This window comes from Cervus elaphus, chromosome 23 (genome assembly GCF_910594005.1).
Source record: "Cervus elaphus chromosome 23, mCerEla1.1, whole genome shotgun sequence".
Lineage (NCBI taxonomy): Eukaryota > Metazoa > Chordata > Mammalia > Artiodactyla > Cervidae > Cervus > Cervus elaphus.
The window spans coordinates 71,974,832-72,117,525 of NC_057837.1; the positions used below are offsets into that span (position 1 = coordinate 71,974,832).

Genomic DNA, 142,694 nt, shown 5'->3' on the forward strand with positions numbered 1-142,694 from the left:
TTCTGACCTCACCTAGGTCACATGCTGCAAGTTCTAGCACAGCACAAACACAGTCTTTCTGCTTCTAGATTCCCTAAATATAATACTATTTATTCTTTGTAGTGACTGTATTATATTCCTGGTAGGTGTGTACATTAGTTGCTCAGTCATGTCCAATTCTGTGCAACCCGATGGACTGTAGCCTGCCAGCCTCCTCTGTCCATTGAATTCTCCATGCAAGAATATTGGAGCAGGTTGCCATTTGCTTCTCCAGGGGATCCTCCTGAGCCAAGAATTGAACCTGGGTCTCCTGCATTGCCGGCAGGTTCTTTACCATCTGAGGCACTCGAGAAACCCCTGATATAGTTACCATAATTTATTTATCTGATTGGCAACAGATAGATCTTGACAACTTTTCACTATCACAAATAGCTGCAATAAAATCTTTTCTGTTTATCTTTGCCCACCTCGGTGAGCATTCCCATAGCCTAAATCCCTAGACAGAGATTGTCGGGTCTGCACAAACTTTTGGTTTGTTTTTGCCTTTGCCCATGCTGCACAACTTGTGGGATCTCAGTTCCCCAACCAGGGACTGAACCCAGGCGGAGGCAGGGAAAGCCTGGAGTTCTAACCACTAGACCATCAGGGAACTCCCAGGTCTGCACATTTTAAGTTTGGATACTACAAGGTTACCATGTAATCACGTGGGCCCAATGTACCATCTCCTCTCTCCCCAGGGTATGGGAGGACCTGTTTTCTGTGCTGTGTGTGTTCAATTTTAAAACTCCCCAGAGACAGCGTTAGGGGTTTCTGTGACAATTTCTGAAGGTGACTATAGTGCACAGGGTTTCCCTTAACAGAACCTGCCTTCTTCTTGACAGATATTGAAATTGGTTTGATTTTGGAGACTTTTTTAAAAAAGCCTTCTGAAGTTCATTCCTCTGGGAGCCAGGTCCAGCTCTCCATGCCCAGGAAGTTGCTACGAAGCCAAGCAATCAGGTCTGAGCTGCATTCGTTCTGAACTGAACTGCATTAATTGTTGATGCAGAGAAAAGCTGGGGTGTGATCAAGTGCACCCAGAGGTCAGCTCCCCCATCACTCACTGGGAAGCCAGCTGCCACCTCAGCTGAGTGGGAGTCTCTTTTCATGCTGTTTCCTTAAATAAAAGTCCTAACCCACTTTGGAGAACGTTTCATCAAGTGCAACAGAGAAAGAGAGTAGAAGAGTTGGTGAGGTTAACCAGTCTGTGCCCACCATTTATCAGATACGGAAATTGAGACCCAGAGATGTTGAGTGACTCGGTCAAAGTCACACAGAAGAGCAGAAAAAGCAGTGGGGGAAGCCAGCTCAAAGCAGGCGTTCGTACTTCTAGCTGAGTGCTCTTGAGAGTGCAGCAGGGCGCATCCAGGATCCCCACTGACATTCTTTAGTCTGCCATGTTTCATTCTGTTGCTCTTGACCATTAGGGGAAAGTTAGGTCTCTTGAGAAAGCGCCATCTGAATGAAAGTCACGGCAGTGCAGGCCTGCGCCTTTGTGTGCTGTTCTCAGGTTCCTGGATTCTGTTCTCAAATGTTTGACCTTTTCCCCATCCTTCAAGACCCGAAAGAACTAGGTTCTGGGGAGATCTCTCGGGATCCTGCAGGGTAGCTGGTGGTCCCCTGCTCTGTGTCGCCAGGCCCTGCCCTTGGCCAGTGCTCGGAACACTTAATGGTGGCTGTTGGCTCATCAGGCATCTTCTCCATAAGTGAAAATTCCTCAGATGCAAAGATGTAGCAAATTCACCTTTGCAACCCCAGCACACACCTCAAGCTCTGAAGGGACGAACTTTGGACCACAAGCTTAAGAAGGGAGGGACTTTATTATTATCCTGCCCCAGCTCCTGGCTCACAGGATAAACTCAAGAAGGGTTTGGTACTGCTGAGGGCATTCGAACTGGGAAGTTCTGCCGTAGGAGGAGCGTCAAATCCTGGAGCCCTTGAACTTTCTACAGACACTGCGTGGCGGTGCCAAGCAGGTCAGGCTGACAAAGGAGTAGGTGCTAAAAGGTACAGAAAGTTCTCACAGGCTACAGGCCTCCACAGTGAGAAGGAGTTTTCACAGATGACCTCGTTTGAGTCAACTTTGTAACCACCCTTTGTGTTACTTCTACGAGGCTTAGCCTTCCTCCTGCTGCCAAGAAAACTGCTTGCAAATCTGGCAGATACAGACCTCAGGGCGCTGAGACACGGATGTGGCACAGAGGCAAGGAGTAAAGCAGGCTAAGAAACACATACACGGCAACCCATCCTTCGTTTCCAGGGTTGAGGAGAAAATAATTCAGAGTGACGACAGCCTTGAAATTCCCTATCTGTGACGAGGGGCTCCACTAAGAATTACCCTCCTTTCGTAAAGCGGGCTGAGCTCTCCTGGTTCTGGAATTAGGGGTTGTGGAAAAGAACACACAAAACGCAGCAATGTGGGGTTTTCATTATTTCCAGTTTACTTCATTTGCCTGTTTACACACACGATCTGTGTGTATACAAAAACAGTGGCAAGAGCCATTTGCTAAATACAAACTGGTACTCAGACTATGATGGATGCACGTGGAAAACGAGGCGCCAGTGAATGAACCTCAACATGGAGGCAAAACTAGCACGGCGGTGTTCTGTGATTGCAGATGCCCTCGGAAGCCTCTTGTTCAGCACCGGGGGAACAGACACTTTTCAAAAGACGAGGCTATTTCAACAGGACACCCAGACCCTGAATGGCACTCCAAAGAAGATGCTGGTCTCCCTGCCTTCTCTAGAGGAGCCAAAAAGTCCTCAAGGCGTAATCTAGAAAAAGGAAGCAGGGGGATGGTCGCCTGCTCCGCCCATGTGCTGGGCATTTTACCTTCATCATTTCCCTTCATCCCGACAGGACCACCTCCATTTCACAGATGGAGAAATTGAGGCGTGCCCACGGTCAGACAGCTCTCCGTGGTGGTGGTGCTGAGATCTGGACCCACCTCTCACACCTGCCCAAACCCAAACGCTTTCAGCCTTGCCATGATATCTCACATACGGATGGAGAGCATGTCCCCCAGCAACAGGCAAAGGCGGTAAGACTGAGCAGGAAGTGGAGGGAGACTGATGACTCGACAAGATTCGGCAATGGACACGTGCCATGGAGTTAATGTAGGGCTGAGCCTGAATCAGACCTGCAGGAGAGAAATGTCTGGAGATTTACGTGGGACAAACAAGTATCTGGCGTCACCTTGTGTCTGTTGCCTTTCGGTGCTGAACGTGACACTTCGGAGAGATTTCGATCCCTTCAGCAAGCCCCTGCCACCTATCCCACCCCCTCGGCCACCCCTGGTTTACAGATGAAGCTCCAGAGAGCAAAACCATTCTCCAGGGGGGCCCATCGCACCTTGCCAGTGCTCCCAGGGCACCATGGCGACACCTCCAGAATCTCACTGTCAGGCGCTTCTGCCACCTCACATTTTGATCGATACAGGATAACCTGTGGCCGGATGAGATACGTATTTTAAATACATCTTTTAAATACATCTTTGTAAGCAATATGTTTTACACTGAAGATTTCCCAGACATCAAGCTACTAGCAACCTAAGCTTGAGTTAAACCAGTCAAGTGCTTATCAGTTAATGCTATTACCAGGCTTGACTGGGGGCAAAGAGTATAGAAGCTTCCAGGATGATTATCCAAAATGCAAGGGGCTGGGTGTGAAAGGCTTACGGAGACACTGAGAGCGGAAGGGGTATCTTATCACAGCACTAACTGTGTCTTTGCAGGGCAGACGGAACAGAGTATCTAACCCTTTCCAGCATTCTCACGGTGAAGGCCGCACGAGGACAAGGCTGGAAATTGAGAATGCTGCAAATGGGAAAGAAAAAGTCAAGTTCAAGGGCAGAGGAACAGACCCTGGTTTGGTGTGGTTTCGGTGGTGGTCCAATTAAGAAGAGGGAGGGGTCAAAGTCAAGCCACCATTTAACAGGGACGTTCTTGCAAAGAAGTTGGCTTCTTGCCCTCAGAAGCAAGGGAAGACACCTTCCTCCACTTCTGACATCATAATCTTATCTAAACGGGTAAAAATGCTCTGGGCCATAGCAGCGGACAGAAGACTTATTATCACACGACTCTGAAACACTGTTCAGTCTAACACCACTGATGAGTGGTCAGGAGAGTTTCAGTGCAAATAGGCATTTTGCAAAATTACTCTGACTCAGCTTAAAATTCAACAAGTTATTCAAATGTCTGCTTCCCAGTTTGATCCTTAACCAAGAAAACAGCCCCGCAAGCTTGAATAAATACCATAAAGCCAAGAGTGTTTTAGTGTTCTTAAAAACCCTCAAGGCACTCGACATGTGTGCCAAAGTGCAACACTGGAGTCGTGAGTTATTTTTGAAAGTTCTGTCAACAAAGAACAAATACCATGGTTGTTATTAAAAACTACAAAGCATTCACTCAAAACAGAAAGGGAGGGGAGATAACCTTATTGTTTCAAAAACCAATATATACTAGACAACACAGACAGAAAATTATCAGTGTTCGTTACATAAAAAGTATCCAATACTCTGTCGCAGAGGCACTCAAGTGTGACTGTTTTGGCAGTCAATCACAAGTCAGTTGAAGTATTTGACACTCCACAGATAGAGCAAATACTACAACCAGAGTGTGTCTTAGGCGGTTGGTAGTTGATATATATAAAGAACCCTGCTGGAAATAAATGCTTATGCAAAACTGACCAGAGGGCATGGTTGTTAACTAATAGCATCAGCAGCCCTTGACACAGAAGACAGCTAAGAATCAGGGAGCAAGTGACGCAGCAGGGGAGTCCCCCGCCTCAATTCAGCCACACCAGAGAGGCCTTCCTGATTCTGCCTGAGCTAGCCATCCAGGGACAAAAGGGACGTAACAGATTAAGGTCAAGTCTTGCCAGGGACGCAAAGTGCCTGACTGGGGATGGCGGTGCTTGTGACACAGCGTGATGTCGCCAAGAACTGTCTGGGGCCTGGCCCAGCTCCCCAGACTCCACCACCGCACCCCCTACCCCAAAACTGCCCGGTAAGCTTCCTTCCCGAAGCGGGATCGATCATTCAGTCAAAAAATTAAGGAGAAAAAGAAACGGAAAAACCTTTTAACCCCGGTCCTGCCCTCATCCTTTTTGTTTCTCTTTTATTTCTTGTAAGTGTCTTGCTTCAAATTCAAACTGGAGCTCTGGGGAGGAAGTCCTGGAGAAAAGGATTTCAGATACCAACAGCCGTACGTCCCATACCAGCCCAGCAGACCGAACAGGGTGCCAAACACCTTCTGGGACAAGTTGTGGAAGTAGACGGCCGTGCACAGAAACATCCACACCCAGATGAAGGTCAGGAAGCCCAGGGCCACCACCAGGGTGGTGATGGCCGCGTGGAGACAGTGGTTTCGGTCCGTCTTCACCTCGTGCAGCACGGCCATCTCCTCCACAATCATGAGGGCACAGAAGGTCAGCAGGAAGGAGTGGCCCGAGATGTCGAAGCCGTGCCAAAAGCCCCCTTCCCCGTGGCACTGCTGCTTGCTCTGGTGCTCCTTTCTCTCCCCCTCCAGGGCTGGCGACTGGTAGCAGCTGCCCGTGTAGTGCTCGATGTTGGAGAAGATGGCCGTGCAGACGTACCAGATGGCCGTGCCCACGAGCAGGGTGCTCAGCCGCCGCAGGACCAGGCCGGCCTTGCCCGTCAGGTGGTAGTTGGTGAGGGCGATGAAAGGCAGGAGGAGGCAGAAGGTCCAGCCCCAGGCCACTTTGACAAAATACCTGGTAGAGGAGGAAAGCGGAGGTGAAGACCGGGGATGTGGCGGAGCAGCCTGTGTCACGTCTCAGGACTCGGGACTCGTGAGCAGGGAAAAAGGCAAGAGGCGATAAAAGCTAGAGACGACCACTTCACCTAGTTAAGTGTATGAACTATGAATACCTCAAAGAAAGTGAAAGCGTTAGTTGCTCAGTCGTGTCCAACTCTTGGCGATCCCGTGGACTGTAGCCCACCAGGCTCCTCTGTCCATGGAATTCTCCAGGCAAGAATACCAGAGTGAGTAGCCATTCCCTTCTCCAGGGGATCTTCCCGACCCAGGGAATCTCCAGGGGATCTTCCCAATCAAACCTGGGTCTCCCACACTGCAGGCAGATTCTTTACCATCTAAGCCACCAAGGAAGCCATTAACACCTAATCCTCACACAACTCTATGAGGGAGGTACTGCTATTATCCCCACTTTATGGATAAGAAAACTTTATCCGTACAGAGATACAAACACAAGAGGCACAGAGAAGCATCATGCTCAAAGCGGAGGTCATCGGTGGTGGAGCTGGGGTTCAAATCCAGGGCCTACTATCTTAAGAACTATGTTATTTGCTCAGGAAAGTAATTACAGACCTTTCACGCACATCCACTTTCCCACAGAACACCCAGTTACCCTGTGAGGAAAGTGTCATTAGCCCCATATTATAGATAAAGAATAGTTTGGTAACTTGCCCAGGATCACACTCACACGACCAGCAAGCCCAAGTGAGACCAAGGTTCAGCCAGCCCCCAAACCCATGCTTTTTCTATACCAAGGCTTTTTCCTATGTGGCAGAAATGATCAAACAGAAGCTTGGCTTCAGGCTAGAAGACCCAGGTTCCAATCCTGACTCTGACTTAATGACCACACTTCTCCAGGTCTTCGTTTCCTCAACTGTTAAATAGAACTGACGGGACGAAATGACCTTTAAAATCCCTTTCAGAGCCAATAATTCACTAGGTCCCTTTGATTAATTATCGCGTTGACCAGGAAATTCATTCGAGTTTTTCTGTAACATTTTGGCCAACCCAATAACTAGCACAGAGGGATGGAACAAAACACCAGAATTCATGGAAACTCTCAAATGACAGGAACTCGTCTGCCAGGCTGCTGGGCACCCAGCTCACCCAGACCAGATTAAGCAAGCAGCTGCCTTGCCTGCCACCCCTGAGTTCATCAAAAGTGGATGACCTGGATACCAGGTGCGGTCAACACACATGCAAGTGACACTTGGGGCCAGGACCACTCTCATAATCTAGTCTCAGCCCAGCGTCCACGAGTGGGTGAGGAAGGAAGGTGGGCCAGAGACAGTAAGACTCTTTATTGGGTCCCAAAGCTTCCTCAGACAATACCCAAGCGCCTGTCATGAAAGTCTTCCCTGGGACTGACATGCGAGGATCTGGCTAGAGTCAAGACCTGTCAGGTATGTGAGGGTTTTAAGTAGATGAGCAAAGTTGGACTGACTCTTGCGAGATACTGCAGACACTGTAATTCCAAAGAAGAATGGAAGCTCACATCAAGGAAGAAGTTTTATCTTTCAGAGTTTCCCTTCACTATTGCAAATCAGTGTTTGTATCAAAAACTTAAAATCCAAGAGGTTTAAAAAAAGAATAAAAGGGCTTCCTTGGCCATCCAATGGTTAAGACTCCACACTTCCAATGCGAGGGCGTGGGTTCAATCCCTGGTGGGGGAACAAGCATCCCACATGCTTCAGGACATGGCCAGAAAATAAATAAATTAAAAGAAAAAAAGGAGCAGGTGGGTGGACTTAAGGAGAAGTCTCAAAGAGCTCAGTTGGAATTGCATTCCTGGGCCACTGCCATGAACTTTGAGTAGCTGAGAAGATCCAAGCAGATCCAGGGGAAAGGTCATAGACTGCAGGGTTCCACTCCGAGGTGATTATCTTGGACCGCGGGGCGGGGGTGGGGTGTCACAGGCTAGGACAGGCTTTCCAAAGGTGGGGGGGGGGGGGGGAAGGAAGGGGTGTTGGGGAAAGAAGGCAGGTCTACTTGCCCCACCCAGGTGTGATGGGATTCCGTCACCAGCTGAGGGGGTTACAGGGCTTAGGGCAGAGGCTCCGAATCTGACACTGGCAGGCAGGAGGGAGGTGGCATCTCCCCTAGAGCAGGGGCCAACTCCCAATCCCGAGGGGAGGCACGGGGATCAGCCGCAGAGGCTGGTTCATGCCCCCTTCCCATCTACCACCCCTACACACACAGAGATACACACACCCTGCCCGTCACCCCTGCCCAGTCAAACTCAGACTGTCTGCTCTGGATGTGCAAACGCGACTTGCCAGTGACACTAGCTATCCCAGGGTCCCCTCATCGCGACACGCGTGTAGACACAGCTGCCACGATGCGGAGAAGGACCTCCCCTTCCAATGACCCGTCCATCAGAGCAGCTAAGCCCCGGCTTTCTGGGCAAGCCGACAGTGATGGCTACGGCGCGGGCAGGAGAGGACCCGGGGCGCACTCACACGTTGAGGACGTTGCGCTTGTTGCTGAGATAGCTCTCGGGCAGCGGAGAGAGCTCCTTGAGGAGGGAGCCCGCCAGCATAGAGGCCGCCAGAGCCCAGGGCAGGTATCGCCGCACTGCCGATCGCACCAGCGTCCCCCGTAGGACCCACGCGCAGCGCTCTAGGTGCTCCATGCCGGACCTCGTCGGCCACCGTCCGCCTCCGCGTACCCTCTCGGCCACCGTCTGGCCCTTCATCTGGGCCGGCACCGCCTCCTCCCTTTGGGCGCATGCGCGCCGCTCGCAGGCCCCGCCCCTGAGGGGCGTCGGGCTTCGGAGCCCGTGCGCTCCCCCTCCTGGCCACCTGGAGCCTCTGCAGCGCGCCTGTCTCCGAATTGCTCATCCCTCTTTTTTGTTGTCCCTGGAGAAGGAAATGGCAACCCACTCCAGTATTCTTGCGTGGAGAATCCCATGGACGGAGGAGCCTGGTTGGCTGCAGTCCACGGAGTCGCAAAGAGTCGGACACTATTGAGCGACTCCACTTCACTTCGCCTCACTTTATTGTTGTCGTTCAATTGAGCAGTCGTGCCCGACTCTGCAACCGCCTGGGCTGCAGCAAGCCAGGCTTCCCTGTCCTTCACTCTTTTTATTAAATAGCAACTATTTGTTTATCTATCTATTTATTTTTGGCTGCCCTAGGCCCGGATCCATACTTTCCTTGTTCTCCAAATCTGGCCTGCACAGTCAGGCAGATTAGAATTTCAACCTCTGTGCCTTGCTCTGGTCAGAGGAATAGATGCTTGTGGGAATATTTGCTGCAGGTGGGGGAGAATGAACGTAGCACTGTAGGAACTGGGGCAGTGGTCCCAGCATCATTTAGTCTCTCTTGGCGGCTCTTCTTCCATTGAGCCTTAGTTTTCTCACCTGTAAAATGGGAAGAGGACAGATCTATCTCTCCTAAGAGTTAGTTATGAACTCGAGGTTCCTTATGGTGGTCCAGATGCAGGGAAGTGAGAAAATAACTGCTTGAAATTGTTATTATATCTACATTTTAAAATACTATATCTTCCCTTTAAAAACAACTGTGTATTTGTATTGAGTGAAAATGCTGGACCCTGGGAGTTAATGGCAATCCAATGAGCATGTTAATGAATCAGTCACTCATTTAACACAGAATTAAACCCTTTCATGGGCAGAGGAGTCTCAGGGCTACAGTCCGTGGGGTCGCAAAAGAGTTAGACACGACTTAGTAACTAAACAACAGCAAAACCCTCTCATCCCCTGTCATGGCTGGGTATCTGATTCAGAGTTTCCCAAACTCAAAGCATTTCTTTGCTACTATATTAGTTTCTTAGGCCTGCCATAACAAATTACGACAACGTATTGGCTTAAACCAACAGAAATTTATTCTCTGACAATTCTAGAGGCCAGAAGTCTGCAATCAAGCTGCTGACAGGACCGCCTCCCAAGCAGAAATATCCGTGGAATAACAGATTCTGTGTTCCAGTTATATTTCTTCTATGACAAAAACAATGTTTCTGTTGAAATATTCATTATCTCTATGGGCTCCCCTGTTGGCTCAAATAAAGAATCTGCCTGCAATGCAGGAGATCTGGGTTCAATCCCTGGGTTGGGAAGATCCCCTAGAGAACGGAATGGCAACCCACTCCAGTATTCTTGCCTGGAAAATTCCATGGACAGAGGAGCCTAGCGTCCTGTAGTCCATGGGGTCACAAAGAGTTGGACACAATTGAGTGACTGACACCTTTTTCTATCTGCCTGAAATAATCCTGTGTCCCTAAACCAAGGGTAGCTACTGCACTTTGGGGAACACCTGTCTAATTTATGCCTATAATAGGCTGATATTTAAAATCTCTCATGCAGAGAGTCAATAAAATAATAAAAGCATTAATTCCTTAAAATTGTCTCAAGATGATTTTCCATCTGTAAACTGCATTGATCTGATAATAGTTTTTATATATCAAGATATCTCTGGGTCTTTAAAAAACTAGATTTAAGAAAGCAAATGTGGGACTTCCCTGGTGATCCAATAGTTAAGAATCCACCTCCCAATGCAGGGGACATGGGTTCAATCTCTGGTCTGGGAACTAAGATCCCACATGACCCCAAGGTAACTAAGTCCCATGCCACAACTAGAGAGAAGTCCTCACGCTGCAATGAAAGATCCCCAAGTGCCCCAGCTAAGATCCAACACGGGCCTAAAATAAATACATACTTTCGTAAAAAAAAAGCAGATGTTTACATTTCCAGTAGTCATAGATGGATGTGAGAGAAGGCTGAACATCAAAAAATTGATGCTTTCAAACTGTGGTGCTAGAGAAGACTCTTGAGAGTCCCTTGGACAGCAAGGAGATCCAACCAGTCAATTCTAAAGGAAATCAACCCTGGATTTCAGGATTGAATCAATATTCATTGGAAAGATGGATGCTGAAGCTTAAGCCCCAGTACTTTGGCCACCTGATGTGAAGAGCCAACTCATTGGAAAAGACCCTGATGCTGGGAAAGATTGAGGGCGTGAAGAGAAGGGGATGACAGAGGATGAGATGATTGGATGGCATCACCGACTCAATGGACGTGAGTTTGAGCAAACTCTGAGAGATAGTGAAGGACAGGGAAGCCTGCCGTGCTGCAGTTCATGGGGTTGCAAAGAGTCAGACACGACTTAGCAACAGTAGTGATTGTACAGTCACTAATTTGGCTTTTCATAATTGGGGATGAAAACCACACAGCCGGAAAGATGTTAATTGTGAAGGCAGCTCGTAAATAGTATCTGAAACGATCTCTATCTCCTGCAGATTGTCAGTTGCTCAATTATTGTCACTTTCTAGAGCAAGCTGCATGGTGGTTAGGAACACAGAAGTACACTGGACATTATAAGCTAAGTGGTCCCTGCTGGTGAAAATCCAGATGTTGATCCCCCATCCCAAGAGAAAGGGAAAGGGTTCTTCTGGGTGACAAAAACTCTAGACATCACCCAGAGGAACTAGCAAAAAATTTACTTCCTGTAAATTTCAGGATTGGTATTCCTCTAGAAAGGAAATGGGTTTGTTCCAATTGAAACTTTGCAGCTTCATCCCTGAAGATTTTCAAAGACAGGGTTAAACCCAGACCTGAAAAATGGTAGGTCTCTAGAGAATTTTGCTTGTTTTCGTTAAATTTCAACCTACAATAAGAAATACATATTCATGTTGTAAGTCCAGCTGTGTGCCTGTGAGAACAAATTGTTAAATTTTCAGGACTTTTGCAAGTTGATTGTTAAAGCCATCATTAAAAATCACAATGTATACATGAACAATTAAATGCAGAATAAATATTCAAAAGTCATCATTCCCTAATTATTTTACTCTATTTTATTATTATCCATGCCCCTTAGGTTGCTTATATCTCTTGTATGCTACAGTGCAAATTCGCCAACTGTGTGTTTGTCGGCATCAATTTGTAGCTTGAAACCAGCTCTGGTGGGAGTATTTACATTAAGAGAAATGGCCAATACTGTAAATCAGGGCTTTATTTGGTGTATTGAGTGTTTATTGATTGTCTGGACTGAGATGAAACTCCATTTGTCAAAACATGGTTAAACTGAAACATGAGGTTGGCTGTGGAGACAAGAGACCAGTAGACATCAATGAAAGCATTCTGGAAGAAGCAGTTCACTATACGGAATTTAGAGTGAAGAGTATTTGCATATTTTATTATTTTAAAATTATGTGCTACATTCTTTATATTAAGAGAAATTTATTATACTTTTATGTATGTACAGACGTCCCCAGTGGCTCAGCAATAAAGAATCTGCCTGCAAGGCAGGCGATGCAGGAGACAAGGGTTTGATCCCTGGGTCAGGAAGATCTCCTGGAAGACGAAATGGCAACCCACTCCAGTATTCTTGCCTGGAGAATCCCCATGGACAGAGGAGCCCGGTGGGCTGCAGCCCATGGGGGTCACAAAGAATTGGACATGACTGAAGCGATTAAGTTAACAGCACAACACAATACTTACACATTTTCCCTTAGAGAGAGGGTTGTTGAACATTTGTCAACACATCACTGGTTGTGATCCAGTACACACATATGTAGCATAAGTGACTATGTTTGTTAATATGCATATAGATATAGCTGTAAGTATAGCTTCATGACAGTTCATGACAGAGTTTGCCTCTACTGTGTGAGGCATGCCGATAGTTTCTATTCAATTATAAATTGAATTTTTAAAATATGCTGGTCATGACCCACTGAATTGATTTTACAGCTCACTAATAGGTGTGGATCTGTAATTTGAGAAACACTTCCCTAGAAGATTCCAGGGCATTGGAGGACCATGCCCTACCTTCCCTACCAGGAGGTAATGGAAAAGTACAAACATCAAGGCTTTGCCCTGCCTAAGACTGAGTGGTATCACCTAATTTGTTGGGTTTCAGGCCTTCATTTATTTATTCAAGAATAAATAAATAATTTGTTTGACTTATATGGCCTCGGAACTCAAGCAACTTCACCTAGTGAAGGTGATCATCATTAATTTATTCAGCAAACAACACTTATGAACTATTTGCCATGCACCAAGCATTGGGCTAGATGTCAAGACCTCTGATGTTTTGGATGGACGAGTGTCCTTAATAACTATAGACTCATCTCTTAAAAAACAACATTTTTCAAGCCTGAGGCAAGACAAAGCTGGGCCATCTTATCAAAACCAGAAACTAAGGAAGTCATAACCTACCAAGGACTGCTAAGGTCATTTCAGGAGGACGCAGAAGCCAATTAGAAAAGGTCCCATAGGCCAAAGATGGGACAACTTGAGCCTAAATAAAAGTATTAACTGCAATGGATGGAAACACACACATTTGTTTAGGAGCTTTTTTTCTGGTTGTGCTGTGAGGCATGTGGAATCTTAGTTCCCTGACCAGGGATCGAACCTGGAACCTGCACCCCCTGCATTGGAAGCATGAAGTCGTAACCACTGGACCTTCAGGGATGTCCCAAAGGTTCATAATGTGCTTTAAAATTAGTAACTACCAAAATAAATAAATAAATAAAAAAGAGTAATGGCTACTTTTGGAGAAATCAGCTCTCATTATTTTGACAGCTATTAAATAAAGGGAAATAATCAAGCATTTTTCCTGCCACTCTTATGGGAACAAAAGTCACTGAATAACCAGGGAGCCAGTGAATGTCTTGTTAAAGAAATATCTCAGCAAGTAAATGAAGGAACAACAGAATCAGACATGAAAGTTTAAAATGTTCATTTGAAATATTGGTGAGACAGATTTATTCTTTTTAAAAAGTCAGCTTGCGGATATTCATAAAAAGAAAAGTTTAATACATACTTGAAAGCACTTTCAACTAAATCTCTACAAATCCATCTCATAAGGTTTCAAAATTTAAAATCAGATTATCATAATTGTGACCTTTGCTCAGAATTTTATATTTTAGGTTTTTTGCTGTCAGATTTTATAAGCACATGGCTTCATGTTTACTATAGAAATGGAGAGGAGAAAAAAAAGAAATGGAGAACTAGAATCAAAAATATGTCTGCTATAAAAAAAAGTAGCTTTTTCTTGCTGAATGCAAAATGCAATTTCATAAGCAAGCTCCACATGTACATCACTTGCTGCAAGAGATTATAGAATTTATCTTGACATCTAAGTCTCCCTTGAACAGATAAGCAGTATGCTCTTTGAATTTTTTGAAAATCACATTTACTTGTCTTTTTATTTTGATGGCAGTTTGAGTTCTTTGAAAAATGTAAAATTACTAAATCTGTGAATGGTTGTGTGGGAATCTTCTGAGGCTATAACTGGACTTTGGCCAGGTTGAACATGAATATATGTGCACTAAAGATTAAATAAAAGGAAATGTGGGGACTTCCCTGACGGTGCAGTGGTTAGGAATCTGCCTGCCAGTGCAGGGGACATGGGTTCAATCCCTGGTCCGAGAAGATTCAACATTCAGCGGAGCAACTAAGTCTGTGATCTGTGTCCCACAACTACTCAGCCCTTCCTCTAGAGCCTCAGGGTCACAACTACTGAGCCCGTGTGCTGCGACTTCTGAAGCCTGAGGTCTGCAGTAAGAGAAACCACCGAAGTGAGAAGCCCAGGCACTCCACCGAGAGAGTAGCCCTGGCTCTCCACAACTGGAGAAAGCCCTCATGCAGCAACGAAGACCCGGCACACCCAAAAAGGAGAAAGTGTGGGACTTTCCTGGTGGTCCAGTGGCCAAGACTCCATACTCCCAACGCAGGGGGCCCAGGTTCAATCTCTGGTCAGGGAACTAGATCCCACGTGCCGCAGCTAAGGGTTCACGGGCAGCAATGAAAGCTCCTGCATGCCTCAACCAAGACCTGCCACAGCCAAATAAATAAATAAATGCAAGCTTTGATTGCCTTCCCATATGGAATTTTTCTGCTTTATAACCATATTACATTATAATGCCACAGACTCATAAGGTTAAATTCTACTGGGGTAGAATAACAACAAAAAGTGAGTGTTTCCACTGGAAAAGAGATCTTTATTTTGACAATGATCTTGGTCAGTTTTAAAAGTAAATTGGCCTGTATTACTTGATTTAATGCAAAAAGCAGGAGGTTTTAATGGATTAGGAGTATCATCAAAGAGTCTTTTAAAAATGTACTTTATAAAAAATGCATTTTATAATTTACTTAATTATTTTCTGTCTTTTCTACTTGCTTAACAGCCCTAGAAGGTAGGGAGCATTGCCTGTTTTGTTCTCTAATGCATCCCAAGCATTAAAACTATATCTGGCACCTACTAAGCACTCAAAAAATTTTATTTTGTTACATGAAGAATAACTATTAATATGTGAATGTAAAGGAAATTATTTTAAAATTTAAATTGTTTCCTTATAAACAGAAGAGAAACAGCAGAAAGTAATAATGATAAATTTTTTAATTTTTTTTTTTTTTTACTAATAAGGGGTTCCCAAGATGATAAATCACTGTGAGAGGGGTTTCTGGTCCATAAAGCCTTGAAAGATGTAGCAAAAAAATGAGAAGGAGCTAAGTAGAGGATGCTTGGGGGCATGAGGAGAAGACCCTGTAGAGTCAGGGAAGGGTCAGGGAAGAATTCTTAGAAGAGAGGATTTCTGTCCAAGCTGGGGTTGGAAGGACTGGCCAGAGGGTGGCCAGAGGAACAGTGGGAAGCAGTCATTCCAGGAAGAGCAACCAGCAGGTGCTTTTTTGTTGGCTGGTGTGCCTGAAATAATTCATTCCTGGCGTGGCGGGGAGGGCAGTAGACAGCCCAATAATTCTCCCAGCGGGCAGACCTCTGTCCACAGCTCCTGGCCAGAGGGCAGAAGTATTCCTCCCCAGCAGCCAGTCCCTTCCTTCTGAGCTCTCCTCTGCAATGCCTCCCTCATTCCGAACCTCTGGCCACATCTCTTTCTGGCTGGAGGGGACGGCTAGCCACTGCCTAGGGTGAGGCAGCTGAGCAAAGCCAGCAGCTGCCAGAGGCCAGGCTGCCTGACTGCCAAACTGGGAGGGGGTTGGATCCACTGGCTGCGCCCCCAGCACACACACGCCCAGCCTCTGGGACTGCTTGGGCACAGAGTCAGGAGAGCTGGCACCGCAGGGCAGCGATCTGGCTTTGCTCATCTTCGGGCCACAGGGAGAGAGGCAGGAGGGCCGGCCAGCAGCCCCAGCAGCCCTGAGTGCCTGCCTGCTTTCTCTCTGGCAACTGCACCCTGCAGACCCCAGGACCCTGCTCTCTGCAACAGTCACCGGGCTGAGGCTTGGAAAGTGTTAGTCGCTCAGTCGTGTCCAGCTCTGCAACCCCATGGACGGTAGCCCACCAGGCTTCTCTGTCCATGGGATTCTCCAGGCAAGAACACTGAAGTGGGTTGCCATTTCCTTCTCCAGGGGATAGACCCAGGGATCAAACCTGAGTCTCCTGCATTGACAGGAGGGTTCATTACCATCTGAACCACCAGGGAATCCCAAGTTTTGGAAGCAGGGCTTTCTGATTGGTTTGGTTTGGTTTGGTTTTTCATTTGTTTTTGCCTGAAAGAGCATTGGTAAAATAAGGGGACGGGGGAAAGGCAAAAAATGACTATGCCAGTGTCAGTATAGCAGTTACCTGTGGGACCGAGGGAGGCCGTTGGGATCAGAGGGTTTTGGGGGTGTAGACAAAGTTCTGGTTCTTTACCTGGGGAGAGTCACAGAGATATTTGCTTTAAAAATATTCATTAAACTATATGTTTATATTTTATAAATCTCATACATTTGTTATATTTCACAATTTAAGAAATGGTTTTTTTTTTTTTTTAAAAAAAGAGAACACCAAACTGGGAATAAAATGCCTAGGTTCTAAGAAGAATGATTGTTTTGAAACTTTTTCTTCCTCCAGTCTTCCCATCCAAAGTATAGCAAAGAATTCAGATGTACCTACATCATAGTTTAATGCCTCTATTCTTAAAGTTGAGTTAAGCATGAATTAAATTGTCTCCTTTACTAGTTTAAACATTTAGCTAGTTGTTTTGTTTTTGTTTTCTATGGAAGTGACATTGATTTATAACATACTGAGCCTTGACCAGGGGCCAGGCACTATGCTAAGTGCTTCACTGTACTTAACTCCTCTCTTGCTTCACACAACAGGTAGGTATTGTGATCACTCTAGTCTACAGATGGAAACACCAAGGCACAGAGAAGCTAAGTAATTTAGCCAAGGTCACATAGCTGGCAATCCTGAAGAGCCGGGATTCAAACTAGGGTCAGTGCGCTCAAGGGGCAAAGAGCTTAACCTCTGGTCCATACTGCCTCCCAGATCTGACCTTACCTGACTGCTAAAATGACAGCCACATAGTCACAACACTCTGCAAAGTTTACAGTTGGTAGGGTTTAGAGGTCATGGTGGCCAGTGGCTAAGACTCCCTGCTTCCAATGCAGGGGGCCTGGATTTGATCCTTGGTCAGGGAACTAGATCCCACCCGCCTCAAGGAAGACCAGGTGCGGCCAAATAAAGAAATATTTTTTTTTAAAAAAGAATACAGTCAGACAGACTGTGGGTTCAAGCCTAAACTCACAATTTAGTACCTCTATAACTAGTCATTTCTCTCTCACATGAAAAATGAGGACGGTACTCTACCAACTTTTTTGCCAGGATACGTAAGTGAAACCTTATTTGCCAGGTATGAAGTACACAGTACACAGTAGGCACACAATAGATGATCACCTCTAAAATTAAGCTGCTCGTGTTTGGTGGCTCACCGCTTAGGAAACAGACAAGGCCAAGTGTCGCTGTCCGCATTTATCAGATGGGAGATCTGGCTCAGTTCCGGTACCACCAAGGGGTGAGGAGTCCCAGAGGGTCCACCGGTCCCTTACCGGCCCCGCCCGGTCGAATTCTCCGGGTCTGGCGTCTGATCTGGCCGCCTGGCCCCCGCCCCGCTCCGCAGGAATGTGGGGCGCGAGCGCTGGTGGCGAGAAGGGGGCGCTGACGCTGAGGCTTTTCCGCTCCAGCTGCGCGGACGGGCGACACAGCAAATTCCGCGGCCACACCTGGCCATGCAGCTGTCCAGGCTGGGCCGGGAGGAGGATTCCCCAGTCCTCCGGCCGCAGGCCCCCGAAGGCACGGCCTTGACCCCTAGCGATCAGGGGTGCGGGGAACACCGAACACTCCCGCCGGGTTAAACGCGCTGGACCAGCCCGGTTCTCCAGCTACTCCTCTTCACCTGGCCTGTATGGAAGGAGGCTAGTCCTCTCTGACACCGGGGAGGATGGGGGGTTCCCCGGGGGAGCCCCTGAAAACACCCTGCTGAGAATGCTGACTGGGAGGAGGAGGATGGAGGACCCCTCAGGGGCACCTCTCTGGTTTCAGGATTCTGGGGGTCGGTGGGAAGTCAGATGCTAAGAGATCATAGTGGGATGACGTGCTCCCATTTCCCCGAAACCTAAGCCATCCTCTCCTCTTCCTGTGTCCCTCCAACCCCTATCCCCAGTGGGGCACCAGGCCTGGGCACAGAGCAAAGCCAAGGTGAAACTGAGGTCCTCAGTTCTGCAGCTGGGGTGGCGTTCAAGGCCTCCCAACAGCACAAATAGCCTCTGCTCACCTCTGCCCCCACCTCTGGGCCACCTCGTACCCTTCTGTCCCCTCTGTGTGCGTGCCTGCTAAGTCGCTTCAGTCATGTCCGACTCTGTGAGTCGGACCCACGGACTGTAGCCCGCCAGGCTCCTCTGTCCACGGAATTCTCCAGGCAAGAATACTGGAGTGGGTTGCTATGCCCTCCTCCAGAGGATTTTCTCAGCCCAGGGATCGAACCTGTGTCCCTTCCGTCTCCTGCATTGGCAGGCAGGTTCTTCACCACTAGTGCCCCTTCCAGTCCTCCCTAACCTGCCTTTTCTCAGTTCCTCAAATGAGCCCTCCAGCCTCAGAGCCTTTGCCCATGCTGTCCCCCCTCCTTGTACTGCTGTCCCCCTTGGCTCACCTCTATGTCCCAGGCTCACCCTCCACTCATTTTTCATTTTTCTATTGTCTGCTTAATCACCACATATTACTAAGATTATGACTAACGGAGTGTCTTGAGAATTCCTGAGCCATGGCTCTCCTACATGAAGTTCAGAATCCACTTGCCGATTTTCTCCAATAACCTTGCTGGAATTTCCACTGGGATTGTAGCAAATTTAATCTGGTGAGAACTGACAACACCTATGAGCTTACTATAATGACATGCTGTGAGTCATCAAGGATACAGAGACAAATCATGCAACTCCTTCCCTCAATAAGCTTTTTTTGCTCCTGGTCTTCCTTTCTATTTTATTTCATCTCATGAGAGAAGATCTTATTGGGCCCATTTTGCAGATCAGAAAACTGAGGCTCAGAGAAATTACATGACTTGCCCTAGGTCCTGCGGTGAGGAAGTGGGGGAGCCAAGACCCCCACCCAGTCTGTCTGACTCACAAATCTGCCCAAGCCAATTTGGTCTATGGGTTTGGTTTGTGTGTGTCTCTGTATGTATAAAAGTAAGGTGTGTTTTCACACACACCCAGAGTTGAAAACCATCTATTTAAAGATGGATGTGCTGTGAGGTTGAGTGGGAATGCAGGTATGTCTGCTCTGTTGGGCTGTGACTTCTCTTTGTGTTGATGTTGGGGTCTTTGGCTATGTGTATAAAGTGCTGGGGGTTTTGGTGGGTGTACCGGGAAGGATATGTCTGTGTATTGGGTAGGGAGTGTATGTTGGGGAGACAAAATTGGGATACTTCTGTTGGTATGTGTGTGTGTTTTCTTATTTTGGATTTTAATTTGATACTTGTTGAAAGAACTCTTTGAAATTAAACAAAGGCTTTTAAAACCATCTATAACTCAGTTTTTATTTAAGGTGTAACTTGTGTGTGTGCTCAGTTGCTCAGTCCTGTCTGACTCTTCGCAACCTCATGGACTGTAGCCTGCCAGGCTCCTCTGTCCATGGAATTTTCCAGGCAATAATACTAGAGTGGGTTGCCATTTCTTTCTCCAGGGCTTCTTCCTGACCCAGGGATTAAACCTGTGTCTCCTGCATTGGCAGGTGGATTCTTTATCACTGCGCCATCTGGGAAGACCAAGGTGTAACTTATGGTGTTCAAATCTTAAGTGTACAGCTTGATGAATTTTTATATACATTTATCGAGCTTCCCGGGCCTGGGGAAGAGATGAGCTGGGGCTACTCTCTTCTTGTGGCTTCTCTTGTTGCAGAGCACGACTCCAAAGTGTGCAGGCTTCAGTAGCTGCATCTCGGGGTAGAACACGGGCTGAGTTGCTCTGTGGCAAGTGAGATCTTCCAAGACCAGGGATTGAACCCATGTCCCCATGCATTGGCAGGCAGATTCTTAACCACTGGACCACCAGGGAAGTCTTCTAGCTTTGCCCATTCTTGAGCATTTTGTCAATGGAGTCACGTGGTGTTTGCTTGGGCAGGTTAATAGCTAACACTGAACAAACTTGCTTTGTGTGTTGACACTTCCTGTATCTCACTGAATTTATCATAATAGCCAAATAATTTAGTGCCTGTTTATTGTTCCCATTATACAGATGAGGAAACTGAAACTCAGAGACTTGCCTCAGGTCACTCAGACCAAGGTCACTCATCTGAGGTCACAGCTCTGGTCCTTGCCACTCCTAAACCATCCTGCCTCACTCTGGTAACCACCGAAGAGGTGACATGACTTATAGGGTACAAGCAGAAGACCTGGGAGCCCAGAGGTGCTTCTGGGTGTGCTTTAGTTATCTTCCGAGAAGTCGGTGTTTCTGAATCTGTTGTCGGATCTCCCCAACACCCCCCACTGCTGGATCGGGAACCACCTACCACTGGCAGCCCTGCCACAGCAGGGCTGCAGAGACACGCCAACCACAAGGGTTGAGTCCTGGCTCCCAGAGTTACTTGCTATGTGACTATCAGAAAGCTACCTCCTTTTTTGAACCTCACACGCTCAACTTTTGAAAGAAGGCTAAAATCCTCATGCAGGGTTAGGACAGTAACAGATGGAAGGTGTCATTGTATAAATTACCTTTTAAATTAGCCTCTGTATTGAAAAATAAAACGTAAGTACAGAAAGTCACATAAAACCAACTTGGGACCCAATAGGGTGAACCTCTTGTAACCACCAGTCAGATCAAGAAAGAGGAGCCCCTTAAATGTCCCACCTCAATCACAGCTTGACTTCTATATTTCTTTGTGCGAACTCACAACAGTAGAGTCCATATTTGCCCATATAAAATAATGTAGGGACTTCCTTGGTGGTCCAGTGGCTAAGACTTCACGCTCCCAATGCAGGAGGTCCGGGTTCGATCTCTGGTCGGGAAATTAGATCCCACAGGCTGTAACCAAGAGTTCCCATGCCACAAGGAACTTTGAAGATCCCACGTGCAGGCAAATAAATCAATAAGAATAAATGTTAAAAAAAAAAGTCTATCTTTTGTCTATCTACTGACTTCCACCTCCATCTCTTTCATTTTCTCAGTTGTCTTTTAGAAGAACTTGGAACATTTGACCAAAGAGTTTTGAAGAGTGTGGATCACCATTCCTATCTTTCACACGTGTTTGCCTCCCTCCTAGTTCCCTCTTTCCCTTGTTTGGACTTGGAGTGACACAGAACTGGATTGAAGTTTTGAGTCTGCCAATTGCTGTGTGTCCTTGGACAAGTCACTCACCCACTCTGAACCTATTTCCTCAACTGGCAAATGAAGGGGTGATCTGGAAGATCTCTAAGGACATTCCAACTTTCTTAGTCTCCTCTCTCAAGCACCAGGCTCCTATTCCACAGTCTCTTCTTCTTTTTAATCTCTCTTTTAAAATTAAAGTATAGTTGATGTACAATATGATATAAATTCATGAACAATATAGTGATTCACAATTTTTAAAGATTATACTCCATTTACAGTTATTAGAAAATTTTGGCCATATTCCTTGTGTTTACAACACGGGCTTTCTTTCATTGTGCATCTGCATTGGGAGTGTGGAGTCTTAACCACTGAACCACCAGGGAATTCCCTACACAGACTCTTCTTAAAAGCAACTTTATTGTCTGAAAAGAACACTGGGGTAAGAATCGGAGACCTGGCACTGGAATCCAGTTTCCACTGGGACTAACTGTGTGAACTTGGACAAGGTACTGAACCTCTCGGAGTTTCCACTTCTTCGTCTGGTGAATGGAGATTCTGAACCCTAATCCATAAAACTGGAGCAAAACGTAAATGATCTTGGACCCCTATAGCACTTAGTGCTTGGCACCTGGAAAAAAGATGAAATGTTAGTCGCTCAGTTGTGTCCAACTCTATGTGACCCCACGGACTATATGTAGCCCGCCAGGCTCCTCTTTCCATGGGATTCTCCAGGCAAAAATACTGGAGTGGGTAGCCATTCCCTTCTCCAGGGGATCTTTCCCACCCAGGGATGGAACCCTGGTCTCCTGCACTGCAGGCAGATTCTTTACCGTCTGAGCCACCAGGGAAGCCCATCTAGTATGTGCTAAATAAATGTTGACTGTTATTGTTGTTATTATTATCAGCAATTATAGCTAACATTTACTGACTGCTTACTCAAGCCTTGTGTCACGTGTATCAGTTCATTTAATCCTCACAACAACTCCACAAGGCAGCCTTATTTTATAGGTGAGACACCAAGGCGCAGAAAGGTTAAGTAACTTGCCCATGGTCACACAGCTAGTAAGCCATGAACCTAGGCTGTCTGGATCCAGAGTCAGCAGTGTTAGTCACTGAGATGTACTGCCTCAAATACTACTGCTATCTAGAAGAATTTCCCCTTCACTTGCCCAGGACCAGAGAGAATTCCAGTAGGGGTGAAGATAAAGCAATAGCTGAATCCAGTCTGACAAAATCCAGGGGTGAGTAAAGTTCTTACCCTGAAGTGAGATCCCAGCCCAGGACATTCATCTGGGCCATCCCTGGTTATTTCCTGCCTTCACCCCTAACATTTTTATCCACTGGCAACCTGCTGTAGTCATGTACAGATGGGCAAGTTGGATCATAAAGAAGGCTGAGTGCCAAAGAATTGATGCTTTTGAGTTCCGGTGCTGCAGAAGACTCTTGAGAGTCCCTTGGACAGAAAGGAGATCAAACCAGTCAATCCTACAGGAAATCAACCCTGAATATTCATCAGAAAGACAGTTGCTGAGCTGAAGCTCCAATACTTGGGCCACCTGAAGCAAACAGCCGATTTGTCAGAAAAAAACCCTGATGCTGGAAAGAGTTGAAGGCAAAAGGAGAAAAGGGTGGCAAAGGATGAAATGGTTAGGTGGCATCACCGACTCAATGAACATGAATTTGAGCAAACTCTGGGAGACAGTGAAGGAAAGAGGAGTCTAGCATGCTGCAGTTCACGAGGTCACAAAGAGTTAGACATGACTTGGCAACTAAACAACACCAACCTGTCAAAGTGAACCTGGGAAAAGGTTTAGTCAACAGCAAGGAAGGTCCTACCTGGTGGATTGGCCGGGGGGTGTTTCTGTATGTTTGCTACCAGTGTTATTTTCTGGGTTGTTCTGGATGTGTGAACATGTTGGGTGGGAGATAGTGATTTTTTTTTTTTCCACACTGCGAGGCATGTGAAATCTTAGTTCCCCAACCAGGGATCGAACCTACATCCCCTGCATTGGAAGCACAGTCTTAAGCACTGGACCATCAGAGAAGTCCCAGGAGATGGTGATTTTGTATACGTGGTTGGACTGCAAGGCTGTGCCTTCTTCCTCAGATGTCTGTCTGTCTGTCTCTTTGAAGAGGCAGTGGGACTAGCCTGGCCTATCCCACCTCTGCCCCCCGCCTGCTGTGAGACCCCAGGCCAACGACTCACTTCTGTGTGCCTGTTTCCTCACGTATAGAGAAATGGTTATGATGACAATAATAATACTGACCTGATAGGGTTGGTCTGAAGATTGAATGGTCTCATCGAGGTCAAGTGCTTGAAATGGTTCTGAGCACTGAGAAAAGAACAAATACATGCCGCTTATATGTATTAACATGATCAAGTGTGTAAAGGGTGGGTTTCTGTTTATTTATGGAAGGGCACCTGAGGTCCTCTGACAGCAAGAATCTAAGGTACTGGGGGAACCAGCTGTCTCATATTTGTGGGAGGAGGGTATGTGTGCATGTATATGTGCATGTGTGTGTGGTGTGAGCACAGTGGATGCATGTGCATTCTGTAAAATGGGCGAGAATGTTCACTGCCAGAACCCTAGTTAGCAAACAAACAGGCCCTAGGACAAGTCACTGAAGGTCTGTGTCCCCATCTGTCCACGAGTGGGGTTGCTGCCTCAAAGGCAGCTGCAAGGACCAAGTGAGTCATGGACGTAATGCTCTGGATCATTGCAAGTGGCCAGGACATGGGAGAGGTTGGTATTCAGCGCTCAGAGAGAGTGGGGCACACACTCGGGGGTCATCAGTGCCAAAGCTGTTTGTGTCCGCCTCTTCTGCCTCCCGGTATGTCACGGATCTCAGCAGGAAAGCCCTAAGTCCAGTTGCTCCAATGGCCCGGAGAAGGATAGAGACTTGCCCCAGGACACCCAGCCTACTGGAGGCAGAGAATGGAGCTGGATCAGAGCCAGTGCCTCTTGCCCTTCTGGCGTGATGAGAAAGCCACGTAGCGGTCAGAGTCAGCAGCCCCCACCCCCCACTGCCTCTGTGTGCCCCGCCTCCCCCAGCATCCAGCAGTCAGCCTGGGCTGGGGGAATCTGCTCCGATGGGGAAGGTGTGTGCTTTGGCAGTCGGCACTGTCTGGGCTGCCGAGGCTGAGGCTGGGCGGCTGCCTGGGGTGGGAATTCCATGTGTCTGGGGAGGACCGCACTTCGGTAGCCCCATCCCAGTTCCCAGCCCTGCATCGTCACCTGGGCCAGGGCTCAGCTTGGCACTGGAGGCTGGGTTCTGCCTGGAACTGCTCAGAAAGGTCTCTGGAAGTGGAAGCTGAAGATTACAAGCGCTTCAACTTTGGTTTTTTAATGGAACACCTTTCTGGTAAGTCTGTCCCTTCCCATTGCAAAAGCATGGCGTGTTATTTGCAGAGAATACAAGGAATCAGAGAAGAGAAAATGAAATTCTTTGTCAACAATGAAGTACAGCAACTCAGAGATCAAAGGGGTTCTGTCAAAACACACACACACGCACATACACATCCCTGAATATGCATATGACACAGAAATCATCAGAAAGATGCGCTTGTATGTGTGTGCTTGCACATTCATAACATACAAGCACATGCATACTCATGCAAGTACACACGCAGGTACAGACATCTGCATGGTCATGCACGTGTCCATACATCTATATGTGACACATAAGCCCTCACGTGTGTGTCTGCGTGTGCTTGTACACCTATAACAAACACACATACCCTCATAAGCACATGCACGCACACCTAAAGAGCACACACTCAGTGCTCCACCAGTTCAATCGGACGTGAATTCATCTAATCCTGGCATCAGGGTTGTAAGGAAAGAACCATTATTTCTCCCATTTTCCAGATAAAGCACAAGTGGTTAAGTAATCTGCTCAAGGACACCAGTTAGCATGAAAAGGCATTTTTTTTTTAAAGAAAGAACCACCAAAAAAACCCTCAAAAACAAAATAATGCGGATTTGAACTCGTATCCACTGGCTTAATTAATTAGGCTGCATGGTGCCATGTTCGAGTGGCCTTGCAGCAAATATTCTAATATTCTCATAGGGCTTTCCCCCTCTATGCCTCTATATTTGATTTGGTTACAGAAATGACATCCTTTTTACCTACTAGCAGGACCCTCCCTGGGGTCAGACTTGGATGTGAATCCCGGCCCCACAGCAGACAGGCTAGCTTGACTTTGAACTGTTCCTTCACTTCTTTGGAGGTTTTTCATCTAAAATGGGCAGCGATCGTATCTGCTTCTGAGGGTTTGGCTGAGCTTGTATACTTCGAGCTCAGCATTCAAGTTCAGCCAGGCTCATTAGATGGGGCCGTATGAAAACTGCCAACTCTGGGGCTGGAGGGCTTTGTGGAGAAAACAGAAAAACACTTTCTGGAGGCAAGGTGGCCGTAATATGTGGGGTCTGGAAGGCAGAGAAAAGGCTCGGGGTCTGAGGTCTCCTGAGGAGAGGTGGTATTTCGTCCGGGAATCCCTGCCTTGACCGCACCCCCATCCTGACCGGCAGCTCAGCCCCGGCTCCCTTGCACTTCAGGTGGAAAAGCGGAGGCAGGAGAGAAAAGGCCACGGTCTGGCAGGCGGAGCTTTGAGCCTGGCCAGGCTGGAAGGGGAGGGGGCTGGGGGGCTGGGACGTCAGATGCCTTCAGCTCCTGGCGGACCGCTTAAGTCGCTGTGCGGCAGGCGGGCTGGGCGTTTGCAGAGGTCCCCTGCCTCCTCGGCCGCCTCCTGCTGCCTGCCTGGGCTGCCCATCCTGGGTACGCGCCCCTGGGGAGCCTGCCGCCTTGCCTCCCGGACCCCTCTCTCTGGTTCTCTTCTCAGCATTTCTTTCTCCATCTTCTCTGTTCTTTTTTCCCCTCTTTCTCTCTCTCTGTCTCTCCCATGTTCCTTCTCTTTCCGCCCGAATGTTGTCTCTCTTTCTCTGTATCTTTCTACCTTTTTTGCCTCATAGCTCTTTCCTGGATCTCTTTCTATCAGTGACCTTTTTGTCTCCCTCACGTACTTTTTCTCTGTTTCTCGATTTTCTTTCTGTCTGCCTCTTTCAGCCTCTTCCTTCTTTCTGTGTCTTGCAAGAGTTTGGGCAAGCTCTGGGAGTTGGTGATGGACAGGGAAGCCTGGCGTGCTGCAGTTCGTGGGGTCGCAAAGAGTCGGACACGACTGAGCGACTGAACTGAACTAAACTCCATCCTGAAATTGCAGCCTCAGGGGAGGTGGGCGCTGCCCCTCTGAGGGCACCGACAGAGCCCATGTGGAGTGAGATTGGTGCAGAGGGTATCCAGTCTGGGCAGGTTTGAGGTCTGCTTCCTGGGCTGGTGGGATGGAACTCCGGCTTTGAAGTGTCGTCTCACTTCCGGGCCTGGTCTGGATTCAGCCACTCTCTGGGCGTTTCTTTAATTTTTCTTTCTTTTTTAAAAAAAATATTGATTTACTTATTTGGCTGCACCGGATCTTAGTTGAGGCACACAGGGTCTTTAGTTGTGGCCTGCATGCAAACTCTTAGTTGCAGCATGTGGGATCTAGTTCCCTGACCAGGGATTGAACCTGAGCCCCCTGCATGGGACCTCAGAGTTTTAGCCACTGGATCCCCAGGGAAGTCCCTGGCTGGGCATTTCTTCCCACTGCCCCATCCACTCAGTCCATGAGGTGGGAAGGATGGATTGTTGCTCCCCGCCACCAGAGCTGTGTTGGGAGGTCTGCGTCAAGCTCCCAGTAGTTAGCATCCTCTGGGGTGGGAATGCTGGGGAGCACTCAGGGTTTGGTGCCCTCATGACCACCCCCTCCAGGCAGCCAGCTCTGACTGCACGAGGCCAGACGTGACCCCCTCCAGCCAGCTATGCCCCCGCTGCCCGGCACTGTGGGCCTGGCAGGTCTGCTCTTCTGGGCAGGCCAGACAATGAACGCCTTGATGCCCAATGCCACCCTGGCACTGGCTCAGACCAAGGGCACAGCTATGAGGCCCCCAAGTGGCCTGGGGGTGCCCCGGTACCGGCGGAAGCGCCACATCTCTGCCCGGGACATGAGTGCCTTATTGGATTATCACAACCACATCCGGGCCAGCGTGCACCCACCTGCTGCCAACATGGAGTATATGGTGAGTCCCCACACTCTGCCAGTGCCCCCTCTGGCAAATGCCAGTCGACTCAGTGTGCCCTGAAAGGGCTGGACCATTCATGAGTCTAGCCTCTAGCCAGTATCTGGGCATCTGGGCCCTGTGAAGTCTGCCCATTTTACAGATGAGAAAACTAAGGCTTTATATAGGTCCTTTCTGCAGGCAGGAGCAGAGGACTGCGATTTATGGCACATCCTCTGTGCGCCAGGCACTTACATAGAACCCTCTTCCTTCAAGGTAGGATTTATCTGCATTTTCCAAATACGGAAATCAAGAAGCAGAGAATTAATTTGCTGAAGGTCACCCACTTGGGATTACACCCCAGATCTGCCAGCTGCTAAGGCTGTTGTCTTAACTAACACAATGCCTTTTCCAAGAACTCTGGCTTCCTGCTGGGGACCCGCAGAGGGTGGTGGCTGGAGATTTCCCTGCCATTGTCTTTTTGCCCCAGGGGTTTGATGACACTCCCAGTCTGTCCACAAGTCTCTGGAGGTAGAATTGGGAGAGATGAGGATTGGTTCCTGGGGTGGGGGTGGAGGGCACAGGCTGGGGGAGAAACAGCAGCTGACCAGCAAAGGCTGGGGTGTCTTCCTTCAAAAAGGCAGAGTGGGGGGCGGGTGAAGAAGGGGGTGTCTCACCCCAGCCCCCTACAGCCTGACTCCCGAGGGGAGGAGGGAACCTTTTTCATTATCGCAGCCCCTCCTCCAGGACCATTGTCCCAAACTAGCCTGTAGAGATAGGCCTCCAGCTCACCTACAGATTTCTTTAGGAAAAAGGATTGTCAGCTACCCCTGTAAGACAGATACCTGCTCCCTTAACTGCCTGCAAACACTTGTACTTTTGCAATGTGTTCACTCACTTATGTAGCATCTCCTGCTTGGAGTTAGACACCACTGCTAAGCCCTGTGGACATTGCCGAGAACAGGATGGACATGGTCTTATCCTTCACAGAGCTTCCATTTCAGTGGGCATGATAAAAAACAAAGATCAACCGCAACATTTATGTAGAATACGACATCAGGTGCAATAAGGTGTTGGGAGGGGTGGGGATGGGAGCCCAAATGGCAGGCAAGCTAAAGGTGGGAGAGCCATTTATTTGTTCATTAACTGACTCATCCATTGATTAACACAGTGGCTGGCACGTAGAAGGCCTCCAGTTTTCAAACAATGACACATTTATTGAGCACCAGCCCTGCGTGCAAGGCCCTCCCCGCAACAGGTGTTTGACTGTTGCATGTATTGTGGAAGAGAGAGAGCTAGATAGTTCCACCAGGAGGGGCCCCGGGGAGGGTCAGTGAGTGTGGGTTAGAGGTTTGCATGCCGCCGCTGCCGCAGCTGACCCCTTTGCAGCTTGAAGAAAACATTCCTCTGCTTTCTCTAAGAATGGATGAGTCTCCCAACCCCAGGGAGATGTCTGGACCCTTCTTTGGGCGTCCCCATTGCTTCACTAGCTGGCTTCAGCCCACAGGACAGCTATCTTGCTAAACATCCCTTGCTCAAGGAGCCCTTTCTCTCTATGGCTCCAAGAAAGACCAAGTTCCGTTTCACATTCTCACACCAGCCAACTGTAATGATTGCTTAATGTCTCATTTCCTTGCTAGACTGTGAGTCCTTGTTCAATATTTGCTAAATGAACAGATGAAATGAAGGAACAAATAATATCTCAGAATCTCAGGAAGTCAGAGTGGAAGGGAACTAGTATTTTTTTTTAAGTGATCCTTTCTTGAGATATAAAACTTGGGGGCATTCATAGATTGGAAAATTAAGAAGCCGTTACAGAGGAGAGGAGGGTATTCTCTGTGTGCTGGTGTGGAATCATCGCTAAGATAAAGCTATCTGGTTAAATAAAAACAGCAAGGTGCCAAATAGAGTGTCTGGCGTTCTGTCATCTGTCAAAAAAATTCACATTTATATATATATATGTTGTTGTTCCCTGGTGGCTCAGTTGGTAAAGAGTCTGTCTGCAATTTGGGAGACCTGGGTTCAATCCCTGGGTTGGGAAGATCCCCTGGAGAAGGAAATGGCAACCCACTCCAGTATTCTTGCCTGGAGAATTCCATGGAGAGAGGAGCCTGGCAGGCTACAGTCCATGGGGTCACAAACAGTAGGACACGACTGAGTGACTAACACCTTCGTTGCTAAGTCATGTCTGACTCTCTTGCGACCCCATGGACTGTAGCCCGCTAGGCTCTACTGTCCATGGGATTTTCCAGGTAAGAATATTGGAGTGGGTTGCTATTTCCATCTCCAGGAAGGATTATATGTGTATATATATAATATATAATTATTATATTTACATAATACATATTTATGTATATATTAACACAATATATGCTATATAATTACATATATTACATACATTATATGATATATAATTGTATGTATATTTATATATAAACATATATATAATGTTTATATTATATAAACACTACATTATACATACATGTTTATATATGTATATATATGCTTATGGGTGTGGAATGTTTCTGCAACCGGACTCAAGAAGCTCACGATGATGGTTACCTCCAGGGTCAGGGTGGCTGGAAGAACTAGTATAAGATGAAGATGAAAGACTCTCCACTTCTCCTCCTTTCAGCAGCTTACATGTTAAACGTGTGCATGCTTTCACTATTAAAAACAAACACACCTTGAAGCTAAAAAATTTAATGTTAAACACATTTTCAAATTTTGATAAATAAAAAATCCATTCTCTTCCTATAATCCTGGGCTCAGTCACTTATAGGGATTGCTGGGAGCTCCCAGGCCAATCCCTGGGACCCCCCACCCGTCAGAGCAAGGAACCCCAAGCTTGAAGTCCAGTGAAGGAAAAAGGGCATCGGGCTAAGAGTCAGAAGGCTAGGTGTGGATCTCAGCTCTCGTGTGGACTTGCTATTGACCTTGAAGTCACAGGCCTTCTCTAAGGCTCAGTTTTCTCATTAATCAAGTGGATTTATTGCAGGGTTCCCAGGAGATGGAGGAGTCATGATATCATGTATATTTGCATTTCTAGACACTACTGAGATGTTTGTGGTTTTCCTCCCACGGGGAATTTCATGACCTTTCTGCTTTCTCAGGTCTGGGATGAGCGGCTGGCTAGGTCGGCTGAGGCCTGGGCCTCCCAGTGCATTTGGGCCCACGGGCCCTCACAGCTGATGAGATACGTGGGCCAGAACCTGTCTGTCCGTTCTGGCCGGTGAGTGAGCCCTCCCTTCTCCCCGTCACTTCACTGCCCTTCTTTCACTCCGTCACTCAACAAGCTCGCCGAGCACACAGTCCGAGTTTCTTCCATCGCCTCCGCCTTCCCAGGTACCGCTCGGTGGTGGATCTTGTGAAGTCTTGGTCGGAGGAGAAGCGGCATTACTTGTTTCCAGCCCCGAAGGACTGTACCCCGCACTGCCCCTGGCGCTGCAGTGGCCCCGTCTGCTCCCACTATACCCAGGTACCCCTTTGTAGGGATGAAGGGCTGGTGGGAAAAATAGAATGTGGTGGACAGCAAGTAGAAAAAAAGCATAGGCCTGTACGGACTTCCTTTTACATGGTGAGCCTGTTCCTCTATATACATTGAACTGAGCTGAACTGGATCTTATTTTGAGTGTCTTAGGTCAGTGGACCACGTTGTTTGACCCCAAAATGGAGATGTGTGGTCCGACAAGTTCAAGAGGGCCTTTGATTTCAATAGGTCCAAACATTTCCCAGTATTTTTTCTATTTTCTAAGGCTGTGCTATCTTAAAAAAGAAATGCCAAATAAGATTACCCAAAAATCGTAGTATATTTTGAGTGCTCATATCAAGATGTTACCACTTATTGTACATAAAAATACAATGCAGTATAATGTTATAAGAAACAGGATCAATGGTAGGACAAATGTCTTATTTTGGAGACCTGCCAATTTCTCTGTGACTTATTTGCAGTAAATGTCAAAAACTGAAGATAGAGACCCTCTAGGAAATGTTAGGCTTAAACTAAATGTCCTTCCTGACATCCACGAGATATTATTATCTCCATTTAACCAAAGGAGAAACTAGGCTCAGAGTGGTTAAGTGACTTGGTCAAAGTCACACAGCTTTTGATATTGAGAAACTGACCTAAGGCTGTTTAACTTAGTTTGTGTTCTAATCTCCAACACAACAATGATTTTCAAGCATTGTTCACCAGGGGGAAAAAAAAGAAAGAAATCTAATTGAACACTATAGAAAACACTAGCATATATCATTCTATATGACAAGATTAAATATTAGTTCATAAAACTTTTTTGCAAAGGGGTAGGGGTGTGTGTGTGTGTGTGTGTGTGTGTGTGTGTGTGTGTTGGTCCACTGGGTAACAATACAAAACTGTTTTCCCTACTGTTGATTGTAGTAAAAAGTAAAGTTTGGGAAACATTATATTAATAGTACCATATGTCTCCATCCTCTCACTTTTGAGACAGATGCCTCCCCCAGGAAAACCTCAGCTAATGCATCCACCCTGAACTGAGCAAGTGCAGGAACCTTCCAGGCCCAAGTCCTTCTCACAGCCTCCCTTGCCTTTGTCCTCCCCTCTCAGATGGTGTGGGCATCTTCCAATCGGCTGGGCTGTGCCATCCACACCTGTGGCAGCATCCGTGTCTGGGGCAGCACCTGGCACCAGGCTGTGTACCTGGTCTGCAACTATGCCATTAAGTGAGTGCAGCTTTGAGGTCGAGGGGACTCTGGGGCAGGAGGGTGGATCACGAGGTGGAATGGGCAGGATTCTCAGAGAAGGAAGACACACAGGACACCTTGCCTTCCTCTTTTCTAAAAAACCCAAACACCATACAGTTTGGTACTTTTAGAGAGTTGATCGAGAATCCTCTTTCTTTACTCAAGCTCCACAGTCAACTGGGAGATAGACAGAGGACCAAGGCAGGTGGTTAGTGGATAGGCAGTCTCCCTGATGAAGCCAGTAGTGGAGAATGTGTTTTAGATCTGCCAGCCAAGTGGGCTTGCAAAGAGCTTGCTGTTGACTTAGACCTTCACCTCCATTAACAAGCAACACTGGACAACCAGAGGCCTCTTCTAAGTATAGTGCTGGCCCCTTTAAGCTTCCCACAAGAAACAGAGCAACCAAGGACACATGCTCCCTGCAGGCAGGCAGATCCCATAGGAAAGAAAGGAAGGATGCAGTGAGTATGCTCATCTGTTTCTTCCAGACTCTCCAATCAGCTAGGTGGGAGAGAGGTCAAGAGAAGTCCTTGAGAGCAGGAAATAGACGTGATTCATTTTGACATCCTTTTACTGCAGTGATTTCAAACGCATGGTTTTTTGTTTGTTTGTTTGTTTTGAGTGAAAGCAGAACTTTCCCTCAAGTGGTTGAATTAAACAAAAAAAAGAATGACTTTTATTCCATCATCTCCTGGTGTCTCCACCACCCACATTCCCTGCCCCTAAACTTCCAGGAGCACCTTTTGAAAACTGTGGACTCACAGCATCTGACACAAATCCTGATGCCCACTAAAAGTCTTTGTTGAATGAATGAATGAATGAACCCATATGAAACCAGAAATGCACTTTTCTAAGCACTTTGGCTGACTTTACTTATTGTCATTCAGCCATCACTTTTGGAGGAGAAAGATTCCATTTCTGCCTACAAAGAGTGTTTGATGTGTGAGAAAATAAGTCACTAGAACTTGAGAGATCACTAACACTACAAGCTAGTGGTGAGATTATTAGGCTGCCCCGAACAAGATCCGGGGGACTGATTTTAGGCCTTGAGGTGGATGAAGAGGGAGAAAAGAGAACTCTGTGGGTGGGATGGAGAAGAGAGCTGTGGGAAGAACCGGTGTGTACGCTGGATCCATGTGCCATTAGAGCAGTCTGGAAAGTGAAATTCGCTCATTCGTGTCCAACTCTTTGCGACCCCATGGACTATACAGTCCATGGAATTCTCCAGGCCAGAATACTGGAGTGGGTAGCCTTTCCCTTCTCCAGAGGATCTTCCCAACCCAGGGATCGAACCCAGGTCCCTTGCATTGCAGGCGGAATCTTTACCAGCTGAGCTCTTAGGGAAGCCCGAGCAGTCTGGAAGGCCTGATCCAAGCTGTAGTTGTGACTCATAAGCCAGAGTCCAGCAAACTACAGCCTACAGCCAAAATCCAACCTGCTGCCTATTTTTATAAATAAACTTTTATTGAAACATGGCCACGACATTTGTTCACATATCCCCTAGGGCTGCTTTCATGCAATAAAGACATTTGGCCCCCAAAGCCTAAAATATTTACTATCTGGCCCTTTACATAAAAAGTTTGCAAACCCCTGCACAGGCAATGGGAAACCACTAAAAGTTCTTGAGCAGGAGAATGATGGGATGAAGGTTTGTTTTGTTTGTTTGGCCGTGCCTCGAGGCTTGTGGGATTTTAGTTCCCTGACCAGGAATCAAACACGGCCCCTGGAAGTGAAAGCACCAAATCTTAACCACTGGATGTCCAGGGAATTCCTGATTTGTTCTTTTTTTAAAAAATTGCTTAATTGAGATATAATTCACATACCATACAATTTATCCATTTGAAATGTACAACTTAATGGGTTATTAGTGTTTTACATTATTCATTTTTTTCAATCTTGGTAAAATATATATAGAGAAAACATAAATTTGCCATTTTAGTCATTTTTAAGTACTGTATACTATTTCGTGGCATTAATTGCATTCATAGTGTTGTACAACCATCACCTCTATTTCCAAAATGTTTTCATCACCCCAAAGAGAAACCGTTACCTTTAAGCAATGGCTTCCTATCCCCGCACCTCCCCAAATCCATTGAGAAGATTAACTCCATAGCAGCTAGGATGGTTTTTGGATAAGACTGTCCATGAAAAATAAATGTACAGCAGAGGCCACAAAGAGGCTTCACAGGCACGTCCCCCATGGTTGAATTACACCCAGTATCTAATTATTCTAGTTCTTATTTGCATATCACCTTGTAAGTTACAGGGCCTTCCCGCATAGCTCAGTTGGTAAAGAATCTACCTGCAATGTGGCAGACCTGGGTTCAATTCCTGGGTCAGGAAGTTCCCCTGGAGAAGGAAATGGCAACCTACTCCAGTATTCTTGCCTGGAGAATCCTATGGACAGAGGAGCCTGGCAGGCTACAGTTCATGGGATGCCAAGAAAGATAGTGCTATCTTTCTCTCTTTGTAAGTTACAAAGTGTTTTCGCATAATTTTTATGGACACCATTTCATTAACTTATTCAGAGGATAAAATCAAGGCTCAAGAAATGAGGTAGTTTAGGGACTAAACTACCCTGGTGGTCCCTGGGTAAGAGGTTAAGTGGTTAAGTGGTCCAGTGGTTAAGACTTCATCTTCCAATGCAGTGGGTTCGGGTTTGATCCCTGGTTGGGGCCAAAATACCAAAACATAAAACAGAAGCAATAATGTAATAAATTCAATAAAGACTTTAAAAATGGCCCACATTAAAAAAAAATCTTAAAAAGAAAAGAAAGAAATGAGATGGTTTATTCTGTCACCAGCTGGCAGAACCAGGATCAGAACTCAGATCTGCTTGTTGGGGATGGGAGGGAGGGATTTCTGTGTTTGTGGTGGGGGAGGCGGTGGTGGGTGGTGGCTGGGGTGGGGTGGTTGTGTGGAAGGATTAAAAAAAATTGCACTTCCTGGGGAACTGCTTATCTGCCAAGCCAGGTGCTTGGATACGCTCATTCCTGTGTGGGAGGAATGTCTTCTCTTGGTTTTAGAGATGAAGAAACTGAGGCTTGCAGTTGTGACCTGGTTACAGGGCCAGTCAGTGGCCCTGCTGATATTTGAAAACCTGTGTGAAAGTAGTTCATGTAACTGTCCCCCCACCCCGCCTCCCTGGGACCTCTTCTCTTCCAGGGGTAACTGGATCGGCGAGGCACCGTACAAGACGGGGAGGCCGTGTTCCGCCTGCCCCCCCATCTACCAAGGCAGCTGCAGCAGCAATATGTGCTTCTCGAGACACAAGTCCAACAAACTCCTGTGGTTCTGAATTTTCCCTGGGCTCTGGCAGGCCTCCAGCTGGGCCTGATGCTCCGAGAGACCCTTCCCCAAGACGGGGTCAAGGGATACTCTTTTAAGGATGTGAGTTGGGCTCACTCCATCAGCCTGAATCTTCCTTCCTGCTTCCATTTCCTAAACATCCAGCATGTGCCAGAAGAAAACAGCCTCCTTGCTTTCCTTCTTACCTGTTACATCTTTTTCTCCTCCGGCCTCCGGGAAAGAGGCCTGCCTCCTCAACTGACTCAGTTCTCAGAGAGCCAGGGCTGGAAGAAGCAGTGGCAGCAGCTTTTGGACTCTCAGGCCTCCAACCCGCAAGTCTTTGTGTATCCAATAAACTACCTTCATTTGTTCAATAATAGCCAACCAGCTTCTGGGCCGTCTTTGCAGACCAGTGGTCTCCCTCTCTGATTTGGGACCATTTCAGTTCCAGGCTTGTGGACACCCCACCCCCAGTGTACGTTGCTGAAGCCACCGCAGGGTCTACGCACCCCTTCCACAGGTTTAATGAGGCTTAGCGAAAGGGCGTGACTTACTGAAGCTGCACGGCTTGTCTGGGAAGGCACCCAGCTTGAAGCTCAGGCTCTGACATCTCCTTCAGGCTGTTCTAGACACCTCTCTGAATGCTCAGAACTGACCAGCTAAAAGCAAAGCTCGCCTGAAAGAATTCTCTCTTTTAAGACTTTTTTTTTCCTTCCTGTGGCTCTCTCTGTCTGTCTCTCCTTTCTTTATTTCTCCCACGGAATCTCATTCTCATTCCCAGAAACCTTTTCTCCTCTCCCCACCCCACCCAGTTATCAAAACACACAAAAGACCTTTTGTCTTTAGAGATAGTAAAATCTCTCCCTCAGACCTTGCCCTCCAGCTGGGGCCCACTCCCTGCCTGGCTGGAGAGAGCTTCATTCAAAGACCCAGATGGAAAACAAGCCCCTTTTCACAGAGTCCCTACAGGATCCTGGATGGAATGAGTATTCTTCCCTCTTGGACATTCCCACCTAGTCTACAACCTGTACCTGTGTCTCCAATATCACCTTCCTCCGCTCTCAATAAAGTTCTTTGAGATCTGGTGCAGTGGCTCTTTCTGGTCCCTGTCTGGGTCCTCAGGAGGGTCAAAGAGGAGAGAAGGAAATGGAGCAGAGATGGGGTGAGGGGAAACCAGCTCAAGAAGAAGGCCAAGAGGGCTTCCTTGATGGTCCAGCGGTTAAGACTCCGAGCTCGCAAGGCAGGGAACCCTGGTTCAATCCCTGGTCAGGGAACTAGATCCCACGTGCTGCAGTGAAGAGTCTATACTACAACCAATACCCGGCACAGCCAAATAAATAAAGGAGGCCAGGTGCCAACAGCCCCTCGGCTCCTGCTTTGCACCAAGTACATCAGCTAGATCACAGGGGCAGGCGTCTGACGTCTCACTCCACTTTACAACTAAGAAAAATGAGACTTATCAGAAGTGCCCATTTCCAAATGCTGGAGATGCATGAAATAAGAAAAACAAGGACGGGGTTCTGAGTTCATTATTCTCAGATTATATTCTTCCTAAGGTTTTTTGGAAGGGGGAGTATTAAAATATCCTTTCATGTATCACACAATGGTGATAATGAATGTTAGATTTCCTTAAAAATTATTAATATCCTTATATGGCAGGTGGGGGAAGGACTTGCCAATCTTACGTCAAATTCCCAAAATGTTCTGGAAAAAGTTTTTTAGATTTAAAAAAGTTTATTTATTTAGCTGCACCAGCTCTTAGCTGTGGCATGTGAGATCTTTAGTTGAGTCATGTGGGATCTAGTTCCCTGACCAGAAGTTGAACAGAGGCCCCCAGCCCTGGAAGTGTGGAATCTTAGCCACTCCACTACCAGGGAAAACCTTGTTTTGGAAATTTAAGTGGCAGGTGACCCTCTGGATTCTGTGGCATGTATAACGTTGCAGAGCTAGTAAAGGAGCAGATATGGGATTTGAATTCAGCTCCCTCCGATCCCAATGCCTATGCTCTTCTGAGGACCCCACTTTGCCTTCCTATATCCTGAGTTAACAGGATAACCAAAGTAATCACCACTGGCATTTATGAGCTGCTGAGAACATAATCTCATAGAATTATCCTACTATGTAAAGATCTTATTCCCATTTTATAGACATAAAAACTGAGGCCATAGAAGTTGGGTCTGAATACGCTCTGTATGACTCCAATGCCCCGGGTCACTCTCTTGCCTCTCAGCTAAGAAGGGAGAAACCCAGAGCCTGGACAAAGTTAGAGATGATGAGGGGCTTCCTGGTGACTCAGTCGGTAAAGAATCCACCTGCAATGCAAGAGACCCAGGTTCGATCCCTGGATCAGGAAGATCCTTTGGAGAAGGAAATGGCTACCCACTCCAGCATTCTTGCCTGGGAAAGCCCACAGATAGAGGAGCCTAGTGGGCTATAGTCCATGCGGTCGCAGAGAGTCCGATACAACTTAGTGACTAAACAATAACAGAGATAATGAAGCATAAAGTGCCATTGGGAATTCCGGATGCCCTCCCGGATCCTGCATTTCTGAAACTGTCTCTGAGAAGACCCCAGGTGAAAGAAGGAATGAGCCAGGTGGGCATGCTTTTGTTCATCAAGCCTTGGCCCCTACAGATGTGGCAATGGAGACTCGGGTAGTTCCCTAGCTTGACTAAGCTGCTGTTCCAACTGAAGTTGGGAACTTTTTTTTAATTGAAGGACAATTGTTTTACAGAATTTTGTTGTTTTCTGTCAAACCTCAACATGAATCAGCCATAAGTATACACATATCTCCTCCCTTTTGAACCTCTCTCCCATCTCCCACCCCATCCCACCCCTCCAGATTGATACAGGGCCCTGTTTGAATTTCCTGAGCCTGCAGCAAATTCCCATTGGCTATCTATTTTACACATGGTAATGCAAGTTTCCTTGTTACCTTTTCCATACATCTCACCCTCTCCTCCCCTCTTGAAGTTGGGAACTTTTGCTGCAAGAAATCTGAGACAGTTCTTAAACCTCCGTAATATTTTATGCTTTTTGAAAATCATTCCCCAGTCTCATCCGACTGCTCATTTGTACATTCACCAGCCAAGAGAGTTAAGAGCATGGACTCTGAAACCAGAATGCTTCAGTACAAATTTAACACAAAGTGGCCGAGAGTGCTTGGGTAAGTCAAGATTTTAACGCCTCAGTCTCACCTGTAAATGGGGACATAAATTGTATCTGCTCATGAGGTCCTTCAGAACATGAAATGAATGAATATGTAGAGAGCATCTGGGACAGTATCTGGCACTAGTGTAGATAGTTGTTTTAAAAGTTCAATGTCAAGGGACTTCCCTGGTGGTTCAGTGGCTAAGATTCCCTGGTCACAATGCAAGGAGCCCCAGTTCAATCCCTGGTCAGGGAACTAGATCCCACATGCCACAACTAAAGATCAAAGATTCTGCATGCCACAACTAAAACCTGATACAGCCAAATAAATAGCTTTTTAAAAGTTCAATGTCAAGAGGAAGGAGATGTTGTCACTGAGATGGGAAAGTAAACTACGGAGGGAGGTTTTTGTTTTTTTTAATAAAAGACATGTGATAGCACATTTACATATTGATAGGATTCTGCCACTATAAATTTGACCTACCGATATACTCCCACATCTGACATTTGAAGTTTATGAAGACATTCACTCTAGTGGCAAAAGCCTGGAGACAACCTAAGTGTTCAGGAACAGAAGACTAGAAAAATCACTTATGGGACATCCACACAATACATAACCACTCAAAGAATGAGGTGGGTATGCTGGTGTGGAGATAGCCCTTAGAGACCGAGAAGGTGACAGAAGAGTGTGTTTCATATGTTCCCATGTATTTACATGCATGTACATGTGTGTATGTCCAAATCGGCTTGGGTTGCCATAACAAAATACCGTGGACTGGGTGGCTCAACCAAGAGAACAAAATTTCCCCAGTTCTAGTGGCTAGAAGTGTGAGTTCAGGATGCTAGCGTAGTTGGATTCTGGTGAGATCTCCCTTCTTGACTTGCAGACAACTACCTTCTCACTGTATCTGCACAGGTGGGGGAGGAGAGGGGTGCAATCTCATGTCTCTTCTTTTTTTAAAAAAAATTTTTTTTTGGTCAAGCTGCACAGTATGTGGGATCTTAGTTCCCTGACCAGGGATCAAACCTGCACCCTCTGCTTTGGAAGCACAGAGTCTTAACTAGTGGACTGCCAGAGAAGTCCTCACATGTCTCTTCTTATAAGGACATTAACCCTATTGAATCAGGACCCTACTAATTTAGCCTTAATTACATTCATGAATATTCATTGGAAGGACTGATGCTGAAGCTGAAACTCCAATACTTTGGCCACCTGATGCGAAGCACTGACTCATTGGAAAAGACCCTGATGCTGGGAAAGATTGAAGGTGGGAGGAGAAGGGGACGACAGAGGATGAGATGGTTGGATAGCATCACCTACTCTATGGACATGAGGTTGAGTAAGCTCCAGAAGTTGCTGATGGACAGGGAAGCCTGGTGTGCTGCAGTCCATGGGGTCGTAAAGAGTCGGACACGACTGAGAGACTGAACTGAACTGAACGTCCATAAAGGCCCTGTCTTCAAATACAGTCACACTGGCAGTTAGATCTTCAACATATGAATTTGGGGGAACACAGTAGTGTCTATGTGTATAATTTCTGGATATATATACAAGAATTTGTTTAAAAGTGCAATAGAGGGACTTCCCTGGTGGTCCAGTGGTTATGATTCCAGGCTCCCAATGCCAAGGGCCTGGGGTCCAATCCCTGGTTAGGGAACTAGATCCCGCATGCCTCACCTAAGACCTAACCCAAACCCAGTGCGGCCAAATAAATCATAAAGTGAAAGTCGATAAGTCTTGTCTGACTCTTTAAAAAAGAAAAGTTCAATAGAGTGAGATGTGGGAAGTAAGGTTGGAGAAAGGCTTTTATTTTTCATTATATGCTGTTCATATAATTTTCTTTTTTTTTTTTTTAGTGCATTTTGTTACATCGGCGGGCCCAAGGCAGAGTCTCCTCTTAGCCAAGGACCTACAGTTTTCATTTTTAACACATGAATGTACTAATGGCTTCATTTATAAAACTAGTGTAAAGCAAACAAAAGCCAAAAGAAAGCTCATATCACCTGCTTAAATTAAAAAAGACTGACAACAGCTGGGACTTTGCTGGTGGTCCAGTGGTTAAAACGCTGAGCTTCCAATGCAGGGGCATGGGTTCAATCCCTGGTCAGGAAACTAAGATCCCACAGACCATTTGGTGCAGCCAAAAAAAAAGATTGAGAGTAATGAACGGTGATAAGGATATGGAGTAAAAAGGGAGCTCTCTCAGCCTGCTGCAGTAATGGAAAATGGTATGACCACTATAGACAATAGGTTTGGAATGTCTTATAAATTAAACACACACACACACACACACACATCATAATAACTAGCAATTCTTCTCCTAGAAATTTAACCAAGAGAAATGAAAACATATGTGTAAAAGAAGACATGTCCATGAATATACATCCCTGCTTAATTCACAATTGCCTCAAACAGGCGATAACCCCAAAGTACATTACCAAGTGACTGGGTGAACAAATTTCTGTATATCTACTCAATGGAATACTACTTAGCAAGAAAAAAGGGCCAGGACACAGGTGAAACTCACAAATATACTGAGCAAAAAAGCCAGACACAAGAGTCAATGCCATTCTAGAACAGACAAATGCCATTCTAGAAAAGACAAATCTAACATAGTATGACAGAAAGCAGATGAGCAGTTGCCTGGAGTGGGAGGTACTGGGGGGATTAATTGCAGAGGAAAAACAGGGACCTTTAGGGGGTGGTGGAAATGTTCTGTGTCTTGATTAAGGTTATAGTTACATAAGAATATACGTTTGTCAAAACTCATAAAAGTGTACACCTAAAATTTTATTATATATAGATTATACCTCAATGAAGTTGATTTTTAAAGTCTAAAGAGGGAGAGGTTGAATATATAAGAGGACTTACATGGTCATGTGGGGCTCCTGGGCAGTGGGAAGAGGGAGGGTGTGGACCCATGTGGATCAGGAGGGAAAGAAGTGAGCAAAGGGCAAACAGGTGAATTTTTGTGGGGAATTGAGGCTGGTCCAGGTTGAAGGCTCCTATTTTCTCTATGAAGAAGGGAAAGCCTCAGCCTCCTGAGAATGAGATGGACAATTTCCGAGGCGAAAAAAGGTCTGGAGTAGAGGTAGAAAATGGAAAAGCCAGGAGAATGGAAACTGGCTAGAGGTTCCAGGCAGTGCGGAGGGACCCATCAAAGTTCATGATTATGAACCTCTGGTGGCCCCCATCTGTCCGTCTATGTGATTTTTTATTTTTCCAACAGTGATCAGCGGCTGGCGTGTAGGCATGAAGAAAGCAATGTACATAGGCTTGTCCAGGGTTGGGTTTTTGTCAGATGGTTAGAAGGAAAGAAACTGAGACAGAAGTAAAAGAGAAACTAAGATGGACTGTGGGCTACAAACTTGACAGGAGGAAGTGAAGACAGGAAGGTGCCACGGGGAGGGAGGAAACAGAAGGAAGAAAGGACTGGATACACACCAGAGTCCATCAGTAGGGGGTGGGAGCTCCCGTTGAGGTGACTGAGTGAGCATACTGGAAAAAAGAGACTGTGGACAGAGAGAAATAGATCAATTATCTGTTTTATTTATTTATTCAATATTTTTTAAAAATGTATTTATGTATTTATCTACTAGGCTGTGTCAGGCATTAGTTGTGGCACGCAGGATCGTTTTCTACTTGGAGCATGTGACCTCTTAGTTGCTGCGTATGGGATCTGGTTCCCTGATCAGGAATTGAACCCAGGACCCCTGCAATGGGAGAATGGATTTTAACCACTGGACCTCAATTAGCTATCTTAGAAGTGAAGCACCACGTGAGGTAGGTGTTACTATGGGAAAATGAAATACTGTACCAAATCCATGCAGCAAGATAACGATGATGGAGCTGGGGTTTTCTGATCCTAAGTCCCACGTTTTCCTGCCTCTCATTTGAGCACCCCCAACATGATGAAGACCTTGAGCTCAGGATCCCAAGTCAAGCTGTGAACCCCAACATTGTAATAAAAGAAATGGGGCTATTCCCCCCAAAAGCCAGATGGTAGCCTACTGTGCAGGACAGCTAGGATGTAAGCTGGTTCTGCATTCCAAGACCAGAAAGCAGATTTGGGCAGTAGATTGCGTTTTGTGAGGCAAAGGAGACCCATGGACCAGTGGAAGGAGCAGGCAGAGTGCCTCCGTCCCATAGGCCTGGAGGCAGACCTGTGTTACCCCATTCCTCTTAGCACTCACCATTTGTAATAATATCTTTAAAAAATATATTTATTTAGTTATTATTTATTTGGCTTTGCTGAGTCTTAGTTGCGGCATGTGGGCACTAGGACCCTGACCCGGGATTGAACTCAGGCACCTTGCGTTGGGAATGTGGAGTCTTCACCAGTGGACCACCAGGAAAGTCCCTGAATAGTATATCTTTAATGTTATCTAATTGATGTCCATCTCCTCCATTAGTCCACAATTCCATGGGTTCAGGGATGATGTCTCTTGGCTCATTTCTATATCACTGGAGTCTAGCACAGAGCTCAGTATACAGTAGGCACTCAAAAAATATACGTTAGATAATGGAGAGATCGTGGGTTGTCATTCTAACTCCTCTTTGTAGCAGCTGGGAGACTCCGGGCAAGTAACTTTTTCCTCCGCCTCAATTTCCTCATCCTAAATTTTAATTTAAATGTGGCAATGCCTGTATGTAACTCTCAGCATCCAGTAGATGCTCAATAAATACACTCCCCCCAGCTTCCTCCTTTTCTCCTCTACCCCTCCCTCCGGCCTCTTGCCACACCCATTGTTTGGAGCCATAAAACCCAACCCAGGTTGGACTCTCACCTTCTCATCCCCTCCTGGTCAGTCCTTTCCCTTAAGTTGGGGGTGAAGGGATTGGTATCCCCCATATTCTGGCTCCAAGAGCCTCCCAACCCCAAAGGGCAAGACTGGGGCCCTAGTGGACCTCTGGTCTGGCCAGGTTGTCGTTGCCATGGCAACAATGACAGTCCCCAGCCGCAGGTTCCCTAAGTGACTGGTTACTCTTTAACGTATCCACCCACCTTGGGTGATTAGAAGAATCAATAAGATAACCGGGCGGTGGCAGCTGGCTGCACTCACTGCCTTCCTGGTGGACTGGCTCCCGGGGCTGCCGCTGTGTGCCTGGGGCCCCGGCTCCTCCATGCCCCCGGGTCTCCGGCTGGGTGGGCTCGGCCATGGTCAGCGTGAACGCGCCCCTCGGGGCTCCGGTGGAGAGTCCCTATGGTGAGTGGGGTCTGTAGCTGGGGCTTAGGGGAAGACTGGGCGTGGTGGGACCACCGTTAAGTTTGGGGGAGCATGGGATGGCCCTCTGTGTGTTTCCTAGCCCCCAAGACCCTAAAGGGCTTCTCCAGAATGGCCCCTGGGAGGTGAGTGACCTCTTGACTAAGCTCCTAAACCGAGGCCTGGCGTATCCATGTGTGGGAAGCGCTCGGAGGGGCCGCGGGAGCCCCGGGGAAGGGGCTCGGCTCACTTAGCCCGCCCAGAGAGACTGCCTTCCTAGGGATGCATCCCGGAGTATTTCTGAAATTCCACTAAACGTGGGGCTAAAGCATTGTCCCCGCTTTGAAGCCCGCAGAGAGGCTTGCGGGGCCTCGGCCTCCGAGCTGGCTTCGGATCTAGGTGGGATGCGACCCAAGGGGAGTGTTGGCTGGCCCCGAGGGCCATCAGCTCTGGATCATTCTGCAAGGGAAAGCCATAGAAAGCAACGCACAGGGGCACAGGGCGGGGCAGTGGAAAACGGAAATCATCTTTGCTGTGTGACTTAGATGCGGGATGAGGGGAGAATCTGTCCGCTGACGGTGAAGGGCAGGGGGCTTTGATGTTCGGCGTGTAACTCCAAAATCGGAGGTAACCTCAAATGTCCGGCAGTAGCGGATGGGTAAATAAAACTTGATGCCTCTTTAGGATGAAATATTATCCCGTTGCTGAAGAAGAAAAAAAAAAAATCCAGATTTGTGTACAAATAGGGAAGGACCTTCAAGTGCATTATGTGAAAAAAAAAAAAAGTAAGCTGAAGAGACTATAGCATATGACATTTCTGATAAGAGAACAGATATACGCATATGTATGTACCCACACGTTTGTGTTTGTGTAGAAAATTAGCGGAAGAATACAAAGAAACCTGTAACAGAGCTTTGTTTTTCGGAGGAAGGAAGTTCAGGTAAACGTTTGTTTTCACTTTTTTGGCACATTTTGGATTTTCAAAAAGTAGGTGAATTTTACAACCTGATTCAATCACACGCACGTGCAGAGCTTGGCCTCTGAAAATCCAGTAGATCTTGGCTCTTGTTCCGTGACTTTATACAAATTGCTCATCATTTCTGGGCCTTGGCTGCCTTCTCGCTGAAGTGGACAGAGGGTGTTTTAGGGACTTCCTGCAGGTCTAAAGGAAGGCGAGGGTGTGAGCCCTCCCGCTAAGCCCTCGTCTCCTCGTACATCCTAAGGACAGTTAGTGTTACTTGGTATCATCATGAGCTGAGAGAAGATGGCCAAGGAATCAGGGACTGTTCTCTTGCCTGGTCCAAGGGAATCTTCGCCCTTTGACCCTTCATCCAGCCGCAGTCTGAGATGCAGTGGAAATAGCTGAGGCTGAGGAACCAAAAAAACCACCTGGGGACCTATCCCACAGGGTTGTGTGACCTTGGGCAAGTGACTTCCCATCTTTCAATCTATTTCCTCATCTGTAAAATGGAGAGAACAGGACCTATCGCACAGGAGGTGGGGGCTAGAAGAGATTGCACAGCTAAAGGGCTGGGCATGCCTGAGGGGCTTCATTCAAGGTTAAAACACAACTGTGAGACTTGGCTGATCCTGTGGCTGGAGGAAGACTCATAGTCTCCCAAATGGTCAGACAAGGATGGATGGATGGATGGATGGATGGATGGATGGATGGATGGATGGATGTTCTACTCCTATTACTGCACTTAATTCTCAAAACACTTGTCTCAGATAAATAACACTATTATCTCTAAGGATAGAAGTGAAAACTAATGTTTAGAATTGTTTTTAAAAAATCACCTGACTCCAGACCTGACATCGTCAATCTGTCCTGAACCCTCTTAGCTCAGCCACAGGTATAGGTGGGCAGAGAAAGGAGGGCTCCCATGCCCAGGTTTGCAGCATGCATCAACAGGAGAATACTGCTGTCCTGCAAAAGATTGGGCATTTGCTGATGTGTGTATTTGTGTGTGTGTGTGACATTGACCAAAAGATCTGGCTTTTTAGATAAATCTGGGTTAGATTCTGGATCTGCCTCCACCCCCCCCCCCCCCCCCCGCCACTCCATCCCCCCAAGCTGTGTAACCTACCTTTTTCTGAGTCTCAGACATTTCTTTTGTAAACTAAATGTGGGCAGTCTGCTGTGAGGCTCTGGGAAAGATGCACTTACTGATTTTAAAGACAAAAAAGTACTTTGAATAAAATCCTTTCTTTTGAAAGTCTCCATTGGGGATAATAATAGTCTCTAAAAGTTGCAATCACAAAGGTAAGTTGCTGAGTAAGCAACATTGTTCACAGCAGAACTTTGGGAGAGGTGATGGAGGGCAAGGCTGTGGTTAGGATCACAGGAATGAATGAATCTACAAGTGCTTAGAATAGCACCTGACCCAGAATAAGCATGAAATCAATCCCAAATGCTGTCTCACATTTTTGAACCTTAGTAGGATAGGTTTCCCCCTCCCCCAATTTTATTTATTTATTTTTGGCTATGCTGGGTCTTCTTTGCTGTGTGTGGGCTTTCTCTAGTTGCCACAAGCAGGGGCTACTCTTCGTTGCAATGTGCGATCTTCTCATTGAGGTGGCTTCTCTTGTGGAACACAGGCTTCAGTCATTGTGGCTTAGTTACTCCGAGGTATGTGGAATCTTCCTGGACCAAGGATTGAACCCATGTCCCCTGCATTGGCAGGCGAATTCTTAACCACTGGACCACCAGGGAAGTCCCCGTAGGAGAGTCTTTCATGAACTGTCTTTGGTGTGGTGGTCCTAAGCGAACTTGACCCTCCCTGGCCTTAAAATGCATCCACGGCACACTGCATTCTGTTCTGTAGTTCTCATCACTGATCAAGTCACTGTGTGCACCGTGGCGTCTGTCTCCCCCACTCGACTATAAACCCCATGAGGCCACGGACCTCAGTGCTTCGTTCATCCTTGCCTGTCTCACATGGTGACTGGCACAGAATAAGTGCTCAGTAAGTAATCAATTGGGCTTCCCCGATGGCTCAGCGTTTAAGAATCTGCCTGCAATGCAGGAGCCTCAGGAGACGCGGGTTCAATTCCTGGGTCAGGAAGATCCCTGGAGAAGGGCATGGCAACCCACTCCAGTATTCTTGCCTGGAGAATCCCATGGACAGAGGAGCCTGGCAGGATACAGTCCATGGGGTCACAAAGAGCCAGACACGACTGAAGTGACGCACGCATGCACAAGTAATCATTTGTTGGATGAATGAACTGATGGAAAATCTAAGAAATAGCCCTAGGACAATGGTCAGCAATGTCAACCAGGTCCACGCTCCTCCCTTCCCTCTTCCCTGCCTTCCTCACTGTTGGCTTTTGCTTCTTGGTTTGTCCCATTATAGACCTAAGGTGGCTGTCACAGCATCAGAGATCATGTCTGCACTTGAGCTGGAAGGGGTCTGTCTGAAGCTGGAAGGGGTTTTTCTCGAAGCCTGATTTTCCCCCAAAGCAAAAATTTCCCGAAAATCTCCCAGCAGACTTACTCAGTTCAAAGAAAGTTGGGAAGTGTCTAGTGGAAAGAAATGGGAAAGCCAGCACAGGCTTAGACCAAGGGTGGTTTTTTCTTGGGGTCTGACACAATGCTGCTGCAAACCAAATTGGAGTTCCCTTGTAATGGGTTTCTCAGCTTTGACACTACAGATATTTTGGCTTGGATAATTCTTTGTTGTAAAGAGACTTGTGCACTGTAGGATGTTTAGCTGCTTTCCTGGCTTCAACTCACTAGATGCTAGGAGCATGCTGCCTGTCAGTTGTGCCAACCAAAAATGTCTCCTGCCATTTCCAAATGTGTCCTGGGCACATGTAACACCACTGTTACAAGGAAGCAGGAATAGCAGCTGATTCAGATCTGCCAGAGATGAATGTACTGTGACTTGTGTGGTAGTATTTGTTTTGGGTATCAGCATCTAGCTCAGCGCCAAATTTGGGGCTGCCCTTAGCAACTGTGAGGATAAGATGCTATGTCTCTGTGCTAACCTCACTCCTGGCTTCATTATTTTCCTACCCTTGTTTTGCTTTCAGCAAGCTTCCCTTAATGATTTATTTTGGCCCTTTGGGACTTTGTCATTCTTGTAAGCATCTCAAATCTCCTTGAGGGCCAGGTCTGTATTTGTCTGATCTTCTTGTTATACCCCCGGTTAGCACAGGACCGGGGCCCCATGTAGATTATGATAGATGTTTACTTAATGAATAAATAAATGAGAAAGTGGATGAATGAATAGATAAATGAATAAATGGGTACCTGGATGGGTAGACAGGTAGATGCTTTGATGAACCAATGTGATAGGCTAGTGAATGGACGGATGGATGGACGGATGGATGGGCATAATATGGATAGACAGATGAATGAATGGGACAAATGAATAAATAACAGGGAATATGGGCAGGTGGGTAGGTGGATGGATGGAATAATGAATAGATGTGATGGATGGGTAAATGGGTATGGTGGATGGGTAAATGGGTATGGTGGATGGTGGATGAATGGAAAGAATGGAGAGATATGTGGGTGGATGTGGTAAATAGATGAATAAATAACTAGAAAGGTACATGGATGGATGGATGAAGGAGGTGATGGGTGAGTGGGTAGATGAAAAGATAGATGGATATATAGATGGATGAGGTGGGCTGTGTTGGGGTAGCAGTATCTGCAAATAAAGAGACCGACAGTGACTGGCCACTGGTCAATAATCCTCCTTCAGGGCAGTAGGCCTAGTTCCTTTGACTAATGCATCAGTCTCAGGCCAGATTAGAGGCTGTTGTCAGAGGAGATAACATTTGATTAAGTGAATCTCCCACTTAAAGCTGTGTGATGCCAGACACTTTGCCCAGCTCTCTGATCATCAATTTCTTCATCAACCAAGTGAACTTTGGTTGTTGTGAAGACTCCATGAGCTCATGAAGAAGAAAAGGTATCATAAACTATAAAATGCTTTGTCTCCCTGAATGGTTAATGAGCCCAAAGTTGGGTAGAACCCCAGATGCTGGCTGGCTACAGGACTATATCTGATACCAAACATGGCTGTTTCCACCCTTCATTCCCTACATATAGTCTCCCCTCCCTTCCTGTTTTTTTCCCCATGTTATCTTCCTGTCCCACCTCAATTTGATTTCAGCCCCTCTGGTTCAATGGTTTACAAATCTTCCTGCTTATGGGAAACTTTCTTTTCTTTTTCTTTGCCGTGCAGTGTGGCCAGAGGGATCTTAGTTCCCTGACTAGGGATTGAACCCGTGCCCCCTGCAGTGGAAGTATGGAGCCCTAACCACTGGATCACCAGGGAAGCCCCTGGAAAAATTTCTTAAGCTGACACCTTGGGGCTTCATTTCAGACCTGGTAAACCAGAATCTCCTGGAAAGAGTTCCAAGAACCTTTAAATTTTTGTTAAGTTCCTTAAGTGATTTTGGGTGTTGGGTCAGCTAGAGTTTGGAAACCATGGTTTTGTTTTGTCCCTTTTTATAAAGAGAGGATATGGATACTCAGAGAGCATTCTGTCTCCATCCAGAAGGCTCCTGCTCACTCATTCATTCTTTCAACAAATGACTCCTCGGGCTTATGGTATGCAAGGCATTCTGCTAAGCACTGAGGTAATGTAGGAGACTATAAAGTGTGGCTTCAGATCTTGGGGAGTGTCCAGTTTGGGGGGTGGTGGTGGTAAACGTGATCCAGCAGCAATCAAAAACAGAGTGCCATAACAGGGGTGAATAGGGCACCATGGGAGCACAAGGGGCTTAGGAAGAGGGGAAGGGGTCAGACGCCTCTTGACCGTGGAGGAAGGAACTGAGATCTAAGCTGAAACCTGAAGGTTCAGCAGGAGTCAGCCGGGAGGAGAGAGGGAAGGGGACAGCAGAGGCACAGACCCAGAGCCTGGCCATACACAGCACTTATTTTACCTAACATTTGACTGCAGCTAATTCCACCCTTTATTCACAGTATCTTGGGATTTTTCTGATTGTTTCACAAATGATTTTTCTTGTTCCTGAAAAGACTGGGGAATGCATGCTCAGTCATGTCCGACTCTTAGTGACTCTGTGGAAGGTAGCTTGCCAGGCCCCTCTGTCCATGGAACTCTCTAGGCAAGAATACTGGAGTGGGTAGCATTCTCTCCTCCCGGGCATCTTCCCCACCCAGGGATCAAACCCGTCTTTCATGTCTCCTGCATTGGCAGGCAGATTCTTTACCACTGCGCCACTTGGGAAGCTCCACATATATAATTCCTAGAGTACAATCCAATAGTCTTTATTAGACATTACGGATGAGCAGAACAAATCTATTTGTAGTTTAGAAAGAAATGTTCAGACCATTTTTGGAATTTGAATATAAAATATGCCCTTTAAAATCGTACAAAACCAAAAAAAAAAAATCATACAAAACCTTTTTGTTCTGTGATTTAAAAAATTCTAAAGTATCTATAAGATAAATTTTATGTATCTAATATTTCATGTTTATTAGAATAGATTATTTCAATATTAAACTGTAAAAAATTAAGAAAAATGTTTTCTAATTTTTTAAAAAAGAAATTACAGACCAGCAGTATTTTGCTGTTAGGGACACCAAATATGCTCATATACCCTCACTGTGCAGGATACAGTAATTTCAGACCTCTGATGTTCACATGATTAACTGATTTCTTTCATTTTCATTTCTTACTTTTTCTCTGAGTAAAAATGTACTGTTTAAAAATATGTTTATTGAAGTATATTGTTCACACAGCAAAGAGCATGAATAATAAATCACAAATAGATTAATGAAATTTAACAAGGGTGACTACTTTTTTTTTAATGAAGTAAAATAGAATAGAAAAACAGCCTAGTGCATCTCATGTATAGGAGATTTTGTGTGTGTGAAACTTTTGTTCTTTTCTACATGCTTCTGGATATGCGTGTGTGATCGTGATAATACCAACCATTCATAGATCACATACTAGGGCTTTCCACATATTAACGCCTTATCTTCACAATAACTCTGTGAGGGAGGGGCTTTTATTGTCCTTCCCCTTTTATAGATGAGTAAATGGAGGCACAGAGAGGTTGAGTCACTCGGCGAAAGTGACAGATGCCTTAAGAGGCGACGTTGATTGAGGTTCCAGCCCAGGCAGGCAGACTCCAGAGTCTGTGTTTTGACTACCACCTTTATTGCCACTGTATATAGAGTATGTGATGTAAAATGTGTTACTAAGAGTCATGGTCAAAAGGGTTTAAAGCCACTGGACAGAAAGTTCCCAAATGTTCTTTATAGATCTAAAAATAGCATATTTTTTCCTTAAGTGTCCCCACAGGGAACAAGGGCTGATTTTGGGTAGTACATGGGCAAACACTTTTAAATCTTATTATTTTTACCGCATGTTAGAAACATGTATAACTAGCATACTAAAGCACTACTATAAAATATTATTTAAAAGATTAATGTACATCTTCAAAAGAAAGAAAACTATCAAGTAAATAATTATAGATAAGTGAAATAGACGTGATGGGCAGATATAATAAAAATCATAAAAGGAATGAAAATGTTTGGGGCTTTGGGGTCAAATACTGAACTTGGTATCAGAAGGCTTGGATATGGGTCTTGGTCTATTCGTTCTCTAGCTCTGGTTTATTTTTCCTCTTTCTTTTTTAAATTTTTATTTTATACTGGAGTATAGTTGACTTACAATGTTGTGTTAGTTTCAGGTGTAGCACAAAGAGATTCAGTTATATGTACATATATATATATATATATTATAGGATATTATAGAGTATTGAGTAGAATTCCCTGTGCTATCTAATAGGGCTTTGTTGATTATTTTATCTCACATATAGCACGTAGGATGGACCAGGCACTGTTTTAAACACTTCATAAAAATTACTTCCTTTAATCCTTACAACTGCCCACTGAGTAGGTACTGTCATCATACCCATTGCTCAGAAGAGGTAACCAAGGCTCAAAGAGATTAAATAACCTACCCACCCAGACCACCAGAGGCAGAGCTAGGATTCAAACCCAGGCATTACATTAGTAAGGACAACACGAGCTGGTATGATAAACAAAACCAAAATGTCAGAAGAATTTATCTTTTTCATACAGGGACGCAGGTTCCTTCCTTGTTTGGAAGATGGATTTTATTTTAACTATCTTACTGTGATAGGTAGAATTTCCTTTGTCATTCTGGCCTCCAGAGCCTCCTCTGAAAAATAGGATTAGTAATGCTGTTTCTGCTTACCTCTCAGGGCAGCTCTGTAGATCAGGGGATGGGTCCAAGGGTCTTCTGCAAACTGCAACCAAGTCCAGTGGATTTCAGTGTTAGTAACATTATTAAGTTGGCCAACACCTACCTTTCAGTGCTACTATAAAGGTTGAGATATTGCATATATTGCATGGAACATATATGGACTCCGTCAGCTGTGAGCAGTAGTAATAATAGGCAGTAGTTGTTGTCAAGTCGTGTCCAACTCTGCAACCCCATGGATTGCAGCACTCCAGGCCTGGCAAATGAAACAATGCATATTAACTTACCTCCAAACTGGGAAATAGTATATAGCATCTTTCCTATTAGCAAATTAACCCACAACATCTGGGAGTGAAAAATCAAGAAGTATAGCCACGATATTTAGAAATACAAAGGAAAACACCAGGAGTAGGGAAAACCGAGCTAAGATATTGTGTTGGCCAAAAAAATTCCTTCAGGTTTTTCCATAACATCTTACAGGAAAATCTGAACTTTTTGGCCAACCCAGTAGTTGCAAGTGGTTGCCCTTGAGCTGTGGGAATCAGGTTCAGGAAAGAGTGGGTGGGTAACTACTAGTATTTATATCAAATACTTTTTAGAAGTATTTGACTTTTTCAATTGTGTACCTATAACTATGCTAATAAATTTCTTGAAACTATTTTAAAATTTAATTTAATTAAAAAAATTTTTTTCTTTGGCTGGGCCATGCTGCATGTGAGATCTTCGTTCCCCAACAAGGGTTCAAACCCATGCCACCTGCAGTAGGAGTGTGGAATCTTAACCACTGGACTGCCAGGGAAGTCCCAGAACAATTTTTAAATTAAAGAGGAAAAGAGAATAATTAAACACTTTCAAACATCCTCAACTGTACTTTAAAACAAGAGTCCTGGGACAGAAAGTCACAGAAGGAAAAGGCAGAGTTAAAGTTAGAAGTTCAGGATCCAGTTGCATTTAAAATCTCTGCTGAACACTGTCTAATTGTTCTGTGTCATGCTAAAAAGCTGAGTACTTTTCTCTCACCTCAAGGGCCCCCTAGAAGCCACATGCCCTTCTGTTGGCCTCCCCTGTCTTTCTCCCTTTTGCTCACTCCACTTCAGCCCCCTTGGGCCCTCCTAGGATCCTCCAATCACACCAAGCACATTCCTGCCCCAGGGCCTTTGCACTTGCTGCTCCTTCTGCCAGGGCTTCCCAGGTGGCTCAGTGGCAAAGAATCCATCTGCCAAACAGGAGTCATGGGTTCCATCCCCAGGTCGGGAAGGTTCCCTGGAGAAGGGAATGGCAACCCACTCCAGTATTCTTGCCTGAGAAATCCCACGGACAGAGGAGTCTGGTGGGCTACAGTCCACGGGGTCACAAAGACAGGACTTGGTAACTACACGACAACAGCATCAACTGCCAGGAGCACCCTTTCTCCAGATCTTCCCAAAATTGATGTCTTCTTGTTTTTCTTTTCTTTTCCCCACACTGGGCAAGATCTTTGTTGTGACACTTGGACTTTCTCTAGCTACAGCCCGCGATGGCTTCTCTTATGATGGTGCACGGGCTTAGTTGCCCTGAGGCATGTGGAACCTTAAGTTTCCCAACCAAGGATCGAACCCACGTCCCCTACATTGGAAGGTGGATCCTTAACCACTGGATGGCCAGGGAACTCCCCTAGTGTGGTTCTTAGCTCAATGTCCCCTACTCAGAGTGGCCTTCCTTGACCACCCCACCTCAGACGGCCCCTCCTGCCGTCATCATTATCAATCTTGTTATCCTCGACAGCCCTGGAATTGTGGATTCACCACTCTGTTTATCATCTGTCTCCTCCACTACAATGGAAGTTCCATTAGGACAGGGAATCTGGCTGCCTTGCGACATCCTCAGCATGTAGAACAGCACTTGGCACACAGTAGGCGCTCCACAAATATTTGTGGAATGAACAGAGTCAGAAGGGGACAGCTGAGTCAGTGTGCTGAGGGGCCGGATGGGCCAGGAAGCTGCAAGCCCCTGCCTGGGCCGGCCCTGGGTAAACAGTCCCCCCTCCGCCCAGACAGCCGCCTGTTTGACAACTGTCTGCCACCGGACCGGCCCAGCCAGGGCCGTCACACAGCCAAGGCCCCAGGATTCCCTGGGACAAGCAATAGAGGCAGCCACGCCTCAGGGAGAGCTTGTGTGAAGGAACAGGTCAAAAAGTTACCCAAACAGGCACGAGGAAAGTCAGAGGAGGTGGTGGGACACACAGCAGCTGGCCCTTCTCGGGGCAGAGCCGGGAGAAGTGGGAGGGAGGCCCTGGCACACCCTCTGGGCAGTTTCCCGGTCAGGGCCTGGCCGCCGGAACCCAGTTCTGGTCGCGGCTCTGGTCCTGATTTGCAGAAGGACCTCAGACACTTGCCACCTCTGGGCCTCGGTTTCCTCTCCTGTAAATAAGAGACTGGAGGTTGGTTGGTGGTTTTCAAGCTTCAGGAAAAAAAAAAAAAAGGCAGCGGCATTCTTTCTTTAAGCAAAATCTTACTGGAAGCCAGTTTGCAGGAATCACACAAAGGAGGCCCTCGGTTTAAAATGTGGGGCTGCAGGATGCTGCCCACCCCACATCCCCTGGCCCTTCAAAGCAGCCCCGGGTGAAAACCACCAAGTCTCCTCGGTTTCTGAGGTTCACAGTGAGAGTCTTGTCATCAAACCTACCTCCAGGTTCAAGCCTGACATTGGCATCTTGGGTGATCTACTCCACCTTTCTGAGCCTTGGTTTCCTTCTCTAAATCTGGTGTCTTAAACAGTACCTCCTTCATAGTATCAATGGTCAGCCCAGAACCTGGCACCTAGCAAATTCTTAATAGGAAGAGTGAAAAACCAATGCTGGTTATTAGCAGAAGTAGCAGGAATGACCCAAAGGACCAGTTCTTTGTCTCTACTGTAACCCCTCTGAACCTCAGTTTCCTCCTCTGTAAAACGTGGCCAAAAGTTTAAAGGAGATCAGAGATTGAGATCCAGACCACCCAGTTTTGTTTTGTGTTTATATAAAACTTCAGTTGACTGCTCACCTTTAAAAACCCCAACTCCTAGCCTCTTTCAAAAACTTGGAAGCTCTAGCAACACTGAACCCCCATAACCATGAGACAAAAAGTCCACTGGAGCTAATTTAGGCTTCCACTAGTTTGCTGCAGTACCCACCATTCCTTAGCGTCTCTACATTAAAATTATATTAATAAACGTGAGCCATTATATTTGCTGTGTTTTCTTATAGGAAAGTGTGAAATTTGCTTATTCTCTATCTGCTCCAATGTCTCTACTGGGCATTTAGGATACTTGAGTTTGGGACCCCCTGATTGCTACGACTAAGGGGCAACTCAGTATTTGTGAGCGCAATTTCCTGTTTCATAGATTTACCTTTTTTGTTTGTTTGTTTGTTTTATTTACCATTTTTTATGGGACTACTAGAACATTGTAAACTACATGTCATTTGTAATTATAATTATTGTATATATGCAATTATATATAATTATAACTTGTAATTTGTGGTCCACATTCCATTTCTGCTGGACGCTGCAGCTCTAGCCCTTCAGTTTCCATTAATACAGCAGCTAACTCATCCTGCCTCCGTTTCCCATTCTGAATAGACCTGTTCAAGCCAGCCATCCCTGGCTGGGTCTTCTCCCCAGTTCCCAGTTTTCTCTGGTGTCCTCACCCTTGTTGCTTGCCTGTCGGGGGCGGGGTGGGGGCTCTAGAATTCAAAACTTCTCTTCTAGAATTCTACACTTGGGAAATCTCATCTCCCAGCCCCCATGGGCAGCCATTGTGTTCTCTTTATCAGACTTTCACATAAAACAATAGTCAATTTGAAACTTAATTACACACCCATTCTTCTCTCTCCAGCCTGTGAATTTACCTCCAAATCCTGTGATTTGGGGGGTAGAATTGGGGGGGTGGTGAGAGGATTATTTTTTTCCCCTTCTCTACAGCAATTCATAGTTTTTCTAGAGATAAGGTGGAGTGAATACAGGGGAGGGACACAGGGCCTTCTACAGGGAAAGCTCTGATTTTGTTTTTGGAGGAGATAATATCCTCCCAGGACTTCTCTGAGATGAGAGAATTTGGAAGGACTTAGGGGGCCGGGAGGAAAAGGAATCCTACAGTGATGAAGACCCCCTTCCAATGTGGAGGTCTTATTTGGTAGTAGCTGAGAATTTGTGCTGTAGACTTAGGAGGACTTGGGTGAGAGCTCTGTGAACTGTGTGACGTTGGACACGTGACTTTACACTCTGACCCTCAGTCTCCCCATCTATAAAATGAGGATAAGATCAGTTCTATTCTAGCACAATGCTTTGGACAAACATTCCATAAATGCTAGCGATCATCATACCTTTTGCAAAAGGGCCTATGTTGGTATGTGGAGCAGATTTAATTCCTTTTTATTTCACTTCTATGCATTTTTGTAATTCTTCTACCATGAACTTGCTTCAGTTAAATCATAAAAAGTTAACTGAGCAAAAAGGAATAAAATTGAATGGAAATGTCATTCTAAGCCTGGGCTCCAGTGTGGGGTTGTAGAGCTGGGAACAAGGAAGAGAATCTTAGAGTCTAAACTTCATACACCCTTTACTATTTTAGTAAACTGAGGCCCCAAGACAGAAGGTGATTTGGCAAGTCAGTGGCAGAGCCAACACTAGAACAGTGAGGCTGAGGATTGGAAGGAAACTGGGAGGTAACTAGGTCAGCCTTTCCCAAGGCGAAACCACTCAGACTGGGAGGATTCTATCCTAAGATGTTTGAAAAAATACCAGCTCATAAGTGTTAGTCGCTCAACCATGTCCAACTCTTTGCGACCCCCACGAACTGTAGCCCGCCAGCTTCCTCTGCCCATGAGATTTCCCAAGCAAGAATACTGGAGTGGGCAGCTATTCCCTTCTTCAGGGGATCTCCCCAGCCCAGGGATCGAACCTGGGTCTCCTGCATTGCAGGCAGATTCTTTACTGTCTGAACCACCAGGGCTGGCTCAGAAAGCTGTATAAATTTCAGTATCAGAGAACCTCTCAGAGCCCTTAACACAAGACAATGAATGCCTTGGGCATTCCAAGAGAAGCCTTCAATGTGTTCACGTTAATTCATCACAGAGTCCCCTCGGAAACATCAACACTTAGAAAGCTCTCTCTGTCCCACCACAGAGACATTTTATAGCTTAATACATTCCTAGATTTAAGAAAAAATATATTGATATTTTAAATATTATGATTTTAACAAGTACATTACTGATTGTTTCTGCTATATAGAAAGACAGTTAATTTTTTTTTTGGCTGTGCCCCATGGCATATGGGATCTTAGTTCCCTAACCAGGGATTGAACCCACATCCCCTATAATGGGAACGCAGCATCCTGACCACTTGACTGCCAGGGAATTCCCTTGAAAGATCGTTAATTTTTTTCACTACCTTTCTCCTTTAAAAAAATTTGTTATATTTCCTAATATTGCAAAAAAATAGAATAATACTGTGAACATGGATGTACCCATCACTCACTTTTGTCAAATCCTACACACATGACCATATTTTAAGGAGATTCATTTTTTCGTTGTTTTAATGATATGAACCCCCCTGCCCCTGCCACCTGTATGCCTCTCTGAGCCCTTGCTTATTGACAGAGTTGACCCCTGTCAACTTTGCTGTGCATCATTGCTAGGTATGATTTTTCTTTTTTCTTTTTCTACTTTGGCCACACTGCTTGGCACACAGGGGATCTTTTTAGTTCCCTGGCAAGGGATCAAACCCATGCTCCTGTATTGGGAGCACAGAGTCTTAACCACTGGCCTACCAGGGAAGTACCATAGACAAGTTTTAGTACTTTTACTCTCAGTTCAGTTCAGTTCAGTCGCTCAGTCGTGTCCGACTCTTTGCGACCCCATGAATTGAAGCACGCCAGGCCTCCCTGTCTATCACAAATTCCCGGAGTTTACTCAAACTCAAGTCCATCGAGTCGGTGATGCCATCCAGCCACCTCATCCTCTGTCATCCCCTCTCCTCCTGCCCCCAATCCCTCCCAGCATCAGGGTCTTCTCTAGTGAGTCAACTCTTCACATCAGGTGGCCAAAGTATTGGAGTTGAAGCTTCAACATCAGTCTTTCCAATGAACACCCAGGACTGATCTGCTTTAGGATGGTCTGATTGGATCTCCTTGCAGTCAAAGGGACTCTCAAGAGTCTTCTCCAACACCACAGTTCAAAAGCATCAATTCTTCGGTGCTCGGCTTTCTTCACAGTCCAACTCTCACATGGCTACAATACTATATATATATATAATATGTTTTATATATTTATATATATAGTATATATATAAATATATATAGTATATAAATATTAATATATATAATAATGCCATGTATATATATATATGGCATTATTTTGCCTATCTGGAAAAGTTATTCAAATGTTGTATGTATCCTTCAGCAACTTCCTTTTATTTCTGGATCTTCCCATACATCTACAAGCAACACTAGAGCACTCACTGAAAATGCTGTGAATGAACATCCCAAAGTATATTTATTCCAGTTTTGGATGATGGAGTTGTTTCCAGTTTTTCACTATTTTAAGCAATGCTACAAAGAACATCCTTATATCTGTGGGTGAAATTTTCTCTAGGATCATGTGTAGGAGTGGAATTTCTTGATTTCAGGCAATGAGCATCTTTACTTTGATGAGATGTTGATAAACTGGTCAGTCTTGCCCACCAACTACCACTCCGGGTCCGTAGCAGCTGGGAGTTTTAGTCGCTTTGCATCTTCATCTGCACTTGACTCTGAAAGATGATGGATGGAAAATGAGAATTTGCATTTCCCATATAGCTGGAGAGGGAAAAGTTCCTTTTGCCATTTGAATGTGCCTGTTTCTACCCCTTGCCCATTTTCCTATTGCATTACCTACCTTAACTATTTTAAGGGATTATGAATTCTTGATACAAATGCTCTTTCCAGTTGTATTAGTGGAAACTACCTTTAATCTGTCTATCGCTCATCTTTTCACTCTCTTTAGAGTATCTTTGTTGTACAGAAGTTTACAGTTGTAGTTAATTTTGGTTAAATTATAAATAAAGTCAGTACATTTACTAACCTTTTCCTTTATACTGTGTGCTGTTTTGTTTTTTTGCACTGCCTTGAGATCATTAAGATATTCTGCTATATGTTTTCTATAATTTTTAAATTCATTTCATATATGTAGGTCTTTATTCCTTAGGAATTGATTTTGTGAGCTATATGAAATAGAGATGCCATTATATTTTTCTTCATATGGATAACCAGTTGGTTCAGACCATTTATTGACTTGGACACCCTTTCTTGACTGCTCTGCAATGCCACTGCTTTTTTCAGTATTAATTTTTTTACGTTAAATTTTTTTATTTTGTAGTGGAGTGTAGCTGATTATCAATGTGTATTACTTTCAGATGTATAGCAAAGTGAGTCAGTTATATATCATGTATCTTTTTTACATTTATTTTTTAATTTGAGGATGATTGCTTTACAATGTTGTGCTGGTTTCTGCTGTACAAAGTATGCATCTATTCTTTTTCAAATTCTTTTCCCATTTAGGTTATTGCAGAATACTGAGCAGAGTTACCTGTGCTGTATAGTAGGTCCTTGTTGGTTATACAATGCCACTGTTTTTGTCTTTCATTTTTGAACACACGTAGCTCCATTTCTAGGCTCTCTATACTGTTCCACTTATCTCTAGTAGTCACTTTCAAACAATGAGGAAAAAAAAGATACGTGAATCTACAATCATACTAAAACAAAACACTTGATTTTTATTAAAAGTTGAAAAAAGAAATAGTTAAAATTATTTAATAATATTTTATTCACTCCAGTATAGCTGAAATATTATTTCAGTTATCTAATCAATCAAAAATAACTAATGAGGTATTTTTCTTCTTTCATGTACTAGGTCTTCCAAATACAACCCGTATTTTACACGTACAGCACATCTCAATTTGAACTAACCAGATTTCAAATGTTCAGTGGCTGCATGTGGCTAGTGGTTATCATATTGGACAGTGAAGCTCTGGCTTTATGTAGCAGCAGTTCCCAACCTTTTTGGCACTAGTGACCAGTTTCATGGAAGACAATTTTTCCATGGACTTGGGGTGGGGGGATGGTTTCAGGATGATTCAAGCGCATTACATTTATCATGAATTTTATTTCTAATCTAATGCCACTGTTGATATGACAGGAGTTACTGGTCTTTGGCCTGGAGGTTGTGGACCCCTACATAGAGCATGCTCTCCTCACATTATAATTGTTTTTTAAAAAATGATCTTGTCTATTCTCTTCACTCATTCATATAAATTTTAAGATGAGACTGGGCAGGACAGAACAAAGTTTGGAGACCAATGGCTTATTTGTCTCCACTGGATTTCAATAAAGGCAACTACTATATTTTGAGAGTTTGCAATTTTCCAAGTACAGTGCTAAAGGTCTTTGTCCTTTTGGCCTTCTAACTGAAATTACATTGAACTTATTGATTAATTTGGGAAGAATCGACATCTCTGCATAATGAAGCTATTAACCTATAAAACTAGTCAGTTATTTTTACCAGTAAGATGGGTTTCTTTGGGAGCGGCAAAGAAGCGCAATTGAGACATGCAACTATGGCAAATCACATGGAAGTCTGATAAAGCAAAGAAGAAAGTCTTCTATAGAGAAGAAGGGGAAGTTGGGATGGGCTGTTCTAAATAGTCCCTTAGAGGAAAGTGGAAATTGGAAGTATAGTGGCTTTCCATTGGCTGAGTTGTGACAGTTTCTCATTGGCTACACTGTTGCCAGGCAAGGAGAAAATCTTTCTTCCTCCTGTAGTAAAGTAGTGAGTGTCACTTCCTTCCAGAAATGTAAGGTATATCTCTTCCTATTGGGATCTGTAGCCTGAGAGTATGTACATGAGAGCTCCCCCTTCTGGCCTTCTGGCTTCATTTTAATGAGGTTTCCCTTTACTAATTTTTTAAAATCCTTCTGACCATGATACATGTATATAGGTGTGCTTTTATTTTTTTTTAAATAAAGGTCAATAATTTTAATACATAAAGAGCTTTTGTTAGATTAACCCTATTGCTCTTGCTATCATAAATACTTTTAAAAATGGAATCTTCTTGTTGATATTAGTGTATACAAACCAACTGCTTTATTTTTTTTAAACCAACTGCTTTTGACATACTGAAAATGTATCCAGCAATTGTATTAAATTCTCTTAGTAGATGTTTTAATTTCCTGCTTATTGCATCTCTTGGACTTCTAGTAAAATATCAAATAGAAATAGAGTATTTCAAATAGGGTTTACTTTGTCTATGAGTAGCTGAGCCACAAAATAGCAGTTGAAGATTATTCCTCAGGTTATGAAAGTCCAGAGGTAGGCAGTTTAAGGTTAGTATGGTGGCTCTTCCCCATAGCAGTCCTCAGGAACCCGTGTTCCTTCCATCCTCATGAGGTCATCATCCTCATGGTCCAGAATGGCTGCCAGAGATCCAGCCACACAGCCATGTTACAGGCAGAAAGATGGAGCAAGAGACAGAGAAGGAAAAGGAATAAAGGCATGTTTCGCATGCCTCTTTTCCCCACAACTTTACTGGAAGTTCCCACATTACATTTCTGATTATACTTCATCAGCCAGAACATATTCACATAATCTCCCCTAGCTTTAAGGAAAGTTTGAGATAGGTTTTTTTGAGGGAGCATCTCTATATTCAAACGAAAATTGAAGGTTATGTTACAAAGGAAGACAAGGAGACAATGTAACACAGGACAGTTAACTTGCAGCCTCTGTGGCAGTGGACAACCTTGTTTTATTTTTGACATTTATAAGGGATACTTTGCCCATTTTAAGTATATCTGCTTTAGGGTTTTGGTAGGTAAGTTTTACTGTTTTTTTTAAAGTTTGTTCTAAATAAGCTAGATATTTTGCTCATTTTTTAATCACAATGTTGAATTGTCTTAATTGCTTTTTGGCATCTACTAAGATAATCACTTTTTTTTTTCTCTTTTAGTCTGTTGATTTATTAATATTCTAATGTTAAGCCATTTTTGCATTCCTGAAATTAAACCTAAATTTGTCAGGATGAAATACATATATTTTATATATTGATGAAATTTTTAAAAATTGAGGTAAAATATTTACAACATAAAATTTGCTATTTTGGCCATTTTTAAATGTACAATTCTGAGGCACCAAGTACATTCACATTGTTATACAACCTTTACCACCATCCATCTCTTGAATTTTTTAACCTGTCTCCATTAGATAATAACTCTCCATAGCCCCCTCCCAGGTGGCTTCCTGCATAGCTCAGCTGGTAAAGCATCTGCCTGCAATATGGGAGACCTGGGTTCAATTCCTGGGTTGGGAGGTTCCCCTGGAGAAGGAAGTGGCAACCCACTCCAGTATTCTTGCCTGGAGAATCCTATGGACAGAGGAGCCTGGCAGATTACAGTTCATGGGACTGCAAGATCCAACCAATCAATCCTAAAGGAAATCAGTCCTGAATATTCACTGGAAGGACTGATGCTGAAGGTGAAGCTCCAATACTTGGGCCACCTGATGTGAAGAACCGACTCATTGGAAAAGACCCTGATGCTGGGAAAGATTGAAGGCGGGAGGAGAAGGGGACAAGGATGAGATGGTTGGATGGCATCACCGACACAATGGACATGAGTTTGAGCAAGCTCCGGGAGTTGGTAATGGACAGGGAGGCCTGGTGTGCTGCAGTCCATGGGTTTGCAAAGAGTCAGACACACTGAGTGACTGAACTGAACTGATCTGACTTTCCTCCCCCAACTCCTAGCAACTGCTCTTCTACTCTATGAATTTGACTACTCAAAGTACCCTTATAAATGGAGTAATGCAGCATTTGTCTTTTTGTGACTGGCTTACTTCACTTTATGAAGAGTTCTCAGGGTTCATCCATGTTGTAGCATTTATCAGAACTTCCTTCATCTTTAAGGCTGAATAATATTCCATCATATATATAAATTCTGGTTTTCATCGACACTTGTGTTGCTTCTGCCTCTGTGTGTGTGTGTGTGTGTGTGTTCATTTCTCAGTCGTGTCCAACTCTTTGCAACCCCATGGACTGTACTTTCCAGGCTCCTTTGTCCATAGAATTCTCCAGGCAAGAATACTGGAGTGGTTGCCATCACCTTTCCCAGGAGATCTTCCCAATGCAGGGATTGAACCTAGGTCTTTTGCATTGCAGGCAGATTCTTTATCATTTGAGCCACCAGAGAAGCCTATTGTGAATAGTGTTGCCATGAAATGGTGTAAAAATATGTCATCCAGGCTTTGCTTTCAATTATTTTGGGTATATACCCAGAGTTGTATTGCTGGATCATATGGTAATTCTATTTTTAATTTTGAAAGGAACTGTTATAGTGCTTTCTTTAGTGGCTGCATTATTTTATTTTCTCACCAGCAGTGAGAAAGTGTTCCAATTTCTCCACATCCTTACCAATGCTTATTATCTTTTCTTTTTCTCACATCCATCCTAATAGGTGTGAAGTGGTATCTTATTCTAGTTTTGATTTGCATTTCACTAATAATTAGAATTCACAGATGACTCAGCAGGTAAAGAATTCTACAATGCAGGAGATGCAGATGAGGGCTCAGTCCCTGAACTGGGAAGATCCCCTGGAGGGCACATGGCCACCCACCCCAGTATTCTTGCCTGGATAATCCCATGGACAGAGAAGCCTGGTGGGCTGCAGTCCATGGGGTCACAAAGAGTTGGACACAACTGAACAAGCAAGCAAGCAATGATTAGTGATGTTGAGCATATTTTCATATGCTTCTTGGTCATTCGTATATCTTTTTTGGAATAATGTCTATTTAAATCCTTTGCCTATTTTAAAATCAAGTTTTGTTGTTGCACTATAGGAATTCTTTATATATTCTGAATATTAACCACTTATCACACAGGATTTACAAATATTTTCTCTCATTTCATGGGTTGCCTTTTCACTTTCTTAATAATGTCCTTTGGCACACAAAATTCTTCATTTCAATGCAGTCCAGTTTATCTATTTTTTCTTTTGTTACCTGTGCTTTTGGTGTTATCTCCAAGAAATCATTGCTAAATCCAGCATCATGAATATTTCTTCCTGTTTTCTTCTAAAAGTTTTATAATTTTAACTCTTAACTTAAGTCTTTAACCCATTTTGTGTTAATTCTTTTATATATGTAAACTAAGGGTCCAGCTTCATTTTTTTCACATGTGAATATCCAGTTTTTCCAACATGAATTTGGTTTTGATCACAGTTTAAGGCTTTTGCACCTGGGAAATGCTACTTGGAGTCAACCTTCGATCCATTGGAAGAATCCTCTCACCATCCTCCCTGACGGTCATTTAGCTTGGGTTTGTCACTTCTAGTGACAGATCACCCACTACTTAATGAAGCAACTTTTCCCCAGGTGGTGCCATTGTATCCAGTAGAAAAATGTTCTTCATTTTGACCACAAATCTTCCTTCCTGTATGATCCATCTTTTGGTCCTAACTTGTCCTGTGGAGCTCTAAGAACAGTGAGCATCCTTTTCCAAAGGAAAGTACTTTGTATTCAGTAAATAACACAGTAACATGGTGGGCAACCATGTACTGGGCTTATGTGGTTTATCACATTTATTCCACAAAGCCATCTATGAAGAGGTCCTCTTATTGATTCCTTTTTCACAGATGAAACAAATAAGGTTTGAAGAACTTATTTTCACAGGGTAGAACAGTTATGAAAACAGAACCATTAATATTTCAAAAGCAGTAGCCTTGACCACTCTGATACACTGCCCCCTCCTCTTCCCCAACAGTCAGCCCAGAACTTTTTTGGTTTTGTTTGTTTTCTTTTTGTTTGGGGGAGTGGGGTGTTGACTGCACCACCCAGCATTCACTTGAGGATCTTAGTTCCCACACCAGGGATCCAACGCGCCTCCCTGAAGTGGAAGTGCAGAGTCTTTTTTTTTTTTTGAAGTGCAGAGTCTTAACCACTGAACCACAGGGAAGTCACAATCCAGAACTCCTTTGGATCGTCAATTATTGGTTTTCTCACCCTGTCCCATCTTAGGAAAATGTGTTTCTATTAAAATTGAAGTCAAACACAATCGTTTGTGTATGGTCGGTGTATATAGAGGGCTTCTTAGCTCATTTCACCAGAGCACTATAGATTCACGAATGGCACATGAGACCGGGTTAGAGGTTTGGGCTGCTGCAGCCAAGTAAAACCACCAGAGCTTTGTCATGCTGCTTGTTGCTAAGGGAGCTCCCTCCCTTCCACACTTTCCAGGTGACTGTTGTGGGGACAAGGTTGACTGTGGTGGAGATGAGAAGACGATAAAAATTTGAGAAACCATTGGAGGTGGCAAGAACTGGATTTTCTGATGAGTTGATGTAGGGATGGGAGGATTTTGACTTGAATAATTGAGATGGGGAGTGATGGACAATGACAATTAACGAAGGTATTATTATTGTTATTTTTTAAAGATGAGGAAGGGAAAGTGAATTGACCTACTTCACAAAGCTAGGAAACATCCAATTCAGGTGTATTTAACTCCAAAGGTCAAGCTTTTCTCACTCTCCACACATTAATTTTTATAATGGGGGAGGATACTTAATGATATATTATCATTAAATATTAAGATAAAGAAATGACCCTGAAAGCAAATATGGCCTTCCACATAGAGCCTCCACAAAGTCTAGGACACTCATTAAAGACGCTTGCCTGTTGGGACCGGATATTGGGAATACAAATTAGGCGAATGGTGTAATGGGAGGGCGAAACCGGCCTTAGGGAACCAGTTTTTAAATACTGCGTTCTGATTGGTGCAGTGACCACGTGCCGATGTGTGACTGGAGGAAAGTTTGCTTGCCTCGTAAACAGAACCTCAGAGAATTGTGTCCAACTGTCCTTCGCCGAGTTTGGCGAGTCGTAGTCCATCTGGGCCTGTGATTGGTGGGATTGTAGTACGACGTCGGCTGTGATTGGTGAAGCCCGTGCGTTTTTTGAAGTTTCTGTCAGCTAGTTCCTGCGTTGGCCACTAGGGGGAGCCCGGGACACGCCAAGCGCGGCCCTGCGGAGCGTCTAGGCGGCTTCCTCCTGGAAGACCCCGGGCTCAGCGCCGCGCAGGTTCTACCCTGCGCCCCAAGGGCCATCGGGGGACGGAGGTGGGAGGATGGCGTCAGGGCTCCCCGCTCCGGCCCAGGTGGCCACGCTTCTCTGTACGGCCCTTTGGCCCCTTCCCGCCTCAGCCCCGCAGAGGACTTTGACTGGCCGAGGGGGTAGGGCTGCGGGTTCGCGAAGGTTTGTGAGGGCCCAGATCCAAATTGCAAAATTGAGTCTGTCAGGTGAGCCCCGGCTGCGCTGTTAGCTCGCCTCAGAGCCCTTCTCTCAAGTTTAACAGCCTCCACTCCCTTTATGACCCTCAGAGGGCTTTTCCTAGGTAGCCTCTCACTGGAGCTTAGAATTGTCCCTTGAAGGTCAAGGTCACTAGCTTGGCGATCACCCAGGACACAGAAGGCTCCTACCATCCCCAGGTGCTATCCACATTGTGCTGTTTGATTGTCTTCACCGCACTTAACTCATGTTTGAAATTCTCTTTTTTACTTCCTTCTGTCTCCACCGCACCTCCCCACCAGGATGTAAGTTCCCTGAGGGAGAAAATAAGGTGGCCAGATCCAATGTAGAATGCACAGTTATGTCTGAAATGGAGGATAAAACAACTGAAGTTTTAAAGTATGAAAAAAAAAAAATATATATATATATAAATATGTCCCCTGTGTTAGTTGGTACATACTTGTACTAAACGAGTTATTCACTGTTTATCTGAAATTCAAATTTAATTGGGCCTCCTGTGTTTTTATTTGTTAATTCAGCAGCCCTGTCGGGGAGGGATCTTAACTGTTCCCCGTGTCACCTCTAGCACCCACGATAGTGCACGTAGAGTGTGCTGAATAAATGTCAAATGATTGGATGGGCAAATTTCTTCATTCACTCATCTATTCATCCAACCCATTATATTAACTGCCAGCTGGGTTCTGAGACTTATAAGGGCAAAATGAGACATAGTCCAGTGGAGGAGGCAGACAAATAAACAGTAACCACCATGTGATTGAGCTGTGATGATATAAAGTAATAGGGGCTGTAGGAGCACCAAGGGGAGCCCCGAGTTGTCTAAGCCAGCAGGACTGCCTGGAGGAAGATGACCTAGGTGGTACTTGGAGGATGAGGAGGTGAAGAGAGTGGTGTGACAGCTGCTCCAAGCGGAAGGTGTGATGTGTGCAAACGCCAGAGATAAGTCAGGGGCTATGGGGTTCTGAAAGCTGCAGTGGCTGGAGTGGAGGGCAGAAGTGCAGTGTGGAAGGAGCAGTCAGAAAGAGGTAAGAAGGAGACTCAGTCACTGAGCATCAGTACCCACCAGTCAGGTACCACAGTGACTGTACCCATTATATAGATGAGGAAACTGAGGCTAGGAGAGGGGAAATGCCTGGTCTGGGTTTGTAGTCTGAGTGGGAAAGGCCTCGCTTCAAGCTCAGCTCTGGCAGATTCTGAAGCCTGACTATTCTAGAAAAGGTTCAGGGTTAAGGATTATAAGTCCAATTGGAGAATGAAGAAGCTGAGGCCCAGAAAGGTGACAGGGCTCTCCCTGTGAAGGTGGCTCCGTCCAGTGTAACCGGAGAGCGCTGAGACAGTACAGCGAGGTGTATGGAGCGGGACAGGGGCGTTCAGGCCGCGGTGTCTCCCGTTTCTGTTTGGGTTGAGTCTCTAGGAATCCCTTACTGAGCCCTTGGCTAATTCCTTGCATGGGTCCCAGGCTGGTCTGCAGTTTCCATGGAGACTGCCTCCATCCATCCCTGAAATCTCATTGTGACCAGTATTAAGAGATTAACTCTGCCTGGCGGCCCTCACAGGGTCTTGAGTGCCAGAGTGGCTGCGGGAGCTCCCTTAAGGATGAAGAGGTTGCCCGCTGTGTGCGACCCCGTAACACCAGGAGGAGGATGTCAGACTGGGGCCAGGGCTTCCCCCGGGACCCCTCAGGTATGATCCTGACTCCACATCTACCTGCAGAGGAGGCTGAGGTTGTGGGAGACAGACACAGGGCCAAGGGGAGGAGTATAGGTTTTGGAGCAGGGTAGAGATGCTGTCGCCTCAGCCCCCAACCCAGGAAGGCCCGGGGCCTTGACAGGCAGACCCTATTCTGATCAAGGCAAGATTCAAATTCCCTTAACAAGGCAAGGGGCGCCTCATAGAGTCTTTTTTTTTTTTTTTTAATACTTTGCAGTTTACAGTCATTATTTTTCATTTTTCATTGTATTTTTTGGCTGCACCTTGAGGTATGTGGAACCTCTCCAACCAGGGATTGAACCCACAGCTCCTGCAGTGGAAGCCCAGAGTCTTAGCCACTGGATCACTAAAGGAAGTCCACCTCACAGAGCCTTTTAGGGGTGTTTTAAGGCTACCTGAAGACCAGCTTCCTAATCTTCATTTTGCCTTAGGGAAACTGAGGCACAGAATAGGAAAGTAACTTGTCCAAAGTCAGGCAGTCAGTGAACTGAAGCAGGTCAGGAATCCAGAGGGAGCCCTGGGGTTGCCTGAGCAGAAAACATTTGGTTCAAATGTCATTGCCCCCTCTACCATGAATCCCAGATCCTCCTTCCTGACCTCTAGGCATGACGTCCCCTCAGCCTCCTCTCCCCTGGGCCTGTCCCATCAGCCAGGCTTCCCTTCCCTCCCCACCTGCCCCCCTCCTCCTGCCTCCCCCACCACCTGCACAGTCTGAGGTTGCCAGAATGTCCCTGGCAGGCTCCACTCCACTGGAGGGCACGGCCACCAGGCCCTAACTGTCCCATGCAGGGGGCATCTGCGCACTGGGTCACTATCTGGATGACCTTGGACATTTTTTGTCCCACACTCCAGCCCCTCTGTGACTTCAGGACCTGGACAAGGTGAGGGGCCGTGAGAACCCGTCCTTATCCCATCTCCTCTTGCCAGGCCTGGGTTGGAGAAATTTAGGCCTGGCTCCAAAGCTGTCTGGGCCAGGCTTCCTGGAAGGCCACACTGGGGCAGGAAAGCAAACACTGACTCTGGAGCCAATTAGCCATAGGTCAAATGCTCTTGACTCAGCATTGTGAGCCTCAGTTTCCTCACCTGTGAAAGGGGGCAACAACCCTTCCATCCTCAAAGCTCGTTCTCATTTGCTATGGGAAAATCTCCAGGTTATACTGGTAAATGAACAAAGTGAGATGCAGAACAGTTTAAGAGGTGGGAGGTGATGTCATATGATCTTATATATTAGCTGCGGGTAAAGAGCGCCGTGGACCGGTGGACAGGAGGCAGGGGTGGACTCTAGTTTCCTCAAGTGCACCTTTAAATAAAATTATGTATTTATTTATTTATCTGGCTGTACTGGATCTTAGTTGCAGCATGCGGGAGGCTAGTTCTCCCACTAAGGATTGAACCTGGACCCTCTGCTTTGGGAGCGAGGTGTCTTAGCCACTGGGCCACCAGAGAAGTTCCTGCACCTTTTATTTTGTTTTGATTTTTGAGTCATGTGAATGTAGTACCAATTAAAAAAGAAATTTACTTTTTTTTAAGCAGATTGGGGAAAATATCAAACCGTAAGAACAATCGCTCATACTTCAATAACATCTTGGCTAATGTCATATTATTGACAATATGAAGACCCATGAACTAGAACCAGACCCTGAGTCTCTGAATCCCAGCTTCTTAGAAGCTGTGTGAGTCCGGCATATGATTCAATCTCTCTGTACCCTGGGTCTATAAGATGGTGATTAAAAACTTGGCTTTACATCGCAGAGTGGTTATGAGGATTGATGAGTTATTATGTACTTGTGTGTGTGCTAAGTTGCTTTGCTATTGGCAAATTAATAGTCATCAATACCAAGAATCAGGAGCTCCCTACAGGCCCTCCACAGTGCCAAGCACTGTCTGAATAGCATCTCGTTGAATTGGTATTCTGACTTTATGAGGAAGCTATCATGTTCCCATTCTACAGATGGCGAAATGGAGCCTCATTGCAGTTGCAACCAGGAGGTTGTAGAACTTGGATACACGTCTAGGCTTTTCCAGCTCCAGAATTTTAAGCCCTCCTATGATGGGTGTCAATCTTGGTTGCATAGCAGGATCACCTGGGAACTTTAAAAAATACTCAGAGCCAGCACCCACTCACCCCTAGATTTGATCACTGGACTGTGACAGGATCTGGGCATCAGTATTCTTTAAAGGTTCCAGGTGATTCTAATTCACCATCAGGGTTGAATCTCTGCCTTATGCTAGACAGCTTTTCAAATGGGAAACCAAGGCCCAGGAGGGAAATGACTTTGCTCAAGGTCACAGTAGCTGGAAACAGAACTACAGCAGGGCTCACATGGAGATTTTGTGAAAATGAGTGAGTGGTGCGCCACCCCTGGGCAGACAGATCTCCACAGGCAGTTGGCCTGGTAAGTGGAACATGGTTGGATTTCCACCTCCACTTGCTCCCTTACCCAGAGAACTTTTGTGCAGTGAACAACCTGTGCAACTGTACACAGCAACTGTGGCCTGAGTCTCAGGGTCCCAAACACTTCAACTCAGTTGCCTCCAGGCAGATCCCTGTAGCCCTTCAGAACAAGGATGGGGGAGACCAAGCATGGTTCCTGGGATGTGAGTTCATCCCTCACCTGAATACCAGGACCTGCACCCTTCAGACCCAACAGGAGCTGGGCAGGCCCCATCCAACTCCCAAAGTCACTTCTGGATATAAAGTCAGGAACATACCCAGGAGGGAGGAAGGTACACAGGAGGACAGAAACAGCCTCAGCTCAGAAGTCACAAGCCACCTGCCAGAAGGCAGCCTGCAGGGAGGCCCCGCCCACATGGACCCAAGTCCTCCTGGCTTCCTTCCTGATCATTCTCTAGACCATGCTCTCTATTCTACCTCTTGAGCCTTGCAGACAGCATCTCCCATAATGCCCTGCTCTCCAACCAGAGTGGCTTCCATGCCCTTTCACCCTCACCCACCATGTTCTCCAATTCTGGAAGTTTCCTCTGCTTAGGATGCCACCTCCTCCAGGAAGCCCTCTCTGACTACTCTGGCCCAGAGATAGGTCTTCTTTCTGCCTCCTTCCAGCCCTCACAATCCATACACACAGCCCACATGTGTCTTGGGATGGAGCTTATTTTATCATCACACTGGCCACTTTTCATTGAGCATTTACCGTGTGCCAGCCCTGGAAGGGCAGGGTGCCTTGGAGATTAGGAGAACAGACTCTGGAGCCAGACTGCTCGGGTTGGAATCCCAGCTTCTTAGAAGCTGTGTGAACTCCGGCATATGATTCAATCTCTCTGTACCCTGGGTCTATAATATGGTGATTAAAAACTTGGCTTTACATCGTAGAGTGGTTATGAGGATTGATGAGTTATTATGTATATGTGTGTGTGCTAAGTTGCTTTGGTTGTGTCCAGTTCAGTGTGACCTTATTATGGACTGCAGCCAGCCATGCTCCTTGATCATGGGATTCTCTAGACAAGAATACTGGAGTGGGTTGCCATGTCCTCCTTCAGGGGATCTTTCCAACTCAGGGACTGAACCCGTGTCTCTTATGTCTCCTACATTGGCAGGCAGATTCTTTACCACTAGAGCTGCCTGGGAAGCCTGTTAATATGTGAAATGCCCTCAAAACAGCTTTGTAAATGTTGACCATGGTTGTCATAGCGTAGATCCCACTCCATTTCATCCTCACTACAACCTTGTGAGTTAGGTACCGTTGTTCCCATTTTACAGATGAGAAAACTGAGACCCAGAGAGGTCGAGAGAGTCAGGGCAGGGCTCTGCATCTATTTCTATGGCCTGAATCCTTCAGAGAGAGGATGTGGCTGGGATGGAGTATAACTTTGAGCCTCTGGTTCGCAGCTCATAACTGCTTCTCAGAGGGCCCACAGGACTCCGGGCCAGGTGACACCCTCATCCCCACCCTTCCTCCCTGACTCAGACCTCCCAGTGGCTCTCAGGCACCACTGTGCTTACAGCCAGCCCTGGGAGGGAGGGTAAACAGCGAAGAAGGGCCTTTCAGTGCCATTTTGTTCACTAACATCCAGGATACATCCCTGAGTACCAGAGAGAGCTCCTGCCTGCTCTAGCCTAGCTGGAGACCCTGGATGACCTTATATTCCTGGACAAGTTACTTCCCCACTCGGCCTCCATCTCCCCATCTGTACGATGAGGCTGAACCGGTGGTTTTCTGATTCTCATTATTCGCAGCTGGCTCCACTTTGAAATGAAATATTAAGGACCAGCGTTCGTAGGCAGACCAGGCAGACAGCGGGTGAAGTAGGGCCTGGGCATAGACTACCTTGGCTCCCAGGACCTCAGAACCCATCCATCTGAAAGACCCCAGGCCACATCCTCCAAAGGGCTCCCTTGGCTCTGACACCGCAGGATTCCAGAATCGCAGCTCAAAGCCGCCGCTTCGCATCCCTGTTTGGAAAACTCTCCCCCCCACCTTGCCCCCTCCAGCTGCCTTTATCTCTATTTGGTAACACAGCAAATTTGCTCAGGACCCAGAGCAGGGGAAACAAGCAGACTGTTGACTCTTGAGCAAAACCTCCCCTTTGGAGAGCAGCAGAGGTGGCTCTGGCTGTGCGTGGGGAGGCTGATGGCCTCTTGCATAACCCAGCGTCCTCCTGCCCACCCAGGCCTTTTGCTTTGCAGGGTTAGGGGTGAGGCAAACCGCAAACTCATGCCCAGTTAATTTTTTAAGGCAAAATCAACAGGCTCAGCAATGATTAGCGAGTAGGTAAGTTGGTCTTAATCATGCTGAGGAGAAGGAGGAAGGAGGCTTCCAGGGGCCCAAGGATGGGGCTTAGTTATCAGTTAACCACATAAATGTTTCCTTCCAAGCCCACTGGCCTTCAGCCCTCAGCTTCCTCCTCTTCCTCTCGGAAATATTGAGTTGACCAGAAAGTTCATTTGCGTTTTTCCATAACATCTGACAGAAAAACCCAAACGAACTTTTCTGCCCACCCAGTACTTCCAGGGCATCCCAGCGAGTGGCCATCAGTCCTTGAGGGATCAGACAGCCCACCCTCTGGGGTCCGTAGCAGGCACTGCCAGGGCCCTGGAGTGAAGCAAAGGGCTCCTCGTGGGGCTTGTGGTCTTGTTAAGACCGAGCTCCCCCCAGCCCCCACCCCGCTGCCTCTGCATGATCTTCAGCATGTGTCCTCCATCCTCAGGGCTCAGTGAGGGGCCCTGGGTCTGTTCAACGGCTGCCACTCCCCTGGGGGCCTCAGTTTCTCCATCTGCCAAATGGGTGGGTGGCTGAGACACCCTGTCCAGTCTTGAAGTTCCGTGACTGGGTTAAACCAACATGGCCTGTGCTCAGGACAAGGAGAGTGGGATGAGCTGTGGTTTTAGGGAGTATGAGGGGGAGAAAAGAAGCCAGGAACAGGGAGGGAGCCTACCTGATATCTGCTGTTGGTACCAGCCAGTGACAGATCCCAGCTCCAGGAAGAGGGCTGTCCTCTCAGGTGGGAGGCATGGGTCCCTGTGGGGTGGTCTAGGGCTGCAGGCATGACCTGACAGACCCCGGTTGGTGCCCCGAGACCTCGAGAGCTGCCAAAGGAAGCCGAAAGGCCACACTGGGCCCTGCTGGCTGCCCAGACTGGAGTTTGGTCAGTGTTTGGGGACCTATATTGTGAGAAAGTTAGGACTTTGTCCACAAACTGGAATTTGAAATTTCAAAGGGGCGAGACTGAAGGGCCCTACCCCAGAGTGGAGATGGCTCTTGGCTTCTTTCCCCCACGACTTTTGTTCTCTGTCTTGATAAGTCCCTGGTTCCCTGCACCGCTCCCTGGGTGATGGGTTGGGGAGGAGAGGCTGGAGACGGTGGGGACGTGAGCACCCAGGGGCCGTGAAGATGCCTGGTGGCCGTGGGGTAGCCGGTGTCTGGAGGATGCCTCTGAACTTGCGCGTGCACCAGGACAGGCTCCTTGGCTTCTCAGACCCCTGAGTGTTCCAGCAGTAACGTGACGATGGGACCACTAGCCACCAGCGCTCAGAAGTCCGAGGTTCTTTCTGGGAGGGAGCAAGGAGGAGGTGAAGCCCTCAAGCTCTGGAGTCAGACTGGGGTTCCAGTTACAGCCCCTCCTCTTACATCAGGTTGGCCTTAGGCAAGAGGCTTCACCTCTTTGAGCCTCAGTTGTGTCCACTACAAAGTGGGACAGATCAGCCGAGAAGAGTGGAAGGGTCTTAGCACCAGGCCTAGCGTGGAATCTTCCTGGAAACATTATTGTCATTGAAAAGAAAAATGCTGTGGTTCAGAATGGCAGCTCCCTTAACTTCTGTCCGCACCATTGGCTTGAACACCCTGCCCACCACCCCTCCTCCCCAGCCTCTGGCTGCCCAAGGCACTGCTCACAAAATGCCCCTCTTCTCCTTCCTGAGGTTCCTGCTTCTCCATCTATGACAAGAAGGAGTGGGACCTCCAAGTGAGCTCTGAGGCCTGTTTTCCCCTGGGATCTGGGACATGTTGAGCTTGGGGGTGGTGGTGGGGGGGCGGTGCCGAAGTAAAGAAAAGCTGCAGAGTTGATGGCAAAGAGGCCAGGGTTTGCTCAGGGCTGGGCCAACTGTCCCCGGAGTTCTCCTGTGTGGGGGTCCCGATTCCAGCTAACTCTGTAGCCAAGGTCAAGGAATCGGTCCCAGCAGTCTCTGCTGTTCCCTGTATGCCTACACTCGGTCATTTCATGCCCACACCATCCCCCGGGGAAAAGGTGCAAGCCCTCTGGTGCCAAAAGTAAGGTTGAGAAAGCTGGAGCCCGAGGTCGCAGTTTGGGAAGTTGGCAGTGCCTGAGTGTTTTGTTTTTGTTTTTATTTGACTGTGCCCAGTCTCCGCGGCGGCACGTGGGATCTTCGATCTTCGTTGCGGCACGTGGACTCTTTCGCTGCGGCAGTGCCTGACTTTTGACCCAGCTCTTTCTGATTTCAAGGTCCACGGTTTATCCTTTGCGGGGGGGTGGGGGTGGGGGTGGGGAAAGGGCTAAGAACTTTATAGTATTTTTTTTTTTTTAATTTAAGAACTTTATAGTATTATCCCGTCTCATCTTCACAACAAATTTCAAGTTTGGCTCATTTTACAGAAGGAGAAACTGAGGCTTGGAAATAATGGCTTGCCAGAGACCATAGAGTTGGTAGATCTTAGAGGTGGCCAGTTGTTTATATGAGGGATGTGTATCTAGAAGATACTGTTTGGGATCAGCTAAGGATGGGCTTCCCTGGTAGCTCAGCTGGTAAAGAATCTACCTGCAATGCAGGAGACCCCGGTTCGATTTCTGGGTTGAGGAGATCCCCTGGAGAAGGGATAGGCTGCCCACTCCAGTATTCTTGGGCTTCCCTGCTGGCTCAGCTGGTAAAGAATCTGCCTGCAATGCAGGAGACCCGGGTTCAATCTCTGGCTTGGGAACATCTCCTGGAGAAGGGAATGGCTACCCACTCCAGTATTCTGGCCTGGAGAATTCCATAGGCTGTATAGTCCATGGGGTCTCAAAGACTCAGACATGACTGAGTGACTTTCACTTTCACCTTTTCAAGGCTGGGGCGAGTCGTGTATGTAATAGATTACGCAAGTTCCAGTTCATGGGTGGGTAGATTTACTTATGCGGTAGGTCGTGATTGGTGGGACATGGATGGGGTATGAAATTGTTTTCTGGAATGTACCTCTTAGGCAGTGGATCACCTGTCTTGTGTGTTTGGTAAAACATCTGTGTCCCTGTGTGTGGAGTAACTTACAGTGTACAGGCTGCCCACCCAGTAACAGACATGCATGTGGCATTGCTGTCTCTATTGATCATAGACTTTATTTAATCTAAGATGCTGTCTATCAAGATCAAAGATTTGTTATTTTTATTATGGATTAAACTTTGACATTCCAGCGATCCCAGCCCACTTTTGGAAATAGGGAACTGCTCCCCTTAGACTGGATGAGACGCCCTATGTGTAGGTTTGTGAGAGGAGTAGCTGTGTGTGGCCTGTCACAGGTGTCAGACAGGTGACAAGATCCAGAGTCAGCCCTAGGTAGCCCCTTCCAGGACTGTCCCTCCTTCTCCTCTATGTTTATCCCTTAGTTGGGTCTCCTGCCCAAAGCTCTTGGAACCAGGCTCAGATGTCCTTGGAGGAACATGGGAGGAATCCACCAGGAGCTGAAGTCTTTTCCATCGGCCCTTATGGAATCTCTGTCCCTCTTTCCCTCCCTCAAGGTCTTGTACTTATCAACAAACAACTGGGCCAGCATCTTCACCCCACTTTACAGATGGGAAAGTTGAGGCCCTTAGAGAGACATGATTTAAACAAAGTTATCTGAATAGCGACAGAGCTAGTTTGTAAATTACCAGGTTCTGCCATCAGTGGGATTCTCCAGGCAAGAATACTGGAGTGGGTTGCCATTCCCTTCTCCAGGGGATCTTCCCCACACAGGGATCGAACCCAGGTCTCCTGCATAGCAGGCAGGTTCTTACCATCTGAGGCACCAGGGAAGCCCTAAATCTGGTCTCCTAATGCCAAATCCAGCCTCTCTTCTCCAGAACAATTGCTGCCCCCAATTATCTAAGCTTCAGGGGGAAGATGGAGGGAGGAGAACAAGGCTACACAGGCAGGCCGGAGAAAGGGCTTCTAATAGTTGGAAGAATGTGAGGAGGAGGCTTCCACACACCCCTCAAACACAAGCCGCCTCTCCCTCCGATGTGCCCATTCATTAATTCACTCACCGTTTCACTCATTCAGTCCTTTACTCACTAATCCACCATTTCACTCACTGATTCATTTCAGTCTTTCAGTAATTCACCCACTCATCAATTCACTCATTCATGTATTAACACACCCTGTCTGTAATTCACCCACTCTTTTTTTTTTAATATTTATTGACTTAGCTGCATCGGGTCTTACTTGCATCACGCAGGATCTCTTGTTATGGTGCATGGACTCTAGTTGCGGCACTCAGGTTCAGTAGTTGAGGTGCAGGCTTAGTTGCTTCAAAGCATGTGGGGTCTAGTTTCCCGACCGGGGCTTGAGCCCGAGTCTCCTGCTTTGCAAGGTGGATTTTTAACCACTGGACCACCAGGGAAGTCCCTCACCCACTCGTTAATTCACTCCTTCATTAATTCACCCACCCACTCACTCATTAATGCCCTCTTTCACTAGTTCACCCACCCTTGCCCTTATTACCAAATCCCTCTGCCTGGCCCTTCCCTCCAACAAAGGAGGACAAGCTGCCAGGCCTCCAGAATCGTAGGTCCTTCTCCCCAGACCTGCACTTTCCACGTCTACCTCGAGACCTTATCTCCCCAGCTAGGTCGGGAGCTCTTGCCCGTGTCTGTGTAGCGGGCAGTGAGGGCTGGAGGGGGTGAGAAGACAAGTGTGAGCCATGAGTTGAAGGCCACAAGATCAGCAGGGCCCAGTCCCGAACAAAAATGCAGGCCCGTTGTTAAGGAGCCTGAGGGTGGTGCTACTCTGCCCAAGAGTGCACTGCTCAGGTGGCGTGCCCACGAAGCCCACTCTGGAGGGAGGAGAGAAACGAGGGAGATACGAAAGGGAGGCCAAGAGGGTGGGGGTGGAGGGAAATGGATGCTTGTTTGGTGTTTTCCTAACGCCAACTCATTTAATACTCAGACCACCCTTTGAAGTTGATTGTGCATTTTCCTAAAAGAGGAAACTGAGGCTCAGAGAGGAGAATCATTTACCCAGAGTCATGATTAGTAGATGGTAGGCGCCTGAACGTTAATCCGGGTCTAAGGGGCTATAAGCCTCCCTTCTTCCCTGGGAGTTGGGGGAGGCAGGGGGCCGGGGGCGGGGGGTAGCTGGAGGAGGTGACAAGGAAAGGGGTGATAGAGTCTGGGCCTGAGCACCTGGGCACTGCGGGGCTGGTGGTGCCCAGAGTGGGGTCCCGGGGAGCAGGGGAGGGGACCTAGACAGGGGTCTGGTCCTCTCCGTCCTTCCTGCCCCCAGGGAAGGCAGGAAACTGGAAGGGACCTCCTAGAATGAGGATCTAGATGACTGGTATGTGGGGCCTGGGACCACGCTTTTGATTCACGAGCATGAGGCGGCGTTTTCTCTGCAGGAGCACTGAGGGTCGGAGTCAATGATTTAGGAAGTTCCTGAGTTAGGGCGTCTTGGAGGTGGGTTGTCAGTGTCTGGGGGCGCATGTGAGCGTGTCAATATCAGCATGACTCGGGGTGACAGTGGCTCGGAGAGTGGCTGAGTCAGGGCCCAGTGAGTGCTGGAGAGGCAGCGTGTGTCCGTCGTCTCACAGGACTGGTAACACGGTATTGGGGCGTTAGGGCCCCCCATCTGTTGTAAGAGCACCCCGGTGTCAGCCAGAAACCAACAGACAGCCAAATCCCCGGGGCCCCGCCCAGCCGGTCCACCAAGGGGGGAGCCGATTAACCATTAACCCCCACCCCTCCCCAGCAGAGCCTCCACCCCTGCGCAGAGGCTAGGCCCGGACTCCCGGCAGACCCTCCCAGAGGACGGTTTGAAACGCAGGAAGGCAGAGAGGGCGCCTGGGAGGAGGCGGTGGGAGGGCGGAGGGCGGAGGCCGGGGCTCGGCCCGGAGCCTTCGGGGTGGGCATCCTGGGCAGGGCAGGTGGCCGAGGCGGGGAGAGGGAGGATGCGCCTCTCCAAAACCCTTGTCGACATGGACATGGCCGACTACAGTGCCGCGCTGGACCCAGCCTACACCACCCTGGAGTTTGAAAATGTGCAGGTGTTGACGATGGGCAATGGTAGGTGGGGGCAGGTGTACCCAGGTACCGGAGCGAGTCTGCCGCACTGGGTTTGGGGCTGGGGGGAGAGTGGTGGGTGAGCACAGTGCTCCCGTAGGTGAGAGCTCAGCGTTACCAGGTGAAGTTGATGTGCCCAAGTACAGTGACCAGAAGCCTTCAGGGTGGCGGGGGGGTCTGCCAGGGCCAGTCTGCAGCAAGAGCAGGCCCCGGGTGTTCCTGCCAGGCCCTCGCGGTCCCTGTGACCAAAGCTGTCGCAGTGCAGCATGTCACCGGGAGCGGGGACTTCATGGTGAGCGTCCTCTCGGCGTCCAGCCCTGGTCATTGGGCCCAACGGGATCCCTGCTTGAACCCCTTGGGCCGAGGTCCAGAGAGATGGCAAGGTTATGTCCCATTCCCAGAGACGGTGGATGGAGACATGACTATGTTTCAGTGTGTCTTTGGGACTTTCCTGGGGTGAACGCCCCACTTTGAGAAAATGGAGTTCTCAGGGAAGTTTTGCTAAATGAGACGAGGATCAACAGCGCGCATGCGCACGTGCTGTGTGTGTGTGTGTGTGTGTGTGTGTGTGCACGCGCGTATACGTGCACACACACACACAAGCACACTGGTGTGTGATTCTAAGCTCCTGTTGGCATGAGTTTCCATGTACACACGTGGGCAAGTGGTGGACTTTGTTGAAAATGTATGTCTGCAGGAATCCATTTGCATGTTTGTGTTCACTGGTCTGTGTGTGCACGTGTTCTCCGTCGATTTCTAGTTGCATTTCTTCTCTGAGTGGGTCCGTGTTTGTTGTTATCTCTAGGGATGTCTGTGTTTATCTTGCTTATGTCCGTAAGTGGCAGTGAGTGTGTGTACAGTAAGCAGCAGTGAGTGTGTATACGGTAAGCAGTGATGAGTGTGTGTACAGTAAGTGGCAATGAGTGCATATCCAGTCAGCAGCAATGAGTGTGTGTACATGTGTCTGTGGACGTTTGCACGCGTGAGCTCTGGACGTGGATTGGTTTGTGTGTCCTGGGTTTCCCGGACGTATGTCCAGTTTGGGCATCCTGTCTTGTGCCCCTGTTTGTACCTGCTTTTGAACGTGTGCACATCCGTGTCCTGGGGGGTCAGCACTCTCCAGCGCTCATGTGATATGCCATTGCCGTTTGACACACGTGAGTCACATCAGCAACACGTCCATTTGTCTCTGAATGGATTGCGTTGCCTGTGTGTCTCCCCAGGTTCGCACATCCTCTCCCGTTATCACCGAGAGCACATCTGAAGGAGTGGGGGGAGTTTTCTACAGGAAGGTGGGGGAAGGGAGGAGGCTTGGAAGGCCGGATGCCAGGACCTGAGCGGTCGCAGGGCAGCCTCAGAGGAGGGGGGCAGCTCACCTGCCTTCCTTCCCCGGCTCGGCAGCTTTAGCCGAGCTCTGTAGCACTTGAGTCAGCTCAGCTCAGCCAGAGAGAGGTGTCTGCCCTGCCCGTGGCCAGTGGGCACGATCTGTGGTCAGTCTCACCATCTGCTCGCCTTCCCCTGCCATTCACTCACTGTGTGACCTTGGGCATGTCACCTCCCCGCTCCTTGCTCCTTCTGCAAAATGGGCTTAGTCACTCCAGGCCTGTTGGCTTTCAGGAGTGTCCAGGGATCACGTGAGGGAGCTGAGGGGAAAACACGTAGGCAATGGTAAACAAGAAGCTGCTGCACTAGGCGGGGTATGTGTGACCCCAGAGAGACGGCGTGTAAGACACCTGACCACCATCTAGCCCCCCATCATCCGTTCAGAGTGGGTGCCTCCAGCTCCTAGGAAGTGTGTATTCCTGAGGCAGGGGCTTACCCGATGTCTTGAAGACGGGGCAGCTCTAGCTCTGGAGCCAGAAAGATCAGGGCTCAAATTCTGGCGTTCATCCTTCCTACCAGTGTAAACTATGCTCATTTGCCGCTCTGAGCCTCAGTTATCTCATCTGTAAAATGGGAATAAATCACAGTGCCTGCCTCCCAGGGCTAACCAGAGGATCCCACGCGATAAGGCACCTGAGGGCTTAGCACTGGTAACTGGTCCTGCGCCCTCCACGAGTCAGGTCAGGAACTCTGAGCATCTTTAAGAAGGGTCTACATTCCACATTGGAGTTTGAAGTGGGCCAGAAAGTTGGGGCGATGTTTTGCATATGTGCTATGTTGGTAGCTCAAAGGTTCCAAGCTCCCTACCCACCTCCCATTCCTGATTCAGAAGGAGCAGGGGGTGCTTGTTCATCAGAGGCTTCAGCAGACACCCCAACAGGACAGCACTGGCCAGGTCAGCACCAGCCTGCATGCCTGGACCGTAAATCCGACTCCTCTACTTAGCAGCAGTGTGATGACTCTGGGCAGGTCCTGTCCTTTCTGAGCCTTGATGTTCTCACCTGGAGAATGGGCACCATCACCTGACCCTGGGGAGCAGGATGAGCTACTTGGCAGCACCCAGCCTATCCTGCCCAGGATGTGTGAGCCCTTCCCCCAGTCTCCGCCTGAGTTGTGGGGTCAGCTCTCCTGGTGGTTGGAGGAGGCAAGACTGGAGGAGAAAGGGCACCAATGCAGCTTAACAATTATCCTCATCTCTAGGAATAATTCACCAAGTGGAGGGGACTGTGCTCCTGGGCACCCTCAGAGGCGACGAGATGTTCAGCCAGGACATGATAGAAATGAGATGTGGCAGGGTGTCTGCTTGTGCACGGAGGCTGGAAATCATCTGCTCCCAGAGTCTTCTTCTGCAGAAAAGTTTTTATTTTACAAACACTGATATAGTGCTTCTTACCTGCCAAGCACTTCACATATATTGATTCACTGAACCTTCATAACAGCCCTAGAGATTATTATGTGCCCTATTTCACAAGTGGAGAAGGCTGTGGCAACCCACTCCCTAGAGAATCCCAGGGACGGGGGAGCCTTGTGGACTGTCGTCTGTGGAGTCGGACAGAGTCGGACACGACTGAAGCGACTTAGCAGCAGCAGCAGCATTTCACAAGTGACAAAATGAAGGCACTGAGAAATACATTAATGTGGCCAAGGTCCCATGGCTAAGAAGTGGGCAGGCTCGGATTTAAACTGGGCAGAAGGGCTAGAGAGGTTATGCTCTTAACCACAGCACTATATCCCTGTCCAGTGCTTAGCTAGATGTTCCCTAGGAGCCCACGATAGGATTCAGGGTGAAAACACGTGTGTGTGTGTGTGTGTGTGTGTGTGTGTGCGTGTGTGTGTGGCTTTGTGTGGTATGTGTCTGCAAGCATTTTTCTGGGGAGATGGTTCACAGTATCATCTTCTCTAAGAGGTCTATCCTTGGTGGAAGAGTTGCTTACAAAAATGAGGGTTCAGCTACGGAAATATAAGATAAAATTGAAAACGACTGAACCAGTCAGTCTGCTCTCTTTTGCAATTAGGGAAACTGAGGCCCAGGGGAAACTGAAGCAAGGAAAAGGAACGTGCCCAAGGTCACAGACAACTTAGAGGCGGCACTAATCACCAAGACCACAGCCACCTGCCTCTTATCCCCTCCTCGCAGAGATGCAGCAGTTGTGTTTTCTTTTTTTTTTTTGACCCCACGGTATGTGGGAATCTTACTTCCCTGACCAGGGATCAAACCCACTCCCCTTGCACTAGAAGTGCAGTCTTAACCACTGGACCACCAGGAAGTCCCAATGCAGTAGCTTTTGCTATGGGGTGCCCAGATCCTTGCTATGATCCTCCCAGGAGGGCAAACAAGCCACTGTCCTTGATGTATGTCTTCCTGTTTCCTGGCAGAATTGGCAAGGCCCCTGAGTACCAAGCTGAGACTCACCCAGCCTTGGCCACTCAGTGAGAAATAGGACTTGTTCTGGAGATGATGGGGGAATATTTTCCCCTCTCATAGCCCCCTCTGCCCAGCCAATCAGGGTCCACAACTGTTGGACGCATCCTAGGAGACAGCCAGTTTCTTCATTCCTTCCCAGAGAAAGCTGAGGCTAGCGATTGCCACCACGGGGAGGAGCAGACCCTCGTTAAACAACTCTACGAAGTCAGTGTCACAACCATCCCTAAGTTATAGATGCAAAATGGGAGTTCCATAACAGCAAGGAGTGCTCACTTCGGCAGCACATATACCAAAACAGCAAGGAACTTGCCCAAGTTCTTTGAAGAGGGGTCAGTAGCACTTGGGTCTAGCCGAGGCTGAAGCCCTTTAAAGATCCCCACAAAGCTCACATCCGTTTCTGAATCTAAACCACCAGGAGAGCAGGGCTTCCGAGAGGTGACTTTCTGCCCCTCCTGCATCCTCACTCTTTGCTTTTCCGGCGCAGACACATCCCCATCAGAGGGTGCCAACCTCAACGCACCCAACAGCCTGGGAGTCAGCGCCCTGTGCGCCATCTGCGGGGACCGGGCCACGGGCAAACACTACGGTGCCTCGAGCTGTGACGGCTGCAAGGGCTTCTTCCGGAGAAGCGTGAGGAAGAACCACATGTATTCCTGCAGGTGAGGAACCTCGATTTCTCCATCCGGGAAATGGGTGCACTTGGGCTGATGTTCCCCCAGGTCTGTCTTCTCCATGGGTATGTCTCGGAGCCATCTGCCCCTCAAGGCCTTCAAGCCTCTGATTTCTTCGCCCTTAGAGATCCAGATGGGAATGTCTATTCTAGACAGCCCTTTATTGAGCACTTTCTATGTGCCAGGCACCATATTGAGTTTTTGCCTATATTAACTGCTCCTGGAAGCGCATTGTGATTTTTCCCATTTAGCAAATGGGGACCTCTGAGGCTTAGGATCAAGTCTCCTCTGAAACTGCAGAGGGTGAGGCCCATCCCCCAACCTGGCGCTTTTTCTGGGGTGGATTGGGGGTTGGCCCCAGGCCTTTCCACTTCTCTCAAGGCCTTGGAGAGTCGTCCTTCAGAAGCATCTCCCCTTCTGGGTAACAACAATAATAAAATAATAGCAGCTGTAGTTACAAGCTCTTACTATGAACAGACACTGCATTGAGCCCCATTTGGGTAATTATCTCATTTTCACCTGTCAACATCCCTCTGCGGAGGTTACTATTATTATCTTATTTTATAGATGAGGAAGCTGTGGCTTGGAGAGGACTGGGAATTTGCCCAAGGTCACCCAGCTTGAATCAACGGCAGAGCCCGGGGGTGACAGGGCACCACCCAGAACCACAGTGGCGCTTGCCTGCCTCTACTCCATATCCCCCTCCAGAAAGTGGCTTATGTGGACCAAGTACTGAAACTGATTCACAGCCAGCAGCCCACTCTGGGCTCTGGGCTTTTAATAAGATACATGGGAAATAGCAGTGCCTTCTACTCATAGCTGAGTGATCTGAGGCCACGTGTCCACTCTCTGAGCCTGTTTCCTCATGTTTAGGGGGTCGGGGTTGGGCCCTCAGAGAGTCCACAGGGCCTTTCCAGCTCCTGGTTGGTTAGCTGGAGGACTCCTGGGATGAAAGGTTTGAGCAAGGAGCCTGGAGGTCAACCAGATGGCCAGGATCCTAGTGGAGCCCTGGGAGAAGGAGGGCTGTCCTTTCTTCCTCCAACCACCCCAAGCCCTCCCCAGGTTTAGCCGGCAGTGTGTGGTGGACAAAGACAAGAGGAACCAGTGCCGCTACTGCAGGCTCAAGAAGTGCTTCCGGGCTGGCATGAAGAAGGAAGGTGAGCCTCGGCCCCCTCCTGCCACCCCCTGCCCCACCCGCACCCACAAGCTCCTGACAGCCATTTACAACTGTGGCCACAACTTTATGACTCAGTGACAGGCCCCAGGTGACTGGCTAATGGCTGAGAGGAGGGAGGGCCTGAAGATCTGACCATAGGGAGGGGCTGGGCTTGGTCTTGAGAAAGATTCCAAGAGATAAGCTCCTACTTTCAGCTACTCAGGTTCCCAGCACCACCTCCCCTGCCTGCCTTCGCCACCACAAGGCAGCCAGGTTGGGTGTTTTTTCTTTTTGTTTTTTTTTAATGTGATTTTATTTTTTCATTTTTTGGCCGCATTCCTTGGCATGTGGAATCTTAGTTCCCTGACCAGGGATTGAACCTGCACCCCTTGCAGTGGAGACACGAAGTCTTAACCACTGGACCACCTGGAAGTCCCTGGGTGTTTTTGCTTAATATACTATTTCAAGCATCAGGAAAAACGTAGAGAATGGCATGATGAACTTCCATCGCCCCACGACTAGACTCAGCAAATGTGAACGGGGACGGGGCGGGGCTCTATCCCCCATCTTCCTGTTCCAGGGTCAAGTGCCCCAGTTCCTTAGTCTTCGTTCTTGGGTATCATATGACCCAGCATCCTCAGGCTCTAGAGAAATGGAACAAGGCATCAGACTTGTTCTGGGTGGAGGAGGCTGGGAGTGCTGGGGCACAACATTTATTAGAGTGTCTCCTGCCTCCTGACACCAGTAGCTGGGCTTTTCCACCTGGCTGGGCTTTTCCACAATTGATAGTTCTTTTCATTATCATGACAGCCCTGCAGGGTGCTATTATCACCCCCACTTTTCATAGACAGGGGAACTGATGCCCAGAATGGGTCAACAACTTGCCCACGGCCCCCCCATTTGGTCGAAGCAAGCTCCGAAGTTTGAACCCCAAGCTTTGGTCTTGAGCTCAATGTGGTTTGGATGATACCTCGATGGTGCCTGCTATGCCCACCGCGTTCTAGGAATGTTTGAAAGTTTTCTAGCCCGAGCTCAGGAAACAAACATCTTTTAACTGCTTCTCTGAGTAACTTGAGTCCATTTTTAAATCTGTCTCCTTCTCTGCTGAACACACCTTTCCCAGCCCTGAGACTGGCTCCCAGACCTTCACTTCCAGCCCGCAGCTGCGGCGCACACTAGCCAAAACCCTTGGTCTAGTTCTGTACAAACACATACCTGCTCCACCCCACCCCCATCAAGATCCTGGGACCCAGCCTTCCCCCGGCCAACTGGGAAGGGGGGAAACTTGGCTCTGGCAGTCTCCCCTCCCTAACTCTGCCTCTGAGCCCCTGTTTCTCTGCCCACCTCCTGGGAAATATCCTCTGGGTCTCATCCCTATAGGGCCCTGAGAGTTTATGACCCCTGCTGCAAAACCTGGGCTATGACCCTCAGGAACACACCATGATGCTCACAACACCACGATTCTCTCATCTGGACCTCAGTGGTTCTCAAGAGCAAGGAGAATCTTTTTCAAAGGGCAGATGCCCCCCAGCTTTCCCCCACCCAGTTTTCAATGGGATTGACCACTCTCACCTTGAACTTGAGCACAACTTTGTCGAATGAGAAATGTTATGAATGAGGGACTTTCCTGGCTGTCTAGTGGTTAAGACTCTGTGCTTCCACTGCAGGAAGCGAGGGTTCAATCCCTCATCGGGCAACTACTATCCCGCATTCAACAGGCCATGGCCTCCAAAAAAGAAAATAAATAAATAAAAGAGATGTCATGAATGGGAATATGAGGCATGTGTGAACAGCTAGGGCCTTTCCTGGTGGCTCAGCGGTAAAGTGTCTGCCTGCAGTGCAGAAGATGCAGGAGACCCAGGTTCAATCCCTGGGTTGGGAAGATCCCTTGGAGGAAGGCATGGCAACCTATTCAGGTATTCTAGCTTGGAGAATCCCATGGACAGAGGAGCCTGGCGAGCTTATAGTCCATGGGGTCACAAAGTCAGACACGACAAGCAACTGGGCACACACATGAATAGCTAGAGGCAAGGAAACAACTGAGAGCCACAGTCTAAGAGTCAAACAGTTTAGGGTTCTACCAGCCAGTGATTCCATCAGCTCAACAGCCTAAGATTTTATGTTTGAGAGAATGAATCTCTTGTGTTAAAATTCCAAGCCTTGTGACAGGTGGGAGGGAGAAAGGTTGCCAGCTCACCTGAGCAGACGGCTACCTTCCTAGGCTGCAGGTAGCCTGTCCCTTCATCTCACTGTTTTTTATAGGTGTCTCCTATTAAACATTCAGAGTCACTTTCGTGTGTGTTACTTCAGTGGAGTTTCTGCCCCATCTGGGCTTCAGTGTTCACATCTATAAAATCACTGGGGTGGATAATGAACCCTTCCAGCTCTGTCTTGCTATATGCCCACTGATCTACCTGTGCAAATACACACTGCCCACCAGGACATGTGTGTTTGTTCCCTGGTCCTCCCACTGGACTGCCGCAGAGACGGCAGGCCCAGGGCAGCGAGGGTCCCCAGCCATTCTACCTTGGCTTAGCCTTGAAAATAGCTAGTTGCTTCTTATCTTGGAGAAGGTGGCATTATGCCAGGAGGAGAGGAGAATCAGCTAATGGCAAGTGCGTGTGGGCAGTAGGAAAGGCTGGTGGTTATTTGCATGCTTGGGTTAACCAGAAGATCATGACATATGCAGTGGGCTCAGTTGCTTTGAGAGCAGGCCAGGGTAGCAAAGGGTTCCATTGCCATTGTGGTCAAGTTCTGGGAAGTAAGGGCATGACTAGCTCTTGTTTTTATTGTTCATTTAACAAATGAACTTAACAAGTCATGTCCAACTCTTTGCAACCCCATGGATTGCAACACGCTAGGCTTCCTTGTCCTTCACTGTCTCCTGAAGTTTGCTCAAACTCATGTCCATTGAGTCGGTGATGCCGTCCAACCATCTCATCCTCTGTCATCCCCTTCTCCTCCTGCCCTCAGTCTTTCCCAGCGTCAGGGTCTCTTCCAATTAGTCAGCTCTTCACATCAGGTGGCCAAAGTATTGGAGCTTCAGTATCAGTCCTTCCAATCAATATTCAGAGTTGATTTCCTTTAGGATTGACTGGTTTCACTAGCTCTACCTAAGTTTTATAGTCCCAATACCCCTCCTTGGCTTGGTGGAAGGTTCTCAGAGCCAAGAGAGATTCTCAATGGAAGCCCCAGGGATTGGGAGAGTTGGGACAAGTTTTTATTTCCCTTCCTTGATGGCCCTAGGAGAATCTGGGAATTAGAACTCCAAAGTTGTCTCTGAGGACAAGAAAGCATGGATTGTAAATGTAGCATTCATAGACCAGTCGGGTGTATAGGAGGTCATCAAATCTCTCCATTTTACAGATGGGGAAGTTGAGACCAGAGAGGTGATATGATTGGGTCAAGGGCAGAGGAAGTCAGGACTAGAACTCGGGCTCCCTAGAGCTGAGCAGACACCAAATTCCCTGGATGAAAACTAGGACTGATGGCCTTGGGAGGCACCTGGATTTGGTCAAGTCTCCTGAAACTTCCTCTCAACCCCAGAGAAGGGCTCTGAATCTCAAAGTCTTGTGAGTTTGGCCAGAGGATATTCCATGGTGGTCAAGTGGGTTAAAGAACGGAGACTCTGGGAAGAAATCTGGGGGTCAGTGGGCCCAACAGCAGGTCCCAAATTCTTTCCTATAAACCTATACCTTCCTGAGCTTGAGCTGTCAGACCCAGGACAAATGTCTGACTCTCGACATTGGAAATTCAGCCCAGGAAATAGGGTCAGGGATGCAGGTGGTACAAGCTGGCGGTAGGCCAGGGGCCCACAGATGGGCCCTTCCTGGGATCCCCAGCCCAGCCCCTCCTCCCCTCACCCCCACTCAGGGGTTCTCTCGGAAGACAAGCTCATCCTCTCTGCCTCTGCCCAGGGCCGGTTAATATTCAATAGAAGTTACATTTAGGTCCCCGACCCTGCTAATACTGAGCAAACATTTGGAAAACATCATTCCGTGACTGAGCTCGCGCCGGGCACTGATAACGCCGGCCTAACCTTGAGGAGCCCAATCCCCAGCTGCTGACAGCAGCCCTTTTCTTAGGCCCGCCGCCACTTGGCGCCCTGGTGGGTGCGGGCTGGCAGTCGCTGGAGGGGTGTCGCGGGTGGGGCGGGACCCGGGCAGGGGAGCGCTGCTGGGAGCTGGCCCCCTGTCCAGGGTGGGGGGTCTGGGAAGAGGAGTTTTCTTACCTTGGGACCCCTGTTACACTCCACTAACTCTGGGTTCCCTTTATACTATCTGGCTTTTTAAAAATTTTTTTTGCCATTCCCTGTGGCTTGTGGGATCTTTAGTTCCCTGACCAGGGATCAAACTTACGCCCCCTGCATTGGAACGGCAGTCTTAGCCACTGGACTTCCAGGAAAGTCCTACACCAGCTGACTTCCGTTCTCTGATTTCAACGATGTTTGAAATCAAGAGGGAGTTGAAGAGCTGAATGTCAACATTCCATTGAGAAATGGGGCGTAGATTGCACCCGAGAATCAAAGCTTGTCTCCTTCTGCACCTTCTTTCGGCCACTCAGTGAATATTTATTGAGCACCCATTGCACGCCAGGGTTCTAGTTGCTAGGGCTACAGCAGTGGATGAGAGGGAAGATATTCTGGCTTTCTGGAGCTTTCTTTCTCTTACACAGACAGAGAGTGAAGAAAGTGAAGAGAGAACAAGTACCAAGAAGAAAAATAAAACAGGAGAAAGGGGCAGAACCTGCAGGAGGGATATCCCCATCAGACAGGGTGGTCAGAGAGGGTGTTTCTGAGCGGTGACATTTGCAAGGAGACATGAGTAAAGAGAGGGGGAGAAGCTTAGTTGTGGGGGATGGGGGATGGGTGGAGGGAGAATTCCAGGCAGCGGGAACAGCAGTGGCGAAGACTTTGGAGAGTGGCTGAGTGAGTCCCAGGAACGGCTGGGAGGCAGGTTTGATAGGGAGAGTAAAAGTGAGATGGGGGAGATAGGACCACCATGAGGAAGGGTGACCTGACTCCAGGTACGATGGGGAGGTCCTGGGTTTCCGCAGTGGAGGGATGTGACCTGAGTCGGGTTTTAGGGGATCCCTTTGTCTTCCGAGAGGTGCACAGACTGCAGGGGTAAGGCTGGAAGCAAAGCAGGCAGAGAGGAGGGTCTGAACTCCCTCAGGGCCCAGCCCAGAGTGGGAGCTGCCGGTGGGTTTGCACGGATTACTGACAGCATTTGGAGTGTGTGTGTGTGGTGGTGGTGGGGTGGTGGGCAGGTGAGAGAAAGAGACATAGCAAGGTCCCCAGGCTGGGAGGAAGAATAAAGCTGCCTGTTCCTGAGATGGGAAAGACCAAGAGGAGCAGGTATGGGAAAGAAGCTTACAGATGGGGAAACTGAGGCCCAGAGAGAGGGTGTGGCCCCCACCAGCACATGGAGACTGAGCGGCGGATCCCGCCAGGAACCCAGGTCTCCTGCAGCCTCGTCCTCCCTTCTTAGAGCTTCAACCAAGGCCTCCCAGACTCCAGGGGCCTGTCAGGGCGGCAGAAGGACCATCCTACATCTTGGGCCAAGACTGACCCAGGTGGAGGTGCAAGGGGGTGTGGGGCCCAGGTGGACAGAGGCCCCAGATCTCTGAGTTCCTGGGAGGGGAGCCCCGTGGTGGAGCAGGAGGGAGCCAGAGCTTTCACGAGTGTCTCTGAGAAGGTTAGCCTAGAGCACGTGCGCTTCCTACTGATGACTGAGACCCCAGGGCAGGTGGGGCCTCCAGACCCCCTTGTCCAGGCTTCTGCCTCTGTACTCAGGAGTCCCTGGGCCATCTCCATCACCCAGAGCAATTCATTTTGCTTGTCTTATCCACTTTCACCTGGAAAGGAAGGGACCCTTTTCTAAAACACAGCTTGAAAGCCTGTCACCGAGACAGACGTCCTGCTCAAAATTCAAGACCCGCCTGAAGCCCTCTGCCAAGTCGTCACAGCCTTGCATGCCTCCCATGACGGGTAGATCACTCCTCAAGCCGCCCTGTTGTGTGAGGAGCAGTGGTGGTGAGGGGAAAGTTCTCCCACAGGCTGGCTTAGGAGCTGTTGACCCCCATCCCCACACTCTGACCTGGGCTCTGTGGCCTGGACACTCTCCCTCCCGCCCCCAACTCCCACCTCCGAGTGCGTTCCCTTTGTTCCTGGACAGCCCTGCAGGACAGCCCTCCGGGCTCACCCCTCTCCCCTCGTCCTTCAGCCGCCCCTCCTGCCATGGGACCCCTCTCCTCCCGCTCACTCGCTCTGCCTCCTCACAGCTGTCCAGAATGAACGGGACCGGATCAGCACTCGCCGGTCCAGCTACGAGGACAGCAGCCTGCCCTCCATCAACGCGCTCCTGCAGGCCGAGGTCCTGTCCCAGCAGGTACCCGGGGAGCCTCCCCCACCCCCCTGGGGCCTCCTCATCCCAAAGAGGAATCTCAACTCCACCCCTTTCCTCCCCACCCGGGCCTTAGAGCAGCAGACGGGAGGGCCCTCGGACACCACGAAGGGAAACAGTCCAGGGTCACACAGCCCATTTAGTAGCAAAGACTCAAACCCTGGTGGCTCCGACGGTAAAGAATCCGCCTGCAGTTGCCTGGGTTCCACCCCTGGGTTAGGAAGATCCCCTGGAGGAGAGCATGGCAACCCACTCCAGTATTCTAGGGAGTTCATGGAGATCTCCCGTGGACAGAGGAGCCTGGTGGGCTGCAGTTCATGGGCTCGCAGCCAGTCGAGCGTGACTGAGTGACGAGGCATAGCACCAACCCGCGGCTGGCACCTGGCACTGCGCAGGCCAAGCCGTCTCCACTCTCACCGAGGGGCTGAGATGGGCTTCGCCCCGAGAGAAGAGAGGAGTGGGCAGGCGGGCAGAGTAGCACACTGGGGCTCAGCCAGCCCCCCTTGCTGCGTGACCTTAGGCGAGTCGCAGGGCCTCTCTGGGCAGTGGTTTCTGCACCTTCCGATGAGGATGGGGACTTTTGCCCTGCTTCTCCTCTAGGGCCGACGGGTGTTTTTAGGCTTCAAAGGAGCCGGTGGAGGAGGAGGTAGGGGGCGAGCAGCAGATGAAGGCTCAGAGAGCCTCCTTGGCATCCTCCCTTTCCCTTTCCAGTTTCCCCGGAGCGTCCTTCAGAGCTGAGAAGGTGCCCACAGTCCAGCTCCTCTTTCCCAGGCAGGGAAGCTCTCTGGGGGTGGGGGCTCTCTGCAGGGGACAGAGTATATGGAGGGGATATCCACCCCAGCATTTTCCTCCGCCTCCCCTAGATCACCTCCCCTGTCTCCGGAATCAATGGCGACATTCGGGCGAAGAAGATCGCCAGCATCGCAGATGTGTGTGAGTCCATGAAAGAGCAGCTGCTGGTGCTCGTCGAGTGGGCCAAGTATATCCCAGCCTTCTGTGAGCTCCCCCTGGATGACCAGGTGAGGGTGGACATGGTCTGCAGGCAGTGCGGGCCCTGGGTAGGTGGGTCCTGCTGCTCCCCACCCCACCGGATATGGCCTTGGACTGGTTCGATTTATTTCACAAACGCATAGTGCTCATGTGTGCATGGAGCTGTTTAAATCACTTTACAAATGTTAGCTCATTTAATCCTTCTGACAACCCTAGGGAAGGTAAGTGCTATTATGACCATCACATAGGTGAGGAAACTGGGGACATAGAGAGGTTAAATAACTTGCTGAAGGTCACACAGCTAGTATCCAATACAGCTGGCATTAGAACAAGCAGGGAGACTTCAAAGTCCAGGCCCATAGCCTCTGCGCCGCTACATCTGACAGCTCTCCCAGGTAGGATGTGGGTAGGGGCTCATGGGCAGGGCTTGAGCTGTGGCTCTGAGAAAGATTCTCTGTGTGATCTTGGACAAGTTACTTCCTCTCCCCGAGCCTCCGTTTTCTCATCTGTAAAGTATAAATTGTAATATCCCCTTCAAAAAGCTGTTGGGAGGATGGAGAACATTACCATTTAAAAAGCGTCAGTGGTGTAACAGGACACCTACACTGTCCTGGCCTCCCTAAATGTCAGTTTCTTCCTTGTATCCCACCAAGATGGATTTTCATTTAGCATGTTATTTCCCAAACTACCTTCTTTGGAATACCAAAAATGTCTTAGGGGGAAAAGCTGGGGCTGAGGGAAGGGGCGCTGAGGACAATCGAGTTCCTGAGCACTTGATCAGGGCGCCCTCCGAGGCCTCTGCAGACATTTTCTTTGTTTGGGAAAGAGGAGCTGAACTGGGTCATCAACTCAGCTCCTATGGAAGCTGGGCGGCACCAAAGGACAGTGTTCCAGATACTGGCTCCTGGTACATTTGCTTCTCTGTTTTGTAATTCTGCACAGAAAATTGGCAACATGTGTCGGCCTCTTAAAGTTTCTGAAAAGTCCTCAGGCAAGGCAGCTGTTGAACCTTGGGAAGCCAGGGCTTCTCAAAGTCCTCTGGTGCCCAGGCGCTTCTGGAATGCATTTGCATCACGTGGTGGAACATACTGTGAAAACCCTGGCTTGGCTGGTCCTCACCCTCACACGGGGGTCAGATCGGATGCCTTCTCACACAGATTCCTCGCTGCTTCAGGAGGGATGACAAGGCAGGGATCTTGGCCAGGCTGCCCTGGCCTTCTTCCCTGCTCCTCGTGTTCTGGCCCCGGTCCCCTCTGCTGGAGAGGCTCCATTAATGTTTAATCCCTCCTGTTCCTTCCCAGGGGCTCAGAAGGACAACAAGATTCCCCCCACAAGCTGAGCAATTGTTAACCTCCATTTCCCACCCAAACCTCCCTGGCTGGGGCTCAGAGCATTCTCAGAGAGCAGTGATGGGTGGCCAGTAACACAGAATAATCATTAACGTCGCCACCCACCACCTGCCCACCCCCAGAACAGTCATGTTAGGGGGCTGGACCCAGGGCCAGGAGGGTTCCCAGCTCCCCATTCACAGTGTATAAGGAGCTTATCTTGCCTGTGATGGGTGGGGCACAGCTGGGAGAACTCGGGGATGTTGTCCGTCAACATTGCCTCAGGAACCAAGTGTGTTTGCTTCTTGGTTTGTTTTGGGCATCGACCCATTGAAACTTAGAAGGCTGGGTAGCATTGGATAAGGGGATGGAGGGTTGGAGAGAAAGAGAGATTTGTGCAAGGTCACAGAGCAAGACAGCCACAGGGTTCGACTCTAGGTCTTCTGTCTCTCGCAGAGACATTGCAGTAAGTGACGAAAGTCCTGCATGGTGCCTGAAGTGTAGGAAGTGCTTGATAATCAGCATGCTTTGGTCTCCTTTTGTGCTGGTCATGGAAAGGGAGTTCTCGCCCTCCTCCAAGGCTGTTTGCCTTTGCCCTGCTTTTCCTGTCATCGTCACCAGGCTTCACCTTGGGGGTTCACATGTAAGGACATGGCTGCAACAGGGGCTCAATCTGGGAAGATGCTAAATAGACTGGCTCATCCATTCACCTGTCCCTTCGTCTTTCATTCAAATATTTATTGAATGCCTACTATGTGCCAGGTGCCCTCCTTGCCTTAGAACAACCTCATGTCCTTAGCGAGGCCTTTTATGATTTACCCCATTGCTCTTCATCACATGAGCCTCATCTTCCTTTCATCTTCCCCTCCTTCCTTCCATCCATTTATTTCTTCTTTCTTTCTCCCTCCCTTCCTCTCTCCTTCCTTCCTTCTTTCTCCTCCACCCTCCTTCCTTTCTTTTCACTTTTGTGTCCCCAAACAAGCGTCCGGCACTTGTGGTTGTCATTCAGTCTCTCAGTCGGGTCCCAGTCTGGGGTGAGACCCTGTGGACTACAGCACACCAGACCTCCCTGTCCTTCGCTAACTCCTGGAGCTTGCTCAAACTCATGTCCATCGAGTCGGTGATGCCATCCAACCATTTGATCCTCTGTCACCCCATTCTTGTCCTGCCCTCAGTCTTTCCCAGCATCAGGGTCTTTTCCAGTGAGTCGGTTCTTCTCATCAGGTGGCCACAGTATTGAAGCGTCAGCTTCAGCGTTAGTCCTTCCAATGAATATTCAGGACTGATTTCCTTTGGGATGGACTGGTTGGATCGCCTTGCAGTCCAAGGGACTCTCAAGAGTCTTCCTCAGCGCCACAGTTCTAAAGCATCAATTCTTCAGCACTCAGCCTTCCTTATGGTCCAACTCTCACATCCATACATGACCGCTGGAAAAACCATAGCTTTGACCAGACAGATCTTTATTGGCAAAGTGATGTCTGGCACTTAGTAGGCACTAACATCTGATGACTGTAAGAATGAGCAATCTGATGAATTAATGCATAAAAGCATTTTTGCTTCCTGGTTTAGTCTGCTAAAGAATTTCCAAACTCCCTAACCCAACCTTGCAAATAAGATCCTTGAGGCTAAAAAAAAAAAAAAAGATCCTTGAGGCTACCAGCCTGCTACCATTTGACCAGTCCCATCCTTGGTCCTCATGCAAGCACTGAAGCAGGTAGTTCTGAAAAGGCAGGTGATGCCCTCCTGTGGGCTGGCAGGGCTCCCATCTACCAGACTCCAGACTCAGACTTCAGTCTTCCAAGTCTTCTCTGTCCTCTCTGCAGGGAAGGGGTTGGTCAAGCGGATCCCTGGCCAAGGACCAGTGCTCACACCCTTTGCCTTGGGAACCAGCATCCATGTCCAGATTCTTACAACAGAATCTAGAATCTTCTAGCTTCAAGTGGGTGGGTGCTCTAGAGATCTCTTGGAGCAGTGATTTCCCAAACACAACCATGCATCAGAATCAACTGAGGAATTTATTAATTTCAGATCCCTTGGGCCCACCCCAGACAAAGAGAGTCAGTGCCTTGGGTAGTAAGACCTAAGAATCTGTGTTTTACAAAACACCCTTCATCATGTTACATAGCTGATCCATGAGTAGGAATTCAGAACCCCCCAAAAAGCTCTAAAAGTTTTAGAACTTTTTGGGTTTGTAGACCCTCTTGAGAGTCTGATGAAAGCCTTTAAGTCTCTGCTAACACACACACACACAGAGTGTTGTTACAATTTTACCAGGCATACAGGCACACAGGCACACAGAAGAGGCCCAGAGGGGAGAGTTCGGGAGCAGTTTACCCCGAACGCAGCAGTTCAAGGGCAGAGTTGGCATTTGGTGTCCCGGCTCTGAGCACAGGTTGTTTCCCCTTTCAGGGGTAAGCTGAAGCTTTTCCATGTTTCTAGTTTTATCAGTTATGAGAGGAAGGCAGCAGTTTTCTGATGCCCATCTTATCATTCAGACTGGTAAAGGCAAGCAGAACACTAATGCTGACTTGCTCAGGGTCATTGGTGGGGAGCAGCCTCCCCAGGGGTGTAGATGCCTTCCCAGGCATACGGATACCGGACGCCATCCCCTCTCTCTTCCAGGTGGCCCTGCTCAGAGCCCACGCCGGCGAGCACCTGCTGCTCGGAGCCACCAAGCGCTCCATGGTGTTCAAGGACGTTCTGCTTCTAGGTGAGGGTGCTGTCTGCCCAGCCAGGGCTCTGCAGGGGCATGCCCAGCGTGGAGCGCACCCGGGCATGGGAGATTTCCATGGTGGTGTGCAGAGTGAGGGAGGCAGATCAAGAATGGTCTTGTCCTCAGTATTCTCAACTGGATACCCGATTTAGATGCAAGGAAATGTGGACTCGAGGAATTAAATTCCCCAGCATTCACGTTACAGCACAGTCAGGCTTAGCCCTGGGATAACCTGTGCATTCAGATGCACTTTCTGGAGAGGGAGCCAAAAAAAGAATGAGTGACTTGCAGGCATTGGACTGGGCCCAGAGCCTGACTTCTTAGGACCCCTTTCATATCACCCAAGCTCCATTCTTCAAGGGTGACAACAGACCACAAGACTGATGACATTCAAGGGCTGCTTGGGAGGCAGCCAGGAATGGCACAAACCTCAGTCTGTGTCACCTATGCTTTCATAACATGTTTGTTTATTACTCTAACTTCTTATATAGGGCACACCGTGGGTCCTAGTCTGAGTACTTTACAAATACTAACTCCTCTAGTACAACGACCCAATGAGATAAGCTCTATAATTTATTCCCATTTTACAGGTGGAAAAACTGAGGCACAGAAAGTAATTTATCCAGATAGATCTGGCTAGTCAGTCGAAAAAGCAAGATTCAGCCCAGGTGGTCGAATTCCAGAGCCTGAGCCCTTACCCTTGGTGCTTTTATGCCTCCCAAGCAGCCCTTGAATGTCATCAGTCTTGTGGTCTGTTGTCACCATTGAAGAATGGAGCTTGGGTGATATGAAAGGGGTCCTAAGAAGTCAGGCTCTGGGGCCCAGTCCAATGCCTGCAAGTCACTCATTCCTTTAATCTGGGCCTTGGCTTCCTCATCTGTAAGATGGGCGTGACAGCCCCCACCAGCCCCTCCTCCCGTGGGCAGCCGCTGCATTTATAACTGCAAACAGCAAAAGCTGGAGGAGAGAGGTACTCCCCGGTGCTTCCCATCCCCTCTCTTTCCCAACCCATCCAGGCAATGACTACATCGTCCCTCGGCACTGCCCGGAGCTGGCGGAGATGAGTCGGGTGTCCGTGCGTATCCTCGATGAGTTGGTGCTGCCCTTTCAAGAGCTGCAGATTGACGATAACGAGTACGCCTGCCTCAAAGCCATCATCTTCTTTGACCCAGGTACAGCCCACTCCTCCCACCCTCCCCTGATTCCCCAGACCCTCTGTCAAACTGCTCCCACTGGGTTACGAACCCCGAGTTTGCCACCTCATCTCTCCAGTACAACAATCAGGAGAGGACATCTTTATCAGCTCCATTTAACAGATGAGGAAAATCGAGGCTCAAATGACTGATGTGACGATGGGGCACACTGACTCCAGAGGCTTGGTTTTTTTCTTTCCCATCTTACCCTTCTTTCCCTTCCTCTCTGCTTTCTGTTCCTTACCTCTTACCATCCTCTTTTTCTTTCCCTCAAAAAAACTTTTTATCAAAATAATATCTGCACATACTTAAAATGAAAATAGTCCTCCCCACTCTACTTTTCCTGTCCAAAGCCTACTCCCCAGGAGGAACCATTTCTGACTCTTTATACTGTTTCTTTTTATTGCCACCTCTCCAGCTCTAAATAAAATGCTAAACTTTCTACTTCTTGATTTATCCATTTTAGAACATATTTTTCCCTCCTATGATAGTTGAGAATTGTATTTTTCCCCATCACCACTCCATCTTTTCTCTCCCATCGTCCTAATACATTTTTCTTGGAATTTCAGTGTCTCTACTGATTGCCTCTATAATGTTCTGCACTTATGCTTTTATTTCTTGTTCCATCAACTGTCAGCAGTATCTCCTAACCTTTCATTAGCAGGATAAAGATAATGTATTCGCATTCTCCCTCTTCCATCTACCGACCTCCCACCCATTTTCTTTTTTTTCTTAAGATTTTTTTCAATGTGGACCATTTATAAAGTCTTTATGGAATTTGTTACAATATTGCTTCTGTTCTATGTTTTGGTATTTTGGCTTCCAGGCGTGTGGGATCTTACTCCCAGACCAGGGATCAAACCCACACCCCCTGCCTTGAAAGAGGAAGTCCCCACCACTGGGCCCCCATACAACATTTTTGTTGTTGTGATTTTGTGAAAAACCTGTTTTCATTTCATGATGTCAAGATGGACGCCCAGGCTCCAAAGCTTCCTTGCTTTCTTCTGTCCTTCCATGTTAGAGAGGTCCTACCTTGTGCCAGGCACCATCCTTAGTGCCAAGCCCTCTCTGAATGGAGATTGAGTCTAGTAAGCATAGTGAGGAAGCGGAAATGAGCACTGCGTATGAAGCACTCACTAAGGCTCTTGTTGATTTCACTCGTTACTTGCAATATGGTATCTGTGAGGTAGGAATTGCTATTATCTCCATTTTACAGATAAGAAAATTGAGTCACAGGGAGATTGATAGACTTGCCCCAGGTCACAGAACTAGGAAATGGCAGAGCTTGGATTTGAACTTCAGACTCTTCAGCTCTCAAGCCCATGTTCCTACCTATCACACGCTATTCCTGGTTTCTTGAGGGGATAAGATTTCTAGTTGCAGTTTCCTCCAGAGCCTGGCCCAGGCTGTGTACCCTGTGGTGCTTGGCGTGGGGCTGGATGATAGGAACTGCTCAGTCAAATGTGCAGGATTACTGATGCTGAGTCAGGGCCAGCAGCCTGGCCTGGAGGGGCTGGTGACCTAGGTCAGGGCCGGGCATGTGGGTGGTGTTCAATAAATGTTTATTGACTGAATGATAGAATGCACAAATGTGGCTCAGGAGAGAGAGAGCCCTGCGTTGGAAATGTGGGTGAAATTATCTTTCTGCTGCTTACTTTATCTATAAAAGAGACAATAGATGTCATCCATGAAGGTTGAGATTAACTATTGAATAACCACTTCAATTACTTTCCCGGTTAAGAATCTAAAATTTATCCATCGCTTTTTTTTTTTTCATTCATTCACCCTTCCATCCATGTACCTATCCCTTCATCTAGTTATCTGTTCAACAAATATTGACAATGCATGGTGCTAGGTGGTGGGTTTAAAAGATGCATGTATGCTGTATAGAGATCACAGTCTAGCAGAAGAGACATTCCATCCTGTGTGCTCAGTGGTGACGAAAGAGCCACAGAAGTTTGGGGACCCCATGAACACGCAGAGTGCAGACCTGGTAGGGTGGAATGGAGAAGGCATCCCAGAGGAAGTGTGATCTAAGCTGAGACCCCAAGACCACACAGGCAAGGGAGCAGGCCAGCGGGGAGACAGCAGGAGATGAGGCATCAGATGCCTCCTGATGAGGCAGCAGGAGAAGCAGTGCTGAGGCCTGGATGGTGGGGCTTTTTTTTTTTTGGCTGAATCGTGAGACATGTGGAATCTTAATTCCCTGACCAGGGATCGAACCAGCATCCCTTGCATTGGAAAGTGGAGTCTTAACCACTGGACTGCCAGTGGGACCTTAACTGGGAATCAGGAGCCCTAATTCCACATCATGGATCTGCCAACAAGTGGTTTTGTGGTCTGGGCCAAGTCCTTTCCTTTTTGTGTGCCTTGGTTTCCCCATCTGTAAGAAGAGAAGGTTACAAGGTGCCCTCTTGGGAATGTTCCTGAAGTCTTGCCCCAGCACTGCTAGGATTCCCTAGGTGCCCTCGGGTCTAGGTCTCCCATCAGAGCCCCCGGAGTAAGGGGACATTGGGTCCCACCTCCCCAGACGCTCCAGGTTGGCCCTCTGCCTCCCTGGCATGATCCCTCCCATTGCAGATGCCAAGGGGCTGAGTGACCCAGGCAAGATCAAGAGGCTGCGTTCCCAGGTGCAGGTGAGCTTGGAGGACTACATCAACGACCGCCAGTACGACTCGCGTGGCCGCTTCGGCGAGCTGCTGCTGCTGCTGCCCACCCTTCAGAGCATCACCTGGCAGATGATCGAGCAGATCCAGTTCATCAAGCTCTTCGGCATGGCCAAGATCGACAACCTGCTGCAGGAGATGCTGCTGGGAGGTTAGTGTCCACCCGGGAGGGGCTGAGAGGTGGGCGGGGCTGGAGGCCACTTTTCCAAGAGACCAGCCGCACTCATGCAGAGCTGCGTTCACCTCTCAGCTCCATCACTTTCTCACTCTGTCAAAAAGTGAGAGTGTTAGTTGCTCGATCATGTCCAACTTTTTGCGACCCCACGTACTCTGTCCATGGGATTCTCCAGGCAAGAATACTGGAGTGGGTTGCCATTGCCTTCTCCAGGTGATCTTCCCAACCCAAGGATAGAACCTGGGTCTCCTGCACTGCAGGTAGATTATTTACCATCTGAGCCAGTGGGCGGGGCTGGGGGAGGTAGCCTCTCTAAGAGACAAGCCTCATGCAGACCTGAGCTCACCACTCAGCTCCATCACTTCCTTGCTCTGTAGCTTTGGGCAAATCCTTTTATCTACTGGAGTCTCAGTTTACTCATCAGGAAAATGGGGACAGTGGCCTGTTAATTCAGGTGCTGAGAAGTTACCATGTTCCAGTCACCGTTCTAAGTGCTGGAGGTTCAGCAGAGGACAAGAGTCAGTTCTCCTGGAGGTTGTGTATGAGTGTATATATAAGTGTGTGTGTGTGTGTGTGTGTGCGTGCCAGTGTATATTAACACTCGGGGGAACAGATGATAATTGAGTATATAATAAAGAGGGCAGCTACAAATTTTGAAATTACCAAGTAATACAATAGAGTATAACTGAAAAGGGGCCTCTTTAGACAGGTTGGTCAAGGAAGACCACTCTAAAGTGGTGGCTTTTATGCCACAGATCTGATGGAAGGAAAGAGAACATTTAAAAGTCAAAGGAGAAACACTCCAAGCACCAGTAACTAGTGCAAAAGACCCTGAAGCAGGAGAAGTTTGTGTGTTCGAGAAAGATAAGATTGTGAGATGAGAGGAACTGTATGAAATGAAGATAGAGATTGGGCAGAAACCAAACCATAAGTATAGTCTCAGAGGTTATGGTTAGAGGTTGCATTGTATTCTCACTGCGACTCTTAAAAGAAGAGTAGAAAATCAGACTAATGTTTTCAACAAACTATCCCGATTGTTGGGTAGAAAGTGAACATCAGAGGGCAAAATGGAGACAGGAAACCCCTGAGAAATGTCACCATGTTCAATCAGGGAAAGGACAGGGAGGCTTGGACCAAGGCATGACTGGAAATTGACCAACACAGATGCACTTGAACATCTATTTGGAGGAAGAACTCACAGAATTTGCTGATTGATCAGACAGGGGCAATGGGGGGAAGGGAAAGAGTCAAGGATGAAACCTACATGTTTGCTTGCAGGAACAGGAATGGTGGTGGACTAATTTACTGAGATGGGGAAGATTCGGGGGGGGGGACAATTTGAGGCTGAGGGTGGGGGTGGGGGTGAAGATCCATTGTAGAATTTAGTGAAGCTTGAAATGATGTTAGATAGTCATGTTGAGTTATCCAGGAGGCGGATGGATATTTGAGTCTGTTGCTCAAACAAGCCCAAAGTTGGGGATGAGAGGCAGCTTAGTGGTGTCCCAGAAACCAGATGCCAGAGGAGATGGAGGAAGATCTAGTCAGGAGGATAAGAGAAAAGCCAAGGCAAGTCCCAGAAGCCAAGAGCAGAGTGTGTTTTAGTGTGGACAGAGCATTTAATGGTGTTAAATTTCACAGGAGGGGGAAGGAGGCTCTTGGCGATTGTGTTGAGAGCAGTGTCAGTGGGAAAGGAAACCAGGGGAGGGTGTTGCAGAGTGAGTGAGTTGGAAAGTGGAGAAGTGGAGACAGCAAGAGTCGACTGCCTTTGGAAAATGTTTTGCTCAGAAGGGAGCTGGGAGAGAGCTAAGGCTGATTGCAGGGGAGTGATTGTGATGATGTGCCATGGAATCTTGGCTGGACTAAGAGGGATGAAGACAGGTGACAGTGAAAAGTGGGGGCCAGTGAAATGACAGCCTCAACGGGGCTGAAGAAGTTCTGCAGTGATGGTGCTAAAGGAAGTGAGCTGGAACGATAGGAGGCGGGGTCTAAATAAAGATGCTTGAACGTGAGACTTTGGAGTGATGTGACGTGATCACTGGTGATAGCCAAGGGCAAGGTTTCTCAACCTCAGTGGATTCTTGGGTCTGGATCATTCTTTGCTGAGGGGGCTCTTCTGTATCTTCTTTGGCCACATGACTGGCCTCTACCCGTGATACACCAGTAACACTCCTTCAGTGGTGACAGATACTCAGATGTTGTCAAAGGTCCCCTGAGGGGCCCAAATCACCCCTGGCTGAGAACCACTGTCACATGATAACTCACGTCTTTCTCACTTTGACCCTGTGGATGCAGGGTCACCGTGAATCAGGTGTCACTGAGGCTAGGATCAGGAAGGAGCCAGATCAACTTTGGGTAAAATAATCCATCTCTTTGGGCCTTGTCATCTCATCTGTAGAATGAGGTTAATAATGATTCCCAGCCTTTAAGGCTGTTGTGAAGGTTAAGTTATGTCAAACCTGGAAAACGCTGTAAAACAGTACCTGGCACGTAGTATGTTGATAGCAATCATTGAAACAGGTATAGTTTTAAATTTTTTTCTCTATTTATCTATTTGGCTGCAATAGTTGCAGTATGCAGTATGCAGCATACATACTTAGTTGCAGTATTTCCATTATCCATGGAAATGCAGGATTTCTGTTGCATCTTGTGGGATCTTTTGTTCCGGCACTTGGGCTCTCTATTTGTGGTGAATGGACTTATTTGCATGTCCCAGGTGACTCAGTGGTAAAGAATCCGCCTGTCAGTGCAGGAGCCTCAGGAGATGCAGGTTTGATCCCTGAGTCAGGAAGATCCCCGGAGAAGGAAATGGCAACCCACTCAAGTATTCTTGTCTGGAGAATCCCATGGACAGAGGAGCCTGAGGAGCTTGGCGGGCTATAGTCCATGGTGTGGCAAAGAGTCGGACGTGAATGAGCACAACAACACGAAGTGGGATCTTAGTTCCCTGACCGGGGATTGAACCCAAGTCCGCTGCATTGCAAGGCAGATTCTTAGCCGCTAGACCACCAGGGAAGTCCCTGAAACAGGGTATTTTAAAGACCCCTTTCAAGCCCTAAAATTCCGTCATTGTTGTGTTAGTGCCATAGCCTATTACTAGACCATATGCTATGTATATGGCACTGTCATTCTCTTGACACATATTTTTGAGGCAGTTGCTGTGTTCCAGACACTTCATTAGGATCTCAAAGAGAGAAGAAAGATACACCTGTAATTGTAATGTTCACAGACAGAAGTGATTGTTCCCCAAAGACGGGTTACAGATAAGTGACTATGTGAATTCCAAGGAAGGAGAGGTTACTTTCTACTGAAGTAGGGAGAATCAGGAGAGGCTTCCCAAAGGAGGGATCATATGAGTTGGAATTTGGACTTGGGGATATTGGTGGGGGTGGAGGAAGTGGGATAGAAGGCATCTTTAGCAACACAGGAGCAAAACACAGAGCTAGGTCAATCCAGGGGATGTGGAGATGCTATAAATAGGCAAGTTGGGCTTCAGATGTGGGGGATGAGGCTGAAAGGTGAGTTGGGATCAAAAGGTTAAGCATCTGCATACCAAGGAGCTTTGAGAGACATTGATTGAATCCATTATATTAACATGCAATCAATACACTGCTTGTTGCAATATCTAAATGATCTCACAGCTTCCTTATATACTCCTTGTTCCTTTCAAATCACTTTTGTCCTCTTGGTTTGTGAGTCCTCTCAATACCTTCATGAAGCCTGTGAATAGGAATGGAAACCTCAGTTTGTATGTGGGCATGTTCCATCATGTCTGACTCTTTGTGACCCCATAGACTATAGCCCACCAGGCTCCTCTGTCCATGGGATTTCCCAGGCAAGAATACTGGAGTGGGTTGCCATGTCCTACTCCAGGGGATCTTCCCAACCCAGGGATCAAACCTGCATCTCTTGTGTGTCCTGCATTGACAGGCAGATTCTTTACCACTTCGCCACCTGGGAAAGCCTCAGTTTACTAACCCACAAATAGGAGCCCAGTAGGTGCTGTGAAGATTGGATGCGCAGGTTGATGGCCACACTCTCGGACGATGGTGCCTCAAGATGGTGCCGTGGTCTTTATCCCAGACTCTCCATCCTCACTGAGCATCTTCTACCTGCAGGGTCCTCCAGTGAAACACCTCATGCCCACCACCCCCTGCACCCTCACCTGATGCAGGAACACATGGGCACCAACGTCATTGTTGCCAACACGATGCCTGCTCACCTCAGCAATGGACAGATGTGTGAGTGGCCCCGGCCCAGGGGGCAGGCAGGTGGGCAACTTGAGCTCTCCCCTGGAAGGGGCGAGGTTGGGGCCTGAGAGGGAATCTGGAGAAGGTTGGGTCTAAAAGATGGGAAATGGGGCAAAACAGTTCTCTGTGCTCCAGAGTAGGGAAAGAGGGGTAAGATGGTCCATTTGTTAAGGCTGCTTATTCAGTGAGGTGATTGACAGCTTCCCCTGAATGAAGCTGTCCTTAGATGAGGCAATCCACTGGGTAGATTGGTTGAGGATGTCCATTGCAGTGAGGTTTCCATTAGGTGATGTTGTCTACCAGGTAAAATTGTTTACTGAAGTTAGACTTCCCAGTCGGGTAAGACTGTCCATTAGACAACTGGGTGAGACTCTTCACTGGGTGAAGGCTTCCCATGGGCTAGACTGTCCTCTGAGGTGAAATCTCACAAGAGTGAATTTGTCATTGGGCAAGGTCCTTCAAAGAAGAAGATTATCATTGGGATGAGAGGGTCCGCTAAGATGAGATCGCATTTCACTGAGATTGTTCTTTGGGGAAGTTGGCCTTTGAATAGAGTTGGCCAAGAGGATCATAGTCAAAATTACATTCTGAACTTGTCATGGGGGTGGGGACTTCAGTTTCTGTTACTCATCTACCTAACTATCAAGGGAGAGTATTTCTTGAGCCAGTTAGCCAGCTCCTTGGGTCTCATCTACTGCTGTTCCTTTTGTCCAAGAAAGCTTGATCCTGTCACATGTCCAAAAGTCCTTAGGGAGACTCAGACCTGGACCCCAGTTTGGGAGAAGCATCCAGTCTCCATATCAAAGGTTGGAGGAGATGGGGGTTGTAGGGATGTGGGCAAAGGTTCTAACCACAGAACCTGGCCCAGCTCTAGCCTTCCAGACCTGATAGAACTTAGACTTGGTGATCTGGGGCTCAGAAGGTTTGAGCTGTAGGAGTCCTTAGAGATAATCTAGTCTAATTCTCTCATTTTGTAGAAGAGGAAATTAAGTGTCAGAGAGTGGGGAGGACTTCTCCAGGGCTCTTCATTGAACCCCCAAAGGGCTGGAGTTCTGAGCAGCCCTGTCTGTCTCTTTGCCCCTCCAGCTACCCCTGAGACTCCGCAGCCTTCGCCCCCCGGTGGTTCAGGGTCCGAGCCCTACAAGCTTCTGCCTGGAGCCATCGCCACCATCGTCAAGCCCCCCTCTGCCATCCCGCAGCCGACCATCACCAAGCAGGAAGTCATCTAGCAAGTCACTGGGGGGCGGGGGCTCTGCTGGCCTCCCAGGCCCCTCCGAGAGCCCCTGATGGTCACTTGGTCACAGTGAAGCAAGCTGTGACCACAGGCCAGTCCCAGAGCAGTGATGGGAAGGGCGCAGGCCCTTGAACTCGGGCTGTGGGTTGCATCCCACTGCCCCCCTTCACCACTTGCTCTGGATAACGGCACTGTGACTTGGGGAGACCCCAGCTGGAAAATCCTCTGCTGCTTGGACAGCTTTTCTCCTGCTGAAACCATTGCCTTCCCCTCATCCTTCGCCCCACTTCTTCACCCCCAAAGGGCTGCCGCCTGGAGACCACACAAGCCCTTGCTGAAGCACGGCTCCCTCCCCGCTCAGACTGTGTAATGTTGCACACAGAGCCCTTCTGGGCTGGGTCACGTGGCAGCACCTCCCCCACCCCTGTTCTGCTGCCACAGCCACCGCTGTCCTCCTGAGTCATCCTCGTTTCCCCAAAGCCACCTCTCCAGAGGCCGAGGAAGACGTGCAAACAACACCCCCAGTCATCCCGGGAGCATTTAAAAAGCACTGACGAGCTCGGTGCCGTGTGGGAGACTCTCGAGCAGGTGGACACCGTTTCTCCTCTAACCCCTGGCTCTTCCCTTCTTCTGGGACTTGGGAGGGTCCTTTGGGTCAGAATGATGGTCCCTATAGGCTGCTGACCATGAAAGAACAATCCAGGGTGGACACTGCAGCCAGGACCTAGAGGGGAGGCTAGGAGGGGTCAGAGAAGGCAGGAAGGGGTGGACTATCCAGCAGGCCTTTAAGGAAAGGCTGGCTTCTGGCTGGTGGAACAGGTGAGCCAGAATATTCTAAGGAAGACCAGGCGGGGAGGTGAGAAGGAGGCCGTGGAAGGAGGCGATGAAAGATGGGGTTGTCTGGAGGAGAGGGGGTGCGCTGGACAGCCTGGGGATCTTGAATGCCAGATGGAGGCGTGGCGACTTGGGTCCCCAGTCTGAGTGGCTGGAGAGGCATGTGCAGGGAGCCGAGCTTTCAGAAACTAGAAGATCACAGTCCTCCAGAGGTCAGAAGTTTGGGAGAGAGCTGGGAGATCAGATGGGGCCTGATGGTGTCATTCAGGTGAGGGAGATGAAGCTGGGGATGGAGAAGACAGGTGGGTGAACCTCAGGTGAGAGCGGCATCGAGGAGGAATTATCCCACCGGGCCTGTCTCGAGCGCTTCCTCCCAGCACTTGACCTGCACCATCTGCTTTCATCCTCCTTATTACCCAGAGATCGTTACTGAAGAGGGAATTGAAATCTCGGTGGTTAAATCATTTTTCTGGAACTCACACAGCTAGTAAGTGACCCAGACTTGATCCCAGGTCTGGGAGGCTCAGGTGCTCTTAGCCTCAGTGATTGAACATCTTCTCTGGAAAGGCCCCCTCTGTCCTCACTGGTGTTGAGTTGAGGGCCTTCCTGCCCGCTTCAGCAGCCTTGGAAGCCTCATTCTCCCCAGGAGCCCTGCCCACTCCCAGGACTAAGATTGACCTGAGGCTGCACTAAAGTCCACTTTGGGCCCAGAATCCTGTTTGCTGATAAACATGGAGAAGTTGTGGTTCCTAGACCCCTTTTCTGTCTCTTCAGTCCCCAAGTGTAGGGAAGGGGCGTTCAGCAGTCCATCGTGAGATGGACTGATGTGACCTGGCATGCCGGAAGTGGGATGTGTGAGTGGGGGCAGGGGAGAGGGAAGAAGAACTGGGTTTGAGACCTGCTCTGTGAGCATCACTCAGGGTACCTTCTGAAACCATTAAACCCCAGAATCAAGCAGCCAGTACTCATCCATGCAGAATTTTAGAGACTTTGTGAAAATTCTGGAAAGTGCCACTGGCCAGTGTGAATTAAAGGGATGTGTCCTGGGACTAGTGCTTAGGCAGGAGAGTAAACAGTCAGACTGACTAGCTACCCCCTACGCAGGCTTCTGAGTAGATGCAGGTAGCACCCCGGTACCCCCCAAATTCCACCATTAGGGACTGCTTTTTGTGAGAGAGGCAGGAAGGGTATTGGGATGGGATGTCCGAGAACAATCACCACATCTCCAGTGCTGTCAGAGTTGGGGTTCCCCCTTCCACCAAGCCAAGTCTTCAGTCCCAGGAGAGGTTGTTCCCTGCTCAGGGCAGCCCAGCCTCACATAGCCACCCCTCATTCCTGAGGCATTCCCCCAGAAACCCCAGCCAGGGTGCTCAGATGGGTCTGGGGTAAGGTAGGGAAGCTGGGGTCATTTCTGGTCATTGTCATTCCCCCTCTTTGCTACCCTGATCCCCTCGCCCTGCCTCACTGTTGCCCAGACTTCTGCCATGGGAACAAAGCTGAGATAAGAAGTTCCCTTAGGGTGGGGTGGGGTAGCTGTGATTTTTAACGGTAGCCAATCTTCTGGGCCAGGGGCCAATTCTTGGCCCCAAATCAACCTCCCTGGAAGAGAAATCCATGCCACTTTAATAATTTTATTGCCATGCAGGAAACACAAAACAAAGAGAATGTATTTTTCTGACTCTAAACTGAGGCCACCACGTTGGAAAAATCTTTATTTTCACTACCTGAGTCGTGGTCCTAAAACATACAATCTCATAGACTCAAAGAGGGTTGGAGGGCAAGCACAGACCCTGTAATTCCTCCACTGAGACAACCTCTTCTCTGGGTGGTTCTCAGTAGCTTCCAGAACCCACACAGCTCTCCTGAGGGTGGACAAAGGGGAACAGGGCCTTGGAAATGGACGCTCCTCGATTTCTTGTGATGACCAAGCCAATTACCTTTGCCAAATCGCTCCGTGATTTGCCTTGATTGTGATGAAGTTAGAAATTCACATTGAGCAGTTCTGAAAGTGGTGGGCTGGCGTCCCGCCAGACTGATCAGCATCTTCCCATGGTGGATGTCATCGGGTCCTGTCACTGCCACCCAACGGGGCAAAGAAGCAAAAAAGATTTCTTACTCTTGTGCATTTTAACAAAAGTTTATAAAAAGAAATAAATGGCGCCTATGTTTTCTAAGTCCTCGGATGAGTGTCCTTTCTTCCTTTCAGGTGTTAGAGATAAAAATGAGAATATTCGGATAGCTCTTTCTATATGCAGAATGCTTTCATATCTGTTATGGTTTTTTCATCTTCTCAAGGTAAGCAGGGTAGACATGATTACCTCTTGCTTTATCAATGAGGTAAATGAAGCTCAGGGGAAGCAATTTTCCTTGAGAGGTGGGAGTTGAAATCTAGTGTCTTGATTCCAACTGCTCAGTATGTAGAGAGAGTAGGGGAGGGATAAGAGAGGAGGTGATGGCAAGAAGAATGGCAAGAAGTTTCCAGGGCCTGTCACTGACCATCAGGGTCTAAGATGGGGCCCTGTTCTGGGTCACTTCCAGGGACCTGGGTCAACCTGCCAGCAATAAGGAACAAGTAGGCATAGGAAATCTGATAAAAGTAAGCATTGTTTTCAAAAGAGAATAAAAGTATTTAAAACAGATAATCAAGAAGGTCCTACCATATAGTACAGGGAACTCAGCTCGATATTCTGTAATAGCCTAAATGGGAAATTCAGTTCAGTTCAGTCGCTCAGTTGTGTCCAACTCTGCGACCTCATGGACTGCAGCACACCAGGCCTCCCTGTCCAACTCCCAGAGTTTACTCAAACTCACTTCCATTGAGTTGGTGATGCCATCCAACCATCTCATCCTCTGTCGTCCCCTTCTTCTGCCTTCAACCTTTCTCAGCATCAGGGTCTTTTCCAATGAGTCAGTTCTTCACATGAGGTGGCCAAACTATTGCAGTTTCAGCTTCAACATCAGTCCTTCCAATGAATATTCAGGACTGATTTCCTTTAGGATGGACTGGTTGGATCTCCTTGCAGTCCAAGGGACTCTCAAGAGTCTTCTCCAACACCACAGTTCAAAAGCATCAATTCTTCAGTGCTCAGCTTTCTTTATAGTCCAACTCTCACATGCATACATGACTACTGGGAAAACAATAGCTAGACAGACCTTTGTTGGCAAAGTAATGTCTCTGCTTTTTAATATGCTGTCTAGGTTGGTCATAATTTTTCTTCCAAGGAGTAAGCATCTTTTAATTTCATGACTGCATTCACCATCTGCAGTGATTTTGGAGTCCCAAAAAATAAAGTCTGCCACTGTTTCCACTGTTTCCCCATCTATTTGCCATGAAGTGGTGGGACCGGATTGCCATGATCTTAGTTTTCTGAAGGTTGAACTTTAAGCCAGCTTTTTCACCTTCTTCAAGGGGCCCTTTAGTTCCTCTTCACTTTCTGCCATAAGGGTGGTGTCATCTGCATATCTGAGGTTATTGATATTTCTCCCGGCAATCTTGATTCCGGCTTGTGCTTCATCCAGTCCAGCATTTCACATGATGTACTCTGCATATAAGTTAAATAATCAGGGTGACAATATACAGCCTTGACGTACTCCTTTTCCTATTTGGAACCAGCCTGTTGTTCCATGTCCAGTTCTAACTGTTGCTTCCTGACTTGCATACAGATTTCTCAAGAGTCAGGTCAGGTGGTCTGGTATTCTCATCTCTTCCAGAATTTTCCACAGTTTATTGTGATCCACATAGTCAAAGGCTTTGGCATAGTCAATAAAGCAGAAATAGATGTTTTTCTGGAACTCTCTTGCTTTCTCAATGATCCATCTGTGCAGCAGTTTGAGCATTCTTTGGCATTGCCTTTCTTTGGGACTTAAATGGGAAAAGAACTTCAAAAAGAATAGGTATATGTTTAACTCAATCACTTTGGTGTACGCCTGAGACTAAGACAACATTGTAAATCAACTGTACTCCAATATAAAATTAAAAAAAAAAAAACATTTAAAAAGAGAATAAAAGCAGAGATGCACTTGAGAATTCCCAGCCAGGTCTGCACCCACCTTGCTCCCTGGATAACCCAGAAGGCTGGGCTTGTGCCTTGCCCACCACAACCTTGCTTTTGCCCAGGGGTGTGCTGGAGCTGGCCTGGGAGATTTGATTTTTAGCTGCTCTTTCCAGTTCTGTGTTGGACAATGCTACATAGATGGATAGCAATGGTGGGAGCATTTACACCACAAGAAATGGCAAACACTGCAATTCAAGGTGTTTCCTGGCCAGCCAATTGCTCACCATTCACCAGCACGACACGGCATTCGGTGATGGGGGGATGGAGGCTTGCTGACGGCTGGGCGGTGGATGCCTAGGTGTGGTCAAGGGTGACGGTAGAGCAGGGTAACCCTTTCTGTTTCACAAAGGGAAGGGACAAAAGCTCTGACCTGGGAGTCACATATCTTGGTGATTAACTTTCAGGTCACTCCTCTCTTAGCCTCATCTGTAAAACGAAAATGATCCCTCCCTCCAGGGGTGTCGTCAGGATTGAACTGAATGAGATCCAGCAGCTATGGCAGCTGCCGTGTATGTAAGGTGTACGGAGTGCCCGCTCGAGGTGGGGTGGGGGGCTTTGTGAGTGTGGACTCTGCACTCAGCTCCTGTCCAGTGAGAAGCTAACCACTGAGTTCTCCAGCCTCAAAAGCATGCTTTCCCTGCAGCCTGATCCCCAGGGACACTCCTACCATCCCCTGGGCCTTTCCTCCACTCACGAGCACCAGGAAGTAATCTCTCTAATGTTGCATCAGACACCTCGTCCAGGCCGCTGCCAGCATGGACACGGGGTGGGGGACAGAGCAGGCTATTGCAGCCCTAGAGCGTGCTTAATAAATTCATATCAAAACCATAAACCCTGGGCCTCCATAAATTCCTCTGGCCTTGGCTCCTCCAACCTCATCAGCCCTTTGCCCCTGTTAATCTCAAATCTCAGCCTAGGCAGCCCGAGCCGCAAGCTTGGTTTCCATTTTCATTGCAAAACAACATCAGCTCTGGCGGCAAACAGCACAGCCCATGATCACCATTTTAGACATGATGAAACTGAGGTTCAGAGAGCTGAAGGAAATTGTCCCAGGCACAAATCCGGGGAGCAGTTGAGCCAGGACTCAAAGCCAGCCTTCTTTAACCAACCCACGTGGCCTCCCAAGAATTGGGAATTCACCTTCCCCCTACAGAGGCTCCTTCCCCAGCCATGACACTGGGTGCTTTGATCTGTTTATCCCAGATGGAACCCCTCAATAAATGGGAAGAAGTGGGAGGAACTCTGTGTGATGGGCTGTGTGACCATCCAAAGGAATGTCCATGCAATCACCCCAAATGGTGGGACCACCCTACTTCCTCTTCTGTGGAACCCAGATCACCTTTGTCCTACATTTTTCGGATCAGTGTGTGATCTGTAAATTCCAAGGCAAGACCTAAGAGACCTGTCTTACAGGATCCTCTGCCACTGTCTAATGATGGAGAAGCTGCAACCTCATCCTGTTTCAAGTCCCACATTTATTGACCACTTCCTCTCTGCTAAACATCGTCGGGCATACTTTCACCCCCACGACAACACCCTGAGTCAGGTGTTCCTATTGTTCTATTTTACAAATGAGGATGAGATTTGTCCACAGTTCAGAGCTGGCCCAACAGCCAAGATTCAAACGCCCATTGTCTGACCCCAGGGGCCACCACGATGGGACCTGGGAGAAAGCCGATGAGTCAGTCACTGTATGATGAGCACAGAAGCAGTGCAAATGGATAAAAGTTCATCATTTGGCAAATATTGAGGGGCAGAGCCTATGCCAAAGCATCCTGGGGTTTACTGAGGGGCAGAACCATGAGGTGCCTCCCTGTTAGTTTACAATTTTCTCTCATAGAAGGGAAAATTACAAGCAGGGACTTCCCGGGTGGTCCAGTGGTTAAGAATCCACCTGCCAACACACGGGACACGGGTTCCATCCCTGATCTGGGAAGACACCACATGCAACAGAGCATACTTAGCATACACCACAACTACCAAGCCCAAGCGCCTGAAGCCTGAGCAGCGCAACGAAGAGGAGCACCCGCTCACTGCAACTAGAGAAAGCGCGGGCACAGCAAAGAAGACCCCGAGCAGCCAAAAATCAATCAACAATATTTTTTAAAAAATTATAAGCAGTTGAATATTGAGAGCCAAAAGAGAGTGACAGCAGGGGAGATGGTCCTTTGAATGGAGGGATGACGGCAGTCTGGGAAGGTCTCATTCGCTGCAGAATTTGGAGGCAGGGGTGAGACAGAGAAAAGACGGATGTGTGTTCACGGAGAAGGAGAAAGATGGAGCATCGAGTCATGGCAGGCAGCCCGTGGATGGGAGGGAGGATGGAGACCAGTGTTTCCCAACCTGCAGTCACTGTACTCGTCACATCCCCTCCACACCCGAGTACCACTGCACCTTACTTACCATTTTTCTTTATTTTTTTAAAATAAAGTAGTCTGATTTTATTTAATTAATGATTTTTTTGGCCATATTGCGAAGCCTGGAGGATCCTACTTCCCTGACCAGGGATTGAACTCCAGCCCTTGGCAGTGAAAGCTCAGAGTCCTAACCACTGGACCATCAAGGAATTCCCACTGTTTTTCTTTCAATCAACTCATAAGCATTCTCTTTATATTGATCACTGATATAAATGGAAAGCCAGTATTACTACTTTGCTGTGTAGATAGAAGGTGATTGCAAAATTAGAGCAAAAAGTAAGTGATTTATTTTTAAGGTGGAGCCAGAGAGAATCACCCAGGGAAAGCTCTGTACTTTCCTCTTCAAATGGGAAATTGACAAATATCTAGAGAGATGTGCTATCCAAACTTTCTCTGTAAAGTTTTTGGAAGGAAGGAAGACTTGTAAAGAGACAGGTTATGGTGGCAATGGCATTGAATGCCATCTCTGGGTAACCCTAAAGTCACTCAGCACGCCCACTGAAGTCTTCAACCCACACCTGGAAGCAAGCCATGGTGGATGGTCTGGGCCAGGGGGTGGGGGCCTCAAACACTGGGCAACTGGAATTTCTTTGGGGGAAATAGAAAAGTCACCGGAGAGAGGATACTGGGGGAAGGTTGTGGCCGGGTCTGTGTTTTTAAAGGCTCACTCTGGTAGCTTTGTTGAGGATGGATTGGATGGGGTGCAGCTGTACGCAGGAAGACCAGTGAAGATACTCGTGTGCTGGACCAGATGAGAGATGGTGAAGCTGGTACCATATGGAGGCAATAGAGATGTAGAGGAGGGGCCCAATCCAAAAGACGTGTTCATTCATTCACTCACTCAACAAATATGTAATAGGTGTCCATCGCGTGCCGGAGCACTGTAGGAACCAAGGTACACAGCGGGTGGGCAGGACAGATAAAGTCCCTGACTTCATGAGGCTTACCTCCTAGAGGGAGCAGGCTGACAATGCTTGAGTGAATACATTTAAAAAGGTAATTTGAGGGACTTCCCTGGTGGTCCGGTGGCTAAGACTCTGTGCTTCCAATGCAGGGGGCCCAGGTTCAACCACTGGTCAGGGAACTAGATCCCACATACCACAACTTAGAGTTCACATGCTGCAACTAAGACCCAGAATAGCCAAACACATAAATAATTTTGTAAATAGAAAAATGCAATTATTCTTTTAAAAAGATAATTTGAAACAGTCAAGAGCTGTCAGACGGTCCAACAGTCAAGTTCTTTGAAAGTAAAACAAGGTATTGTGAATGAGTGAACAGGAAGTAACAAAAAGGGTTCAATTAAAAGTGCTGAGGATGCGATGACCTCACGTCAGGGGGTCAGGGAGAGCCTCCCCGAAAAGGCGAATCTGGACTGAGATCTGGAGGCTGACGAGGGGCTGGGGTAAAGGAACGCCAGGGAGCCGCAAGTGTCAAAGCCCTGCAGCAGGAGCCAGCTGAGCATCTTAGAGGCTGAGCACAGTGGTCCTTGTGGCTGGAGCAGAGTGGGAGACGATGGAGTCTGAGAGGTGGGCAGGACCAGGTGGGACCATGAGAATGATCATAGATTGTATTCTGGGGGCCATGGGAAACTCTCAGACGTTTTCCAATAGGAAAGTGATGTGATCTGATTCACGTTCTTAAAAGGTCACTCTTCGCTGTGTAGTGCATGGACTCCAAGGAACAAGAAGGGAAGCAGAAAAGCCCAGAGGTGACCTGTGCGGTGGTTCTGGGGAGAGACAATGACAGCTTGAATAGACTGGTGTGGTAGGAGGAATTCTAGGTGGTTCCCCTCAAAATGCTACCCCCCTTCCTGGCCTCTGCCCACTTTCTCCATACTTCTCAATCAGACACAAATCTAGGAGCTTCTGTAAAGTGATTCTCCAGGTGCAATGAAGGTCCCAAGCCAGTGACTTTGTGATGTAGAGATTATCCTTGTTGGGCCTTCCCTAATCAGGTGAACACTTGGGGTTAGGAGGTCCTGGGGAGCTCTTTTTGGCAAATAAAATTAGAAGCAGGAGAGGGATTTGCCATGAGGGCTAAAGCTCTCAGGACAGATGCTGTGGTTGCCAGGGGCTAGGGCTGTGTCGGGGGGGGGGGGGAGGTTAAATACAAAGGCGTATAGGGGAGGGGTCTTGGGGTGATGGAAATGTTCTGTATCTTGACTGTGGTGGGGTTACATCACTATATACAGTTGCCAAAACTTGCAGACCCATGCATGAAAAGGAGTCGGATTTAGAATATGGAAATTAATACCTTAGTTTTTTTTTTAATGTAAGAAAAAAAGCCAGAGTTGATTGAACTCATTTAAAAGAGGATGTATAGGTTGCAGAGCGCTATAGGGGTGACTGCAGTCTGGGTCCCTCCACCATCCTGGTCAGAAAGAAGAAAAGGAGGACTTCCCCAGTGGTCCAGTGGGTAAGATTTAGCCTTCCAATGCAGGGGATATGGGTTCGATCCTTAGTCAGGGAGCTAAGATTCTACCTGCTTTGCAGCTCCAAAACCAAAGCATAAAGCAAAAGTATAATTGTAAAAAAATTCAATACTTTTTTTAAAAAAAGAAAGAAAGAAGGAGGAAAAGGGCCCAAAACAGGTGACACAGATGTCAATGGAGAGGGAAAGCAATTCGGGCAACATTGGCTGCGGGCCTACTGTGTGCTGAGGGTGCTGCCTCACTCCCTGTCTCACGTGGCTGGCTCAATGGGCCGGGGGCAGGTTCAGTGAACCGTACCTGATTTACAGATGAGAGTAAATGACTTGCCCTGGATCCACACAGACCCTCACAGCGGTGTGCCTTGCACTCTCTTCTCTGTTTGTCGAATGAATGAACACGTGAATGAACGAATGAACACGTGAATGAATGAATGAATGAATGAATGAATGTCACTGTGCCCCAGATGCTGAGGCGTCACCAGCAAGTTCAAACTGAGGATATGAGAACACGGTTTTTTTAGCGAAGTCGGGGCCATAAAACCTGTTCCGTTTCCCCGACTTGTGCAACCCCACCCCTCCCCCTGTGACTCTGAAATTGCTCCCCGGCCTTGAGAAGGGCTCCCTGGGCTTATCTCAGGGGGAGAGTGAAACTGTAAAAGGCCTTTATGGCTTTGAGATCACGTCTGGCAGCAGCAGCGATTGTCGCCATAAACCTGAGCAGCCGTGCTGGGGCGATGCCCGGGGCAGGAGAGTCAGGGGACAGTTGAGAGCTGCCCAGGGATGGCTCCTGCAGAGCTGGCCCCATGCGTCCCACCCTTCAGCCTTGCAGAAACCCAACGGGCAGCAGTGGCTGAGATTTTTTTTTTTTAATTCTTCAAAGCACCTTTTTTTTCACATGACATGTCTGAGGTTAGGATATGTCTTTAAATCAATCATATCTGACAATCACTGTTGGTCAAATCAGGTGGAGGTCAAACCTGGTTGGTTCTGGTCATTATTTCTGGTGGCCTGCCTGGTCCACTGCCCTCTCTGTGTATTCCTCACAAAGCACTGATTTAAGGACCATTTGAATCCTGGTTGCTTCCTGAAAACCTTCCATTGACAACTTCCAATAAAAGCAAGAAAGCCCCAGGGTCAAACCTGCAGAATTGGAGTAAACAAGTTGGAAGAAAGTCCTGAAGACCCCATAGTGGAGCATTCTTTCAAGGAGTGGTGGGTGATCAAATTTTAACAGTAATAGAGGACAATACTGCATGAAAAAATATGGACAAGGAAGATGTTGTGCAGAAAAGTTATCTGAAAAAAAAAAAAAGAAAAGTTATTTGGATGAGCTGGACACTGACTGGGAAGAAGCTTTAGGAATTCTTAACTAATTTATTTCACATAGATTCTTCTTTATATCTATCTGCAAGGGTGTCGTATGCTTTTAAAGATAACGTCTAAATAAGTCTCAGAGCTCTTTAATAAAAGTAAAATAAAAATTCTAAGTGATGAGAAAGTGTTATGTCATAACATGTCAGTGTGTTTTCTTTCCTAATAGTACACAAAATGCTAGGGCCTCTTACAGCCTTAAGAAATCTTAGGTTGGATTCTACCCATTTCACAGGTGAGAAAACTAGGGATAAAAGAGGGCATGGGTTAAATAAGGCGGCGGCGGGCAGGGGGGTGGTCCTCTCTGATAACAGATCCTGTGCTCCGTCTAATACACAAAGCTGACTTGTACATGGACACTGATTTCCCATCTCCCTCCACAGTCTCACCCCCAGGCAAACTCTGCCATTCCTAAGGGGATCTGGGAGGCAGCAAGCTTCCCAGTTGTTCAAAATTTAATCAGGAGAGGGCTTGCCAGAAGCCTTTTGCCCAATGGACCAATGGCCTCTTTTACCCATCACCCAAGTCAGCAGCCTCAGCCTGGCTAAGCCCACCCCAGTCTGGGCCAACACACGCCCTCTGGGCTCGGCCTAGAACTATGGCACATGTGTCCAGCACAACCCCACCCTTAATCGCCTGTCTTGCACCAAGCAGACTGGACTCTCACCTTATTTTACAGATGAGAAAGCTGAGGTCCAGAGGGTTTGCCTGATTCTCTCATGGTCACAGGTAAGTCAGTGTCAGGAAAAGTCTGGAATCCAGGACTCGAAACTGAATGGCCTTTCCAACTTCACAGATGTCCTCGATCCAGAAGAGGCAGGCTGGGATGAGAGACCAGAGACTCCAAGCGGGTCAGGGGAGAGACTTTCTGGCCAGAGTGACTGCCGAGCCCCGAGCATGTAGTTAGACAGTAAAATACACTGAAGGTCCTTCCCTGGATCTTCTAAGACCCACCAGTTCTGGGACCACTGTGCTTACAGGGGTGGTAGAGGCGCTGTCTTATTCAGAGGATGGGGCCAAACTACACTCACCATCTTTCCCATTCACGTCAGGTCCAGCCTCTCCCTCTTAAAACCCTCCGGTGGCTTCCCATTATTTCTAGAACCAAATCCGACCTCCTCACCAGGGCCCCAACATCCTACATAAAGTGGCTCCTGACTGCTTCTCTGAGATCCTCTCCTATCACCCTGCCCCTTGTTCACTCTGTTCCAACCCCTTGGCCTCCTCTTTGTTCCTCAAAACACCAAAACGCTTCTCATCTCACAGCTTCACAGCCTTTACCCTGATGTTCCATTTTTCTGGAACATTCTTTCCTCAACTCTCCTCCTGGCCAGTTCCTTTTAACCATTCAGGTCTCTGCTCCAATGTCGCCTTTTGGAGTGGCCTTCTCTGACCAAGTTAGCTAAATAGATGAAGCATTGCAGGCTAGATGGTCTCTGTTGCAACTACTTAAATCTTCCGTTACAGAATGAAGGCAGCCATAAACAGTCTGAAGGTGAATGGGCATGGCTGAGTTCCAATAAAACTTTATTGACAAAAGTCAGCAGCAGGTCAGATTGGGCCAGTGACCATAGTTTGCTGACCCTTGCTCTAACTTATCACCTTTGTTTGATTTTTGTCATTGTGCTCACCACTCTCTGAAATGATTCCTTTGTGTAATGATTTGTCTTCCTTTGTTCTTGCCGCACAAACTGTCAACTCTAATCTGCTGTCAGTCTTGTCCAACACTGCTGTGGAAGCCAGTCTCCAAGATGGCCCCCAAGGAGCCCCACTTCCTGGTACACACACTGTCGTGTTGTTCTCTCCCAGACTCAACAGGACTGTCCTGTGTAACCACTAGGATATTGTGGAAATTTAAAAGTGTGACTTTGAAGGCTAGGTTATAAAAGACAGACGTGGTGGTTTTCATTTTGCCATCTTGGATTACTTGCTCTGAGGAATGTTGTAAGGAACCTCAAGCAGCCTTGTGGTGGGGTCCACATGGGGAGGAGCTGAGGCCTCCTGTCAGCTGCCGGCCATGTGAGTGCACCATCTCAGAAGTGGATCTTCCAGCCACGGTCAAGCCCTGGCTGCCAATTTGATTGCAACCTCATGAAAGACCCTAAGCCAGACCATCCAGCTAAGCCACTCCTGAAGTCCTATCATACAAAAATTGTGATGTCAAAAATGTTTGCTGTTTCAAGCTAGGATAATTTATTATACAGCCATAGATTAAAAAAGAAAAAACAAAACAGTTGCCCAGCACAATGATTGGCTCAGTAAGTACTGGTGAATAAAAAAACTAGGTGCTTAATAAATATTATAGAATAACACATTTAAATAAATATTTAAAAGATATACATGTAATATTATATAAACATATGTAAAAATACAAACTCAATAATATAGAAGGGCACAAGTAAGACTTTCCAAATTCACTAACAGTCCTTGGACAAGGTGCCTATGCAAGAATTCTTCCAATATTGAGACGCTAAGCTTCTTGAGTTCTCAGTTTCTATGTTTCTAATATTCTGTGATTATATGACTCTGAGATTTTAGGTTTCTATCTCACCAAATCCATAATTCTAAGACTTTGTGATTCTCTGATTCTGACATAGTATGAATCATCTATCAATACATCTCATCCTCTCATCCTCGGTTACCTCCTGAGATGGTTAGATGGCATCATTGACTCAGTGGACATGACTTTGAACCAACTCCAGAAGATAGTGAAGGACATGGAAGCCTGACATACTACAGTCCCTGGGGTCACAAAGAGCTGGATATGACTAAGAACAGAACAACAACATCAACACATATTTTTGTTCAGAAACTCTTTTTTCCAGGCACAATGTCAGGAGCTAGGGGCATGGTAGAGAAAAGACGATGCCTGTTCCTGCCCTCCAGTGCCTCTTGAGCTCCTGGGGACACAGGCAAGCACATAGGCATATATGATCCACAGTGAATGTCATACAGGTAGACAAGAACTGTGGGTGGGGGTGGGGAAGGAGGTAACAACCTGGCCTCCTTGGGAGGGGTGTGAGCAGAAATAGCTTCCCAGAGGAGTTAGGAAAAGAGAGAGAGTATTCAACCAGAGAAAGGGAATGCTAGAGTACACTGTGTTCCAAGTGAGTGGAACAGCAAGTGCAAAGGTCCAGGGGTTAGGGAGAGAGAGAGTATGTGGCATATCTGGTAAATTAAACCAAGGTTTTTCCGAGTTGGTGCAGAGCTGGGGGTGGGGTGCTGGAGAGAGGCAGAGTGGCAAGAGACTTATGGCCAGATGACAGATGACTTAGTAAACCATGTCAAGGAATTTGAACTTTATCCTGAGGGCAAAGGGGAGCCCATGAAGGGTTTTAAGAGAAAGAGTGACACAGTCTGCTTAGAGTTTAGAAAAATGCCTCTGGCTGCTGCTTGTAGTTTTGGAAAGAAGAGAGACCAGGGAGGAGGCTGGAACAAGATGCCAGGTGAGAGAAGAGGCCTGAATGCATGGGAAATGAGCCCGAGAGAGATGCTTAATCCATGGTGTGGTGATCAGTGCGTGTGTGGACTGTACTGGTCACCTGTGAACCCAGCCCTCCTGGACTTCTAAGGTTCTCTGACTCTGTGCTCAAAACTCCATACCTCTCCAACACAAAATACCTGTTGATATCACTATATAATCCCTGACCTCACAATGCCCAGCATCTCTCCTTTCTGAGCCTCAGTTTTCCTTGTTTGCAAAGTGGGGGTCATCAAGACCTTCCTTGCAAAGTAGCCGGGAACTGAGGGCTGGTGTGTGGTCAGCATCTAAAACAAGGCAGGTGGTCCATCTGTGGGAGGCAACTTTGCCCCAAGTGCTGGAAATACAGGTATTGTCAGGAAAGAACCGAGTCTTATGGTGACAAGACAGATCAGAAAGGAAGAACAGAGGTAAGGACTAGCCCTGTTCTCGTCTGCTCCTGGTGACCTGGGTTGCTCTGGTTTCTGGGCTTCTGGCTGGGCAAATGGTGCCCAGATTTGTTTGCTTGCTTCCAGGTACCGTCAGGTATACCAGTTGGCCATCAGGCTCCCTGTAACTGTAGCTTGATAGCCTTCCCAGTTCCTCCCTTTGATCTTAAACTCCCCTGAGAGCTTCACACACCAGCTGGGGGTAGCCCGGCAGGGTCTAGTCTTTCCCGGGCAGCTCAGAGACAGGCTAAGTGCTACCCGGTTGGCTGGAGCCAACCAGCTCCCAAGTCAGCCCATGCTCAAAGTTACAGTACTGTAGGCACTCTCTTCTTAGACAACGATTCTGTTGGCTCAGTCAAGAACATGTCTTTGGAGACAGAAACCTCATTCATCTCCCCAAAATGACAATACCTGGGCCTGAAAGAGACCCAAGGCTCTTTTGTTACAATTTGCTTCTTGCCAGTGGTTCAGCTTTGAAAAAGTGAAAGTGTTAGTTGCTTAGTCATGTCCGACTGTTTGCAATCCCATGGACCCATGGACCCCAGGCTCCTCTGTCCAAGGGTTTCTCTAGGCAAGAACACTGAAGTGGCTTGCCATTCCCTTCTCCAGGGGGGATCTTCCCAACCTAGGGATTGAACCTGGATCTCCTACATTGCAGGCAGATTCTTTACTGTCTGAGCTACCAGGTTCACTTTTAATTCCATTTAATTCAGAAACTATCAGTTGAACTACACAACTGTGGGCAAACCCCACAGAGCTGACAGGACCCTTGGAGATACTCCTTTCTTGGAAGAGTATATGGGAAGCTGAGAGTGATGTGCCTAAAACTACATGGAGTTTTGTGAAGCGTTGGGCTTGGAGTTCAAGGCCAGAGCTCTCCACCTGTTTCTCTGCACACAGCAGGGGCTCCACAAACATCAGTGAAATTAAGTCAAATTAGGAGTTTGTGACATGCATCATATACATTACTAGCTAGCATTTGCACTATTTCTAGAAGTAAGAGGAGCCTGGAGAGAAAGGTGGCCTCTGGGAGGTGAGTTGGGCAGCTGGGGTCAGGGGTGGGAGGAAGCTCTACTTTTAATTTCCTGGCTTTGTACCTTTCGAATGTTTTAGAACAGAGTCAATCAATCAAACAAACAATCATGATTAAATAAACAATGAAGTGGGAGCCAGGCTCTTTTGTAACTCCATGCCTTTGTACATGCTGTTCCGTCTGGGTGAAATACCCTTTCCCGGTTTGCCCTACCTGGAAAACTCCTACGCAAGTTACTACAAGACTGGACTCAAACGTCCAGGGTCTGAGGCCTGCTGCTGCCTCCCTGTGATGGTTCCTGTCTGTCCGTCCAGCACCTCCACACACCCTCATCGGCTCTGTTTTATGCACCAGGAGACGCCCATGCCTCCTGACTTCTCACCGGATTCTGCCAAAGAGAGCCATCAAGGGGAGAATAAAAGGCATGATGAGGAAGAAGCATGGATAGTTACGCCACGTTTCCCCTCATGTGACAGAGCCTGCATTTCTCCGTGGCCTCACTTCCACAGTTTCAGCTACTTCTGGGAGCAGTAACACTGTTCCTTCTCTCACTCCTGTAGGTCTGGGGGTGAGATCAGTGCCCCACGTTCTAGACCCTGGGTGCCTCAGTGCTCCCTGAAGTGTCCCTTAGCCTGCCCACACCTCTGTAAACACGCCATTCATTAAATCTGCCTGTTGAGCCAGTGGTTCTCGACCTGGAGGTCTTGCTTCCCAGGAGACATTTGGCAAGATCTGAAGACCTCTTCAGTTGTCATGACTGGTTGTGAGGGTGCTGCTGGACCAAGTGGGTGCAGGCCAGGGATCCTGCTAAACATCCCCCGATGAACAAGGCAGCTCCTCTCCCCAACAGAGAATTATTCTGCCCCAAATGTTAATGGTGGGACTTCCCTGGTGGTTCAGTGGTGAAGAGTCCGCCTGCCAATGGGTTCCATCACTGGTCTGGGAAGATGGGTTCCATCACTGGTCTGGGAAGACCCCACCCGTCATGAGGTAACTAAGCGCGTGCTCCCCAACTACTGAAGCCCATGCATCCTAGAGACCACGTGCTCCGTAACAAGAGAAGCCACCGCAATGAGGAGCCTGAGCACTGCAGTGAACAGTAGCCCCCACCCGCCCCTAGAGAAAACTTGTGCGCAGCAGTGAAGGCCCAGTGCAGTCACAAATAAATAAGTATAAATAAATAAAATGGCTATGTTAATTTTTTTTTTTAAAGTAAGAGCCCCAGTCTGTTATGTTACAGTGAAGGGTCACTATCAGGCAGACCAAAGGTGACCAGTTGATCCTTTTTCGCCCAGGACGTTTCCACTTTTGAATTCCATGGACTGTATAGTCTATGAGGTCGCAAAGAGTTGGATACAACTGAGCAACTTTCACTCTCCAGTTCCTGAAAGCCCTCTCAGTCTTGGGCAAACTGAGATGGTCTGTCACCTTAGCAGGTCAGATGATTGGCCTGCCCACAAAATTTAAAAATAATAAAAGGCTAGCATATGTTGAATATTTATTATGTGCCAGATGTTTGTCTAACGTTGTTATAAGTATTAGCTCATTTAATCTTCATAAGAACTCAGTGAGGTAAATATTAGTACTGTGTACTAAACTTTGTACTGTGGCACAGAGAGAGACCACAATTACCTGAGGTCACATAGCTCCTGAGTATTAGAGCCAGGATTTGATTCCAAATCATCAGAATCATATTTAATTATGGCCTTTACTATACGTTTGAATACAGTTGACCCCAAACAAAGTTGGGGTTACAGGCACCCATCCCTGGTGCAGTCAAAAATCTGTGTATAACTTATATCAGCCCTCCTTACAAGCAGTTCCTCCATAGTAGTGGTTTCTCCAGTACCCACAGTTCTGCACCCATGGATTCAACCAACCATGGATTGTGCTCTATTGTAATATTCACTATTGAAAAATATCTGCATAAAGGTGGAGCCACACAGTTCAAATCCATGTTGTTCAAGGGTCAACTGTATATTTTAAAAGATCTTTTAATTAACAATAATAATGACAATGGGCTTCCCAGGTGGCACTAGTGGTAAAGAATCTCCCTGCCAATGCAGGAGACATAGATGCAGATTCGATCTCTGGGTCGGGAAGATCCCCTGGAGGAGGGCATGGCAACCCACTCCAATATTTTTGCCTGGTTAATCCCATGGACAGAGGCAGCCTGGTGGGCTAATGGTCCATTGGGTCTCAAAGAGTCAGCACAACTAAAGCAACACCACACACGCATGAAATAATGATAATAACAATAACTGTGAAATCTATTTTAAAACATTTTTTGAAATAGTAATAATGATAATATATGTGTGTGTGTATGTGTATATATATATATATATATATTTCTATATTTGGCTGCACCACCAAGAGACCTACGGGATCTTAATTCCCTGACCAGGGATCGAACCTGTGCCCCCTACAGTAGAAGCGTAGTCTTAGCAGCTGATTGCCTGGGAAGTCCTAAATTTTTAAGCATTCAAATATACCTTCCAAACTTTAACCCAGTGGAGACAATTTATATTCTAACTTAAATGACCAGATTTGCCTGTTGTGTAGACCACAGAATAAAGCATGTTGGAGCCACCTCTGCTAAATTAAAGCTGGAGTGGAAGACTCAAATGTTTACAGGGCCAAACAACAAGGTCCTACTAAATAGCACAGGGACCTGTATTCAATATCCTGTGATAAACCATAATGGAAAAGAATATGAAAAAGAATGTATATACATATATGTATAACCGAATCTCTTTGCTGTATAGTAGAAATCAGCATAACATTGTAAGTCAACTGTACTTCAATAAAATAATTTTTAAAAAATAAAGGTCATACATAACTAACAAACATAAAATGCTTACAGGGCCAGGTGTGCAATGTTGGTGGGTAAGGCGGGCCTGTGCAATAGGGGGTGGTGGGACTGTGGCAAAATGGGAACAGAAAGCATTGTTGAGAAGGGGCAGCCGGGACTCAGCTCCAGGCACTTGAGCTTGGGGGCCCAGCAACAGCAGATCTTCTAAGAGAGGCCAGACATTGATTTTTAACAGCAACCAAGACAGTGAAAAAAAAACAAAAACACCAGGTGCATAAAGCAAAACTTATCTGTGGGTCAAATCCAGTCCCTGCCCACTACCCCCTAGTGACCTACTGTTTTGGGGGGTTTTTTTAATCACTATTTGGTGCTTGCTTCAGCAGCACATATAGTAGAACTGGAAAAACACAGAGAATATTAGCACGACTCCTGTGCAAGGGTGACGTGCAAACTCATGAACCCTCCATATTTTGGGGAGGGGACATGTGTAACATATAGCTGACTCTGTTGTACAGCAGAAACTGACACAAAAATGTAAAGCCATTAAACGGCAATAAAAAAAGAAAAAATAATAATACACACAAAAAACATTTAAACATTTTACAAATCGCTTTTTGAAATTGTGGTATATTCATACAATATATGAATTCATAATAAAAGTACATGCAAAAAACACTTAAGCATTTTAAAAATGGCTTTTGAAATTGTGGTATATTCATACAATGAAATGCTACACAGCAATGAGAATGAACAGACTCTCGCTGTAAAAAATACGGATGAATCTCTCAAACACAAGCCAGGTACAAATGAATACGTCCTGCATTCCATGTCTATGAAAGTTCAACAGACCAAAATAACCTAGGGCATTGAGGGTCAAGATCATGGTTACTCTGTAGAGAGGTGAGCTGTGAATGACTAGAAGAGTCACAGGAAGGCTTGGGGGGCTGGCCAGGGTCCCTGTCTTCTGGGTGGCAAGGACACCATGGTGTTCTTTTTGTGAGGATTACTGAGGTGTACACTTAGGCTTGGTGCATTTTTTAGAAATGTATGTTGGATACTTTATATAAAAATTTTGAAACATACATATACACAGACTTTTACCATTTGGAAATATTTCTCTGGGTGAAGCAGGATTGCACTTGAATACAAAGGAAGCCAAATGCTGGAATAATTGACTTCAGAGGCTGGGTTTCCCTGCAGAAAGCTTCTGAGAGCTCTTTGTTGGGTATATAAAAAGAACACATTGTCAGGAATGCCCTGATTCGAAATTATGGCATTCAATAAAACAGCTCCATGCATCTCGAGGATCATTTGTATATCAATAACTGTGCTGAGAATCCTGTCGATTTTCTTCATTTCTTTTACTCAGATTCTTGGGTGTTTGGAATTGTAAAATAACTTTCTATATCGTTTATATATCAGGCTTCCATAGAAAAAGGGGTTTTGTGGCTAAGAAAGTACGAGAACCTGAAGGTTGAGCTTCTAAGTCCTGCCTATCAGAAGCAGTGTCCAGACAGCAGGACGTGTCTGGAGGTGATTCAAGGACAGGGATGATGGGAGGGGAGTGTCCGTGTAAGGAGGGAGTCGGGGGAGGGGAGGCTGCGGCCATTTCTCAGAGGGCGTGTCTCCACTTACAAAGGGCCTTTCTATCCTCAGTCATCTCTTCAGCAAACACGTCCCAAGTGCCCACCGTGCCAGGTTACAAGTGTGCAAGTTAATCTTAGAATCACAAAGACGGGACTCCTAACACTGCCAAGACACCATCAGAGCCTGTGACTGGGACCCTCGCTGGGTTCCGCCCACCTCCTAAACAACCCAGAAGGACCCCTCCTCACCGCCTCCGCCCTCCACCCTGCTCCTGACATTTACCATCCCCAACTCCATGGGCACTCCCTCACTCACCTCCCTGCCCCTCTCAGCCCCTAAATCAGCTCTCTTCAGAGTGTTTCTACCAATCACAAATCAGAAGGCGTTCACTCCTGGAGTCCCCTGGTGGTCTAGACGTTGAGGAATCACCTGCCAATCCAGAGGACATGGTTCGATCCTTGGTGTGGGAAGATTCCACCTGTCGTGGGATAACTAAACCTGAGTGCCACAACTACTGCAGCTCATGCACCCTAGAGCCCATGCTCTGCCAGAAGAGCAGCTGCTGCGATGAGAAGCCCGCAAACTGCAACTAGAGAGTAGCCCCCACTTGTTGCAACTAAAAGCCCACATGTAGCAGCGAAGACCCAAGGAAGACCCAGCACAGCCATAAATAAATAAAGAAATTTTTCTTTTTTTAAAAAAAAGAGAGGACACTCACTTCTATCTTAGCCAACTTGAAAGTTATACCCAGGCCACAGAGAGTGACATCCGAATTCCTTCTACAGGTCCCAGGCCCCACACCGATCTCCTCTTCTCCCCTCTCCCCAGTAACACAGGTCCAGTTCAGGGCCATTGCTCTCACTGTTCTCTCGACTTGGACATCTCTTCTCCTACCTCTTCAAATGTCTGCTGATTCTTTTTGTTTTTTTTTTTTTTTTAAGTTTTTTGATGTGGACCATTTTTTAAGGCTTTACTGAATTTGTTAAAACATCGCTTCTCCTCTATGCTTTGGATTTTTGGCTGCAAAGCTTGTGGGGTCTTAGTTCGCTGACCAGGGATAGAACCTGCGTCCTCTGCATTGCAAGGTGTATTCTTAACCACTGGGCCACCAGCAAAGTCTCTATCTGCTGGTTCTTGCAATTCAGATGTCACCACAAATGTCAGCCAACCCCAGCAATGGACAACACAGGGGCCTCTCCAGGGAGGACTGCAAAGCTGGGGACAGGAGGATGGCGGGCAGAACCATCCTGGGTGGTGTTGTATACTCTTTGAATTTTATACCATGTGCATATTCAAAGATTATTAATTTTAAACAGAAGTATCTCCTTCGGGAGGCCTCTCTGGAAATTGACCTTTCCTAGTTACTTCCTCTTACAGTGCTTCAATTCTCCTTTATGAAGTGTTTAATACATTTTGTAACTGCCTTGGGTTTTGTCTTGCTTTACTTTAACTCTCTTAAAACTTCTTTATTTTTGGCTGCACATGGAGAGGTTCTCTAGCTGTGGCGATCGGGGGCTACTCTCTAGTTGCAATCTGTGGGCTTCTCATTGCAGTGGCTTCTCTTCGTTGTGGAGCACAGGCTCTGGGGCACACAGGCTTTAGTAGTTGCAGCTTGCAGACACTAGCGCTCGGGCTCAGTAGTCGTGGTGCTCAGGTTTAATTGCCCCACTGCATGTGGAATCCTCCTGGACCAGGGATGGAACCCAGGTCTCTTGCATTGGCAGGTGGGTTCTTAACCACTGGACCACCAGGGAGGTCCTTGACTCTCTTTTTAGTTTATTTCTATCTCCCCATCAGAAGCACAGGAACTTTTGTCTTCTCTACCACTTAGCACAGTCTGGGCAGACAGTAGGTCTTCAAAAAATATTTATTGAATAAGTAAAGAAGAGGAGGGAGGGAGAGAAGGGAGGATGCCTGGGATGATAATGGAGTTACCCAGGCAAAACTAGGGCTGGGAGCGTTGGGGTTTGAGGACCTGAAGAAGGTCAGGCTGATGGGACTGGAGATGTAAAAGCCAGACAATGAGGCAGGCAAGATAATGTCCATTTTACAGGTGAGGAGTCGAAGACTCAGACAGGGCAAGGGACTTGCCTAAGTCATCCAGGAGGCCAGGGTCTCAATTTGGAATCTAGGTCCCAACTCAAGGTTAAATAGAATCTCATAGTGTTTGAGCACTTACATGTACTGACTTATGAGTTGGGTATTAGTATCACTTCCTCATTTAACTGATGAAGAAATCAGGGCACAGGGTGGTTGAGTGACTTGCCCTGGTCACACAGGAAGTAGCTGAGCCTAAAACCTTTCCCTGGCTCTTGAGGGCTCCCAGTTTCCACCCCCCAGTCTTCCCAAGCCTCTGCCCTCACAAAAGTTCCCACTTATCCCCCGGAGGAGCTTTGAGTTCAAAGCCTGACACACTCTAGAGCTTTGGACAAAGCCAGGAAACTCTGTGAAACGTTCTGGGAGCCGGGTTCCCCCCAACTCCAAACTGAAAGAAGGCAAAAGTAGCCCTGCTGTGAGAAAAAAGTGATAAAAATAATTATACGACTTGTTAAGTGATAAAAAATAATTGTAGGGCTCCTGACAAACAGCCCGAGCCGTAGAGATACGGTCTAATGATAGCAGGAATTTATGGCTCTGTGGGCCCAGCCTTTCTGAGGCGGGGGTGATAGGAGATGGGGTCACGAGTGGGGTCACGGGCAGAAAACTCCCAGCAGCCCCTTCTTGGGGTGAGGCCTGAGCCCCTCCCCTACCAGCCTGGGCAGTGATTTCTGGGGCTCTCTGACAGGCACACCCCAGCCAATGGGCCCCATTAGTCATCCATCTGGTTGTGGCTTGGGTCTCTTGCCACTTGCCTCTTTAAAAACCTATAAACTAGGGGACTTTCCTGGTGGTCCAGCGGCTAAGACTCCTCGTTTCCAATGCAGGGGGCCCAGGTTTGATCCCTGGTCCAGGAACTAGACCTCACATGGTGCAACTAAAATCCATGTGAAAAAACCCTATGAACTATTAGCACTTTATAGTGACTTGGTTCAGTAACTAATTCTCGGGGTCCTGGGGGAAGGTAGGGAACAGCCTTTGGAGGTGGAGTGAGATCCTGAGGGCACAGTGACCCATTCCTCCTGCATAAGAGGACGTTTTCTGAGGTCCCCATCTGTGCCTACTCTAATGAGGCCAGGGGGAAGGTGATGACTAGACACTGTGAGTTGCCCAGGGTCAGAGTGCCCCGCAGGGGGACATCAGGGCTGGGCAGTGGGTTCCAGGTCTAAGGACTTCAGTCTTCCCACCACAAAAAAGACTGGGAGTGGCTTATCCCTAGAAGCATTCACAGCTAATTCTTAAAGACATCAAATTAGAACTCTAGTCGTTTTTATGGAAAACAAAATCTATGTACCATAAAAGCTCAGATAATGCAGAGAAGCACAAAGAAGAAAATTCAAAACACTGACATATTACCACCCAGAGGAAAAAAAAAAAAAACACCCGTAGCAGAAGTGGCAGAGCTCTGGGATCAAGAGCACAGCCTCTGAGACCAAAGTGCCCCGATCCAGATGGCAGCTCTGTGCTACCTGGGCAGCCTACAGAGTGCCAACTGTCTGCCTGCACAATTGTCTAAGGCAGCACCTGTCACACAGGTCTGTTAGGAGCATTACTTCCAGAGGACCTAGCACAGCACCCACACAGAATGAGTGCTGTTACCTAAGTGACTGCTCAATGAATCCTTCTCATGCATGTTCTGTACATACAGCTTACACCCATGAAATGGATTTTTAAATATACTCAATGTGGTAGTCTAGGTATCTTTCTACGTCCTTTAAGTTCATTTATGTAAGAAAGGCTTTCCATTTTTCTACAGTAATCAGAACTTTTTAATTAATTAATTGACTTATTAATTTATTGGCCTCAGAAGAGGTGGCAAGAATACACAGGAGAACTATACAAAAAAGATCTTCATGACCCAGATAATCACGATGGTGTGATCACTCACCTAGAGCCAGACATCCTGGAATGTGAAGTCAAGTGGGTCTTAGGAAACATCCCTATGAACAAAGCTAGTGGAGGTGATGGAATTCCAGTTGAGCTATTTCAAATCCTGAAAGGTGATGCTGTGAAAGTGCTGCACTCAATATGCCAGCAAATTTGGAAAACTCAGCAGTGGCCACAGGATTGGAAAAGGTCAGTTTTCATTCCAATCCCAAAGAAATGCAATGCATGAGAAAGCTCAAACTACAACACAATTGCACTCATCTCACACGCTAGTAAAGTAATGCTTAAAATTCTCCAAGCCAGGCTTCAGCAATACGTGAACCGTGAACTTCCAGATGTTCAAGCTGGTTTTAGAAAAGGCAGAGGAACCAGAGATCAAATGCCAACATATGCCGGATCATCGAAAAAGCAAGACATTCCAGAAAAACATCTATTTCTGCTTTATTGACTATGCCAAAGCCTTTGACTGTGTGGATCACAATAAACTGTGGAAAATTCTGAAAGAGATGGGAATACCAGACCACCTGACCTGCCTCTTGAGAAACCTGTATACAGGTCAAGAAGCAACAGTTAGAGCTGGACATGGAACAAGAGACTGGTTCCAAATAGGAAAAGGAATACGTCAAGGCTGTATATTGTCACCCTGCTTATTTAACTTATATGCAGAGTACATCATGAGAAACTCTGGACTAGAGGAAGCACAAGCTGGAATCAAGATTGCTGGGAAAAATATCAGTAACCTCAGATATGCAGATGACACCACCCTTATGGCAGAAAGTGAAGAACTAAAGAGCCTCTTGATGAAAGTGAAAGAGGAGAGTGAAAAAGTTGTCTTAAAGCTGAACATTCAGAAAACTAAGATCATGGCAAATAGATGGGGAAACAGTGAAAACAGTGGCTGACTTTATTTTTTTGGGCTCCAAAATCACTGCAGATGGTGATTGCAGCCATGAAATTAAAAGATGCTTACTTCTTGAAAGGAAAGTTATGACCAACCTAGACAGCATATTAAGAAGCAGAGACATTACTTTGCCAACAAAGGTCCGTCTAGTCAAGGCTATGGTTTTTCCAGTGGTCATGTATGGATGTGAGAGTTGGACTATAAAGAAAGCTGAGCGCCGAAGAATTGATGCTTTTGAACTGTGGTGTTGGAGAAGACTCTTGAGAGTCCCTTGGGCTGCAAGGAGATCCAACCAGTCAATCCTAAAGGAGATCAGTCCTCGATGTTCATTGGAAGGACTGATGTTGAAGCTGAAACTTCAATACTTTGGCCACCTGATGCAAAGAGCTGACTACTTTGAAAAGACCCTGATGCTGGGAAAGATTGAAGGCAGGAGGAGAAGGGCATGACAGGGGATGAGATGGTTGGATGGCATTACCGACTCAATGGACATGGGTTTGGGTGAACTCTGGGAGTTGGTGACGGACAGGGAGGCCTGGCATGCTATGGTTCATGGGGTCACAAAGAGTTGGACACGATTGAGAGACTGAATGGAACTGAACTGATGCAGCATGTGGGATATTAGTTCCCCAACCAGGGATCAAATCTGTGCCCCCTGCAGTGGAAGTGTACAGTTCTAACCATTGAACAGCTAGGGAATTCCCTGGAAGGAAAGTTTTGATTTAAGAGTTGAGCAGCTTGCACATTCAAAAGCCCCTTCCTGACTGCATATTCCTACCAACATCCCTTCAGAGGTGTTTGTACCTGCGGAGAGCTTTCTGCGGACGCCCAAGGCAATTCTGCGTAGAGAGATGGAAACTAGAGCCCGCAGACAGCAAATAACATGCCCAGGGTCACAAAGCTGGAACTTGAATCTCTCACATCTGAACTCCAGAAGCAGAACTCAAGACAGAAAATTCGCACTGAGACATCCAGGAGGGTTTTAGAGTCAATTGGATGTGACGCTGAATTCCTGTTCTGCCAGTACTAGCTGAATCACCTCAGGCCAGCCTCTTAACCTCCCTGAGCATCAGTTTTCTCATCTGTAAAATGGGGCTGCTGAGCCCCATTACACACTGTTGCCATAGAGATTGCTGTGCTTAGTCGTGTCTGATTCTTTGCAACCCCATGGACTGTAGCTCTTGAGGAGCCCGCAGGCTCCTCTGTCCATGGAATTTTCCTGGCAAGAATACTGTTGTGGATTGCAATTTCCTACTCCTGGGGATCTTCCTGACCCAAGGATCAAACCTAAGTCTCTTGCATCTCCTGCATTGGCAGGCAGATTCTTTACCACTGAGCCACCTGGGAAGGCTCATAGAGATTGCTACTACCTGGGTAACAGCTGTTGTTTCTGGAACAGCAATGCCTGTGGGGCTCCGTGCTAAGTGCCTTTCAGCCACTATGCCACATAACTCATGAGAGGCCCGGGGAAAGCGCACAGCGGCAAACAGCACCGTGAGAGCCCTGGGGGTGTGCATTTCATAACAGGACGGGCTTTGGCTCTTCTGCTCATTGTGTTACTTCAAGGCCTGATGCATAACAGGTGCTCAAAAAAAACTGTTGATAAATAACTAATTCAGCCAGTATTGATGACAAAAGGGCTCCATGACTTAGCAGGTATGTGACTTTTATCAAGTCTCTTAACACCTCTGAACTTCAATTTTCTCCTAGGTCTCATGGATACCATAACACAGGCAACATTCGTCAGGTGCTAACTCTGTACTGGGCCCTATTCTAAGAGATTTATATGTAATATATCCTTTAAACCTTACAACACCCTTTGAGGTACTATTACTAACCCATATTAAAGTCAAACCAGCTGAGACTAAGTCCCTTGGTTAAGGTCTTACAAGTAGTAAGAGGTGGAGCTAGGATTCAAATCCCTCAGGACTCTGATGCCAGAGTACACTGCTTAACACTATCTAGGCTGCATTTCTGAGAGTAACCCTTCCTTCTCCTCAACCATACAAAGAATAAATGCATCAAGACACATTCATGGAATGGAATACTACACAGCAATGAAAAAGAGTAAGTTATAAATAACCAAAACAATGGAGGTGAGTCTCACAATTATGTTAAAGGGAACCAGGCACAAAAGAGTACTAGAGTTGTCAGAAAAAAATATAAGATATTTGGTTAAATTTGAATTTCAGATAAACAATGAATTTTTTTAGTATAAAAATATTCCAGCTGAGCTATTTAAAATCCTAAAAGATGCTGCTGCTAAAGTGCTATACTCTATGTGCCAGCAAATTGGGAAAACTCAGCAGTGGCCACAAGACTGGAAAAGGTCAATTTTCATTCCAATCCCAAAGAGAAGCAATGCCAAAGGATGCTCTAACTACTGTACAACTGTGCTTATTTCACTGCGAGTAACATAATGCTCAACGTCCTTAACCGAGACTTCAACAGTATGTGAACCGAGAACTTCCAGATGTACAAGCTGGATTTAGAAAAGAGGAACCGGAGATTGAATTGCAAACATTTGCTGGGTCATAGAGAAAGCAAGGGAATTACAGAAAAACATCTACTTCTGCTTCATCGACTATGCTAAAACCTTTGACTGTGTGGATGACAACAAACTGTGGAAAATTCTGAAAGAGATGGGAATACCAGACCACCTGACCTGTCTCCTGAGAAACCTGCATGCAGGTCAAGAAGCAACAGTTAAAACTGGACATGGAACAACAGACTGGTTCAAAATTGGGAAAGGAGTACATCAAGGTTGTATATTGTCACCTTTCTTATTTAACTTACATGCAGGGTGTATCAAGTGAAGTGCTAGGCTGGAATAATCACAGGCTGGAATCAAGATTGCCAGGATAAATATCAACAACCTCAGATATGCAGATGATATCACTCTAATGGCAGAAAGTGAAGAGGAACTAAAGAGCCTCTTGGTGAGGTTCGTGAAAGAGGAGAGTGAAAAAGCCGGCTTACAAATCAACATTCAAAAAACTAAGATCATGGCATCTGGTCCCATCACTTCATGGAAAATAGATGGGGAAAAAGTGGAAACAGTGGCAGATTTTATTTTCTTGGGCACCAAAATCACTTTGGATGGTGACTGCAGCCATGAAATTAAAAGATGCTGCTCCTTGGAAGAAAAGCTATGACCAACCTAGACAGCATATTGAAAAGCAGAGACATCACTTTGCGAACAAGGTCGGTATAATCAAAGCTACGGTTTTTTCAGTAGTCATGTATGGATGTGAGAGTTGGGCCATAAAGAAGATTGAGTCCCGAAGAACTGATTCTTTCAAATTATGTTTCTGGAGAAGACTCTTAAGAGTCCCTTGGACTGCAAGGAGATCCAACCAGTCGATACTAAAGGAGATCAATCCTGAATATTCACTGGAAAGACTGATGCTGAAGTTGAAGCTCTAATATTTGGCCACCTGATGCGAAGAGTCGACTCATTGGAAAAGATCCTGATGCTGAGAAAGATTCAGGACAGGAGGAGAAGGGGGCGACAGAGTATGGGATAGTTGGATGGCATCACTGCCTCAATAGACATGAGTGTGAGCAAACTCTGGGAGATAGTGAAGGACAGGGAAGCCTAGTGTGCTGCAGTCTATGGGATTGCAAAGAACCAGACACGGCTTAGCAACGGAACAACAGTGTCCCATAGGAAATTCAAATTTAATTGGCATCCTGGCTTTTTATGTGATAGACCTGGCAACTCTAAACATTATACATGTATAATTTGATTTATATGAAGTTCAAAAACACGCAAAATGAATAAACGGTGATAGAAGTCAGGATAGTGGTTGCCTTGGGTAGGGGGTGAGTGGAAAGGTTGTTATAATAGTTTCACACCTTGATCTGGGTGCGGGTATCTGTGTGTGTACACTTAGAACAACTTACCAGGCTGTACACTCAGGGCTTGTACATTTTACATGGTAAATTGTGACTCCATTAAAACATTTTTAAAATTCTAAAGAGCAATACAACCTATCTTTAAAATCTTTGGTAATAGCATCAAACTAATGGGGTGCTTGGAAGGACAAAATGAGATAAAGTTTGTGAGTCGGTTAGCACATTCTAGGAGCTCATAGCAAGACCTCAGTAAATAGAAGCCACTGTTAATTTGAAGATTGGCATTATTATCATCCTCTTCTGTCATTTTCTCTAATGCAGATTGACTGGAGCGCCCCCAGGTGTCTACATTTTCTCATAGCACCTCAGTTACTGCAAAGAACATCCTTGATACAAGCTTGGAGTCTTAATTCCAAAAGGCAATGCTTTGCTTTTCTTTTGCTCCAGGAACACATAAGAAAATACCAGAATCCACATGAGACCAATGGGTCTCAAGTCCAGCTCCAGTCCTTTTCACGATAGCCCCCTGAAGTGCGTCAGAAGGAAGGCAGAAGGGGATGCCTGGGTTTGCCTCTCTGACCCACTGTCAAAGCACAGTGACAAACAGCATCCTGTTTCACAGGAACTCGCATGGTAAACCAGTCCATCCTAAAGGAAATCAACCCTGAATATTCGTTGGAAGGACTGATGCTGAAGCTGAAGCTCCAATACTTTGGCCACCTGATGGGAAGAGCCAACTCATTGGAAGAGACTCTGATGCTGGGAAAGATTGAAGGCAGGAGGAGAACGGGGGTGACAGAAGATGAGATGGTTGGATGGCATCACCTACTCAATGGACATGAATTTGAGCAAGCTCTGAGAGACAGTGAAGGACGAGGAAGCCTGGTGTGCTGCAGTCCATGGGGTCGCAAAGAGTCAGAAATGATTGAGTAACTAAACAACAACACATGGTAATATTTGAAAGTAGCATTGGAAGGGCTTTCACATTAATAATAATCACAACTCTCAGTGAGCTCATCACCTGTGCAGGCACCACGCTGAGAGATATACATCCATTTCCCCCCTTAGTCTTAAAATGACCTGTGAGGCATATATTGTTTTCTAGCCTGCTTTTTTTCCTCTCAAGAGTACACTTTGGGCATCTTTCCATGTCAATAAATATAGCTGGGGCGGTATGTACTTGATTCAAAGGCTGAGAAACTTAAACAGTCAGCAGCCACTGCCCAGGTGAAGATCAATAATAGTTAACATTTATTGAGTGCTTTATTACACACTGGGCCCTATCCTAATTGTTTAACATGAACTATCTCTCATTTGATCCTTGAGGCAATCTTGAGGTTGTTGTTCAGTCGCTCGGTTGTGTCTGACTCTTTGCGACCCCAGGGACTGCAGGCACAAGACTCCAGGTAGCTTCTATTATTATTCAGATGAGGAAGCTGAAGGTCAAAGAGGGAAACAAACTCCAAAGTCAGACAGCTGGTGTAAACGGCCAAGCTGCGGTTCAAACCCCGGTCCGTCTGATTCTGGCGCTGGGCTCTCGACCAAGAGGACAATAGTGAGGAGGACCCAAGGGAAGATTCCCAGGTGGAGAAAAGGAGCCACTGACAAATCCTAAAGGCAGGGAGGAGGGCAGAATGGGTCAAGTCCACAGGGGATACAGTTTCCAAAAGCCACAGTTCTTAGAGGGAATAACAAGGCTTCCTGGAGGTGGTACCATTTGCACTGATTCTATGAATCCAGCCCAGAAAGGAGGACTTTTAATAACTTATCAGCTCCTGAGTGATTTCATCCCAGACATACAGGGGTTCAAATCCTAACTGTGCCACTCTCAGTTTAAAACAAAACAAACAGCATTACTGAAGTATGACTGATAGACAATACATGATACCTATTTAAATCGTATAATTTGATGAGTATTGATAGATGTATGTACCCACGAACTCATCACCACAATCAAGATGATGAACATTTCCATCCCACCAGAAGTTTCCTCAGGCCTCTTTATAAGCTGGCTTCTCATCACATCCCCATTCTCAGGCAACCATGGTCACCATAGATGACTTTCTTTCACTGTGGATTGCTTTAAATTCTCTGGAATTTTACAGAAATGACATCATACAATTTGTACTTTTCTGTCTGACTTCTTTCATTCTATTTTGAGATTCATCCATATTGCTTACATATCAATAGCTTCTTTTTATTGCTAATGTATATTAGCAATAAATATATATTATATATATAATAAAATAAAATACAATATACAATATACTATATAATAATATATATTAATATAATATGTAAATATATAATATATAAATATTAGCAATAAAAAGAAGCTATTGATATGTATGGGCTTCACAGGTAGCTCAGAGGGTAAATAATCTGTCTGCAATATAGGAGATGCATAGGTTTGCTCCTTGGGTCGGGAAGATTCCCTGGAGGAGGGCATGGCGGTCCATGCCAGTTTTCTTGCCTAGAGAATTCCAGGGACAGAGGAACCTGGCGGCCTACCATCCATAGAGTCACAAAGAGTCAGACAGGAGTGAAGCGATTTAGCATGCAGGCACTCATAGGTATCTACTCTGTGATATGTATATACATACATACATATATATATAGTAATACATATATCTCAGTTTGTTTATCCCATCCTCCTGTGGATGAACATTTTTTCCCCAGTTTTTTTGGCTATTATAAATAAAGCTGTTAAGAACATTCATGTACACATTTTTTATTACCCAAATGCTTTCATTACTCTTGGGTGAATAAACCTAGGAGTATGTTTGCTGTGCGTGCTAAGTCACTTCAGTCGTGTCCGATTCTTTGGGATCCCATGGACTGTAGCCCGCCAAGCTCCTCTGTCCATGGGATTCTCCAGGTAGGAATACGGGATTGGGTCGCCTTTTCCTTCTTCAGGTGATCTTCCTGACCCAGGGATCGAACCCACGTCTCCTGTGTCTCCTGCATTGCAAGTTGGATTCTTTACGCACTGAGCCACCAATTGCTGGTTCACATATTAATAAGTGTATGTTTAACTTTTTAAAAAATGTATTTATTTGACTGTTCCAGGTCTTAGTTGTGGCACACAGGATCTTTTTTAGTTGTGGATGCAGACACAGTTGTAGCATGTGAATTTCTTGGTTGCAGCATGTGAATTTCTTGGTTACGGCATGAAGGACCTAGTTCCCTGACCAGGAATTGAACCTGGGCCCCCTGCCTTGGCAGCGTGGACTCTGAGCCACTGGATCACCAGGGAAGTCCCATATTTAACTTTTTAAGAAACTTCTGAAAACTATTTTCCAGAGCAATTGTACCATCTTGCATTTCTGCCAGCAGTGTATGAAAGTTACAGATGCTAGAGTCAGTCTTTTCAATTTTAGCCATTCTAGATGTACTAGTTTTTTCTTTTTTAACCTATGGACCCCATAGACAGTTTCTCAGACTTTCTGAACCTCCCTTTTATCACATATAAAATGGAGATAATCATGTCATCTTTGAAAGGTGGCTTAGCAGTAAAGAATCCGCTTACAATGTAAGAGACGTGGGAGACGAGGGTTTGATCCCTGGGTGGGGAAGATCCCCTAGAGGAGGAAATGGCAACCCACTCCAGTATTCTTGCCTGAAAACCCCCATGGACAGAAGGAGTCCGGGGGACTACAGTCCATAGGGTCACAAAAGAATCAGATATGACTGAACACAGCAGATCAGTAAGTTGGAAAGGTAATGAAGACAGTGAAATGGCACAAACAGAGATAAGCGCACAGTAAATGCTTCGTAAAAGGTGGCTATTTTATTACAAGTGAACCCCAGCCACACCAAGGCCTGGTGACTTATCCCAGGACACAGCATCCTCAACTAGATGGTAACAACTGCCCCCTTTGCACTGAGTCAGTGCCGTTAGCCTGGAAGAATAATGATAGTGGCATTGATGGTGCCAGGCACTATTCTTGGCGCCTGTGTGTGTTTGATCCTTATAAAGCCCTCTGAGGTGGGTGATTGTTTTCCTCCACTTTACAGATGAGAAAACTAAGTTGTAGTAGCCAGATACTGGTCAAGGCCACCCAGCAGTTCATATGATCGTGCCAGGTTTTGAACCTAGGTCAGTCTGTGGGGGTCCACAAGTCTTGTAACAAAGGACCTGGCTCAGGACTAGCAAGGTGGCCCCGTTGCAAAAGCGTGTCTCAGACTCCTCTGGCGGTCTAGCAGTTAAGCCTCTGTGCTTCCACTGCACGGGACAAGGGTTCCATCCCTAGTTAGGGAACTAAGATCCCACATGCCATGTGGCACAGCCAAAAAATGAAAAAATAAAATAAAAAGATAAAATTTAAAAGAAGGAATAATAAAAGTAATAACTGACAATAATACATGCACGCATGCTAAGTCACTTCAGTTGTGTCCAACCCTTTGTGACCCTATGGACTGCAGCCCCGCCAGGCTCCTCTGTCCATGGGATTCTCCAGGCAAGAATACTGCAGTGGGTTGCCATGCCCTCCTCCAGGGAATCTTCCCGACCCAGGGACGGAAACCGAGTCTCCTGCACTGCAGGCGGATTCTTTACCGCTGAGCCACCAGGTAAGCCCAGGTAATAAAAGGTATCTTAAAAAACAATACAATGAGCTGGGCTGGGCAGGCTCTTCAGCTGGTGCTGGCGGGGAGCGGGTGTGATGTCTCACGCCCCTCCGATCTCCTCACCATTCCAGGCCCTGATTGGGAAGTGCTTCAGCCTGGCTGCCCGCACCTCCATGCAGTCATGCTGACTGACTCAGGTTAGAAAGTCAATGTGTGACCAGAAAAACACAGCTAGCTCTCACCACTTCTGAGAAATCCACACAACCAGCCCATGCCATGTCTTCATCTCAAGTCAGAGAGCTGACCAGCTCTATGATGGGTCCTGATTCTAAGGCTCTTAGCAGCAAAAGTTTGGCATGCAGAGAAACAAATCTCTGGCTCACCGGAGCCATGGATCACAAGATCTGTATGACCCCCTTCATGGGGTCAGGTATGCCTGGCACCTGCCAAGCCCCTGACTTCTCCCAGCCTTGGTCTGGACACTCGTCAAGCCAAGTCAGGCTCTGGACGGCTGGTTGAGCAACCCATGACCTCACACTGGGTCAGATCCATCAGGTGAGCATCTGGTTAAGAGCAGGGAACATTTCGTTCTTCAGAATCACAGGGCCAAAGAGTATGAACCCACCCCATCCACAATTCAAATCCCTGACATTTCCTTCAGGTAAGTTCCTTCACCGCTCTGAGTTCCCATCGGCAAAGTGCAGGTGAACAAGCTTCTCCACCTCCCAGGACTGTTGTGAGATTCAGGTAATGAGTGTCAAGGGGTGGCACAGACATTGGCAGACACTCAGTAAGGGGGAATTATTATCACAAATGGGGGCACTGAACACCAAACAGAAAACAGTAAGTTATACATACAGTGGACGAGAACCACTGGGGAGCCAGGCTGCCTGGGTTCAAAATCAGGCTGCTCCATCACGTTCTGTGTGGCCACGAAAACCTGAGTCTCAGTTTTCTTCTCTGTAAAATGGGAATAATTATAATAGGGTTATGAGGATTTAGTTAGATTCAATATGCTGGGAGCAGTGCCTGGCACATAATAATCACTTAATAAGCATTAACTATCCTTGATTAGTCACACAAGTTAGACGTGACACTGAAATCACACCGCTAAGGGTGTTTGACAGGATTAACAGGGATGGGAACTCATATTTTGTGAGCACCTTCTATGCACCTGGTGCTCCCAGAAGCCATATATTCAGGGATGTGTATTTGTACATACATCATTAACAGGCAGTGAGGTGGGTGCTCCTACTTTCATTTTCTCAAAACTTTCTATTGTAAAAACAAACTACAGATGAAGAAAATCATGCAAATTAAGTTTGCATCTTAGTGAATTATCACAAGGAAAATGCCCTTGAAAGCACCACCCAGGTCACAAAACAGAACTCTGCAGTAGCCCCAGAGGCTCCTCTGTGTATCCCATCCTAATCATAGCCCCTCCCCCACCAAGTAGCCACTTACCTGACTCTTAGGGTAATTATATCCTTGCATTTCTTAATGGTTTAAACATCCAAGTGTGCATCCCTAGACAGTATAGTTTTGCCCATTAAAAAAAATTTTTTTGATATGTCTTGTAAGCCTCTTTATAATCCAGGGTTTTCCTTTATATCTCTTTCTTTCCCTTGCATTTTATCTGTTGAAGGATTGAGGCTGCTTGACATGGAGAGTTTCTCAAAGTCTGGATTTTGTCAATTGCATCCTCATAGTACAGCTCACCATGGCCCTTTGACCTCTTCATTTCCTGCAAATTAGCCGCTGGATCAGACCCAGGCTCCATCCCATTGGCATGATTATAAGTGGTTCTGTGTTCTTTTGACAAGAAGCATGCACCTGGCTGGAGCTTTGCTCTTTTCTTGATGTTAGCGGCTATTGTGAAAAATGGCTAAACATATTAATATATTACAGGTTGCAGAATGGCAATATTGTTTATCATTTAGTTTTCATGTATTAGAAGTGATAATTTCACAAGAAGATGCTTTTCTTAACCTATTATTAGGTTACTTGGTGGTAGAATTCATATTGGAAAGGCAATATACTTTTTCAGTGCCATCCTCAGAAGATAAGCAATTAGTGTTTTTGCCAAATATTATGAACTCAGGGACTGAAGCATATTTGAGGTTTCAATCAATGGCAAGTATTGTTTTTGTTGCAGCTGAAATTGTCCCATCTTCAGGTGGGTTTCCAAGTCCTTTGAATGTGACCCTAGGGCCTTTGATAGCTTCCTTATTATCTGATACGACAAGACATTCCAGGTTTATCTTGCATATTTCCTGCTGCTTATCTGGAATCAGCAGTTTCTCTAGGAGATCCTTATATTTTTTTTAATAGAAAATAGGATTTCAAGACTAGAATCTGAGTGGTAGGTACCACTAGATTAGTCATTGCTTCTGTGCCATTTTAGTGGCTAGAACTAAATATTTGATACATACAAATATTTATATACATATGGACACATGTACATACGTATGTATATTTTATGTACATATATTGTTGTTTGTTTAGTCACTAAGTCGTGTCCAACTCTTTTTGAAACCCCATGGCTACAGCCCACCAGGCTCCTCTGTCCATGGGATTTTCCAGGCAAGAATACTGGAGTGGGTTGCCATTCTTTCTCCAGGGGATCTTCCCGACCCAGGGATCAAACCCATGTCTCCTGCCTTGGCAAACAGACTCTTTACCAGTCACCTGGGAAGCCACTGTATGTATATACACACACACATATAAATATGCTTTATGCATATTGTTAATAAAAACTATGGCCTGTTCTCTGAGGGTTTTCTGGCTCCATTTCCCATCCCTACCTTTATCTAGTCCTTCTGCTCTTTTTTGATTCCCTTCCCAATAGTTTCTCTCCAGCACAGGGCCTGTCCTGGTGGCTATTTCAAGAACTCAGAGAAGGGACTTCTGGTGGTCCAGGGGCTAAGACTCCACACTCCCAATGCAGGGGACCTGGGTTGGCTCCCTGGTTCAGGGAACTAGATTCTACAAGCTGTGACTAAGTGTTTGTACGCCACAACTAAAGATCCTACATGCTGCAGCAAAGATCGAAGATCTTGTGTGCTGCAACTGAGATCCAGTGCCACCAAATGAATAAATATTAAAAAAAAAAATCAAAATTTATGTTGAGGGTTTCCCTGGTGGCTCAGTGATAAAGAATCCACCAGCCAATGCAGGAGACATGGGTTTGAAGATCCCAAAGGGAGATGTGGGTTGGGAAGATCCCCTGAAGAAGGAAATGGCTACATACTCTAGTATTCTGAACTGGGAAATCCCATAGATGGAGGGTCCCTGGCGGGCTACAGTCCATGGGATCACAGGGGTCGCAAAGATTAGGACACAACTTAGTGACTAAACAACAACAACAGAATTTAGGTTATTACAAAAAAAATACTGAGGCTGGTTCTAGATCATCTGAGTTTAGAATCACATGCCTTGAAAACAGACAGGCTCCTCCAGCATACATTCAAGGTCCAGCATTTTTCTTCAGAGACTTTAGGAGGCTTAGAGGGCAGGATATTTAGAGTCATTCAAACCAAGACGCAGGGCAAGCTGTCCTCCATCCAGTGATCTTTCTGTTCTTGAGTGGGGTGGTCATTATC

The 142,694-nt window shown here is 47.1% G+C and overlaps 3 protein-coding genes, 2 long non-coding RNA genes and 1 other non-coding gene across 8 annotated transcripts; 4 read left to right on the forward strand and 2 right to left on the reverse strand.

The window, feature by feature from the left end:
* Positions 1-2,436: 2,436 nt before the first annotated feature.
* On the reverse strand, positions 2,437-8,496 carry FITM2 (fat storage inducing transmembrane protein 2). The gene is made up of 2 exons (XM_043884170.1): positions 8,253-8,496; positions 2,437-5,752 (listed from the first exon to the last, which is right to left on the reverse strand). The coding sequence occupies exons 1-2, from the start codon at positions 8,486-8,488 to the stop codon at positions 5,137-5,139; spliced, it is 852 nt and encodes a 283-aa protein (XP_043740105.1). The 5' UTR covers positions 8,489-8,496; the 3' UTR covers positions 2,437-5,136.
* An 18,693-nt stretch (positions 8,497-27,189) lies between these two features.
* R3HDML (R3H domain containing like) lies at positions 27,190-35,697 on the forward strand. Its single transcript, XM_043884775.1, has 5 exons — positions 27,190-27,447; positions 30,540-30,658; positions 30,772-30,904; positions 32,009-32,124; positions 35,311-35,697. The coding sequence occupies exons 1-5, from the start codon at positions 27,190-27,192 to the stop codon at positions 35,441-35,443; spliced, it is 759 nt and encodes a 252-aa protein (XP_043740710.1). The 3' UTR covers positions 35,444-35,697.
* Positions 35,698-43,602: 7,905 nt separating this feature from the next.
* HNF4A (hepatocyte nuclear factor 4 alpha) lies at positions 43,603-108,338 on the forward strand. 3 transcript variants are annotated; one of them, XM_043884358.1, is made up of 10 exons: positions 43,603-43,791; positions 83,037-83,211; positions 84,286-84,380; positions 90,662-90,768; positions 91,647-91,802; positions 95,724-95,811; positions 96,831-96,986; positions 99,588-99,824; positions 103,964-104,116; positions 105,182-108,338. In XM_043884358.1, the coding sequence occupies exons 1-10, from the start codon at positions 43,743-43,745 to the stop codon at positions 105,322-105,324; spliced, it is 1,359 nt and encodes a 452-aa protein (XP_043740293.1). In that variant the 5' UTR covers positions 43,603-43,742; the 3' UTR covers positions 105,325-108,338. The 3 variants fall into 3 exon arrangements, with proteins under 3 accessions (XP_043740293.1, XP_043740291.1, XP_043740292.1); XM_043884356.1 differs by lacking the exon at positions 43,603-43,791 and adding an exon at positions 78,468-78,747; XM_043884357.1 differs by lacking the exon at positions 43,603-43,791 and adding an exon at positions 78,470-78,747 and having other exon boundaries at positions 103,964-104,086.
* Positions 43,798-73,627, reverse strand: LOC122681844. Its single transcript, XR_006337120.1, has 3 exons — positions 73,438-73,627; positions 51,993-52,044; positions 43,798-44,492 (listed from the first exon to the last, which is right to left on the reverse strand). It is a non-coding gene; the product is annotated as an uncharacterized LOC122681844 (long non-coding RNA).
* An 11,466-nt stretch (positions 108,339-119,804) lies between the features above and the next one.
* On the forward strand, positions 119,805-122,562 carry LOC122681834. Its single transcript, XR_006337118.1, has 2 exons — positions 119,805-119,885; positions 121,736-122,562. It is a non-coding gene; the product is annotated as an uncharacterized LOC122681834 (long non-coding RNA).
* Positions 122,563-124,560: 1,998 nt separating this feature from the next.
* On the forward strand, positions 124,561-124,666 carry LOC122682290. The gene has a single exon (XR_006337308.1). It is a non-coding gene; the product is annotated as a U6 spliceosomal RNA (small nuclear RNA).
* The last annotated feature ends 18,028 nt before the right edge of the window (positions 124,667-142,694 follow it).

Bases quoted from the DNA above. Each gene is read 5' to 3' on its own strand.
- FITM2 (XM_043884170.1), bottom strand. From the start codon at position 8,488: ATGAAGGGCCAGACGGTGGCCGAGAGGGTACGCGGAGGCGGACGGTGG. The intron at 5,753-8,252 runs GTGAGTGCGCCC...CTCCTCTACCAG, and splicing joins AAGCGCAACGTCCTCAACGT to GTATTTTGTCAAAGTGGCCT.
- R3HDML (XM_043884775.1), top strand. From the start codon at position 27,190: ATGCCCCCGCTGCCCGGCACTGTGGGCCTGGCAGGTCTGCTCTTCTGG. The intron at 27,448-30,539 runs GTGAGTCCCCAC...CTGCTTTCTCAG, and splicing joins CTGCCAACATGGAGTATATG to GTCTGGGATGAGCGGCTGGC. The intron at 30,659-30,771 runs GTGAGTGAGCCC...CCGCCTTCCCAG, and splicing joins CTGTCTGTCCGTTCTGGCCG to GTACCGCTCGGTGGTGGATC.
- HNF4A (XM_043884356.1), top strand. From the start codon at position 78,633: ATGCGCCTCTCCAAAACCCTTGTCGACATGGACATGGCCGACTACAGT. The intron at 91,803-95,723 runs GTGAGGGTGGAC...TCTCTCTTCCAG, and splicing joins AGCTCCCCCTGGATGACCAG to GTGGCCCTGCTCAGAGCCCA. The intron at 96,987-99,587 runs GTACAGCCCACT...CTCCCATTGCAG, and splicing joins CATCATCTTCTTTGACCCAG to ATGCCAAGGGGCTGAGTGAC.